At 40.7% G+C, this 144179-nt stretch overlaps 1 protein-coding gene across 3 annotated transcripts; it reads left to right on the top strand.

Annotated features, from left to right (window-relative positions):
* The first annotated feature begins 24898 nt into the window (after window positions 1–24898).
* arid3c (AT rich interactive domain 3C (BRIGHT-like)) lies at window positions 24899–121470 on the top strand. Of its 3 annotated transcripts, XM_044197712.1 has the most exons (9): window positions 24900–26765; window positions 26985–27629; window positions 41308–41388; window positions 85614–85686; window positions 104394–104577; window positions 107106–107350; window positions 109963–110238; window positions 111862–111951; window positions 113737–121470. In XM_044197712.1, the coding sequence occupies exons 1-9, from the start codon at window positions 26727–26729 to the stop codon at window positions 113904–113906; spliced, it is 1803 nt and encodes a 600-aa protein (XP_044053647.1). In that variant the 5' UTR covers window positions 24900–26726; the 3' UTR covers window positions 113907–121470. The 3 variants fall into 3 exon arrangements, with proteins under 3 accessions (XP_044053649.1, XP_044053647.1, XP_044053648.1); XM_044197714.1 differs by lacking the exon at window positions 111862–111951 and having other exon boundaries at window positions 24899–26765; XM_044197713.1 differs by lacking the exon at window positions 41308–41388 and having other exon boundaries at window positions 24902–26765.
* Window positions 121471–144179: the final 22709 nt, after the last annotated feature.

Genomic DNA, 144179 nt, shown 5'->3' with positions numbered 1-144179 from the left:
AAATAAAATGTTTGATCGACAGAAAATCCTTAGTTGTATTGGTAATGTAGAATGATCAACCCCAATGGTGATGAACATTTTGGATCTTTATTAATGAAAAGAATTAGACTTTTCTGAAAGCTGGCTTCTAAGATAAACCAGGGCTGTCCAGAAAACTGATAAGCCTTCTCCAGTAACCTCCTCTGTCCCATGACCTTCGCTGCACTAGGTCACTAATAGGAGATTGAATGACAATTTCTCAATTTAACGCAGGCCTACAAAAACTCACGAAACATGAACAACCTAAGCCAGTTTAGTAAATTACAACTCACTCTCCCTGACCGTGCATAACACAACCTGACACCACCCTCTTTTAAGGAACATATCATGATCTCTGGTCTTCATCAAGTTAAAACAAGGACTTGTGAAACACTAAGACTAAAGGAATAAAGAAAATGACTTTACCATGCAGAATCAAATGTATTAATCAATGTGTTACGTTAAGTAACAATATAAGAAGAGTGTGGAACTTGATGTTGTCATTCCAATGCCACAAAGAGAAATATACCCTGTCAATAAGAACTGTTCTTTATGTAAAGATATTAATATGATGTCATACAAAGTATGGATCACCATTTTATGTATTAACAAAACTATTCTTTCAAGACATCCATAATAATTTGGGACAGCATGATAATGGGATACAGTTTCAGTAGTGTAAGAATTTTTTCAACACATCTCTAATCTCACCTTAATTTTAATCAATTGAACATGCCTAAGGTTACTGGATGGTGCATATTTGCCTATTATGATGTGCGGAATAGCTAATGAAACAGGAAATGTGAATATGTGTCTATATGTAACAAATTATCATGGCTGGTAATAAGAGAAAATGTAAGTGAAAGGCTGAATTCCTCAGGCTCTGAGACCGTGTGTGTCTGCTGACCCACTCTTCCTCTCACTCCTCTGAGAGGAGAGACATACAGACAGACAAAACACATTCATGAGATACAAAGATTGCTGAAACATCTAACTTGTGTGATGTTATTTTGCAATTTCATTTTCTGTTGTCCTTGGGCAAGACACTGAACCCCAAATTACTCCTGAGGGCTGTGCCTTCAGTGTGTGAATGATTAGTTAATTTCCTTGAGCAGTTAGCATCTGCCATCAGTGTGTGAATGTGATATGTGTGAAGCGCTTTGAGTGGTCAGAAGACTAGAAAGGCGCTATACAAGTGCAGTCCATTTACCATTTAACTAAATGTCCTCTGCACTCTATTCTTAGGTCTCTTCTCCGCTTCTCTTCAAGATCACTGATCAAGAACTCTGTAGCAACTTCAGATCAAGACTAAATTGATTATTAATTATATTATTAATGAATTATGGTTAATTTATTTATTAATTCATTATTATTAATGATGTCAATATGAAAACTTGGGCTGTGTTATGATGATTGATAGCTTGTGCTACGTATGTAAGATGTTTGCCTCTGTACAAGTCTAACTCATGTAACATCTCAGGTCAGCAGCTGTTCTGCACCATAGACTGCAACTAATTAACAGTTAGATAAGAGAAAGTGGGGGAAGGTACAGTGGATATGATAATCCCATGGTGATTTGGGGTGACAAAGAGTGGGAGGAAATGTATGCACATGTGTTGGTAGGCCGGAGCCGACACCCTGTTGATATGGGTGGTTTGATCATTGCATGGGGGTGACTCGCATATCCTCACTGACCAGCCGCTCTGATCACACCTGAGAATGGAGTGAAGATCAAGAGGAATGGGGGAAGTGTGAACTCAGGCATTTACATAGTATTGTGTACCAGGAGGAGCTCAGGCCATATAACCAACTACTTTTGTACTGTTGCTTCAGACATAGGGGGGAGATCGCTTGGAGAGGTCTCAGTGCTGTGTCTCCAGATATATCTGTATTTGTCTGTATTGTTTGATTGTTTGTAATATTTGTGGGGATATAAATACTAGTTAAAGACATTTGTAGGTCTCGTGTGGATCCCTTCTCATCAACCAACTCGGAGAGAGGTTTTCATACCTCGACAATGACTCAAGATTTTCTCCTGGTGAAGGAGTGGTACCCCGTTTTAAAATTAATTTACTGAGTTGAATACTTTTTAATTAATATGAGCACTGATTTCATTCTGATAGCCGGAAGTGAGTGTAAACCTGCTTATTTCCAATATCAATATAGTATTTTCAATAAAGTGTTTCTGATTCTGATTCCTCTTACTAAAATTAAGATTCAATATGATCAGTTTAATGCATTTTAACCTTTTATCTGCTACAGTAAATTAATTGGGAGCTGAGGAAGATGCGGTTACATGATCTAATTAGTAATCACAATAAGTATGGTGCTTAATACACATTTTAATGGTTAAAGTTTGATTCATTTACATTTATCAGAAGAGTTGTTTCATTTTCTATTTTGATTGACTTGAATGAAGGTTACCATAATCTAATGTATGTAATAAAGCTACAACGTACCAATGGACCTTTAAGGAACCTAAAGTTACATCGTATGTATTCTTGAAGTGTTCTGAGTTACTGTAAGCAAGTTATATATTGTGCTATGATGAGAGTAATAATCACTGTAACTAAACCATCTATAGGTAAAGAGTTGGAATGCTATTCTGCTGCAGATATGATTGAATTGTTTTAATGCTTTGCTTAAATATTTCCTTTAGGTGTAATGGTTTAAAATGCCTGGCCATAACAGATGACCTGTACGTAGGAATGTAATGTTGTCCATTGCTTGGACATAAGAAGACTCACTATACTCATTATTTTCATTACATAATATTGTTTTTGCCAGTGTTTTGATCCCATTTGGTTTTATTTCTGTTTTACCTCAAGAACAACTGAGGCTCATTGAGTTTTATTCATCAAAGTGAAGATTGACCAGAAGTTTTCTACACCACCCCCTCATCCCATAGGAACAACTAAACAGCAACTAAGTTAACACCAAGGCCCCTCTGCTCCCTCTCCAATAATGTGAACAAATGCTTGTGAACAAAAACAAAATGGTCATAAAAATGTCCCGGCTTGCATGATTACAAAATAAGTCATATACCAAAATATGCCATGTTGGCTTATGAGTGGTCAGGGTTCAAGCAAAAGTCCCTTCAAAAGCCTCAGCATACTGTGGGGAGGAAAACACCTTGTCGGATGTACCCCAGGTGACATGCAGCCGTGCCAGGTAAATGAAACCATTCCTCACACCAGCATCCCAGAGTCGTCATCCAAAGCCTGGCATTGTTTCCTCACCTTCGCCGGGTAGTCGGGAAATAAGTGAATCACTTTGCTGTTGTAGCACAGAGGAAACTGCTGGCAGGCCAGTTGTAATATTTTCTTCTTCATTTGGAAATGATGAATCTGTGCTATCATTACGCATGGCCACATGCCCTCTTCAGAGAGCTGCTCTCCCAGGTGATGTGCTCAATCCACCTCCAGCGGCTTGGAGAAGTTGCCAGCGCCCAGCAGCTCAGGGATAAATTTCGTCAGGAACTCTGCTGGGTGTCTGTTCTCAATCTTCTCAAGTAGGTCAATGATTTTAATATTTTGCCGCCTGGGGCAAACCTCAAGGTTGATCACTTTCAGATAAAGTGCTTCGTTCTCCATCTGCATTTTCGTGCACGTGTGCTCAACGAGCGAGAGGCAGCAGTCATAGTCGGAGCAAGCATTTTCCACCTCTTTTACCAAAACTCACCAGAGATGGCTGGGTAGATGCCAGAGATGCTTCTAAATCATTAAATCAGTCAGTCATCGTCTTGCTCATTCATTGTATTGCAGATAGAATGTTTGTGGGCTCAGCATAAGACTTGCTTAACCAGCTCCGAGAGTGGTTGATCATCAGTCTCATTTGGGGCTTATTCCTGCTTCTTCCCCCTTTTGGCTTTCAGTTTGTCATCCTGAGGCTTTTAGACATAAGAAATGGTTAGGTAAAACAGGCTAAATTAATTAAATATTAAGTGAATGACCGAATTATTTCAAGTGTAGAGAGAAGCCCTGTAAAAACACGTCTACTCCATCCAGTGCTCACTAGTGCCGCCATCCCCCGAGACTGTATATAAAGGGGCAATATTTAAGATTTGGCCATTATTTTAGATTAAAACGTTTAAAAAATGTACTAACCATATTACATTGATGTAATCAAGATTGGGTGACACCACCAGAAACGTTTCACAATCAGCATCAATAAAGAAAATATTCTTACACCTATTTTCCTTATCAAACAGAAAAATACAACTGTACACCTTCTGAATTCACTTTTCTCTCTTTCAGCAAACTATTACATCGTAAAACACAATAAAACTCACCAAAACCATCTTGGTTAGTCTTTAAACTGTTCCAACAATCACCAACTCTGGTTTGGTTGAAATAAATCCTTAATCCACTTGTTAGATGTGAAAAATATTCTGGCTCTACAGCTGTCACTGACTTTCTGATACCCGACCTCCCTCGCGCTCCTCTGCCGCTTGCCTCTCCTGACCCCATTTGAATGCACCATATTTTCGTCATCCACGGAGTTAGACTCTGATCTGAGCTACTTTAAATCACCTTAGTACTATATTCACTGTTGTCAAACTGGCCTCTGTCGGTGTCGGAGGCTGTGTTCAGTCCCGGTTTTAACTGGGAGGCTGCTGATCCCGGTTCTGTTGCCTGCTCGCTCAGCTCGGTTCTGGTGTTCAATCAGCTATCAGGAAGACTAAGTTAGCTGCACTGCTAACTGAGCTAACTAGCTAATGGCAAACAGCAGCAGTTATGACCTGATATGTGATATATGCTGCCCCCTGTTGATTTGGTGTATGAGTTCAACAGGTGGAAAGTAATCTCAATTCTTACATATTGCCCCTTTAAAAGCAGCAATGTAAAGCGCCACTACCAGTGTTAATTTCATTAACGAAAACAAAACTATGATGAAAAAAGTTCGTCAACAACCTTTTTTCCATGACGAAGACGAGATGTTGACAAGCTAAAAATAGATCTTTGATAATGAAAACTATGGCAAAATGTGTGTATTTTTTCATTGACGAGACAAGACAGAACTGAGATGTTAGTCCCAAACTGACAGTGAGTTAATAACAACAACATCGGAATAAAATAATAGATCCTTTGGACATACTTTATTTATAATTTGGCAGAAAGGAAAACACAATGCACTGTAGTAACGGGAGACGGAGAGACCCTCTGTGGCTACAAATTAGGTGGGAAGGATACAACCAACCTGAGGAGTCCCAAACTGTAAGTCCTAATGTTAACTAAGCATATACATTTGCTAATGTTAAGTCAATGTTATGCGTGCGCCCTTGAACCGCAGCCGTAACTGGGGCTACGCTGTACATTCACATTAACTTTTTACCCTTTTAACATTGTACTACACACATAGCTGTTTTTCACACACTGAAATAACCCACAAATGCCCCGGAGCCATAAGGAACAAATAAACAATCTGCGGACGTCGGCCGCCACTCTCACAATTGCGTATCGTCAAACTTAACTGTTTACGCATTTGACATACTTTTAGCTTACAGAGCACACATCACCGGGGATTCATATTAGCTTATAAACATCTGTAGTCACATAAAAGGTGTGTAACTAACCTGGAAATATTACAAATATTACAGAGAAATCAGTGACGCAGGACAACAATTGCTCATTCTCCATTCACTCGGATTATGAGCTAATCTTGCTCTGCATATCGCTAAATGTTCCAGTGTGACGCTGCTCGTGGTTACTGCCACCCTGTGTCCATTTTATGAAATATATGTCATTATGTGCTTTTCTGTGATCTCTCATTAGTATTCAATTATGTAAATCAGAATAAAATAAAATACTATTACAATAAAAGGAAAGGAAACAAAAAATAATAATCTCCACAAAACTTATTTTATGAGTGTCACATCCACCCCGACAAACAAAAATGGCTCCCGACATTTGTTACAACAACAAAAAAACCTTTTTTTCTAATAAACGTGTGTGGTGACTGGCATGTAAAATGTGTAAGGCATGTACATTTGTGGTGCGTAAGGTGTAGGCAGAATAAACTGGGAGGCGAGGTAATCTGTGAGGAAATAGAATCTGCATGGGTTTGTACTGAAGGTTGGCCCAATGACTCATAAGTGAACACTGACCTCGGCCTTCTCTCTCTGGTCGACCTCCTAACCTCTCTATGTGTTTCTTCTGCAGGCCAAGTCATCATAGGGGGATAACTCAGTCTTTCCTCCCGTACCTGTTCAGCATATTCATTTCGCTCAGCTTCTCAAGGCTGAGGTAGGTAAGTAACATTTATTGGGTTCTGGATTTCAAACAAACCTGGCCCTGTCTCCCACTGTCCAGACAGTAGGCTGTCTTCATCTGTCTCAAACATCCCGAACAACACTAATCGGGTAGAGGCATCCATGTTTGATGGAACCCGACACCTCACCCACAACACTTGACCAGCTGGGATCACAATATCCTTGGCACCTGTTCTTAAGCGTCCCTGCTGCATCTCTGGCTTTGCTGTCTGAATAAAGTTGACGAGAACTTCCGCTGTTTCTTTGGGAACAGATATGGCATTACTAAGAAGGCTAGCAAGTACTGGCACTAGTCTCTCTGGTTTTCCACAAATTAGCACTTCTAAAACATTAAAGCCAATCAATGGTTTATCCATGGGGTAGCTGCTGATGAGAATTGGAACACTAATAGACAGGTTGGGGTCCAAATTCCCTAGCAAGTTCACTGTAATAGCTACCCACCCATCATAGGGAACGAGACTACCATTTGCAGCAATAACCTTCAGTTCCTCCTCCCCTAAGATCTCAGAAACTGAATGAATACTGAGGTCAGGTAGGTACTCTTCTTTCCAAGCACGACTGACTATACTGACTTGGGAACCAGAGTCGAGCAAAGAAGTGACTGCTAAGCCATTTAGATAGCTCTGAACTAGGGCCTTTTTCCCAATCAGGCTAGCAACAGCTCTAGCTTTAGCTACACGTGACTGGGGAGGGAGCTGAGCTACTTGGTTAAAGTGTTTGTGTGTTTGTCGTTACTGGGGTTGAGGGTAAGAAGGGACATGTTTTGTCATTGTTGACCTCACTTTCAGGTTGGGACTTATTTCCAGACCCGGCCACTAGATGTCCCTCTCCAGTGCCCGATTGGAGTTTCCCTGTCTCTTTGGTCGCTTTAGACATCCTGCTGCACGGTGTCCTTCCTCCCCACATGTGAAACAGTGTTTACAGTCTTGTCGGTCTTGTTCCACGCAGCTTGGACAACCATAGGGTTTTCCACGTCTAGAGTGTGTCCTATTTTGACTGTACTGGTGCCCATTGTGAGTTAACTGTTGTTGATTTTGTTTTTGCATGGTCTCAATCAGTCTGGTGAGCTCCTCTACTTTAGTCGTGAGTTCTCTTAGAGGGTCTGGTTTTGTTTGCTTTGACTTGGACCCTACACTCTCCGACTTTGTGCTAGGTGTCTTCACCACATCCGACTCGAGCTGTGCACTGTGCACATTCGTTATAGTCTGTCGGCGGGACGAGCCAAGTCTTTTCATCCTCTCGTTTTCTTCACTAGTGATTTTCATCACATGACGCAGAATCATCTCATCATTGACCCCACTGTTTGTCAACAAAGGTTTGAGCTCTCTGCGTATGTCAGTGTGTTGGTGTCCAAAGCCTTGATACACAGTATGTAGGAGAACATCTTGCACTGTAGCTGTAGAGTATTTAATGGTAGTATCAGCTAGTTTTGATGTCAACAGGATGCGTTGTTTTAAGCCTATCAAACGGTAGAGAAATTGTTGTGGTGTCTCGTTCTCATCCTGTTTCGTACACATTAACTCTTGGAATAACTCTGTGCTGTTTTTTTCTCTTAGGTGAGTTTGGAGAAATCCCTTGAGTTCAGCCACTGCCATGTCGTCTTTGTTTATCAACATCTCTTTAAATATGCCTGGTCTTATGATTTTGAGCACACCACGAACAATCTCTGAGTCGGAGAATCCTTCTTTGATTCCATCATCAATTTGCCTACAGACATTATTGTAGCTGATATCTGAGGATTGATCACCGATCTGCCCGGCTTGCACTTTGAATTCTCTCCGTGAAAGGTAACTGAGTTCCCTTAAGGGCACCATCCCCTCGCGAGCTGACTGAGAGGCATGCTCACCTGGTGGGTTTCTGTCTGGTTGCCTCAACAGGACTGAGGATAAGGGCATATGTGTCTGTGACGGTGACGCATGTGCTGGCATACACTATATGAGTTTCTTGCTAAGCTCCTCGTAGCTAGCGAGCACTTTAAGCAAATCAGCGTTCGACGTGTCAGGTGCATTTAACATTGTAACCTTAACCGAGTTTGAATCTGGTTCGGCAATACCACTAGGCAATGTAGTGCTGACTAAAGTAGGTGTGTGTCGACTCTGCGGGTGAGTGACTGTGGTGATTTCAGGGGGTGTTTGGATAGTAACAGAACCCTCAGCAAAATCAACAAGATTGTCAAGCTTATCAACACCCTGCCCAGTATGTAACTCAGAATCACCCTTTACATTTAGAAATGACATGACATCACGACATTTTACTATATCATCAATAGTATCTTCAGCAACTGAACCATTCCCTCGTCCTCTGTTTCAAGTAACTGCTTACTGTACATGAACAAGTTGATGTGATCGTAGCATTCCTCCTGATCTCTCTCCACAAGCTCTGACTGGTCCACGCCCGACACTGGATTCACCACTTTGGTGACCCGAAGAAGCTCTTCAGCTGTCAAGGTGAGTAGGCTCTTCCTAATGTCCCACACTAGACTCTTCCTCCCACCACTCGACATGATGGCTCCTCGTCTCCCTCACGGCTGGCAACACAGTTCGGTGATGGTGCAGTCGGCTCTGGATCGCAGGCCTCTACTCGTCCACGTTCGCAGTCCTCACGGCTGGACAGGCTAGTTGCTGGTCAGCGTTGTCATCACTCGGCTCCCGATCAAATAGGTGGTGCCGAAGTATCCCGGACGAGCCCCCAAGAATCTGTAGCGGGTCCCGGCTAGGTCTCCGCTGGCAGATATATAGATAATCCTCTGATAATCCTCTGATAGGAGTGCTCTGGAAATATTACAAATATTACAGAGAAATCAGTGACGCAGGACAACAGTTGCTCATTCTCCATTCACTCTGATTATTTTATTTATAACTTCATTTTAACTTTGTATCTGTAATCATGAATTATTTTCTGTTATTTTTGTCTGTTTTGCATTGAAGCACAGGTTATATCCACATTTGGATCACATGAAGCCCTATATTCTTTAAAGGTCCGTTTTCACATACATGTATCCTCACATATTTCCAAACATTAACTTATTAAAGTTTGTATGAAACCAAAAACAAACATTTTTCCTTTAAATCCCATTTTTGGTCTATCCTCAATCATGTCTGCACTTCTTCCTTTAAACATCTATCATCTTTGTCCTCTTATCAAAAGAGTATTTTTGTAATCACTGTACATTTTATAAGTGTTCACTTTATACAACAGAATAATTCTCATTTGCAGTTCAGCTGTATTACATTTACACTATAAGAACACAAACTTCAATAATAAACATATCTGCCTCATAACTTGGCGCTCAGTTCAATGAACTGAATCTGTATCATTGTATTAACGTGCGTGCGCCCTTGAACCGCAGCCGTAACTGGGGCTACGCTGTACATTCGCATTAACTTTTTACCCTTTTAAGATTGTACTACACACATAGCTGTTTTTCACACACTGAAATAACCCACAAATGCCCCGGAGCCATAAGGAACAAATAAACAATCTGCGGACGTCGGTCGCCACTCTCTCAATTGCGTATCGTCAAACTTAATTGTTTACACATTTGACATACTTTTAGCTTACAGAGCACACATCACCGGGGATTAATATTAGCTTATAAACATCTGTAGTCACATAAAAGGTGTGTAACTAACCTGGAAATATTACAAATATTACAGAGAAATCAGTGACGCAGGACAACAATTGCTCATTCTCCATTCACTCGGATTATGTGCTAATCTTGCTCTGCATATCGCTAAATGTTCCAGTGTGACGCTGCTCGTGATTACTGCCACCCTGTGTCCATTTTATGAAATACGTCATTATGTGCTTTTCTGTGATCTCTCATTAGTATTCAATTATGTAAATCAGAATAAACTAAAATACTATTTTATAATACTATAAAAGGAAAGGAAACAAAAAGCCACATTGGCCTGGCTGAAGGTCAGTTTTTCTCACAAAAAAAGTTTTCAGTTTGTGGTAATAAATGAATGAATAAACCTGGCTTCCAGACTAAAGTTGACTGGGTTAATGTGTTAGCTAACATCAGTTCGCTTGCTTCAAAACTTGTGAGTGAAACATGCAGGACTGGACAATTAACGTTATAACTTGACAAGAATACTTTTTGGTCGGACAAGTGAAATGCTTTATCATATATTGTCCTATCGTTCGAGTGAAACACATGGGGAACAACCGTGTTGGCTTTTTAGACCTGCTCTACAATATGTCAGTGCGCATCACGTGTTGCTGCTGTAACATTTATAGCCTGCGAGTTTATTTATTTATATATTTGGACAAGCAACTTGTAATTACGCTCCATCCGTTTTCACTTACTTGTCCTTACTCCAGTCCTTACCAGAAAAAGCTAAATGGCAGCCCTGAACATGCATTGCAATTAATATCTGGTCAAAATGTTGTTTTTTAAGATTACACAGCAATTTATTTGGAAGATATTTGTGTATGATTTCTTAGCTCTAAGGCCAGGTAGGCATATTAATCGACTAATTGTTTCAGCAGTAGTGTGCCAACCAGTGGAATTCTAGCAACAACCATAGTGGGAAGTCGTAGAAAAGGTTTCAGTCGTAGTCATCTGCACACTGTTTTCAGAATCAAGACATTTCGGCTCCGATTCCTACTTGGGCTATGAACAAAGTTAAAAGAGCCAAAAAACAGGACAAAAGGGAAACAGAACCAAGAAGGAACGGTGTCTCCATTCCTTATGTATCTGGATTGTCTGAAAAACTACAAAGGATCTTTAGACAGCACGATGTTCCTGTCTTCTTTAAACCAGGCAACACTTTAAGACAGAAACTCGTTCACCCTAAGGACAAGATGCCCACACAAAAACAGAGCAATGTAGTTTACTCAATTCAATGCAGTGAGGAAAACTGCAAAGGACAGTACATACACATTTGAAGACAGTGAGGTGAAGATTCTAAGTAGAGAGAAGAGTTGGTTTGAACGGGGTGTCAAAGAAGCCATTTTTGTAAAAAAAAGAAAACTCCTCTTTGAAGAGAAATGGTGGTCTGAGATTCAATCTTCCCAAAGTTTACCACAGTGTATTAGCACCTTGGTCACACCAATCATATGCTAATCACGTACTTAACAACGATGAGGGAGGTGCAGCCAGAAAACAATAGGCCTGATTACTGATTACTGGGCCATCATGGAAACAATTAGGTCAGTTTCAGGTAAAACTAGGCAGAGTAATCAACAGATACCCAGGTAGACTCCTTCCTGAGGGCAGGGCTTAAGTAACACAGAGTAGCTTAAATTTCTGAGTTCCCAGTCCATTTTTCACAATTGAGAATGACTTCCAGATGGGAGCCGAAATGTCTTGATTCTGAAAACAGTGTCCAGATGACTACGACTGAAACCTTTTCTATGATAGAACACTCCTGGATGAATGAGGGACTACACCGTTGCATAGTGGGAAGGTTTACAAGTTTACCAACTGTAGAAAGAATAGCTACATTGTCAACCAACATTGCAACTCGGGTGAATTAGACCATTTTATTTTTGTTGCATCACAGAAGAAGTACTGATTTCTGCCTGGCATCACTATTCATTGTTATTATTTCTGTAAGGATCAGACCTGTTGTGAGAAGAGCTGGGTATTGTGATCGGTCGGGTGACATATGTACGTCAGTGTGTGAAAGTCATTCCTAACCCTATAGTCTCTAGCCCAGTGTCCAGTTTTTTTTCTCATCTACAACACTTGTCTTTTCTCTTGTCTCTGTGGAGCCCTTCCCTCTGCTGTCCTCTGAGCCGTTGTGAGGAGAGGAAGTGTTCTTTCTTTCGTCTGAAACACACCACTTTTGTACTGGTAGTGGTTCACATTGTCCCATTTTTATGTCTGCATTAGATTCCCACACCATCTGGAAGCGTTTGATAAACTCTGTTACAGACTCTTCTGGTCTTTGGAAACATGCAGTGACAACACTTAAATCAGCTGTTTGTCTAGCACTGTTATTTATTTTGTGTATTTGCTTATTTATCATTAGTCATTTTAGATACATGTGTACATCTACTCCGCTATATTTGAGAGGTTAATGTTGTACTTTTTATTCTTGTAAAATTTTGAACGCAGGACTTTTACTTTTAATGGAGTATTTTTTACATCGTTGTATTATTTTTGATGTGCTGGGGTGAGGCTGTGATATGCCCAAGAATGTAACATAGCAGAGGCTTGTTTTTCAATCTGGCCGCGATAGTTTGTCTTTATCAGCACTATTTTGGAACTTTTAATCTGCAGGGCATTTGCATGTTTAAGCACTGAAATTTTACTTAAGTAAAAGTAAAATTACCAGTGTAAAATTGTACTCAGATAAAGGCAAGAAGTAGGTCAGTTAAAATGTACTCTGCCCTTTTTAAAAATGTAATGCAGTAACGTTTACTCAGTGCCAATTGATAATGTTAATGTTATATGATAGTAGTATCAGTAGCACCTCAGAGCCATGATGTCCAAACAAACAACAATAACAACAATAACTTCCTTTCCGATGGACAAACATTTGCAGCCTGTGCATACAAGAGATTAACTGTCTTTCTTAGTATAGTCTTAATACAATTAACCAGAAAAGAGATAAAGCACAAAACAATTACACAAAAATGAGCAACAATAAATAAAACAGCTATGAACACTGTGGGCGGTGCAACAAACATTATTAGGGTACAGAAATTAAACTACCTGCCACTGTAACAACAAAGAATCATCACCAAGGCAGACAACACAGAGATGTGTGAACAACATAAACTCCACTGCAGCTACAGTCAACAAACACATATGAAAGCAAAAAGAGAGAGCCTGCACAGTTTTTACAAATCTAATGCACGCACACAAAAAACTACTTTTCTAGCATCGGTTGTTGACATTTTACCCTGCACAGTCAGAGGCAAGACAAAATACTCTTTTGCAATTTCTTCCCATTTTGTAGCAGATATACTGATAATCCCAATCAGAATTTCCTTTACTGCTTCGGTTTTCTTTTCTATAGTTTTCTAAACCAATGAACCCCTGACCTCTCCATTCTCCACCAGTCCACACGTTCATATCAAAGGTAAAAGGCAAAACAAAACATTCTCCTGCCTGTTTGACAACTAATTCAGCAGGAGTGGTTGGATTAGTGTGACTTTTTTCTTTACTTTCTGTCTCTCCCTGTGGATTGCTGGAGGTGTTTTTTTGGACCTGTCAATTCTTCCTGCTTTTGAGTTTTAGAACAGTTGACCCCATTATAGAGGCCTTCTCTTACTTACAAATCAGTAGTGAAGGATGAAAATCAAAACATGAAACAGATGCAACTGAGGTAGTCTCCTATGTTGCTAAAAATGGTTAAATTAAAAAGCAGTATCAATGCCAAAAGAAAACACAAACCATATATTCAATGCAATTTTTTCAAGAGTGATTTCTTAAATTTGAATTGTGAATCCAACGGCTGTGGCAAACTGTGGATTCTTTAAAGCATACACATTTAATTTCCCTACTCCAGTCTCTCTCTTATAGACCGTGCTCTGCGCTACTTCACCAGTAACATGCCAGAACGGGGTGAAATTCTTCCCAAGCTCCGAAATGTGACAGTATCTAAACAATCTGCTTAACAGCGCTTAGTTGATTCACATTTACTTATGTCAGTTGCTCAGTTTAGTACAGTTTTCACTTATTCTTATATTCTACAAACCCGTCAAGCATCACACAGGGTAAGACAAAAATGGGAAAATTGAAATCCTTTTTTTTACATATCCGTGTTTCTGCTGCTGACAATTGCACTTGATGTGGAAAAACTTGTACCTCTGGTCAGTCTTCGCTTTGATGATCAGAAGAATCAATCTGATGAGCCTCAGTTGTCCTTACTTGAATATATATGTTTATTACATCACAAATCTGATGTCAGAAGATATTGGTACAGCTTGTATACATGGACGTAGTTCATACCAAAAACTTTAACTACAGTTTTATTACATTCACTAAGCTTTAATATGTCCCACGCCACACTGAACCACATATAATCACGCCACCGGGGAGGAGGCAAAACAATGTGTGTAACTCTCATTCAATATTATCCGGGGAGTCTGGAACTTCTCGAAGATCCATCTTATCTTTGTCTCCAGACACACAGAGACCCCTTACATAAAGTCAATTGTGAAGGACAATGCATGAATTAAACATTCCTTCATACCCATACATTTCTACCACACTCACTTTCTCAGGGATTCGCACAAGTTTCAGTCCAGTGACTGATATGAAGGGGGGAAATTTGTCAGTGGCTAGAAGAGGGGAGGATCACATATTGAAAGACAACATTTATGGCCCATTGGCATATGAACATTAGAAACCTAATGACTGTGATCTAACCATTTAGTTTCTTAGTTTATCAGGGATTCTGAGTTGTGCAAGACCTGTGAAACCGAACATTTAATTCACAAACATGTTTCCAGTCAGCTGAAATGGCCATTGTGGTACATTATATGTATATTATATATATTATATTATGTGGTGTGTATTATTATTGGGGTCGTTCAGTTTACCACACACACACGCACACATTAGTAGATATGTTTACAATCAAATATTTCACATTTTTGATGTAGCCTACATTTCTTTTTTAAAAGGATGTGTAGGTGCAAGTTCAAATATTTATGTACAATTATCAAATGTTATAAGAAAAAATCTTTTACTTTTTTTCACTGAAAAAGTCCTTTACAGGTGTTTCAACAATGTGACATTATATCAAAGGATAATCAGCATGTGATGACAGCCAACCTCATAGTTTTATATTGGTTACACAGAATGATATCAGTAACATTCGTTTTTCTGTACAAAACTGAATTAAAGAATGCAATAACTTTGGTGTCTTCTTTAAAAAAGTTTTTGCCTGCAGGCAGTCATGCCAGGACAACAAATAAATTGCTGAATATAATTTGAGACTAGTCTCATACAACCCCTAAATGTGCCATTGCAATTCGACAGAAAATTCTGCAGCACCATGATTCTTTGCTGTGTATGTAGGTGCCTGTAATGAGTTCGAAGATGCCCACATCACTAATTTATGCATGTGCTCCCTTGTGTAGTTGTTCAACATCATTGATGCAACTCTCCTCATAAATATGTATAAGTGCCTTGATTCAAGGTCTCTCATTGGCCGCAACCAAAAAAGGCATGTTTTTGTTGTGTTAATGCATAAAAATATAGCATGTTGACACATGTTTTAATGTCATCTAAACACAAAATCTCTAAAATGTTATTTGTGCAAATGGCGTTCCATAGTGCACTGCTCTTTATGGGAGATCAGGCATAAATCTCACATTTGTGTGGCTTATTGTCCACACAAATGTTAACTTCACCACCATGGATAAGGTGCTTCACTAAGCTAGGGAGTAGTTAGAGCAAAGGTGCCTATAAGCCAGGGGGAAGCAGAGGAGATGCGACACTGTGGGTCCCAACACAAGTTTTTTACAAGTCAAAATAAAAGTAGGCTACAGTAGCCTATGGACTGTCAGGATATGCTAAAACATGCACATAACATATGACTCGAAGCAACCAATTCTATTATGACTTTGTTCTCGAAATATCCGATTCTTTCTACCAGTGGCCCTGATACTCCATCACAGTGATTATCATTGACTTGTCAGAGCACCGTTTGGCAACGTCTCATGCAGAGCCCTCTCGTTCTGCTGTTTTGTAGCACTGTTACATTTTAAGCAGGAGACCGGATTGGTTTAGAACACAGAATGTTGCTGGAGAGTCTAGTGCAGCGCGTTGTGGACAATATGGAAATGGGCCTACAGGCTATTAATAGAAAATCAAAATCATCATGCGGGCTGGAAGAAAACTGTGTCTTGAGTTTGAGACGTGGTGTAATGGAATTGAATCCCCTCTCCTGTCTGTGAGGTAAGAGCACCCTCTAATGGTTTAAATATTCCTCGGGTCTGAGAGGCACAGACTTAATCTCTGGACTCACAGCCTTCAGTCTGTGGTGTGTCATATTATTATAGTCATCTAATTCTCCTGTTTTTGTCCTGTTCAGAATTTAAGGTGGAAGACCGCTTTGTTACAAATGCTATTCATGGCTGGATCGCCAACCAGAGAAAAGGGGGCAACTGACCCAGGGCCCCAGACCACAGGGGCCCCAAAAGCTCAAGATTTATGGTGTGACAACTGGTTTGTCCCGAACTCCCGATTTAATTGAAAGAATATGCACCACTGAGCTGACATGATGAGGGCCTTAAAGTGGGTCCTGCTTTATTATGTGAGCTTGGGGCCCTGGCTTGAAGAGAGTCCTTGTGTCAAAATCTAGTTTTAAGACCTTCATTTTTTCAGTTTTGTGTACATGTGTGCAAGGCAGGTATCTATATGTCAACACAAGACATCATAATATTTACTAATAAGTTCATCTTTTCTTTCTCCATGCTTAATTAGTAGGTTAAAGAACACTAAGAGCCACTGGAGGGCAGTCAAAGACCAGAATCACACTCCCACTGATATTGCTGTGACAACATCAACTGGCAGCAGTATAGTAGGTATACTATAACTCGGCCTACAGTACAAAGTATTACAGCAATATTTATGATTTTCACCATTTCAAATACAGCTGAAAGTAATCTCAGTTGTAACAAAATAAATATGCATGAGCTTAAAAGTATCAACAGAAAAGAACAAAGACTTACTCAACTTACTTATGATGGATAGAGTTTGATGGGTGATGACGACACTTATGACAGGAAAGTGCACCTCTTCGGTGGGTTCCTTCCCAGATTTTCTGTTTCCTTGCCAGCATAACTTGTAGGATCACCTGTGGAGAAGAATTACAGCATGTGTAGTTTTTGAATGATGAGATAGTGAGCGTGTCTGGGGTATGTATCTTGTTTTCTTAGTACTTTATTTGACTGTTCTCGTCGAAAAAGTCCCTGAATTATATTTCTAGTACTTTCAGTACTGGTAGGTATGATTCTGTTTTTTTAAGGAAACGTATCATTTTGTAAATGGAGTATGAGTATAATATATATATATGTATATATATATAGAATTATCATTGGTAGAACAGAATAAAACACTTAAGCATTGACCTATTATGACTTTGAGGAAATTATGAAGTTGTTTTGTAAATCTGTCATATTTGCTGGAATAAAGGGAGAGGAGCAGAAACAATAGCAAGGTGACAGGTAGACATGAACAGAGGATCCCAGACGATGCCTTCTGAACAACAGGACAAAGTCATTACTTGTCAGAATATAAAAAGGGCTAAATAAATTATTGAAGAGTTGATGCCCTTGCAGTGAGAAGCAACTAATTATCTTGTCATCATTAGTGGAAGTGGTCAGTGTGTGACAGTTGTGAAGCAATTGATTGCACCCTGCGATTTGGTCGACAATCCCTGGAGGTTAATCATTGACGGGATGGAGGAGTCAACCTCTCCATGGCTCAAGGCAAACGGGGGCGGTCAATAACCCTTCATCTGGAACTCGCTGAGAATTTGTCTCAAGAGCCGCCACTCCTCAAATCACCATTGGCTCCCAACTTTATGAAGAGATTAGAAACACGGATGGCCTTGGAGGATGAGGAAGAAGCAGGTTCAAGTGAGCAACAAGCTTTCTGAAACCTACTGAGACCATAAAAACAATAGAATACTCAACACTACATAGACTATGTCAAACTACAAAGGAGCTGCGAGACACAAATTACATTAAGTTGCATCATAAAGCTTTTCACAATTTATCACTATCTCAAGATAATTCAAATGAGCAACATGAGCTCATTTGTAATTAATGGTGTTTGATTCCAAACAGAAGGCCTTTTTTAACTCAAGAGGCTGCAGTTAAAAAATTATAAAATAATTGTCTTATTTATGCTGTTGTGGCTGCATAAATACAAGTAGCCAACAATTGCTAAAGTTAGACTAAATTAAATCGCCATATCGTTTATTACTTTTTGATAGGCATGCCTCCGCGGGACACAGAGATGGGGCGGCCCTATTCCCCCTGTCATGTGACACAGTACTGTAGCATCCAAATTTGATATTGTGTGAGTCTTTTGAAGTTGTAGAAATGATTAAATGGTATAACACAGAGGTTTTCAAAGTGGGAGGTGGGCCTCCCCAGGGGGGCTCCAAACAGTTTCAGGGGAGGCTCAGTGAATGAAAGTGAAAAAATATTACATAAGTTATTACATTAGTTATCAAAAGGAGATCCCATAGAATAGCCTAAATGTGTTAGATTTGGCTAAAGAGACAGAGATACAGTAGTTTTGGGGAATTTTACTGTTTTTGCCACTTTCCCAGAGTCAGAAACTAATAAATGCCTTAGGACAGACCTTTTTTTATGTATTTGGTGTAGTCTGAAGTTATGTCAAACAGCAATATTAGGCTATCTTGGCTCAATTGTTGAGTGTCTATGGGGTCAAATAACATAATCATGATCTCATGGGAATCCAGGAATTGAGCAAAACTAAGCAAGTAAAATAAGGGGGGGGTGAGAGGGTGCCGTTTTCCAAGCTTTGTCTGAGGGGGCACAAGTTCAGACTTTGAAAACCCCTGGTATGACCAAAGGGATGCCCTATGAATGAAAATCTCCACATATGCTTCAGAACAATGCACAGCTTGGCACATTTGCATCACGTCGCGCAGTATTGCCTTATATTATGCTACCACACGAACCAATCTTAGCTAGCTAGCTAGCTAGCTAACATATAGGCAGTCTAACCTAGAGAGAGAAAGAGCTGAGGGAGGCAGCTAAGGAGCTAACTTGGCTACCAGCAGGCCAGCAGGTGAAGCATTATGATAGAAATGTCAAGCAACCATTTCCTACAGAATTAATTTAACGTGAAGTAGGCCTATTTTCTCAGAAGCGTTTTTATAAGTTGGAAGTAGGCTAATAACTAGCTAAAAACGAATATTTCAATCAATGTTAAATACACAGTATATTGTATCTGTGTATAGTATTGTGAATAAGTTTCATCTTCAACATAATGTTTTTCTGAAGGCTCAGAGAGCACTGGAGAGCCTGGTGATCAGGTAAAATACTTCTAATAGCTGTAGTGAAATGAAAATTCAGCTGGCTACACTGAAGCGTTCATTTGTCTTAGTGCATTTTTTGCAGTGCGAGATGAAAGTTGACGATTCAGTCGGACATTCAGAATTGAAATGATTAGAATTGTTGAACCATGCCCAAGCAATTTTGAATGGAAAATGCAAAGCAAAGTTATTCTTTATTCTGGTTCTAACAATTCAATTTAAGATGAGGAGCAACCACAAGGCTCCAGACCAGAGTGAGGAAGAGCATGCTGAGCATCAGGAGACATCAGACTATTGTGATAAGTGTGTTGTTTTGTTAAATGACCAATAGAACATTAAATCCGCCAAATTCTAACTTAGCAATACATTGTTTGACAGTAGGAGTAAAGAGATTCCTTGTAGATTTAGTAGAAGGAGGTGTGCATTCAGAAATTCAGTCTCTTAATCAGTAACAATAAACACAATCCTGAGATTAGATATAAAGTTAGTTCTTCATTTCCAGCTACTCCTGTAAAATTGGCAGTGCAATGATCACATGCTGAATCCCACTTACTCTCTGTTCTTACAAATTTTGAGGCTCTCTCTCTTGAAACATTGTCTAAGCTGGCTTTGTCTTCTAAACCAACCACTTGCCTTCTTGACTTCCTACCAGCTAAACCTTTTCCTCTTCCTCCTTGTAAACCTCGTATTCCATCCTGTGCTCTTTAAAAAGAAGTCAGCTGGCTGCAGGGCCTTTTCCTATCATGCCCCCATCCTCTGGAATAACCTCCCTGTTGACAGACTTAAAACTCATCTTTTCGCCTAAACTTTCAGCTAGTTGCTTATTCTTTGATTATGTCGGGCCATGCACCTTTCAATTCAATTTTATTCAATTTTATTTATATAGCGCCAGTTGATAACAGAAGTTATCTCATTACACTTTTCTTATAGAGCAGGTCTAGACCTTACTCATTATATCATTTACAGAGATCCAACAAATCCCACCGTGAGCAAGCACTTGACTGTCATTCCTATTATTATTACTTTATTAATATTAATATTACCACTACCATTACATAATAACTATTTTAAAATTCTAGGTGGAATTTGCATTGTGCACATCATACTGTCTTTGCCTATGTACACACCGACTCAACATTAACTTTAGTGACCTCTGAATAAGCTACATTGATGACATGTACCATTATCACTAAGGGAGGCAGAGGAATAGCTAAACATTTGACACACTGCGCAGGAGAGAGAGAGGGAGAAGCCATTGCTAGCTGCTAAGCTAAAGAACGGTAGCTAGCAAAACTGAATAGCACGGTGTAGTCCCTCATTCGTCCAGGAGTGTTCTATTGTAGAAAAGGTTTCAGTCGTAGTCATCTGGACACTGTTTTCAGAATCAAGACGTTTCGGCTCCCATCTGGAAGTCATTCTCAATTGAGCATGACTTCCAGATGGGAGCCGAAACTGTGGGATTAGCGAAAAAGTCATTAAAAGGAGAGCGCTATGAGTGCTTCAGCAGAACTAGTGTATGTTTTAATAACAATAATAATAATAATAAAACTTTATTCATAGAGCACTTATCAAAACAAAGTACAAAGTGCTTCACAACAAGATAAATAAGTGAGTGAATGATGAAATATAAAGAAATAAAATACATAAAAGCAATAAAATAAACAATAAAATAAACAGCCAGTTCAGGTAAAATCAGGATCTGCTTTCAGATAAAAATGTGTTTTGAGAAGAGACTTAATCGAAGACACTGACTCAGACAACCTAATTTCTTCAGGCAAGTTGTTCCAGAGCCTCGGGGCAGGAGACCCCTGCCCGAAGATCTCAAACTACGTGAAGGTTCATAAGGGATTACAAGGTCTAAAATATAGTCTGGAGCCAGGCCATGAAGAGCCTTAAAAGTAATCAACTAAAATCAATCCTAAAACAAACAGGGAGCCAATATAAAGAAGCTAAAACAGGTGTTATGTGGTTGTACTTCTTGGTCCTGGTTAACAGCCGAGCAGCTGAGTTCTGTACAGTCTGCAGTCATGTCAACGTTTTTTGATTAAGACAAGTGAACAGGCTGCTACAATAATCGAGGCGTGAGGAGATAAAAGCATGCACAACAGTTTCTGCATCACTAAGATTTAAAATAGATTGGATTTTTGCAATGTTTCTGAGGTGATAAAAACATGATTGGACAAGCTTAGTGATATGTTGCTCAAAACATAAATTGCTATCAAACAGGACACCAAGATTTCTTGCAACAGGCTTGATATGTTGTGACAGGTTACCAGTAGATGGCAGTATTTGTTTAGTGATATGTTGGGGCCCAATAACAAGGATTTCAGTTTTATTTGAGTTGAGCTGAAGAAAATTTATTGACATCCAGTGTTTTATGTCAGACAGGCAGTCCTGCAGAGAACTCAGCGTACTAAGGTCAGTGGGCTTGACAGGGAGGTACAACTGTGTGTCATCCGCATAACAATGAAAAGAAATACCATGTCTGCGAATTACATCACCCAAAGGAAGCATGTATAAGGAGAACAGTATTGGTCCCAGAATTGAACCTTGAGGCACACCATACTTGATATGGGAAAAGGATGACATGAAGTTATTAATGGTGACACAGAATTTCCTATTGGACAGATAAGATGAGAACCAGTCTAGTGCAGTGCCAGATATGCCCACCCAGTGCCTCAGTCTATCTAAAAGAATGCTGTGATCAATTGTGTCAAAGGCAGCACTTAAGTCCAGCAGCAGAAAAACTGAACACATGCCTGCATCTGCATTCATTAAAAGGTCATTGGTGACTTTGAGAAGAGCTGTCTCAGTGCTGTGGTGTTGACGAAAGCCAGATTGGAACTTTTCAATGGTATTATTGTTTTCCACAGCAGCAAGAAGCTGCTTGGATACAAGTTTTTCAAGAATCTTGGAAATAAAAGGCAATTTGGAGATTGGGCGATAGTTATCCAGGAGGGTGGGATCAAGAACAGTTTTTTTAGGACTGGCTGGACACAAGCTGTTTTAAAGTAATCAGGGACGCAGCCAGTAGACAGCGAGCTGTTAAAAATAATTTGTAAAAGGGGCGCAATACAATCCATAACTTCCAATAAAAACCTAGTTGGGATTTTGTCCAGAGGGCTGTCGGACACTCTCATAAGCGACATGATGTCTGCGAGTTCAGGCAGAGTAACAGCAGAAAAATTGCTCAAAGAATCCCTGAGCGGGTGATCCACATCTAAAAAGGCAGGATTTGGGGTGATATCAGATCTTATTAACTCCACCTTTCCAGCAAAGTGCAAAAGAAACTTTTCACAATCAGCATCACAATCAGCAGGAGCACAAGGAGAGTCTGGGTTAACTAACTGATCCACAGTCTTAAACAGGAATCTGGGGTTGTGCTGATGGGCAGAAATAAGTGCAGAGAAATGACGTGTGCTTACATCCTTCACCATCCTCTTATAAAGTACAAAACTGTAAATTACAAAATCAACAGCAAGGGCATTAGAAGAGTCATCAACATTGATATTAAAATCACCACAAAGAAGAATTCTATCATAATTTAACACAAGACTGGATAAAAACTCAGGGAGTTCCAACAATAAAGTATCCAAATGTATAGCAGGTAGTTAGTCACTATAATAAAGAATCGAACAAAATTAACTGATGAGCTAGAGTAGCTAAAATGCGCTACTAGTAACACACAAACACTGGCGACCGGAAATGAGACAATACGCTTACTGCAGCACATCAGTCAGAATAGAGTGGGGGGCAGAGTAGTGCTGACAGATATCGTCTCAGTCTGTATGGACTTGTAGTCCATGTTTGTCCTGCCAACGAGAAAACTGTACACTTTCTGAAAACCACTGCATCTTTGTCACCCTCAGTTTGTCTCTCTCTCTCTCCCGTAATGGAGTAGGCCTAATTGTTGAAGGATTAAAGTAAAAATCTATTTTGTTATTATTTCTTCTGTATTCAGTATGACAGTGTTTGTTTAGCAAAAACATCTTGCAACAAAAAAGAGAAAAGAAATTATTTCTTAATTCATTATCTACGTTAGGACAGTTTGTATTAAGAGCCTATGTTTACAACAGACACAACATTTGTTGAACTGATTTACAGCAAAAAATGGGACTAGGTCTCCTCTACCCATCCAGGGTTTTTATATGTTTCCAGTAGCTGGTCAATATCACTGATCATTATTGATGTACACATCTGCTCTGCTTTTTCTCTCCCTTGTCTACCTCTTCCTCTCTCTCCCACCCCAATAAATCCATTCGCACAAGAAAACCAAACAAGTTTTATTGAATATTTACGGGGTTTCTTTATTGTCTTATTGAGGTAGTGTATGCATGATAGATACTGTTCACCAACAGGGTGTATAGGGCAAAACCATCACCACACTGAGTGAAAAGGCATGATTTGTTTCAGATCTCAGTATACCATTATTCAATTTATTTATTTATATAGCGCCAATTCATAACAGAAGTTATCTCATTGCACTTTTCCTATAGATCAGGTCTAGACCATACTCTTTCCAATATTATTTAGAAACCCAACAAATCCCACCATAAGCAAGCACTTGGCCACAGTGGCAAGAAAAAACTTCCTTTAACAGGCAGAAACCTTGCAAATTCCTCCTAGAATTTTAAAATAGTAATAATGTAATGGTAGTGGTAATATTAATAAATTAATAATAATATGAATGACAGCTATAGGAATAATAATGTCAGCATCAGTAACAAAGCCAATAAAAACAATTGTGGTAGCAGTTGTCGAGCAGGAACACGGGGGCAGCAGGTGGCCCACAAGCACAGATCCAGACTCTGCAGCTCCGGAGGCAGAAATACCTGCTGGAAGCGACAGAAGGAGAGAGGAGAGAGACGAGAAAGTACAAAACTACAGGAGACAGACGATAGTAACATGCATTAATGGGAAAAAAATGTTTACAGATGGAGAGGGAGAGGAGGAGAGAGGAAAGAGGGACAGAGAGCAAAGGCAAAAAACTCTTTTTAATTTAAAATGGGTCTCACTTTCAGGTCTATGTATGTGTGAAGTGTGACACTCTGCAGGCAGTACCTCAGTCTGTCATGTCAGCTCGGGAGAGTTCAGCTGCTCCAGTGAAGTCTTCTGAACTGCCACTAGACAGCGCTGTTCTACACCACACTGTGTCAGCCCTCTATAGTGTATGCCCGCTTACACTCCAGGGCTGCTAGAAAGTTTAAAGTTAAAATACTACACACAGAAATAAATAAACTTATAAGCCATGTATGGAAAGATATGTGTAATGCTTTTATAGAGTAAATAACTGTGTGTACAATAAGTAAATACAATAAGTTAATACAGGAAATGATCATTAGCATTTCTTCCTCATCAGCTAGCAAGTCGTCTTACTAATCTACCTCGCCCTTGCTGATATGCTAAAACTAACACATCTAAAACATCACTGTGCATAAACTCATCTCAGCACATATGGCTACTACAAATTGATGAGATAAAAATGAATCCTACAGTTAACTGGCAGACAAGTAATTTAAACTAGTTAACCACTTTAATGCCTTTTCCCTAAAATACCTGATTAGTAGTTTAAAAGTAACTACAATAAACAGAACTTGGAAAAACTTAATGTCTGTTCAGTACAATTTCCTTTTATTGTAAAGTACAAAAATATAGTCAAAAGTTCACAAAACATAACATTCTTTAGATAAATACATAAATTCTGAATAAAAGAAATGACCAGAAAAAGGTTCAAATACAGCCCCTCACTTTGCTTTACAAAACCGTAGGTAAAAGTAATGTATGTGGGATTCTTTTTCTTCCTATTAATATTCTTTTTATAGTAGTGGTCACTCACAAAGTGGCAGTAATTTGCCTTTTACATGACTCCATGAAAACATTTACAGCGTATACATTTTAGCCAGCAAGTAACAGATGAACTAATTTAATAAAACGAGCAAATCTGGCAGTGGCACAGCTGAAGTACATTTTGGAAACCTCTTTTAAAATGACGCTCAAACAGCTTTCTTAACGTACGGATCTTAACTGAGTTCCCAGAAGAAGCAGCTGAGTGCTGACCCTGCTGATGATAATTGATTTGCTTCAGCCAAATGATATATCCTACATCACAGTGAGCCTTAATTGTAGGGTCACTGTGATAAATGGCGGCCAATTGCAGGGTTCACAGACATTATGTTTACACTGCAGCGCAGACACGGACATATAGTATAATAGTTCTTCACTTAAAACAGCATTGAACAGCAGTTAATTGAATATGTGATAACTATAGATAACATATGTTGGGTTAGTGTGGCAGTCAGTGGTGGACAGGTGTCCTTTTTCTCTCCATCTGTAAGCACACATGAGATGTAACATGTTTCATGTGCTGATGACCATACATGTGAAAATCCAGGTGAAAGGTCCCAGAAGGGCTGGCGATATGACAATATAAATTTGTCAACCATCAGCAAAATTTCCATACTGTTTTCAGTTCAATTTTATTTATATAGCGCCAATTCATAACAGAAGTTATCTCACTGCACTTTTCCTATAGAGCAGGTCTAGACTGTACTCTTTCCAACATTCTAATATTTAATATATTTATACAGGTGTATCTCTCCTGTTAATATCTCTGGGTGTATTACTGCAGGTCATTGTAGCCAGTGCAGCAAATCAATGAGCAGGACTGCTTCATATGATTTTTGCATCAGTGTGACGAAGTATCTTGCTTTGTCAGGTCGGGTTAGTCAGAAACAGACACTGAAAGTTCAGTTTCCACTTCAAATGGAGCTTTTATGTGGAAAGAAAATTACTGAACACACACATCCCAGGAATACACAGGTGACAGTGAACATCAATCTATTGTTAAAAACATACAAAATAATATTTTAAGAATCTCATATATAGAAATGAATGTAAATTAATTGTATTACTTATTAGGCTCTATTAATAAAGACAGCAGTAGATCAAGTTTCTCAAATGACTTTGGAGCATCTACTGTATCACTATATTTACATGAATATTGCAATATAAATGTACATGTACCATGACAGGGAAAGATACAACTCTATCAATAATCCTGCATATTATCATGTATTTATGATGTAGCTTTACAGAAGTTTGAAAAAATGAAGTTTTAAAAACCTGTTTTCCATGTTGTATGGCAACTGCGTTCAGACAATCCAAAAAGTAAAGGTTAATTCATTTCCCATTCCTGGGCCCTGGCTCTGCTGACGTGCTGAGCAGATGGAGCAGGAGGGCTGATCTCTGCCTCCAGAGGTCATTCTCACTACAGTTGCCACTTGTTGCCAAAAGCAGCTCGGGGCTCCGCCATCCAACACCAAACTCATTTCAAGTATTTATTCCGCCAGCCACCGAGAGCCACATATCTGGATGCTGATCGCGGAGCGCTGGCAGGACCGAAGGAAGACTCTGACCTGGCCGGAAACATTTGGGCGCATCTGACGGAGAGCAGCATGGTTGATAACACAAGCATAGCGACTACATCTGCTTTGGTAAGCCGTGCACTTGATTTAGTCTTCTTTTTCATTTGGCTAGTACTGTAACACACTTCACAACTTTGGATTTGGACAGTTTAACAGTGTTTTTCCAGGTTTGAATCTTTCTATTAGACTACGTTTAAAAGTCTCAGTGTGTGGAATGAGGCTGATATTTCATCTTGTAAAGTGCTATCATGCTAATCATTACTCGCCCGTCCTCTCGTCCCCTCGCAGCAAGGCTCTTTCCCGTCCGGCAGCCTTCACCTCCAGGCTCCCTCCGCCTCCTCCCACAGCCCGTTCCCCGGCGCCCAGTCCCACCAGCCCGGCAGCGGCGGCATGAAGCTAGAGGCGGTCATGGAGAACCTGCAGCGGCAACAGGCAGCTCGGCTGGCCCTGGAGGAGAAGCTCCGGCAGGCGGAGACAGAGAAAGACCTCCGCTCCATGGTGGAGTCCCAGATACACCAACAGGCTCTGGCTTTCCGCCACTACCAGGCGGCGATGCGAGGCGCCCTGGCCGCCGGAGTTGCCAACTCGTCCTCCGGTGTGACGCTCCCACACATGGAGGCCCGCAGAGCCGACGAGGACGGGAGCTCGTCCAGACCGAGCAGCGACGATAAGGAGCGGGACGAGGAGGGAGATGACATGACCGACCAGGAGATCGTGGGTGAGGAGGAGGAGGGTGAAGACGATGCCGGGCTGAACCACTACCAGCACCTACACTCCTCGCTCCAGGGAGCGTGTCTGCCTCCGAAGAGCGCCCCGACGCATCTCATGGCTAGAGCCCCGGCGTCGTTCGCCCCGGCCCACCGCGGAGAGTCTCCATCGGCGCACCCGCAGTCCCAGCACCACGAGTGGACCTACGAGGAGCAGTTCAAACAGGTAAGACAGCCCCGTCTGGAGGAGCAGCTCCTGCGGGGGAAGGTGTGAGCTCCTCACCCCTGCTCCTCTCACAGACCTTCATGTCTTTGGGAACGTTGGGCTTTCTGTGCCGTGCTCTGGCCACTGGACATCATAACATGATCATCACTTGATACTGCTGTATTGCACTTTGTGAAGAAAAATATGAAGATTATGTACTGCATGTCAGTGATGTAGTTTGGTCTTATGAAGTTGCTGCTGTAAAAAGTTGGAAATTGGACTGAGACTGGAACTTTCTAACAAGGCATCAGTTATAAAGGAGTATAAGCTGTAACTAATAGCTTTATTAATGGATAATAAGTCATTTACCAAGGCTTTATAGATCAGCTGTAAGATTAATAAGAACAACTTTTAAGTTGCCAGGTTGTGACAAATCCCTTTGGCAGACTGGACAGTGCAACCTGCAGAGGATCTGGATTATTTGAGCATTATTTATAACCGCATGTTTTCATCAGTTATAAACCGTTAATGAGAACACATTTCAGAGGTTTTTAAAAGGCTTTCAATTTGGCAGTAATACAGTTATAAGAGTTATTAAGAAATAGATTTAGGTTTTCCAGAAGCTGTGGTCAGTCAAAGACCAAACTTTGTTCTTATTAATGTAGTTAATAATTATTATCTGTAATGTCTTTAGTGCCTATATGATTCATTGTATTGAAGGCGTTGCTCCTGTTTTGTCAGCAGCTAGTTGATGACAGGAAGTTATTTGATTGATATCCAGCTGTCTGTATATTTCCAGCCTGCAGCAGGCAGACCTCTACTCATTTTTTATTTATGATGGATCATTTACAGACTTCCCTAAATGTGATGTGTACATTAGCGACTGCATTAGCACTGCACATTAAAGCAACTCAATGCATGGAAATGCAATTTGAATAGGGGCTGGAACCAGTAGTGCGGAGGATGGTGAGGTGAGCCTCTTCACATCTATGATTCATTAATGCCGCTGTATTTACAATTATTGTGTTTATGGGTTATGTGTGTCCGCTTCATAGGCCTTTGAGTGGATAGCTTGCTTCACATTTACCATCACAGGATATGATGTAAGTGTTAATTGCTCAAGCTATTACATCTTATGAACAGCGCAAAAACCTCAGCAGATGTATTAAACATCTGTACACCTTGTTTACTTTTTACTGAAAACTCTTATTCTCATCAAGACAACCTTCCTGTGGCCGTGCATGCGTGCTCCGTGTGAAATCAGGCTAGCCGCTTCAAAGATTCCTCAGGATGTGCAGTTATTGTGGGGGTCATTTGTATGTAGCCATTCAGTGTAATGGTCATGGGACAATAAAAGGATGCTTATGGCTGCTAGGCAGACAGAGTGGAGCCAGCATACTAAGCATGCTCAAAGCTGCAAAACAAAACCACATTTGAAGGCAGTAAACGCATCTTTGGAAATAGGAACAAGATGTCGGCTAAATATAAGAAGGCCCCAGTGAGGCGGAGAAGTTTTAATCTGATCTGAACCAAAAGTTACAGTAGCTCCTGAATCACTTCTGCAGACTTCAGTGCTGGATGCATATATTCTGACAAAAACCGTTGATTTCTTGACATTTGTATTGCTTTTGTTTTTATTTACATATCATTTTACATTCTTAAATGAAATTAAAAGGTAACCACGACCCAAATACTTAGTGCACAGAATGGCGACAGGCAGCTGCTGAAACTTATTTCACCTTTTAATGAGCCAACAGGAGACGACGGACGGCAGAATCTAAAAAGACGAGACAGTAAAACATAAAATACATTCCAGAGAGAGAGAGAGAGAGAGAGAGAGAGAGAGAGAGATGCTGAGCTGAGACGACAAAAGGCCTGGGGGGGAGAGAGAGAGAGAGAGAGAGGGGAGAGAGAGAGGGAGAGAGAGAGAAGGGGGAGAGAGAGAGGGGGAGAGAGAGAGAAGGGGAGAGGGGGTGAGAGAAAGAGGGGAGAGAGAGAGGGGGGAGGGATAGAGGGGAGAGAGAGAGGGAGGAGAGGGGAGAGAGGGAGAAAGAGAGAGGAGAGAGAGAGGGGAGAGAGAGAGAGAGAGGGAGAGAGAGAGAGAAGGGGGAGAGGAGGAGAGAGAGAGAGATGCTGAGCTGAGACGACAAAAGACCTGGGGGGGAGAGAGGGAGAGAGAGAGAGAGGGAGAGAGGGGGAGAGAGAGAGAAGGGGGAGAGAAGGAGAGAGAGAGAGAGAGAAGGAGAGAGAGGGAAAGGGGGAGAGAGGGAGAAAGAGAGAGAGAGAGGGAGAGAGAGGGAAAGGGGGAGAGAGGGAGAAGAGAGAGAGAGAGAGGGGGGAGAGGGGGAGAAAGAGAGAGAGAGAGGGAGAGAGAGGGAAAGGGGGAGAGGGCGGCTCAGGAAATGCAGGAAACTGGACGTGGTGGTATTCCAGCCTGGCTCACACCCAAAAATGCTGGGATCTCCCTGTCTGGCAGTGTGTGTGTGTGTGTGTGTGTGTGTGTGTGTGTAGCTGGGAGTTGGCTCGGTGCCAGACTATTACGAAACAGAAACAAAATCGCGTGCTGTTACACACTCGGCCATGCTTCTTCTTGGCACGGGAGTGTGAGCCTGACATAATACCGCAGTATAAGATATCATGGGAAGGTGGAGGAGAGTACACTTAGGATTCAGTACTGGCTCATATGAACTCACATCTCCACCCAAACAGCTGCTTCCCCCAAAATAACCACCAACACAAGAACAAAATCACTTGGAAGTGGATGTGTGCGTTTTAGAATATTCTTCTGTTCTGCTGTGTGCATTTCCTTTAAAGCACATTTCTCTTAATGTTTGGGTTTCACCTTTGCATGTGTTTTAGTATTTGGTTTGGTTCATTGACAGCATTATAATATATTTTTAAAATGCAACATATCAGACACAGTCCACCAACCTTTATCAAGACATTGTCAGAAGTATTAGAACGACATAACCTCGGTGGCAGAGGTCCCGGCGTGAACGCGGACTGGCAGCTGAATGGCAGTGTGTCTGGGGTTCAGGACTGTACCATTCGGGCTTTAATCTGCAGAATCTGGAGCTGCACTACAAGAAACCTCCGCCTGGACAAGTCATTATTGAACCTTAGTATTATTTTCCTTTTAAAAGAGTGGAAATTCCAGTTTCCAATACAAATGAACTTGCTTCAAGAATTTCTTACAGTCAAGAGTCATTTCCTTAATTATAGTTCAGTGTTCTTATTCTGTGTTGTTGTCATTTGTAGAAGCTTCCTGAAATAATGGCTGAGGGCTGAATATGAGACTGCATAACTTGTTAAGAGCGGTGTGTTTGCAGCATGTTGAAAATGTTTGAATTATTGCTAGGAATCCTCCCAGGCAGACAGCACACAGATTGTGAAGCATCAGACGTGACGTTCCCCTGGGTGAAGCATGGCAGTATATGGGCCTGTGTCTGGGGAGCCACTCCTTCCAGCTTGTTTTTCCAACAACCGTAGAAAAGTGGAGGAGGAGGGAGCGGCAGCTGTACTGGTGTATGATTTCACTCCCCTCCCCCTGCCACTCAAATCATCCACGCAGCAAAAATATCCATCTTCACGTCACGTGGTACACTGGTAGGTCCTTTAAGGCCCGTTTTCTTAAAACAAGCAAAGAGGCGAAGACATATGACAAATCTAAATGTTTTCAGAATAGTGTAATGTTCTTGATACTAGTGCACTGCAAAAATATCTTCCCTTTTATTAAATTACATTTTTTCAAATTCATTGTTATTGAGTTCTTAAAATCAGATTTTGTCAAAACAACTGAATCGATCTGTCGCATTAAGATTTATATTCATGTTTTCCATTCAAATCAACTTGTTTCAGGAATTTTTTAGAAACCAGTTGTGTCTTAAAGTGTCCGCTTGAGAGGCAGTTTCCTCTTCGTCTCGCGTCATTGCTGAGACTCAGCTGTACACTGAGCTTTGGAATAAGATCAAACACCGACAGCTGTACTGGAATGTTACAGTGAGAGAACATAAGATGGCTTTCATATTGATATTTGAGTGATTTATAAAAAAAAAACTATAACAATATTTGTATTTTACTTTTATTCATTTTTAAACACACATTTTTAAACATTTGCAATAAGGATCCCTTAAATATGGTCATTAAAGAACTGTGAGCCGGATATGCACTGTGTGACATTTTAGTGTAAAACTCTACTTGTCAGCGCTCTCCGGAAGGCAAACTATGTAATGGAGCCGCTGTTTCTGAACAACCTCAAACATATCTTTACTGACATTTCAGCGGACATATTCATGATACGGACTGATATATCAGCTCCGGACTATTTATTGGTCAGGATCTGGTTCCAAGAAGTTTTCGGTTTCATTGCCGTAAAGCCATAGCACATAGTGTTTGAACCAAAATTATAACATGGAAATGCAAAGAATTTGTGCACATAAATTTTGCATGTGAACAATGCAGACCAAACCAAAACTGTACACTTGTGTTTTCTTTTCATACAACTGGAGTTTCCAAGCTCTAGCAGCAAGTCTAATATTGTCATACCTCTTAACAAAAGAAAAAGACAGTACTGAGTTCCCTCAATCTTGGAGAGGACGGTGATTTTGTGTGTTTTGGGGGGGGGGGCAACTTCATCACTAATGTTTTATATTTGCACCAGTTGAGTACAGTGTCCACTAAGCCTGGTCCTGATACTTTGGTCCTATTTTGTAGAGGGGCGATGTTACAGAATCTATTTTAAGACCACATTTTTTTTATTTATTCATGCTCACATGGTCCATATTCCTGACTACAGTTGTGTTTATTTAAATGACCAAAAACTCATTTCTACACAGAAAACCTGGGGCCAGGTAACGTTAATCCACATAGGAGTACTGGTCTGTGATCTCTGGGCACAGAATGATGTTCTGTGTAGTCTGTACATGATGGGAACTTGGAAGTGACAGTGTGTATACAATCCTCAGAGGTAGATTACTTATTAGGTAGAAATTAATCAAGCCACGACTGATACAAAAGCAATATTTTTTTTTGAAACCTTAGTTTGGGGAATATAACATGTCTTTATGCTTTTCTTCATTTAACAAAATATGCCAAGTTGCTCGATGCATCAGTGTTAAATAAAGAACCGTGCCTTTAGTACCTTGAATTTCAGTGATAAATTACATTTTCCATTAATTATTTTCATTATTTGTTATTTATCTGACTATCAGCAAAACCCAAAGTATTCAGTTTACAGTGTTATGGAACATGACTCGAATGATTAATCGATTATCAAGATCAAGTCACTGATTCATTTTCAAAAAAATTATTACTCAATAATTGTATCAGAAATATCAAAAATATAGTTTCTTGGTGAGCTCTGAGATGACATGAAACCAGTCATGCATGCAAAAGTTACATTTGCTGTATTTTCAAAATGTCCAATGATCAAATGTAACTTTTTTCCATTCACAGTATTATTGGAAGGGTCTTGAAACATCTTAGTTCTAAGTTGATGAAACTTGCAGGAACGCTGGTATCAGTAGGACATTGATCCCCTCACTCCCCCTCCCTCCTCACACACACACACACACACACACACACACACACACACACACACACACACACACACACACACACACACACACACACACTCTAACACTCACAGACACCTCCACAGCCCGGTCCCTTTGCGGAGCCTCCACTGTGCTGGGATGACAGTATGTTGGATGTCTTTCCCTTTCATTCTGTATGGCTGCGTGAAGGGACCTGGGAGTCGGCGTGCAGAGAAAACTGGGCTTGGCACAATGTACCATTGAGACATACTTGTTTTTACTGCAAGTGGCTCCTCTCTTTTCATTAAAACAGAGGCAGGGTTAGCTTGTTCAAACACCCTCCCCACCCTCAATGTGGGTGTTACTTTTTAATCGCAGCAGCCTGGAATTTCTGCAGCTGCTTGCAAAAGCCCCCCTCTCTGTTTACGAGATCTGACTGTTGGGCAAACATTGCCTCACAACCGGGTCTCTGACTCGCTTTTTCCATCCTGCCATTGTTGGGGGGACCTCAGAATTACCATGACGACGTGTTGTCCTTTGATTGAATGCATGTGTATATCAGTTTGTAGATCTTTGCACATCGTGTCGTTGCTGCTAACATTGTTCTAGGAGAAATGTGGTGTAACGCAATATAATGGTGCAGTGCTTCACATTGTTAGTTATGGGGCCCTGAGAGGCCCTTAAGGGTTCAATTATTAGGTTTTGAGCAGGCTCGCTATGAGGGGACGATGTCACAAAAATGAAAGGGCATAAGTAATAAGAGCTTGTGAAGTGAAACCGAGAGTCATGAAATGAGATGTGATTTGCAAAATGCAGTGACACAATACAATGATGATTTGGTTAAAAACTCATCATCTGTCAACACTGTATTTGTAATATCAAAAATCCAACTGATGATTCTAAGTAATACTGGGAAAATTTTCCGTTGACTTGATACATTGAAAGCCGATTGGATCCAAAATAACTTGGTCATTTTTACATTTTTACTCTTGCTCTATCTCCCTGATACCGTGCTGTCATGAGGTTTGTCATTTGTATAGGTGTAGAGGTGTGTTCAGACTGAATGTGAAGGAAATTTTCGCCTTGTATCATTTGCATGAATTTGACCGCTGGAGTGTTACAGCAGTCCCCATTTATTCGCCCCAAGCAGTCGAAGCTCCTTCCTCCAGACCCTCTGGATTAGAATCAATGTTTCACTCAAGCTAAAACATTTTCAACTTGCATGGATGCTTCTACACCTCAATTTGCAATCTGTTTGCATCCATTTTTGTCTTTTTATTGGGTTTGTTTGTAGTTGCGACTCCACTAAAATTAGCTCTGCATATAGTCTGAACACTTCTTTGTAAGACTAAGTTATTACCGTAGAGCTCACTAACCATAACCCGTACCAGTGGTTTAGCATGATTTAACAACAACTCATGTATACTTTATAGTAACCCTGACCGTTTTGCAAGGCATCCCATCGAGTTTTCGATTTTTGAATTGTGTTTTTGACATCTTCCAGGCAGCCATTGGGTTCCATTCATTTTAGTACATTATGAAAGTCAACTTGAAGAAACTTCTTAATTGCCTGATGTAGGTTATCCACAATGAACATTTCTGCATTTGTTGTTTTCAAAGTTATGTTAATAGCCCTTACCAAATAATCCCAGGAACTATGGAGTTCAAGAAACTTAACAAGGGAACTAAAAGTCACTCAGTCCTGTTTGTGTTTCCACTCATCTGAAGAACCATAAAGACGAAACAAAAGCAGTAAGAAAAGTACTGCCCCTGAAGCAGGGGGTGTATTGGGGCCTGTATCTATGGTCCAGGAACAAAATTTAGACCCTGGTTCCTTTGGTCAAGTTTTCCCAAAAAGGCTCCTGTGTCCCTGGAAAAGTTCCAATGGGGAAAAGTCTATGTGTTGCATGGTGCAGACTTCACTAATCAATCTGCACTACATAATAACGTTATTTTCAATGACACTTATTATCAGGAAATTAATCAGTGAAAGTTTTGCTAAATTAATATTTAAGTTTAAGAGATACCGAACATTGTCTTTTTTTTCTTGTTTTCGTGTCATTGACTTTATGTTGGTTGGACCAAATAAACAGTTTTTCTAATTCCCAGAAAACCTTAAAACAAGATTGTTCTATAAATTCTGCAGTCAAATGAACCCTGCAAACTCTCATTCCAGTAGCCAAAGTTTCTCAACTTAAAAAAATTAATGTAGACCGAAGAATCTGAGACTAAATGACTTGTTACCATGGATATTTTTTCAAAGTGTGCAGTTTACATTTCCCTACAGCAGTGAGCAGGTTGGTACTGCTGTGAAATACATTAATATGCATCGAGAAAAATGGCCATGTCATTTCTACTTCTGTGTTTTTCTCCCCGAAAGACTGAATGTAAAAGCCACTGCACCATGCACACAGATCATTCTCCACCTGCAGAGGTTAAAAGGTAACAAACCCAGGGCAGAAAATTCACTGATTCTTCAATATACGTGGCCTTCAGCCTCATTTGCATTCCTTATAATGGCCATTTAGCATTTTTTTTGACCCAATTGTATGTAATCAAAAGCTGTACAGTCAATGACTGGAGATTTGCATGTGCCACCTGGGTAGTTGCTCTGCGCTAACAGGATTGAGTAATCACTGATAGTCAAATGCCAAGCTAGCAGATTAGATTGCTGCCATAAAAGACTGTGTTTGTGTGTCAAGGTCTCTGTGGTGCACTGAGAAGGATCTGTCGTGGCTGCTGAATCGGTTTTTGTATGATGAGCCCTTTGAGGTGTTCACTTCTGTCCTGTCAGTGTGTCCACAATGGTAGAGCTACCAACCTTAATTAGGGGCCAGGCAGCTAGGCTCCAACAAATGGAGTCAAATGGACAACATATTGTTGAATAAGGTTATGTGGTAGGGCTGGATTTTTAGTAATCAGCGTTATTACAAATGTCAGTGCGATTTTGAATGAGGTATTCTGGAGCAGAAACTGGAAGTTGTGGTTTCACTTTGGCTCCCTGTGCTGCGTACACTGGGTGAAATTAACCCTGGTCATGGGTCTGGGTGGCTTTCATTCTTGTTTCTTGGATTGTGCACCTTCCCTGCCCCCCTAACCCAAACCATGATAGTGTGCCAATTGCCCTCCAGCCTCCCCTTTCCACTTCTCTTATTATTTTACACAGCGCTTCTCGCAACCAGGCAACCAGAGTAGAATAGCATGGGGAGTATTTAAAGAGCAAAAGAAATGGTTAATGAATATCTGCTTTCATCCTGGATGGATGGGAGATGTTGGAGGTGAATTTTGGAGAGTTAATTTGAAACCTGGGAAGGGTTGAAACATATTTTGGAGGTGGGGCACACCAGGTCTATCTGTTGTGCCTCCTGTCATAGATTAATGTGTTTGTGCAGGTGTGTGTGTGTGTGTGCATAATGCATGCCATTACATTCCTATTGAAGCCTGAGGGGCCTCTATGTATCAGTGCTCTCCCATATACTCACTTCAGATAGTGAAGCAGACGTGTGTGCGCATTTTAGCAGCCTGGTCTCAGTGTCTCTGCTGTGGCTCCAGATTGAGGATAATCTGGACCTGTCCAGTCCCATTGGCCACAACGATCAGGTGTAACATAAATTAATGAACCTCTCTGTTATTCCCACTCACTGGGGATTTTATTTTCAAAATGCCTTGCGACACAGCTTGACGTAACACATGTGGCCATGATGCGGTGGATAGTGGGGAAATGTGAGAAGAATAAGATGAATCTGAGATGAAAATTGAACATGAGGAGGTGGAGAAAGCATATCCAGATTGGGTAGTGACAGAAAGAAAGGAAAGTGAGGATTTCTAGTTACTAAAAGAAACAAGGAGGCTGAATTTGTAAATATTTTGTTCATCATCTTCTTGATATCAATTAACATATGACTTCTTTGCATGTGCTTTGCATGGAGTACTTCAAAGAGATTTTGCATTCATTTTGTACTTTAGTACCCTTTGTGGTGTGTGTATAGAGCCCCACCCCCCTTTTCTTAGCAAACCCATAATTGGCCCACTGTCCAAGCCTCATGGGAGCTGGAGCTGTTGAATGATAAGAAAAATGACAAAATGTTCAAATTTAACTGTCACTAGTGTATATATATATGGAAAGAAAACCTCAGGGATTTTTTGGAGATTTTCAGACAGACTGCTGAAAGAAGCCCACTGTGAGTAAAGTCGCTGAGGTACACACAGGACCATAACCAGGATTTTAGAAATTCTGAGGTCATGAGTCTTACTGAAACCTGGCTGGGTCATGAAGAATATGTTAGTCTAAATTAATCCACTCCGCCCAGTCATATTAATACTCACATTCCTCGAGGCACCGGCCGAGGAGGTGGAGTTGCAGCCATCTTCGACTCAAGCCTATTAATCAACCCTAAACTAAATTATAACTAATTCGAAAGCCTTGTTCTTAGTCTTTCACACCCAACCTGGAAAACACGACAGCCAATTCTATTTGTTATAGTGTACCGCGCTCCTGGTCCTTATTCTGAATTTTTATCTGAGTTTCTATCAAGTTTAGTCCTTAAAACAGATAAATTAATTATTGTAGGTGATTTCAAAATTCACGTGGATGTTGAAAATGATCATTATTTCATTATTAGATTCGATTGGCTTTTGTCAGAGTGTACATGAAGCCACTCACTGTTTTAACCACACCCTCGACCTTGTTCTGGTATATGGCATTGAAATTGAACATTTAATAGTCTTTCCACAGAATCCTTCTTTATCAGACCATTATTTAATAACTTTTGAACTGCTATTACTGGACTACACGCCATTAGGCAAAAACTCTTACTCTAGATGTCTATCTGATATTGCTGTGGCTAGATTCAAGGAAGCGATTCCATCTGCATTTAATTCAGTGTTATGTCTCAATATAACAGAGGACTCCTACTCCCAAATTGACCATCTAGTTGATAGTGCAGCAGGCTCACTGTGAACGACATTTGATCCTATCGCCCCTCTAAAAATGAAGATAATAAAACAAAAAAGGTTAGCTCCATGGTATAACCCCCAAACCTGCAAATTAAAGCAAACATCGGGAAAATTTTAAATCAAATGGCGTTCTAACAACCTGGAAGAATCTCGTTTAGTCTGGCAAGATAGTCTTAAAACATATATACAACATAGGAAATCCCTCCGTCATGCCAGAGCAGCTTACTACTTATAATTAATAGAAGAAAATAAAAACAACCCCAGGTTTCTTTTCAGCACGGTAGCCAGGCTGACAGAGAGTCATAGCTCTATTAAACCACGTATTCCTATAGCCCTCAGTAGTAACGACTTCATGAGTTTCTTTAATAATAAAATTTTAACTATTAGAGAAAAAATTCATCATGTCCTGCTATCAACCGGTACCGACTTATCTTCAAACACAGGAACCTTAGAAACAACTGTAAAACCTGATATATATTTTGACTGCTTTGCTCCTATCGACCTTCTCCAGCTAACTTCGACGATTAGTTTATCTAAGCCATCAACCTGTCTCTGAGACCCCAATCCAACTAGGCTGCTTAAAGAAGTTTTACCCTTAGTTAGCACTTATTTACTGGATATGATCAGTCTGTCTTTATTAACAGGCTATGTACCACAATCCTTTAAAGTAGCCGTAATTAAACCGCTCTTAAAAAGCCCACTGTTGATCCAGGGGTTTTAGCCAACTATAGACCTATATCTAACCTTCCCTTTCTCTCTAAGATCCTTGAGAAAGCAGTTGCCCATCAGTTGTGTGACTTTCTAAATAACAATAGTTTATTTGAGGATTTTCAGTCCGGATTTAGAGTGCATCATTTAGAGAGACAGCACTGGTGAAAATTACAAATTACCTTTTTATTGCATCAGACATTGGACTTGTCTCTGTACTTGTCCTGTTAGATCTTAGTGCTGCGTTCGACACCATTGATCATCACATCCTATTACAGAGACTGGAACATGTAATTGGCATTAAAGGAGCTGCACTAAGCTGGTTTAAATCCTATCTATCAGATCGATCTCAGTTTGTACATGTTAACGGTGAGTCCTCCATGCACGCCCAAGTCATGGAGTTCCACATGGTTCTGTGCTTAGAACGATTCTATTCACCTTATATATGCTTCCTCTAGGCAATATTATTAGGAAACAGTCCATAAACTTTCATTGTTATGCGGATGATACCCAATTATATCTATCGATCAAGCCAGATGAAACTAACCAGTTAGCTTCAGTTCAAGCATGCCTTAACGCCATAAAGACCTGGATGGCCTGCAATTTTCTAATGTTAAACTCAGACAAAACAGAAGTTATTGTACTTGGCCCCAAACACCTCTGAGACATATTATCTAAAGATATAGTTACTCTAAATGGCATTGCCCTGACCTCCATCACCACTGTAAGGAACCTCGGAGTTATCTTTGATCAGGATATATCCTTTAACTCCCACATGAAACAAACTTCAAGGACTTTGTTCTTTCTATGTAACATTGCAAAAATCAGGCCCATCCTGTCTCAAAATGATGCCGAAAAACTAGTCCATGCATTTGTTGCTTCTAGGTTGGACTATTGCAATTCCTTATTATCGGGCTGCCCGAATAAGTCCCTTAAGACTCTCCAGTTGATCCAGAATGCTGCAGCACATGTACTGACAAGAACTAGGAAAAGAGATCATATTCCTCCAATATTAGCTTCTCTGCACTGGCTCCCTGTAAAATCCAGAATAGAATTTAAAATCCTTCTCCTCACCTACAAAGCTCTTAATGGTCAGGCACCATCATATCTTAAAGATCTCATAATACCTTATTACCTGACTAGAACACTGCGCTCCCAGGATGCAGGGTTACTTGTGGTTCCTAGAGTCTCCAAAAGTAGAATCGGAGCCAGAGCCTTCAATTATCAAGCTCCTCTCCTGTGGAATCAGATCCCAGTTTGGGTTCAGGAGGCAGACATCATCTCCACATTTAAGAGTAGGCTTAAGACTTTCCTCTTTGATAAAGCTTATAGTTAGGGCAGGCTTGGGTGAGCCCTGAACCATCCCTTATTTATGCTGCTATAGGCCTAGACTGCCGGGAGACTTCCCATGATGCACCTCTTTCTTCTCTCCTTCTCTCCCTCTCCATCTTTATGCATTTTTATCCTGTTACTGCATGTTACTAATGCAACATCTTCTCTCTTCTGTAGTTCTGTGCTTTCTCGTTTCTCTCCTCTCTCCTATCGCTTTCAGCAGGTATTTCTACCTCTGGAGCTGCAGAGTCTGGATCTGTGCTTGTGGGCCACCTGCTGCCCCGTGATCCTGCTCAACAACTGTTACTACAGTTGTTGTTATTGGCTCTGTTACTAACACTGACATTATTTTTCCTTACCTTTCTCTACAAGGAATACAATTCTGATTGGGAAATAATGAATTCTTTATTCATTTTATTTTGTTACCTAAAAAGTTTCAATATAAAGTCTATACTGGAATCAACCAATTACACACCCACCTTGTGTAATTTTTAATTGTAGATTGTAACCCCCCCCAAGTTGCTGAAACTCCCAAATTCCCTGACAAAATAGAGAGTACATGACCTCTTGGTCCTCAGTGCTAGCTATGGGACTGGTTACTGATGCAACTGGGACAGCTACCGTAGGCCAGCACTATATATGTCAGGCTGAATTTTGGGCATGTGTGTATACAATATTGCATCAGACGTCTAAAATAATTCCGTTTGATGGAATGGTGCAGCTTGGAATTTTGCTTTAAACAGTGTGCTCAGTGAGTGTGATGTAGCACTACTAATACCAAGACAAGGTCTGACTGAGAAGAAACATGTTTTTCTACATAAACATTTTTTGTGAAACCGAAAGTCAGTAGTTGTTAGTAGGTGAGCTTATTTAAAACTGAATCTTTCAACAGATCAGATAATGCAGACTAGTAACTGTGACAGATGCCTGATGGTAGATTATAAATGTTATTTTTTAACCTTTGTGAATTCATCATAATAAATCATAATTTTATAATAATCCAGGCGAAAGCCATGTGAAATAATCCTCCCCGATTTTTTCCAGTGCATTTATCTGACATTACTCACAGAACATAACACCTGTTATTGTTTTTTGTTGTTACTGCAGTGTGAGAGCTGCCTCCACTATAAGACAGAGATAATCAAGTGTTTCCTCTAAAATGTCTTCAGTCAGACAGAGGCAGCGGGCTGGCACAGAGGAAGCTGGGAAATTCAAGTGGCGGTGGAAGTTCAGAGCCTCTGATTCAAGAGGTCAGTAACTCCACCCCCCATCACTAATCATTATCTCCCCCTCACACAGACCTGCTATCTCAGATGCCACCACAGCCCCCCACCCTCACTCATTTGGCTGTGAGTGACAGGGTGACATCAGCCTAACAATAGCTGCTGCTCATGTTTCCTGCCCTCCTCTCGCACCACTGCAGCCTGGTGGAAAGACAATGCCCTTTGTGGCTGATAGAGAAGTGTGAGGTGACACTCTGCTGAGAGATCTTCCTCAGTCAGTCCACTCACCAAGAGAAGCCATAAAGTGGAGGCAGGAGCATAGCGTCAGGTTATGAGTCACTTACAGGGGTAGGAGCTACCCCTACAGTACATGACATTTTAATAAAAATATATTAGCATTACACTCCCATATACTGTACCTGACCAATATAATAGTGAGTCAAGCTAGTACATAAATGCTTTGACAGCATTTAGCAGCTAAAGAGCCAGATATTTCCCTCAGGAGCTGCTGGAGACCAAACACAGAGCTGACAGAGAGAAGACTGGACTTCCATCAGGTGACACAAACACGCCTCCAAATGAATGCTAATGTTGCTCTGTGTCTGCTGGATGTGGAAATGGACAAACGTTTGCTAACACGTTGATTTGATGTTTTTTTTTCCCTAGTGTGCAAAAGCCATTAATACAGCTTTAAAGGTACACTTAGTAATTTTATTATAAATCCCAAAATTTAATTTAAGGTCAGGACAGTTAGGTGAAATGGAACTCTGAACTGCACAAACTTCAACAGTGAGCTGGGATTGATGATTCTGGTATGCTATTGAGTTCATCTTAAAACTGAGATTAGGGTTAATCATAGCATAGTGAAATATTCTTTTATATTATGAAACCAGATTTAAATTTAATGATTTCCATAGCAAAATTTGAATCAAACCCAACATAGTATTACTAAAACTCAGTTTAAAAGTTTTGGATCATTTTTTTAATGAAAAATGAAACCTTCATAAATGATGGGCTCAACTGATCTCACAAAATGACCCCTATGTCACCACAGGCCAAAGCTATAAGCTTAAAAGCTAAATAAAAAAATGAACAGCAAAAATCAATGTTTGATTATTGTTGGTCATGTGCATTTGAATTTCCACAATGTATTTATTTTTGACAGCTGTCAGTTATTTGATTCTGGAACATTCTTCAATGCACCATGAAGGACAGTTTTAAAAAATGGTCCCTGCTACATTTACAGTGCCATATGACAAAAATGCAACTAACAAATATACAGTGAGTTTCTCAGTGTGATAGATAAGCTATATGCACCAAGATTCAAGCCTTTGCAAGTTGATTTTCATAGCATACAAGAATGAGACATGAGAAGAACTTTGGACTAATATTAAGCACACAGTTTGTATCTGTGGCTTCTTTTCTTCTTCTGAAGACCACGGGATATGGCTGAAAGCTCTAGAAATAGTAAATGAAGACACAATTTGTAGTTAACCTGCAAAAAACAACGAGCCACTGCGAGGTCCTTTCAGGATTAGCTCTTCCACTTAAAAGGCAGAATACGTAGGATTTGTCGGTTGCTGTTTGTAAACACATGATTCAAAGTTGGCCCCTCCTCCCCAGCTCAGAGCAAGAGAGAGAGCAAGAGAATGAATGAAGAGAGGGAGCGGCATGAGCGAGAACACAGCAGGGAATCAGAGAAATAAAACGTTATTTTCTGATTGTTTCACAGCGCTCACACCTCCACACAGCCCTGCAGGAAGGCAGGCAGAGGGCAGCGTCTCTGCACATTCAGACGCCGCCACACACTTCTAGTGGGTCATAAGTGATGATTGAGAGGGATTATTTTTATATGAGTCTATACATTGATTTTTAGGATAATCCTACTTATTCTGCCTTTTAAAGAAACTCTAATGGTCCCCTGTCATCAGTTAAGATGGAGGCAGGGTAGGATGCAGGTTGTGTTGGGAGAAGCAAACTCTACTGGCCATTGTGCTATAGAAGCAAATTTACAGGGAAATCATTTAGAGTTTATTTGAATGATCCTTGAGATCCAATATCTGCAACTAAAACCCTTGGTTAGGTTTAGTGAAAGATTGTTATGGTCAAACAAAAAGCAAATGTTGATTGCAAGTGTGTGATGGGACGCAAACTCCGTCCCCTGTGCTACTTGCAGACTTTCTGTATTTGGTTGTGTTTTCTCACTTTGCAGCATGTTTTCTAAATGCTGCGCATGTGTTGTCAAATTGGTGAAGATGTTTTCTTAATTTGCTTGCGTTTTTTCTATTTGCATGTGTTTTCTTAAGTTGCAGCGTGTTCTCAGGGCCACCGTAAATGTCAGCATTTCTCCAAAGATTTTTTCCCAGGCCAAGTGTTAAAGAAGTACTCCAGTGATTTAGTATTGCACTTCCATAAAGTTGGAGGCAACAAACAGAAAATGATGTACTGACATTTCTGCAGAACCCTGGATTACATTCAGTGACATGTAAATAATTGGTAAGATTCATTAATCTAACCTGTTAAAAACTCTGCCTTATTCACGTTAAAAGTTATATTCTTAATCTGTAATAGATGCAGAATTGTAAAGGAATGAAGAACAGGCAAAATTCAACATATATAGAGCTCTATGTGTGTGTGTACTAGTCAATGAATCAAACTCTGAACTGTGTGTTTGGGAAGAAAACCTGCAAAGCTTTGGGCATCAATGGCTCCTGGTTGAGAATTGTTGTGCAAAATGAAGTATGGGTGGAAATTAGAAGTGACAGATGCTGGGTAATTATCTGTAGGTGTTAATGGAAGGCTGCAGTCAATTATCTGTCAAATGGAGTTTTATCCCAGATGGGCGGGTGGACAGTCAGGCAGGTCGGAGTTGTTGAAACATGCTCTTCATAATAGGTTTTCAAGAACAGAATAAGAATACAGGACCTCTTACGAGCTGGGTGCTTGCAGCGAGTGCCATGAAGTTTTGCAGGTTCAAATTGCTAATGACACATATGACCATATTTCATTCATTTTTGACAAAGTGTGCTGACGAGAGGCTGACTGGTTCAACTGTCACAATATCGAATGAATGTGTAACCTGACCTTCATACAACAATGAGCTGAAAGGCAGTGTTGGCGTTGGGAAAGCAGGGCCGCAGTGCCTTTGCTTGTACAGGTGATCAAAGCAATATTACTCTACAGTGTTCTTCACCTGTAGAAACTGTACTGTTTGATTGTGATCCATTGCTCTTAGCTGTATTTGTCCAAACAACAGCACTCTTTGTACACTGGCCTCTGTATACAGTACTTCCCGTTTTGTTCACTATAATGGCTTCAGGCCATATTGGCATCCTACAAACATAAGACTTATTAAGAAAATTCATTTCTTCAGAAACATTGGATTATAAGCTTTTTTGAAAAACGTTTTTTGTATGTTAGCAGGGATTCAGAGCGAAAACAGCTATGGAAAGTGTGCTTGCACGTATTTTATTGGGTGAGTCAACAGTCCGGCTACTGCCAACACTGGGTGTAAGAAGATAATTTTTCCATCTAAGATGCCAAAACTCTCTTAGTTACAGCTTCTAAGAATTTGCTGCTTTTTCTTGTCTTATTTGATAGTAAAATTAATATTCTCTTGGTTTTGGAGTGTTCCTTGGGGAAAATAAGCAAACAATTTGATGACTACGACTGAAACCTTTTCTACGATAGAATACTCTTAGACGAATGAGGGACTACACTGTCTTATTTTGAAGAATTTGATGTAATCAATTTAATGCTTTAGGAAATTCAGATGGACATTTTTTCACTTTTTTCTGACATTAAAGGTCCAGTGTGTAGGATTTAGTGGCATCTAGCGGTGAAATTCCATTTTTCAACCATTTGCACGCTCGCCTCACCCTCCCCTTCCAAGTGTGTAGGAGAAACTACGGTGGCTGCGAAACTCGAGAAAAACACGGAAGGCCCTATCTAGAGCCAGTGATTGATTTGTCCGTTCTGGGCTACTGTAGAAACATGGCGGTGCAACATGGCGGCCTCCGTGGAAGGGGATATAAAGGGCTTATTCTAAGGTGATGATAACACAACGATTCTTATTTTCAGGTGATAATACACTAATGAAAACATACTTACAGGCAATAATTGGCAGATTAGTTGACAATGAAAATATTTGTTGCAGCTGTACAATCCAGGACAACTGGTCTGAGTAACAGATCCATGAAATTGAAGGCTTATTATATGCCATAACACTGCACAGCGATTTGATATTATAGACAGGATTTAAAAATTCTGGACAGTTATTACAACAACAATCATTTTAGATAGATGCTTTGTTTGCCTAAATTACTGGATTGCTGGACGTGCTGATGTGCTGCGGTAAGCGTATTGTCTCATTTCCGATCACTGGTGTTTGTGTTTTACTATTAGCGTATTTTTCGTTGAATCCTATTTAAAACTGCTGACTAAGGATAAACGTAAATACAGTAAGAGTGTTATTCACGTCAGCGGTAACGACTCCCGATTATGCCAATCGGAGGTTACTAAAGTTAATGTTGAGTCGGTGTGTACATATGCAAAGACAATGTCGGACTCCGTAGTTTTCATCCCACTTTTGATGGCGCAGCTCTTATTTCCAGAAATCTGACTGATTTTATTAGTGGACCTAAACCATGACAGCTCAGAGTTGAGACCAGGAGTGTCCTACATGCTTCTCTGCGCTTCCAGAGCAGTTACCCACCCAAAACTCCTTAGTGACAGTGTCTGCCCCCCCCCGACCACTTAAATTAATAAAACCAAAAGTTAACAGAAGAAGAGTCATACATAAAAACCTACTTCAAGGACTGCCTTCTTTCACCTACGCAACATTGCAAAAATCAGGCACATCCTGTCTCAAAATGATGCCAAAAAACTAGTGCATGCATTTGTTACTTCTAGGTTGGACTATTGCAATTCCTTATTATCAGGCTGCCCGAATAAGTCCCTTAAGACTCTCCAGTTGATCCAGAATGCTGCGGCACATGTACTGACGAGAACTAGGAAAAGAGATCATATCTCTCCAATATTAGCTTCTCTGCACTGGCTCCCTGTTCCAGAATCCAGAATAGAATTTAAAATCCGTCTCCTCACCTACAAAGCTCTTAATGGTCAGGCACCATCATATCTTAAAGATCTCATAATACCTTATTACCTGACTAGAACACTGCGCTCCCAGGATGCAGCGTTACTTGTGGTTCCTAGAGTCTCCAAAAGTAGAATGGGAGCCAGAGCCTTCAGTTATCAAGCTCCTCTCTTGTGGAATCAGATCCCAGTTTGGGTTCAGGAGGCAGACACCATCTCCACATTTAAGAGTAGGCTTAAGACTTTCCTCTTTGATAAAGCATATAGTTAGGGCTGGCTTGGGTGAGCCCTGAACCATCCCTTATTTATGCTACTATAGGCCTAGACTGCCGGGAGACTTCCCATGATGCACGTCTTTCCTCTCTCCTCCTCTCCCTCTCCATCTGTATGCATTTTTATCCCGTTACTGCATGTTACTAACTCGACATCTTCCCTCTCCCGTAGTTCTGTGCGTTCTTGTTTCTCTCCTCTCTCCTTCTGTCACTTTCAGCAGATATTTCTGCCTCCAGAGCTGCAGAGACTGGATCTGTGGTTGTGGGCCACTTGCTGCCCCCGTGTTCCTGCTCGACAACTGCTACTACAGTTGTTGTTATTGGCTCTGTTACTAATACTGTCATTATTATTCCAATAGCTGTCATTCCTATTATTATTAATTTATTAATATTAACACTACATTCACATTTCTACTATTTTAAAAATTCTAGGTGGTATTTGCATTGTGCCTCCCTCTAGTGATTTGGTTTGGCAGTAATCAACTCCACTTAGCAGCATATATAATAAGTATAAAAGGAGAAATATGTCTAAAAAAAGAAATATAAATAGTCATAAATTCTCATCATAATCATCCCATACATACATACAAATTGTAAAATGCCATGTTTGAATATTGACAGTTATTACACTTATTGCTTGACAGCAGCATTTATATATAGTTGCACTTGGGGCCATTTTAATGCTAATCGAAATTATCGTGAGGTAAACCGAATTACTCTAGAAAGCAATTTAGCCGGAATATGCTCTAGCATGTGTTTGATTGTCCAACACAGTGTTTTGCCAGATGTCATTGCTTCATGCTTTGTGTTACAGCAAAATTTGAGCCAGGTTTGAGGTTTTGTGCCAGACGACCCACCATATTTTTTTGCCAGAGCTTCCGGCAACAACACATACGCAGACAGACCAGGCAGACAGGCAGGAAGTTCACGGATTTATTGATAAGTTTAAGGTACATGAGCTTATAGGCAGCTAGGCAGGCAGTCAGGTACAGGTTCCAGATTTCAGGGTGAAGAGCTCAGGTTGCAGGTTCATGTCCAGGGTCAGGTACAGGTTCCAGGGTGCAGGGATCAGAGACTCAAAAACAAAAGCCATGAAGCGAAAAAGCACCTATCACAATCTGGCAAAGAGTGAGTGGAAAAGACTGCAGTGCTGTCAAGGGAGAGTGGAAACAGGTGAGCGGGGGGCGGGGAAGGTCACATGACTGGGGCTGGAGGGAAAGGGATTACTGCAGGTCAGGAGGGATTGGCTGGATGTGGGAGTGAGGGGACTGAGACTAGTAGAGAATGGCAATGAACGGGTTCGGGGAAGTGGGAATGTGGCTGGAGGGAGGGACAGAGAGGCAGAATGGGACAGACTGTACATGTGTGGAACATGTCTGCGTAGGCAGATTCCCAAAGTAGAATGTATAGAGCCGTATCAGCCTTGTGTTCATGTCTTTTTTGGAGTAAGCCCCTTTGTTTCACTAATGTTTTATCATCACATTAAGCACGGAGCTAAGCATCTGTTTTTCTGACAGAGGCATCCTGGGCGATCATTGACAAATCCAGCTCATTTTACATTTAGCATTGTTCTGAAGGTATTTCCATAATCCTCAAAGACTCTTTTGAACATCTAGATTAAAAATATTTTGAACCCCTTTCCTGAGTTGTTTCTTAATCTAAACAAATATGGTAGGGAATGGTATGCTTCCTTGCTTGTTTTGTATACTAATAATATGAAAATGCATTATTGAGCATATAAATATAAAGTAACATTAAAGCTGCACTTGTATATGTTTATGTTAACAATGAAACACCTGACAGTGAGCAAAATTAAAATTTGGTTAATGTCATACAAATCAAGCGAAGAGTTATGTCATTTCCAGCTACAGTCTTTGTTTGGAGACGCAGCTTGGGAAACTGATTAAATATCTTTTTTATCGTGCAGTTTAGAGAATATTTTTTGGTGGGTACTGAAGATGAGATTATACATCAGTGTGTCCTTTTGTTTATGGAGAGGTCCCAGAAGAATTCCACAGCTTATTGGCACATGGAAATTGCTTGCGTACTTCTTTGTCCAGGCTTGCTACAAAAACAAGAATGAAAGGTGGACAATGGCATGAAAGACAGAAAAGTGACTGCATGGACACTGGGTGATAAATACCATAAAAACCGTCTCATTTTAACTGTGACAAAGAGAAACCCAGCCAGAAGCATGTTCTTTGTTCACAGGATCAGGAAAGCAATCAGTAAATTTAAGCTGAATTGTAGCTAAAATCAATACAAACTAGATATAGTTCCTAATGTGCTTATGGATTCCTCAGTGTGAAAAAAGGAAACAGTTGTGCTTCCTGTCTTTGTTTCCTTCTGTTGAGATTGCTTGAGAAAACACGTCGTACAAACAGAGGAAGGCTGGCAGCGCTGCAAGAGGAGCTTTAATTTATGGTGAGCTTGGCGGGGGCCATTGGGAAATAAGTGGGTCACTTTGATTCCCCCATAACTAGGACATTAATGAAAATGGCGATCCCTATTAATAATGTCTGAAATGAATCCAGATTTATAGCTTTAGAAAAGATTTGACACAAGCCACTATTATTCATGGCACTAAAGACAGCCAGCACATATGACATTATCCTATTTTCTCCAGGATGGAAATGATGTTCAAAATAAGTCTTAATGGGCTTGTTTGCCTTACCAATTTTATCTCCAGTCCCATCCAGGCTCTTGCCAAATGTCTCAGCATAGTAAGAAATGGACATGGAAAAGATTATTCAGCACTGCTCACATGGGAATGAAAAATCAATATTGACCTTGTTGGAAAAAAGCCAAGGGAGACCTATATAATTTGTGAGGGAGTCAGCAGTAGGAAAAAGTGCTCATGTTTTGTAGGAGTCATGCAAGTCCCATATGATTGTGTGAGGAAGGTGTTAGTAGACAGAGGCCTTCTTCAGGGAGACATAAGATTTTCGAACATAAATGTCATCTTCTTGATATTAGTGCAAAGATCTGCCTCATCCTGTCTTGTATCAAGATACTAATTTCTAGAAACTTCCTGAAGCAAAAGAACTTGCAGTGGAACGATCTCAGTCCATAATGCAGATTTCTTCTTGTTTAAGGCAAAATAAGTCCAAGTGTCTTTGTAAGACGGGCATTTTGACAGTTTTAGTTTGTTTGGTGAATGAAGAGGCGATCTTTATTTGAGTGTGATAAAAACAGCAGTGAATATGTGTCTGTGCTCCCTTCTAGTATGAACGCAGTAGGTGTGTACAGTCATAAAAACTCTCTGTAACTTTAAGAATGCCATGTCAATGCCCTGCCATGTAATGTGATCCTCTTTAATCTGCATGTGAAATCTAGCATGACACTTTGTTTCGGTTTGGCATGAGCACTATTTAACAGCCTCTGACTTACTTGTGAGTCGCTGCCCATCAGAATGTTGCTTGGTGCTCCAACATACCTAAATTGGTCAGAGATCACTGAGGGGATCAACATCAGATTAAAGCCACAGATTAGCGATTGAGCACATGAGGCTGTGGCCATTTACAAAGGGTGTGGTGGACATGGACCGTATATTTCTCCTCATTTTTAAATTAAACAAGCTGCAGAAGGATTTATCTCCAGTCTATGTAGGAGCAGTATGCATGAAGCTTAGACCTTGTTGTTCATATGGTTATTATCACCTCATGGCATCTTATCAGCTTGCCATACTAATCCTATACATCCCATTTCAGTGGTACCAAAGCCCCATAGGTTAGCTGCATATGGAGCGACATAATGTTGCCTGTTCCAGCTCAAGAGGATCTTACATTGTTTTATGTTGAGGCACCTATCGTTCCTCCTCTACCCTGAGTATTCACACCGTTTTAACACGTCATCAGCTTCTTCATGCACTGAAATCCTAAGTTTATATTTACATACATGACTTTATATTTATACCCTGAGCTGATTTATTTTTATATCTTCTGCCTTGCATCATTTTGCAAACATTTAGGGCTGCAAATTTTTTTATTAGCGATAATGTCGCTAACTTTTTACTTGTGAAGTCAGAAATGTTATAGTGCCACTGGCATTGTGTCAGAGCTCAAGGTCTTCAAATGTATTCTTTTGTCTGAGAAACAGTTCAAAGCCCAAGATATTCAATATACTTGATCAATTATTTAAAGGATTGTTCAGAATGTTTGTTGATTATTTCTCTTTTGATCAACTAATCACTTATCTTCATTGTGTCCCATTTTCATACCATATACTAATAGTACAAACTATACACTACATACAGTGTAATGTTGACAGTGCACTATGATACAGCTAAGATATTAATCAAATGCCAATTACGCTACTGCTCATTCAATTTAATTATTTTAGAAAGGTTCCTGGAGAGAACTGTAATTTGGTACTCGTTACAGGAAAAATGGGGACTTGAGTGTTCAATTGGTACACTTTCAATCAATTGAATAATTACAATTAATTGCTAGAGTTTCCCCAAGAGTCTTTTAGTCAGTGCACAGAAAGGTCAGCTGAACATGCCGAGATGTAAAATTTGTCTACAGGCCACCATACAATTTACCATGAAGTAATAATAAATGAAAAACCAGAAAAGGCTAAATTTTCCATAGAAAATGTACGTGCGTTATTTCAAACAGTTAAAATACTAAAAGAAGTTGAAATGAAATGACAAAGAAGGAATTAACAAAGTTTCACTTTAAGTGTAAGCACTGACTGAAGCTGAAGTATCATTTAAAGGTATAATATGTAACTTTTCCACATGAAAATGTCTAAAAACAACTAGACCTGTTATATATTTTGTTGAGTTGTGTTCTTCATCCCAAATGTTTCTAACAATTTTCAAACCCAGAGAAATCCGTAATTTTAATTAAGGTAACGGTGCGTTTCTTTTGGTCACCTGTCGGTGGCGTCATATTCCCTTTGCGTGAAACTGCGTGATTTTTAACGTGAAACTGCTTTATTCCATGTTTGTACTGGTTTTGTCTGCGGATAATTCGGCTCCCAGTAAAAACCTCCTGAACGATAAACACTGAAGGAATCCTAACCGGAGATGCTGACTGCAATGAAGGCAATGGTGGTGAAGACAACAACTCCCATGATCCCACGCTACTACACAACGTCATCAAACTGCGTCTTTGTTATTGTTGTGATGTGAGACCCCTAAAGCTGAGGGACGTTCGCCCGAAGTGAAAGTGCTCAAAAGGGTTGAAGATTCAGTTGAAGTTCAAGCACTGAAGTTGAGCTGAAAGTGTCAACATATGAGAGAATTAACTTTCCAATAATAAATAATAATGAACGAATACTTACTTGGCTTTTAATGGAGCCATTCTTTAAAGGACATTTCTCTGGAAATCAGCGACTCCTCATAAGCCTAACACAACTAACTAAACTCAAATAACTTTGAACTTCGTATTATAACTTGTATTATGTAGTTCTTTCCTAAAAACCTGCTAGGAAGTTATTAGGAAATACAAATTATAAAATTAAAAAAGACAAAATTATTAAAAATGAAGGACCTGTAAATTAGTCCACAATTATTTCCCCTTTTTCCCATACAGCTGTGAGCTGCTTCTCTGTTTCTGTTGAGAGGTGCACTGTGGGACAATGCATCCATCAACACAAACTTAAAAGTCCAGTGATTCTAGTCTGCATGCATGCATTTATAAGCATACTTCATTTTATTGTATAACATACTCAAAATACAGTTTGATATATAGCATGCAACTGGGACACAGGATGGAAATAGTGTTCATTTCTGGTGGACTGATCCATGTTGCTGCCATACGTTTTACCAAATGACAACTCAAATCAGATTTTCATCAGACCTCTAGATTCAGATCCTGTCTATTTATTGGCAAAAAGAACTCATTTATCTTAATACATGACTGACAGTCTCATCCACACCGTGGTGTCTTCATTTCCTTGCTGAGCCGTGCAGCAGATCTTCTGCTGGGGAGATTTTAATTGGATTACCATAACCTAATTCACCTAATAGATGGATGCAAATCAGACCATAAATCAAGTGACACAAAAAAAGAACTACATGGCAGGAAATCACTGGGCTGAGCCATTATTTTTGAACAACTTTCTCTGCATTACAAAAAGACATTCGTACAGAACATACTGTGGCAGGCTCGGTATTGATGAGAACATTCTGGCTTTACATAGTTCGTGGTACGAGCCGAGTACAGAATTTAAGGAAGCGTGGAACACTAAATATGAGAGAGAAGGTATTGTAAGTGGATGTGAATAAGCAGGATGGGGGATGGGGTGAGCTGACCGGGCGAGGAAGGGGGATGGTGGGGGGGATGGTAAATTTATGGCTCAAAGTGCCACATCATCACACAGAGCTGGTATTTCCTGCCAGGACTGCAGGCAGCTCAGGTCAGTGTTGTGTAAGCAGATGGTCAAGATACTACCATTCTATCTGTACAAAAACACACACACACACACACACACACACACACACACACACACACACACACACAATGAAATGATTTTTAGGCCTTTTTCCAATTGAAGCCAGACAGAACCTTACTATATGAAAATAACGAAGTCATGTTCTTTGAATAGAGGTGAGAAACCATCTTTGTCTCCATCCCAATACAAGCTGTTGGAATGAACCGTCTGTGGATGTTTTCGGACTATTGCTTTGGTAGAAAGTAGTACCAGTAAACACTGTTGATGAGATCTGTGGATTATGCTTCCGAGACTAACAGGGACACTGTTTCTGGAAAGATAAGTTGCTGTTGAATTGTTTAAATGTTTATCACAATTGTAAATTTATTTTCAATTAATCAACCAATTAATTTCAGCACTACAAACATGTTCATGATGCCCCAGAGCCATGCTTCGTCAGTGCGCTATAATGACAAAGAACAAGAAATGAATGTATTGTATTCTAACAGGAAATAATATGTATAAGATTAATCTGCAACTTTGGAATGCTACTGCAAAATTACATTTTGTAAAAAAAAACCCAGATCAATGGCTAATAGTTAATAATTATTTTAATACAGGTCCATAGGTCTCTAATGATTTCCTAGAAGAAAAAATAGAGGCAGTGTTATTTTCAGTACTGTGAACACCACAAAGTAAATTCCGTTCACTTCCATTGTGTTGGGGTGGAGGCAGAAATCTCAGAGACAGATGTTGTCACCTGGACAAATAAAACCAAAACTGTCTGCATGGAGGGAAGTGAGAAAATATGGGTTTTGCAATTTGGGGGAACTAACCCTTTAAGTACAAATAACATTTTGAACAAAATGACAAAGCTATCAGTGTAATAGTTTAGTGTAATAGAAGCAGTAGGCCTAGACTTCCTCAAAAAAGCCGCTGCTACAGTGACACTGAAATAACAGCACTGAAGCCAAACATGCTAAACCTTAGACTATTTCAGAATTTCGATTTTATCAAGTAGTGCATCAGTGTAATGTGTGTGGCCACTGGGAAACAGTTCCACCCCACTTTTACTGTTGGTCAGATGTGCTGATAAGTGAACAAATTAGGTCAACTGTGGGTTTCCTCCTTCTCCTCCTATCTGATAGGATGAGCTGTCGTTTCAAATGCTCAGAAAGCAGAGAGAAGTAAGTAGCTGAAATCAGTCAGCTGTTTTGAGTCTATGGTGAGAAATTTCCAACAGCATTATCAACTCTTTTAGATATTTGACTGCTTCATTGGGAACATGTCTTTTTAAGAAAAAGGCTGGGCCACCATGGGCATCATTCTGCTGTACAGAGTTAAAGGACTATAAGAGTGTTTGCACAATGTTAGCACTTTCACTACACAGACTGCTGCAGATTACTATTATCATTTTAAAAGCCACACTGTATTGTTTTAGATATTTTCAACCATTGTTCCACCTTACAGGCAACATCAACTTAAAGAGACAAATATTTATAATTTACTATGTGGTAATACAGTGATTTGTAGAGAGAGAGAGGTTTTGGGGGGTAGAGTGAGGCACAATGCAAATTCCACCTAGAATTTTTAAAATAGTAATAATGTAATGGTAATGATAACATTAATATTAATAAATTAGTAATAATAGCAATGACAGCTATAGGAAAAATAATGTCAGTATTAGTAACAGAGCCAATGACAACAACTGTAGTAGCAGTTGTCGAGCAGGAACACGGGGCAGCAGGTGGCCCACAACCACAGATCCAGTCTCTGCAGCTCTGGAGGCAGAAATACCTGCTGAAAGTGACAGAAGGAGAGAGGAGAGAGGAAAGAGGTGCATCATGGGAAATCTCCCGGCAGTCTAGGCCTATAGCAGCATAACTAAGGGATAGTTCAGGACTCACCTGAGCCAGCCCTAACTATAAGCTTTATCACAGAGGAAAGTCTTAAGCCTACTCTTAAATGTGGAGATGGTGTCTGCCTCCCGAACCCAAACTGGGACCTGATTCCACAGGAGAGGGGCTTGATAGCTGAAGGCTCTGGCTCCCATTCTACTTTTAGAGACTCTCAATCTCTTACTACGGTATCATGAAGGCAGTTGTGTCAAACTTAAGCCAAATTTCAAGTTTATCATAGGGAAACCACTGGTTGCCTGAAAGGAAGAATACATAAGAAAAATGGTCAGCAGTAAAGTGAGGTACATGTGATTTTAAGTACATTGGCTTAAACTTGCACAACTGAGTATATTGTGCATTCATACTTTTTGAACCATCTAATGTTTTTATTTGAAGATTTTTCACTCCTTTTTTCATGCTCCGTTCAGACTTATTCAAAATATGAATTTATATTTTGCCACATAGCTGAACTTTAAGCTGCCATTTTACCTTGAAAAGTAATTGGAAGAAACAGATGCAGCTGAAAATCTGATCCAGTTATATTTCTGTAATAAGCTCAGACTTTAGTATTCAGCCACAGCAGTTGTACAGGAGCACACAGACACACAAGCACATGCTAAAAGTCCTGAGTTTGTGCAGGTAGTTTTCCAGGGAAATACCGGGATTGCAATTCCTAGTATTAAACCCTAAAAGGGCCCCTCTTTAAGAGAGCCTCATGATTAGGTCATAAAGCAGGGATAATACCTGTATCATGTCAGTTGGTTGATTGTAATTTAGTGTACATATTTTCAATTAAGGTAGCTCAAACTGGTTGGTAAGCAGTGAGCCTGGAGCTTTGCTCAGGGTACATTTCTTGTATCATTACCTGCCATTAAAGGATAAAGTATATTTGTGTCATGCTTCCTAACTGCCAAAATAGTGCTCTGTCAACATATTGTGCATATGCACTGTGCATTTTTTAAAAACGAATAAATGAAACTGGAACTCAGTCACAGTCCTACCAATGTGTACATAGTAAGATTAGTTTTGGAAAAAGTTAACAACCTCAGTGCCATAAATGTTAAATGAAATGCTAGCCAGGCCTCATGAAGCTGGAGTGGAATCAGCGAGGATCGGCTCGCTTGCTAGTGGGCTCAGAAGAGTGCTGGGGCTCCTGTGTGCTCACCAGGGGTGATGTTTGTTGACTGCCCTATAAAAACAAAGGTCTCATGGGAATGGCAGCCATTTGGAGTTGGCTTGTCAGTCCCTATAAAAGACCAGCACACACCGGGACGAGCTGTTGATTCGGCAAAGCTCCCCTTCTCTACTGCTGAGGTTAATGAGACACACACACACACACACACACACACAGAGCAGCCTGTGTCCACATCCTCCTGCTGCAGGAAGGAGGAGGGGGAGACTTGCTGTCCCATCTCTGGGAGAGGCTAAGACTTTACTTTGCCCTCAGCTAGCTCTGTGTGTTTGCTAATATTGACCAGAGGCCTTTTGTGTGCGTGTGTGTGTGTTTACTGCATTCATCTTCTATAAATCAAATTACAGCACACACCAGTTGCACAGTAGGTGTATGTACACTAAGTAAAAAGTCATATAGTGCTAGTTACAGCTGTGTCTAGTCACATAAGTATATATATACATAAATATAGCAATCAAAAATGTCCACATTAATTCTGTTGACCACATTTGATAATCACAACTGAGTCTATAGAGAGTTATGACACTGGTAATTCTTCAGTTGTAGTGTTAAGTTTTGGTAACTCACTGTGGTCTGGCATGCATCACTCTGGATAGATGTCATTTCAAATAGGCTGCACAGGACTGCAGACAACACCCAGACAACGATCAACCCTTTCCACACCTGATCACGATGATTGCGTCACACGATGGGCTGTCATCGGTCTTTGCTTTCATTTTCCAAACTATGGAAAATATACTATCTGACAAAATACGTTTCTGAATAACTTACATAAGACAAAACAGAAACACACCATGCAGCTGCCGAATCTTATTGAAGAATTATTTTGTCCCTCTGTCCAACACTTGGATCTAAAGCAAGATATACCATGTGACCATGTATTAGTATTCTCCGTCCCCAGAGGATAATTCTTGATTATTTAGCACCATCATTAGGTCAAAAATTGCCCTTGACCAACGTTTTTGTCCATGGCAAAATTTTAAAAATGGTTAGTTTTTCATTATATTTTTTGCTCAATTATGGTCCCCAGAGGATAAATCTTAATGTTTTTGCTGAACCCCTGACCTTTCCTCTAGTGCCACCATCAGGCAAAAAAAGACACCTGGAGAGGACCCTCAATGGACTTTCCGTGAGTTTTCCTTTAGCACCACCCTCAGGCCAAAATGTTATCCTTGCATGCAAGATGTCTCAAAATCTAGCCGTTATGTCAAGTAGAATTATTGTTTGGCTTTAATAACACCATGGGTTTTTCACTTTTAGTCTTGTTTAATTTAAAATGTACCTGCTGACACACACACACACACACACACACACACACACACACACACACACACACGGTCACTTGTTCTCTAACTGCCCGTGTCTCTGATATGCCTTCAGTCTACATTGACATGGCGTGTCTCACCACCTTACGGTTTGTCATGTTGACTGTTTGCCACTTACTGCTGCCATGCTGATTCTTCACCACCTCCAAAATAACATGGTGATAATCTCAGATGCACCACTCGCTGCTTTCTGCTCACTGCTAACACTGAACTCCTTTCCACTGGCCATATAAGATAACACAAGATAAGATAAGATAAGCCTGTATTGATCCCCAGCAGCAGCACAAGGACAGAAATAAGAACAGATAAAGAGAGAAAAGTAAAAGATAAATAATTAGAAGTATATAAAATAAAAATAAGAATAGAAATAAAAATGTATTAATATAGAAAAATAATATAGTATATAACATATTAACATAATATACTAAAATATAGGTTGGTGTAGTCCCTCATTCGTCCAGGAGTGTTCCATCTGTGTCACAGCTGAGAATGACTCCTGGATGGGAGCCGAAACGTCTTGATTCTGAAAACAGTGTGCAGATGACTACGACTGAAACCTTTTCTACGATACTATAATATACTGTAGTACAGTATATTATAGTATGGGATATAAAATATGATAGAAGGTGAAATGTAGTAACATAATATATAGTATATCATCCATCCATTAGCTATACCTGCATAGGCTTTGGAGGGTCGCGGGGGGGCTGGAGCCAATCCCAGCTGACACTGGGCGATAGGCGGGGTACATCCTGGACAGGTCGCCAGTCCATCACAGACCTGAAACTGAAATACTGCCATTATTCTTCCTATAGCTGTCATTCCTATTATTATTATTATTAATGTATTAAGACTACAAATACATTTCTACTAAAAATTCTAGGTGGTATTCGCATTGTTGGGTCTCTGTGAATAATATAAAGAGTACGGTCTAGACCTGCTCTATAGGAAACGTGCGATGAGATAACTTCTGTTATGAATTGGCGCTATAGAAATAAAACTGGAGTGAATTGAAACGTAGAGACGGACAACCGTTCACGCTCACATGCACACCTACGGGTAATTTAGGGTCGCCAACCTAACCCACATGTCTGCACCCACAAGTCAAATCACTGTGGCCATTAAAGATCCCACGGCACTTATCGTAAAGAGTAGGCGGTTCCCCGGTGTCCTGGCAAAATTCCCAACCTGGCTCTCCATCTGGCCTCCTCATCATCCCCAGTGGAAGTGGCTCTACGTTCCCCCCCCACCTCAAGCTGATGTGTGCTGAGCGTTCAGGCACAAAATGGTGGGTGATACACATGGTGGTGGTTGAGGTGAGTTTCCTCCTTCACTAAAGCACTTTGAGTATCAAAGATAAAGGGCTATGTAAATGTAATTATTATTATTAATATTATTATTATTGTTATATACAAGTTTAATATACATTGGATTGTATATAGATTTAATAAATAATTATAAGCATTGTTTTCTGCTTGACAAATGTATTCAAATTAAATGGATGGATTATGAATCGAATGAAATTAGCCTGCATGTATTTAAAGTTTATGATAGAACATTCTAAAATTGAGACAGGAAAGCCTTCTAAACGGCTCGGAGGAGGAGTTACTGTAGGAGGCGCAGGATTCTCCTCATAAGGCGGAGTGGTATCTGCCATGATGCCACTAAAAAGCATTTATGTTCCACACAGTGTGGCTGAAGACACTGCCAGAACAATGAAAATAAAAACTGTACAAATATCAGCTATAAGTAGACAAAAAGACGCCTTTGACAGCGGGAGTTGGGATGGGAGTTTGACTTTGACTTTGACTATAAACAAAGTCTGAATACTGAAAAACTGAAAGCAACCACTATCCCACTGCAGTTGAGACTAAATGCCACGCGCTTGCAGCTTGTTTGTCTTTCAATTCACGAGAAATATCAGTGGTTGAGGTTTTAATAGGTCTGTCGCCTGGAGGGAAATATTAATACCCAAATAGTTAATGTTACCAATGGAAAGTGGGAGGCAGATAGTCAGTGGGCGTGGGTGTCTGGTTACCCTGTGAAGTGTGAAGCTCTATGGAGTGATACATTCAGCACATTCAAGCTTGCCTGAGGACAAACCCTTTCTCAGTGAACTGTCCTCTCACGCCAACTTCACACAAGAAAAACTTACTTCCCTACCATTTATATTGTTGTGTGCAGTGTACATTGTATATTGTGGAAACTACTTGCAGAGATTTAAACCTTTAGTCCTGTTTCAGGAGAAATGAATGACAGTATGATTGATTTTTACACTCCTTCACTCATATGTAAAAAGTCAATCCTTTTGCTTGTTGCTGTTTCTGCTCCCCACACGGCTGGCTTCAGCGTGCTGTACTCTCCTGCCTTTGCATCCACCAGCTCCTGTACGGCTGCCAGTGCCGACGTCACAACACACTTTGTTTGACCCTTCTCACAGCACTTACGCTGCTGACTTCTTTGCCAGAGCTTGTATTGGCCCGCATCCAGCTGGCTGAGTCCCACACAGATGCCTGAGCATGGGAGAGAGATTTAGACACTCAACCATAGGAACGTGCTTCTGTGTTTGTGTACGTGTGTGTGTGTGTGCACATGCGCGCACGTATGTGTGTGTGTGCGTGCATCCATGCTTTTGAGGACAAGTTGTTTTTAGACTTTCTGAGTGAGGTTAGATTTATGGTTGCCATCAAATATTGGATCAGGTTAGGAGCCTACTCGTGTGCTGCATCCAACCCTGTTTCTGATGCAGTGTTGCTTTTATTCATTTGTCTGAATGGAGGGATTTGTAGAGGATACGGTGAAAGACTTGAAGCATCTGAATTACTTCACAGACATTAGTATTGCACTGTAAACATCATGATCAGATGATGCAATAGACAAAAATCTAAAAGTCAATTATAGTATGATTCAACTGTATATTAATGACAGTAGTCTTCATCATGAGTTCAGTTAATTCATTCAGTACCTCAGCATACTTTAATCCTCAACAACTTCTCATTTCTAAACCATGTTCATCCACATATGAATGCTATTTACTGCATTTATATACATTTAGCCTATATCAACCTGGAAAATACCACATTATGATGAACTTGGTTATTGTGCTATTCAAAATATTTGAATACAAAATTTGAAATGCTATGTAAACTGCTGTAGTATTCTGCCTGACAAAGGCAAAACACAGTAACTATATATTTGGTTGAAACTGAGTTACAGTAATCTGTTTTATTATATTTAAAAAAAAATGATATGACAGAAATGTGCAATTTACGTAAAAACAACTACAAAACAAAAAACACATGCCTTCTGGCACTGCACTGCTGCCCAGGCTGCAGCTGCTGCGCTCAGGCTTGGAGTGCTGCACGGCTCGTCGCCACAGTGACTGCACTCATAGAAAGACAGCTAACTACAGGGCTACAGCAAGTGAAAGCTAGCTTATGAGATAGCCACAGCTAGCTTTAGCTAAAACTAAATTAAGTTATTCATTTTTCCCTAGTTGTTATTTGTAAATGAAAAATGTACATTTTGATGAACTCACATTTTTGTTATTCAGTTTGTTACTCATACATAATTTGATAAGGCAGCAGCTAAATCAATTAATGATGGAGAAGGAAAAAACAGCTAACTCCTGCTAAAGGTAGCTTGCTTAGTATAATGACGGTTAGCTTAGAAGCTCAATAGATGCCATCTCATTTTTTTGACTTGAATTTCATGTAATATGATGGTTAAGCTACCTTTAAATCACATACTTAAATGTATGAAATTGTAAATGAATGCATTATATTGAATTCAATATAAATATTAATAGTACTCGGACAGATACAAACTCAGCCAAACACAGAAACACTTGATTCCTATAAGCTACGGACTGTAAATTATAATCAAACTAAATTACATTTTCTTTAAAAACCAGGCTAGTGAAAATGGAGTGCAGTATATCTGTGAATATTCCTCTTTGGCTGCATATGGCCCTTACAAGCTCCACCAGTTAGAGGGTTAGGACAGCCTTTATGTAGCCTGAGAGACAAAACCCAGGGAAAGCAATCAGCAGTCCCTGATGGTCATAAAGCTTATTGCTGTGAGCAGATGGTAATAACTGAAGGCGACCCAGATGGGCATATCAACATCTTTATCAACTCCTTGCTTCTCATCTGGATTCTGACAGAGGACACTGTTTAGAGAGATTTTAGTGAAGACATCAAACTGAAACTGGAAAGGTGGAGGGAAGGCAAAAATAGGATTTGGAAAAAGTGAAGAGGGCATGGCACCCTTGCTCATCCAGGATCAAATCAAATCAAAATAACTTAAAATAATTTATCTGTTAGGAACTTCATTTATGTAAAAACGCCAGTGCATACACAACACGTAACCTGACAACAAAGAGCATACAACATACAAGTGCAGCTTAAAACAGTTTAAGATGTCCACCAGTGGGGTTAAGTGTGCTTAAAAATGTCCATAAATAAATAATAAATAGGGTCAAGTTAGCTCAGGCATTAATGAGTCTGATGAAGTAGAACAAGAAGCTTGACATGGCCCGCTTGGTCTTCAATGGGAGTGACCTGTATCTAACCTGAAGGTATGTGGCTGTATAGGTTGAGTAGTGTGCGTGTGGCATCCAAGGCTATTTGTAGTCCTTTCATTTTAGACTGTTGTAGATGCTGCTTACTGGTTCTTGGTCCAGTCCAATGATTTTACTGCTCATTTTGATGATATTGTTGAAACGATTGAGGTGGATGTTGCTCAAAGCACCAAAGCAGCCTGTTATGTTGAAGGTGATGATGGATCCAATGAAGCACCGGTAGAAAGCTCGTAAGACTAATTGGTGGACCTGGAGTTCACAGAGTTTCCTCAGAAAGAAGAGGCGTTCCTGACATTTGAGAAGATGATTTCACTGTTAGGTTTGAAAGTGAGTTTGTGGAGAACTGTGGTGCTGAGGTATCTTGTATGCCGCCATGCTCTCTATGGCCTGGTCATTGACCTCCAGTCTAGGGAAGGTGAACTGTCCATGACGGAAATCAATGACCAGCAGCTAGGTCTTGGAGGCATTGAGGTCGAGGCAATTCCCCCTACACCACTCTGAGAATGTGTCCAGCTCAGCTTGGTGCTGCCCCTCAGAGTTAATGGTGTCCACAATGACTGTGTCGTCAGAGTATTTGATGCAAATTATTTCTGGATCTGGGCTTCTGCATTTGTCAGTATACAGAGTGAAGAGCACAGGTGAGACTACAGAGCCCCATGGGGCTCCAGTGGAGATGTTTTTTTGGGTTCTGGACAGATAATAGAGAATATCCATATTGTAGGGATTGAATTTTCTGCTAGTGAGCGGTTGAAGAGCTCGCAGAAAACACCAGGTGCTTTGTTTGGGTTTATCCTCAGGGTGTGTTCTACATCCCCAGGCTGCAGTTCCAGGTTTGCAGTGGTGAGTGACATGGTAGCCAGGTCAGATATTAGCTCCTCCCAAGTTTTTCAGATTCTCTGCCATGCTGACACAGTCCTTTGCCTCAGATCTGGGTATGGCTGGATTATTAGGAAGGCCAGCCAGTGTTTTAACGCCTCGCCAGGCGACCCTGGCTTTGCCTTCCTGGAAGAGCTTCTCCACCTTCTCTTTGTACACTCTCTTGGCCTCTTTTATTTGTTTATTCAGCTTGTTCTGAATGAGCTTGGACGCAATCCTGTTTCCTTAGATAAAGGCTATTTTCTTTCTGTTGAGTGTGACTTTCAGGTCCATCTGGAGAAAATTTGAGTTGACGATCGTGTTATCAAGCCAAGTCTCTGTGAGGCAGATCAAACTGGCCTCCTTTTATGCCCACTGGCATTTGCTTGTAATTTGTCCAGTTTGTTTTGCAAGGATCGGACATTAGCGAGTACGATAGAGGGGAGCAGCGGGCATACCTGTGTGCCGGTGAGTCTTTTCAGTCTCCCCTCCTTTCTCTCCCGTCTCCTCTTGGGCACTTTGTCCCACTGATCATGGCCCTCTTTGCATGTTGTATAAGTAACTCCCAACAATCAGGAACATCAGCAGTAGGGAAATCCATTTCCTCATGATTGTCACTGTGCTGACTGCCTTTTTACCCCACAATAAGTGTTAGTGTCAGCCAGTCAGCATTTTGACAATGTTTTGTAATGTTGGATGAGACATTTGGTATATTTAATAGTCAGTTATTATGTAGTCCTATTCTGCAGGCCTACACTCTGTGTTACCACGTGTCATATAGCCTATATGAAGTGATTTCATGGACACAGATTAAGCTCAATCCAGGACAGAAGATTCTAAATGTCTTTTGGTCCAGTACTAGGCTTAGGCCTAATTTATGTCTGTGAAATTTACAATGTGTCTATGCATTAAAAGCAGCCTGACTGTTATGATCAGTTCCATTTGAACAATGAGTCAAAAGAAGACCCTCTCTGATTTGTTAATGGTGACCAGATACTTGATTCAGATTTTGGGTATTCATAATTTACACTTTTAAATAATATGATCCTAAAATAATTATAATACAATTCTATGTTCTTATGTTTTAGGGTATACCATTCACAGATGTGGGTTAGACTGCCGACCACAATGGCATTACCACTGAATCCACTGCCAGCAGTCAGTGCTGTCACGTAAACCGGACTTCATTAAACACCTCTATTTATGCAAGGAGAAGCACCCAGTCTGTCGTTTTTTTCTTTGTGGGTGGGCTGGGGGAATCTGTTTAATGTATTGTTGCTATATATACAGTATATATATATATATATATATATATATATATATATACACTGTATACATAATCATGAGTCTGATTATACATAATCATGAGTCAAGATTAGCACCCACGGTTTATGGCCACACAACTACCCATTCCCTCTTTCTGATAGCCTCAGTTTGAGTTAGCCATTTGGCTGATGAAGCTTTTAACACACTGAGAAACTCTTCCACTAGATCCCAGACCATTTCATTAATTAGCTTTCCATATCTAGTCCTTTAAAATGGCTTGCTCTCCACTGAAATATTTCCCAAAGATTGATAGAGAAAAAAGATTGGTTGAAATTTGACTGAGTTGACTTAAAGCTAAGGATAGAATGAGGTTGAAGCTGACTGTTTTCGATTCTTGAAGGGTAGCTTCATCAATGGCTAGGAACCCCCTCACCATACATGCCTCTGCTTGTCACATGTCCAGGAGGCATGCTCAAATCTGAACAAATGCACAAGATTCACAGTGTGCATCCACATTTGTAGTATTGTGAGAAACTAAACAGACCTTCTTCATGCCAAGTTTTTTTAAGATGTCTCTTTTTGTCAATCAAATCTCAGCTAACATTTTTATCACCATAGAAGACCATTAGAACTACAGAGTTTGTCAGTTCTGTTGACCCAAAGAAAAGAAACACGGCCTGGTTCTTTGTCCAATACTGGGACACATATTCCAGTGCTGAGTCATATCAGCTGGTTTCCATCTTCTACACTACAGCAGAAGTATTATCTGCTGCCAGGACAATTATGTCTCTTTAGCAAAATGGCACACAGTTGAAAAACAATTAGCATGTTGTAGCAGCATGTCTAATTTTCATTTGATTAGATGATATGCCATAAATATCAGCTGGGTGCTTAAAAAATATTTATCTCGTGTTGAATGTCATACTTTGAGTCTCTGTTATGTAGTTGTAAAGTAGGCTGCACATACATGCTTTGTAGAAACAGACAGTGCTCTATTCAAACACACACACACATACACACACACACACACACACACACACAGTTAAGCCCCTACTAACACCAGTGGACACCTGATTGGTTTCCTCCAATCTGTCATTAGGCTGAAAGATGTCCAGTCAGTTAAGTAGTACAAGTATGTTAAAGGGCAGGGTGGCGTAGTGAGGGTCAGTCCTTCCTGGGAACAAAAGGTAGAATATCAGCAGCAAAACTACGCAGGACATTCCTGAACTAATATATTAGCTTATACCATTACTTACAATGTCAATGTCTGGCTTGGAACTAAGTGCGTGTATCACAGCTGATGGATCTTCTTCCTCTGAGCCACAGAGCTCCAGTGTTGTCCAGAAACTATTAAAACACACTGGGTGACATGTTCCTTCATCACCATGAACACACACACTGGAGTTGATTCTGACTCCACCAAGGAAAGTACCAGCCAGGCAAATCGGGCAAATGCCCCAGGCCCCCAGACCTTCAGGGGGCTAAAAGTTCACTGGTTCACTGTGTGGCAATTAGATTGTAGTACTTTCATAACTTGTACATTTGTAGGTAATATTCAACTCAATTCAATTCTATACAACTTTATTTATCCCTCTAAGTACAATGTATTCAGCAGCTCACTGCCCACATCAACAATCCATACACACAATAGACAGGAAAAGACTGTTCATTTCAAAACTAAAAACAATCAACGACTATCAGCTTAAAACTAAACTCGAACTGGTAATAAATACATGAATAAATAACTAAATATCTAAAAAGAACTATCTAAAGATACGCAGTACTGTATGCACCACTAAAACACAATGTGAACTGAAATAATAGGGGCATTAAGGCGACACCTGCATTATTACCTGATCGTGAGCCCCCTAAACGTAGAGGGGCATGAGCTAAAATGTTATTATTATAATTATTACATTTAGTCTTTATTATTTGAGTTTAAGTGGTGCTTACATTGTGAATATTCCTAAATAAATCTGAGGTTAGTCAAATGACCAAAAGGAAGAAATAACTTCTAACTAACAATGCAAAGAGAATGGGAGAAACGATGGGGTCAGTATGGGCCCATGGCAAAGGTTTGCCCTGGGGCACGAGGCAAGTTGCTCCGCTTGGGGCTGGGAACCACAGACAGGGGAGGAAAGTGAGAGAGTACTGAGTGAGTATTGAGTATTGGTCTTTTCATCAGATTTTTTGACAATAAGAAACATCAAGAACAACGTAAGACTTATTCTTTCAAACATCCACACAGCAGATTTCTAGTCTTTTCATAGTGCGCTGAAATGAACTGAAGCTAATGGTCGCCTGGAAGTCAGACAGGGAATTTATGGTGTGCTTTGGAAAATTCCCAAAGCACAGTGCAAACAGACATTGGTTAAGATTGAATCACCACAAATCAGAGCCAGTTTACAGAGTGTTTCCCTTTCAACAAACCCTGATGTTCATTTGCTCCTGTGGGGCAGCAGCTGATTTAATTCTGCCTCTGCTTACATATTCTGTGCTCCAGATGGCTACCCTGTTGACCCATCCAGGCCCCAGACCTGCTGCAGCTCCACTAAACCGAGCCAAAGCACTGGACCTGCAGGCTTGTAATCACACCTGCGTCCGTGTCATTAAGCTGGAGCTCATGTTTGAATGGACGTATGAGTTAGTCACAGAGGTCAGCGCGGCCTCAGTCAGGCAGCAGAGTGAGACCAGAGTGTATTCACAGGAGGTTGTTAATTAAAAGTAGAAGAAGTAATGTTTTATCACTGTACATTAAACCAAGCCTTTCACAACAGTTAAACATTACACAATCAATGGCTCCGTGTAAAGACACAAAGACTTTCCCTTCTTTCACTGATTTCTAATTTAGAGAACACACACACACACACACACACACACAAACACACTCAGACGTGCAGACCAATGTGTGCTTCAGTGTAAGACCGTCAAAATTCTTCCCTTAAATATACACAGTAGTAATCGAGGAGGTATCTTTGTCAAAGAGGAGGATACGTTGTTCCTTAAGAGGATGCATTAATGATTTCTACATTGAGCCACTTAAAGCCTGAGAGGGTGGAATGAAGAACTAGATTTGACGCCAGTTTTTCAGTGGATTGCATTTGTTCCCCATTGTGTTTTATTTGATCTAAAAAAACATTACTTTATGAGAATAATATGAATTTTAGATGACCGAGTGTGAAACAAGGCCTGCTTCTCTTTCCTTGGCTTTTGTACCTTTTCTTGGCTGTGGGGAGGGACTGCACCTGCATGCATCTTCTCACTGCGCACATGATTTGCATGCTGTATATCATGGAACACAGAAAGCACAGTGAGCGAGTCAGCAGGTCCTCCTTGGCATCGACATACACTTATCTATAAAGCCAGTCTTTAATTACATACCCTTTTCCCTGTAAATGTTGTAGTGGATATTTCTGCAGGTTTACTTCAAGCGTCTGCAGACGGACTCACAGCAGCAAAACATACATCAGTATAATCTGCTCTGAATGGGTACCGAGGGAAAGGCGCCAAACAGTTATGGGCCTGGTGCACAAAAGAGTCATATGTATATATGTTATATCAGAGAGTCTGTTTGTTCTTGCCATTACAATGTATTCAACACAAACATGTTAACAGCTCTGCTCTAAGCTCTCAGGACTGTTAGCAACAGTTCCCAAAGTCAGCGCTGAGTTTTCATGAAGCTGCCTGCAGCCTTCTGCCAAAGGTTTGGGCTCGCTCTGGGAATTCACATCACTGCTGCAGAAAGTGTCTTCTGGCTGCTGATGTTCTGGCGTATTTTAGAGTCAGAATAGAATGAGTTGTCTCATTTAGTTTTAGATTGGTCTTATTGTGCCGCAGTAATCACACTAATGTAATGTTATGACAGTAACTTTCATTATTATATAATAAGTCAAATAAAGTATAATTATGGCAATATAATATGCAATCATGATGAAATAAAGGTTAAATATTGTCTATTTTATACTGAAAAATGGAAATTAAATCCTTTTACCTTAATGAGTTTAGATGAAATACTGTATTTTGCAAAGTTTGTTGTAAAGTTGTATGTTTTGTATTTATGGTTATTTATATTTACATAACAGAAACAACCTCATAAAGCAAGATAGCAGGAAATGTATAGTGAATCAAGTACAGTGGACTGGAGTTGTGTGATGTGTTATTACAAAGAAATCATCTAAATATTCTGTGGGCAAAATACGTCACACAGTGGTTTTACGAATACATATAAACAGCTGTAGAGCTTTGTAGAGAATTCGGTGGATTTCACTTTGGCACTTTGTAGTCTGCTAATCTGCTGTCCCACCACCCTTTCCAAATCCAAATCTGTGCAACAGGAGCAATGTTTGACATGCCACACTGAATGAATAACCACCAGGCTCTCTGTTTGTAGATGGGTGTTCTTTGCAGTCCATACAGTCATTTACGCTCATATTCTGCCTTGAAGACTTATGTTAAAAGATGACAAATGTCTGACAGTGTGGTAGGTAAAATAATCTCCTCATGTGTTTAAAAACTCACTTGTATATGCTGTATATTATAGAGTTGTATTTTTTATGAATGTGTATTGCTGAGATATCTTTTCCTTGCGTTTAGTAGTTCCTCTTTTACGTATGTATTGTCATATGTATGTTTTTATGGCATGGCTTACGGTGAAACCGAAGGCAAATTTTCACATTGTGGACAATAAAGGTTTTGCAATCGTAATAGACCAGTGAGGCCAACACTGTGATTTCTTTCTTTGCATTTTCTCTCAGTGATGTCTGAGTAGTTGATGCTCCGTTCTTGTATGTCCATGTAGTTTTGTCTATTAATAGAATATTAATAGAAACAAAAACTATGAAATGATTCTGTGCTTTTGTGATCACTGACATAAATTTGGGCTACTAACTAGTTTGAGGTAGCTGTACTGCTAACAGGACTGAGTTTGTTGTTCTCTAAATGTCCTGCAACTGTTCCAGAAACCTTCGTCTGATAGTTACACAAAGTCTTGCAATCATTGCGGAATTCATTTAAAGGTTAAGCCTGGGTTTATAAAGATGTTGTTAAAGGTGACTCAGCATGATGGATCTGTCTCTGGATCCACAAGCTATAGAGCAGATAGATACGCCTTAGGTAGACTTTTGTGACCCATTACAAAACTATTCTGTTGAGCAACATTTCACGGCGGCTTAGTGAGTTTCGGGTGGTGAAACAGCAATGATAGTGACACATTATCAAACTATAAGAGGACAAATGGTAAAGATTAGCTCAGTCAGGAGTGTGCAGTGTTTCCAGGTCACATATTAATATTTCTCCATCTAGTCTGTCTAACACGTTTAGTCTAGTCTGTCCACAACATACAAAGCATACATTCTTTCATACAATTTTCTATTAATTTATAACATGTAATAGTCCAAGTTAAATATTTTCATTTTTCATACAGAAACTTGAACAAATGTGGTTTGACACTCCGATCGCAGCGTTGTGCAGTTTCAGCTTGTCAGCAGTAACCACATGTTTGTTGTGTATCCAACTTATCAACTCTAGTGTAATGTGGCATTAAAAAGTGATCACTGCAGGACTTCTTCAAATGCCACTTCTTCATTTTTATCTCGTTTCTGAGTAATGTGAAGTGTTACATTGCAAAAACCAACATGACAGTTGTGGATGTTCTCACATTAAATGGGGCACAGTAATGAAAAGTACAAAGTCAGGTGTCAAGTGTTGAGATACAAAATTTACAAATCATTTTTTCAGTAAGTCAAAGTGAGGACTCCTTTTTTGACTGTGCATGATTAAACTGCCCATCACACTGTAATAACTACTATCTAAGCAATTCTCTTTTCTCTGCGTCATGTCTGCAACACACAGCATGAGTGTAAATGTGTCCTTTTCCTCTCTTTTTCACGTTGCATCGTGTGGTGGCTGTTGGACTTCACATGTTTTCCACATATTTTTGCTTTGAGTGTGGACTCTAACTGAAACAGCAATCATCTGTGTCGTCAGTAGACATTCATTAAAATGACTTTACATCAGATTAGAGGATGCTAGATTAGATTAGGTTGATTCTCTCAGGGAAACTGGGTCATTACAGAATAATACCACACAGCACTAGAGGCTATGAATAAGCATTGAGTAAATAGGCCTTATGTACACACACACACGCACACACGTATATATACACACACACATATACATATATATATATATATATGTATAAAAACTTTGTCCTTCACCCACCGCGGGTGGTCTCATCCTTCGAGCTCGGGTCCTCTACCAGAGGCCTGGGAGCTTGAGGGTTCTGCGCAGTATCTTTGCTGTTCCTAGTACTGCACTCTTCTGGACCGAGATGTCTGGTGTTCTTCCAGGGATCTGCTGTAGCCACTCCTCCAGTTTGGGGGTCGCTGCCCCGAGTGCTCCGATGACCACAGGCACCACTGTTGCCTTCACCTTCCAGGCCTTCTCCAGCTCTTCTCTGAGCCCTTGGTACTTCTCTAGTTTCTCGTGTTCCTTTTTCCTGATGTTGCCATCACTTGGTATCGCCACGTCAACCACAACGGCTTTCCTCTGCTGTTTGTCCACCACCACGATGTCAGGCTGGTTCGCCATTACCATTCTGTCAGTCTGGATCTGGAAGTACCACAGGATCTTGGCTCGGTCATTCTCTACCACCTTTGGAGGTGTTTCCCACTTTGACCTCGGGGTTTCCAGTCCATACTCAGTGCAGATGTTCCTGTACACTATGCCAGCCACTTGGTTATGGCACTCCATCTATGCTTTTCCTGCCAGCATCTTACACCCTGCAGTTATGTGCCGGATTGTCTCAGGGGCCTCTTTGCACAGCCTACACCTCGGGTCTTGTCTGGTGTGGTAGATCTGGGCCTCTATCGCTCTGGTGCTCAGGGCCTGCTCCTGTGCAGCCATGATGAGTGCCTCTGTGCTGTCCTTCAATCCAGCCCGCTCTAGCCATTGGTAGGATTTCTTGATCAGCCACTTCAGTTAGTTAGTTAGTCCTTAGGATGAACGAGTTTCTGTCTTAAAGTGTTGCCTGGTTTAAAGAAAACAGGAACATCGTGCTGTCTAAAGATCCTTTGTAGTTTTTCAGACAGTCCAGATACATAAGGGATGGAGACATCGTTCCTTCTTGGTTCTGTTTCCCTTTTGTCCTGTTTTTTGGCTCTTTTAACTTTGTTGAGAGCCCAAGTAGGATAACCACAGGCTGAGAGAGCTTTCTGGACATGCCTTTCCTCTTTCTTCTTACCCTCTGAGCCGGTGGGCACTATAATATTATTGTCTGACCTTAAGCACTTCACTGGTCACCTAAATATAACTTCAAATGAGATACAAATTGTATTTGTGTTGGTTTATTTGGCTTCTAAAAAGGCTTTAAGTGACCGTTTTTAATGATAAATGTATCTCTTTTGTTACCTGACCAACCAGCCCAGGTTGCAGATATCATCTCAGCAGTGTTGCATCAGCTGGACTTTGTAACCGGTGCTGCTTTCTGATCCTAATAAGTTAGAATTAATATCGGTTAACCTACAGTATCACATTCTTCTTGTTTAGCTTTAACTTCTGGTGAGTATTAAATTAATCGAGCCTGAAAAAGACAACAGATCATTAAGCAGCTGCCTGACACAGCGTGAAGCAGCACTTTAATATCAGATGCTCTGGGTAGCATTCCAGCTTCTTCAACAGGTCTGTTTTGGAGCACTGGGAGGAGGATGGGTTCTGTTGTAGGTCTGGAAAGAGTTTCAGACAACAGACCAGTGCCTGTGTATGTCGGACTGGTGCCAGCGGTAATGTGAGATGGGTCACAAAAGACAGAAGGTGTTCTAGTGAGCATTAAGGAGTAAATGATTGATTCTAGTAAATATTGTAACCTCAGAAATGTCATGTCATCCACACTGCAGTATATTTCAGTAGTTTGAGGACAGTGTGACCCAGATGATGATGACAATATCTGATATTCTGTTTATTTATTTATTTATATAGCACCAACTCATAACAGAAGTTATCTCATCACACTTTTCCTATAGAGCAGGTTTAGACCGTACTCTTTATAATATTATTACAGAGACCCAACAAATCCCACCATGAGCAAGCACTTGGTGACAGTGGCAAGGAAAAACTTTCTTTAAGAGGCAGAAACCTTGGACAGAACCAGACTCAGGGTGGGCAGCCATCAGAGAGAGAGAGAGAGAGAGATATTAAGACGTGTTTAGCCTCACTGCATGGAATCATTTTATGTAAGGTAGCATGAGGTCAGGGATTAACACGGAAGATCTTAATTACATTACAAAGAATGTGTATTTAATGCGGGTTGGTCACATCTGGCTGATCTGCTTAATAAGGTCAGTCACAGTACCAATCTGGCAGATTGGTACTGTGAGCATGTTACCATGCTGAAGTTAGCATTAGCTCAAAGAACCACTGTGTCTAAGTAGAGTCTCATAGAGCTGCTAGCATGGCTGTACACTCTTAGTCTTGTTGATGCTTTCGTTATGTTCCATAACACCTTGGTTATTCAACCTACACCAAATCCAGAAAGCTTTTGTTTTTGCTGCAAATAACATCCAGGATCAGGTTCATCAGGTACAGAAATTGTCTGACACACAGTAAGTGATGCATTTTACATTTCTTGTTTGTTTGGAATTAACAGAAGTTCTGTTTATGGCATAATTACACACAGACATGTAGAGTATCAACATCAATTCAATTTTTCAATTCAGTTTTATTAATATAGCGCTAATTCATAACAGAAGTTATCTCATTGCACTTTTCCTACAGAGCAGGTCTAGACCGTACTCTTTATAATATTAATTACAGAGACCCAACAAATGCCACCATGAGCAAGCACTTGGCAACAGTGGCAAGGAAAAACTTCCTTTTAACAGGCAGAAACCTCGAGCAGAACCAGACTCAGGGTAGGCGGCCATCCGCCACTGCTGTGTTAAGTTTTGAGAGAGGGGGGGTTACAATGCAAATTCCACGTAGAATTTTAAAATAGTAATAATGTAATAGAAGTGGTAATATTAATATTAATAAAGTAATAATAATAGGAATGACAGTCATAGGAATAATAATGACAATAGTCACTACTAATAATAGTAGAACAGCCAATAACAACTGTAGTAGCAGTTGGCGAGCAGGAACACGGGGGCAGCATTGGTCGCACTGGTTATCTGTGGACTGCAACCCTGAACAATGAACCAAGATGTGATAATGAATACAGTCAAGTTAGCATTTATTTTTGCAGTCCCTTTTATGCAAAATGGCAATTATAGGAAGTGCTTTACATAATCCAATACAGATACCCAAAATCAAAACAGATGAAGAAAATAAATTAATAATTAAAATACAATGAAATTGACTGGGGGTTGTGTAGTGAGCAGTTTGCAGCATGGCGAAGTGGCGGAGCTGAGAGCTGGGTGGTGTGGTGATGGAGAGGGATGAGCCACTGATTAGAGGCTAGAGATTCAGTGAATTGAGTGTGACCTCAATGTGTCAGCAGATCGTGTAACACAGAGCAGCTTCCAGCCGGCCTGTGTTGTATTGTGTTGGACACACTGCCTGCTGCTCATTGACTGTTCATGCTGAGCCTGCAGTTACACTCTGAGCTCTGTCTCTCACCACCGCTGTTTGTGGACGTTTCTTTGACATGTCTGGCTTTCATTGTGATCTTCTTTATCCCAACTACCCCAGTCATTGTTTAGTTTGGCTCTTTAATGACAATAAAATGGGATGGGATCTTGGGTTTACAGTGTTTGTTTCCATCTAAATGCTCTGCAAGTTTTAAGCAAGTTTCTAAAAAGTCTAAAAGAAAACGTGAATGAGCGTTTCCTTCAACAAATGTTATAGTAAATTCTCAGATAGTAGCAGGTTCTTTATTTACATCAATTGCAGAAAGAAACGAATTTCCTTTATTTTAGTACTTTTTAAATAAGTTTTTAGTACTATTGTTATATTTTAGTAAGAAGCTCCCATTTTGATTAGCTGTTGATGCTGTTTGATATAAGACAAACTCCACACTTCATCCATGTTTATCTGTTCATAAATTCAGTATAATATCCATTTCCACAGCACTAATTCATCAGTACAACAACGGTCATGTCTCTCTTTCTTTCACTAATTATTTCCAGTTGCTTGTACCATGCTGTTTCTTTGACTGATGTTAAGCTACTGTCAATGACATTCAATACTTCCTTTCACATTAAAAGCCTTCCAGTAGTTTCCTTTCCTGGTAGGCTCTAAATGTGCTCAGCAGGAAGTGTTGAGTTTCATTGTCAGGAGTTTAACACTGATCAAAAAACTGCAGAGTAGAAGTGAAATTAATTAGTGCGTGAGAACAGTATTTGTGTTAAAAAGAGAACGTGAGAGCAGCGAGTATGACATAGCTCTGTTGTTGTGCTGAGTTTTTTTACCCAGCCTTTATTAGCAACTTCCCTTCATTTGTTCATGCTGGCCATTATTTTAGCCTTGGCTTTATTTGAAAATTTACAGCATGCTAAGTATATCTAAAAGGGCACAGCAACCATACATTTTCTTTATATATCATTGCTGCTTCTCATATATTTATGTTGCATTCCTAAATTAATATCGCCACACATCATGTGATATTCTCATCTGCTGCTGTTATTTTGTATTTTTTTGGCCTTTCCAGTAAATTGGAGGAGGGAAAAAATCAGTTTCCATCAGCCTTTATCACATTTTCTCTAATCAGTTCAAAAATGTCTCCACCTCAGCCAAGAGTAGAAACTTTCTTTGTGATATTCAGGTGTTTTTGGAAGTTCTGGCATTTTCATTCAGGATTTTGTACACAAATTCAAACTACATTAAAACATTTTAATACTAGAGTTGTCATTCCACTAAAACACTACAGCAGGGCACTTCATTATCCCGTCTCTGGTTGAAGCATTTAATCAGTGGCCCTGAGCTATACAGGACTGACCCACTGACCCAGGCATTAAGATGGAAATATAGTGTTTTCAGTGTTTTATCAGTGTTTTGAGCTGTGAAATGGAACAGGAAGGGGCTGAGGTGGTGGTGAAGGTTTTGTTTGGAGAAAAAAAAAGTTAACGAATGTAGCACACCTGTTTTGGGACTTTGGTTATTAAATCTATTCTAATGACAACGCAGGACATGGTGGTTTTCATGTGTGGATAATTAGAATAGCAGCCTTGAGAGCTCCAGTATAAACACACAATTATTGAGGGACAGGGTCCAGGCTGACAGAGGAGAAGAAAAGGGCTGCTGGTGGGTTAGAACTGGGCCTGTTCCAGGTCTATATGGGAACAGATTTGCAACATCAACTAAATGTTATTTATATATAAATATTATTGTGAACAGAATCACTTTCAAAATAGTTCTGTTCACAAGAAGCTATTTTTTAATCCGTATGAATACCTTTGGAGTGTGTAGTTGTTCTCTGTAAATTCCTTGGGTATCATTGTGGTGAGGTCATCAGCTGAGCGGGTCGAGGTTGGTCGGCGTTTCTGCACAGATGTTTTTCTCACGTGATAATCTAATGGACCATGGACTTTACAGGACGCGACATGACTGCAATGTGGTTTTTACATCCAGATATTTATTCTTGGCTTTATTGTCCAAAAATGGATGTAGTCTTGGACAGTGGGCACACACATGCACACGTTTTAGTTAATAATACATTGGGTGTCTAGGTGTCTACATACTGTTTTCACACATTTGTTGGTGCGGACATGGGCAGTTGACGAAATTTATTTCACACGGACCCTCGCTCCCTGAAAGATACAGAAAGCATAATTTGAGCTCTAGTTCTTAATTTAGTTCCTGAGTTTAGTTCTTGTGGCTCATAAGTTCCTGGAACTCTTGGGTCAAAAAGAGCTATCTGGCATCACTCTTGTCTTCAGAAATCTGTAAGCCATTCACATAAGCAAGTTCATGACAACCAATGTCTTGCAAAATAGTAACCTTTGTTAAGGATGTTCCTTCAGTCAATATACAGTATACAATAGTCAGCAAAGTTTTTGTTCAGTTTCAGTATTATTTTAACTGGACAGACACAGCAAAGCACTGAAAAGCACCTTTGTCTCACTTTTCTACAAGTAACCAGTGCTTTTGTATAGATTTGATTCAATTCAATTTTATTTATATAGTGCCAATTTATAACAGAAGTTATCTCATTGCACTTTTCCTATAGAGCAGGTCTAGACCGTACTCTTTATAATATTAATTACAGAGACCCAACAAATCCCACCATGGGCAACCACAGATCCAGACTCTGCAGCTCCGGAGGCAGAAATACCTGCTGAAAGCGACAGAAGGAGAGAGGAGAAAAACGAGAAAGCACAGAACTACGGGAGAGAGAGAAGATGCTGAGTTAGTAACATGCATCAATGGGATAAAAATGCATACAGATGGAGAGGGAGAGGAGGAGAGAGGAAAGAGGTGCATCATGGGAAGTCTCCCGGCAGTCCAGGCCTTTAGCAGCATAACGAAGGGATGGTTCAGGACTCACCCAAGCCAGCCCTAACTATAAGCTTTATCAAAGAGGAAAGTCTTAAGCCTACTCTTAAATGTGAAGATGGTGTCTGCCTCCTGAACCCAAACTGGGACCTGATTCCACAGGAGAGGAGCTTGATAACTGAAGGCTCTGGCTCCCATTCTACTTTTGGAGACTCTAGGAACCACAATTAACCCTGCATCCTGGGAGCGCAGTGTTCTAGTGGGGTAATAAGGTATTATGAGCTCTTTAAGATACGATGGTGCCTGACCATTAAGAGCTTTGTAGGTGAGGAGAAGGATTTTAAATTCTATTCTGGATTTTACAGGGAGCCAGTGCAGAGAAGCTAATATTGGAGAGATATGATCTCTTTTCCTAGTTCTTGTCAGTACATGTGCCGCAGCATTCTGGATCAACTGGAGAGTCTTAAGGGACTTATTCGGGCAGCCTGATAATAAGGAATTGCAATAGTCCAGCCTAGAAGCAACAAATGCATGGACTAGTTTTTCGGCATCATTTTGAGACAGGATGTGCTTGATTTTTGCAACGTTGCGTAGGTGAAAGAAGGCAGTTCTTGAAATTTGTTTCATGTGGGAGTTAAAGGATAGATCCTAATCAAAAATAACTGGAGGTTCCTTACGGTGCTGCTGGAGGCCAGGGCAATGCCATCTAGTAACTATATCTTTAGATAATGTGTCTCGGAGGTGTTTGGGGCCAAGTACAATAACTGTATAGATGCACTGTATAAAACAGTGTTGTACAGTGTTGAGTATGTTTCTTCTATCTTACACCTTGTAGGTCATCACAGTGAACTTATCTGGTGAGAGGCACTGAGATATGAGAGCTGGCTGCTGAACAGTGTGAGCTGCACACATTTACTGCACACAGTGAGCGAAGGTGGATGAGGTGAAAAGAAGTGTATGAATTTTACAGCTTGTTGCCAATAAAATCTGTTGCTTTACTGTTGTATATGTTGTTATAATAACTGATTGTAAAACAATGACTGAAAACACATGTGAACACTCCCAATATGATATGAAGGTGTGTTATTTCTATAGACTCAGGCACTTAAGGATGAAATATGACCCAACATAAGTTGACAGATCATTCACTGACACATTCATGTTCATTCAAATGCCAGTGGGCTCATTTTATTGTAATGACCTTTCCTTTGGTGCCACCCTCAGGACAGAGTTTACATTGTTAGCCACATTGTAAGGCTTTACAAATAGAAAAAACTATCAATGTGCTGATTATTCCATCCAACATCCAGCAATCATTAAGTGATGCAGGCTCCACCAGCCCTGCTTTAGAGCAGAACTTACAAATAATAGTAAAATCCTCTTCCTCTACCACTTCATCCTGACTGTGTTGTACACTCAAATGTATGTTCAAATCATTCAGATTTATTATCAGTTATCATTTTAATGCTCTCAATTCATTTGAGCATCACAGTTATAGTCTAAACAATTTGAAGAGCAATTTAATCCCCATTTAGCTTCAACCTGAATGCAAAAATGAGCTGTGGGCCCCTATTGACCCTGCTGTTTCTCCCACTCTCTGTGCATTTTGTATGTATTAGTTAGTAATTAGTTATTAGATTAGTTAGTTATTTTACAACAACACGATTTAGACTTCAGCTTGATTTGAAACATTTCACACTGTAGTTATTTATGGCCAGATTTTGTGTAGTTTAAGACAAAAATAACCAAAGACATTTTAGTCTAGTTTTCCTCAGTGCTTTTTTTCATGCATTTTTCATTATTATATTTTCTAAGCATTTTGAGGATCCTGCTGTCGCCATCTATGATGTGCACAATTACCATAGTTACAAGTGTCATACTTTTCTATCATGAGGTTAGTGGGAAAGGCACTCTTTGCTTGTTTAAACCAGACTGTAATAGTTCACACTCACACACACACACACACACACACACACGTCTTTCTGCTCTGCAGTAACACAACAGACTGCCTCTCCCCGGTAAGGCCTGTAATTATTCCCAAACTCTGTTTGAACAGAGCCGCTCTTTCTCTTCTGCTCACTTGGCATTATTGCAGCTACCTGTGATCTCCACGGCAGAGCAGCTGGTTCAGGTTGACAGCCGATCTTATTCCTGCACTCATCTTACTATAAACACCAAAAGTAGCCAACTGAAAGTAATGTTAACCTTACACAGTGCTTGTCTTGATAATGCTACGTTAACATTAGCGTACCTTTTATACATTATACGGCATGCTGGCCTGACTGTAGTCATGGTTTGTCTCTGCTGTTTTGTTGCTGCTTCTTGTCTAATTGTGAAGCCCTGAGGTATTTCTCCTAACAGACAAAGACAGTGCAAACCAGTACTCTTGTCATTTTGAAAGAGCTTTGTGTGTCCTCAGTGTTGAAGGCTCTTCTATTTCAAACATGGATTTCCTTGGTAAAGGACAGACCTCGGGATTAACCTTCGGATGCCTCTTTCCCCAAATGATCGATGAAAGGGAATAACGGGGAGAGAGCATGAGAATCCTTTGGGCACAGTTTATCACATTGTACTAAATCTGCTGCTTTGTCATTTATATGATTTCAATCCCCAGTTTATTAGGATCTTGTAGCCTGGCCTGTGCAGGAAGTGGTGAAGGTGGTAAAACATTGTCTGACTTGTGTGACGATTAACCTGGAATCCTATGCAAGTTTATCAACAAAATTACTGAGCTTTTACAACATAAATATGAGCTTTGACCAAGCTTTAAGCCCAGTTTTGTGGGCACACAAAGACCAATTTATAAAATCAGTTTAGAGCTCAAAATCCTCAGGTTGAAATCTGCTCTCACAGCTGTTCTTGCAGATTCAGCATTTGGCATACACCCATTTGAGTCGCAACGTTTTCAGCCACATTTGGGACTGTCGTGATTGAAGATTTATGCTTTATCAGAAGTGTTTCTATTCAATGGGGAGTACTTAGTGGTCGGTTTGGCATTTTTAAAAACAGTTCCACTTACCATTCTGCCCTCACTTGCTCTGATAACCTGTCCTGCACTTCCAAATCTGGCCCTGCACGCTCTCACTTCTTGAGTTGCAGATTCATTACAGCTTATATTTGTCCTCACTCAGCTTTTGTTGTTAATGAATTGTCATACCTTGCTTGTTTCTTTCTTGAGATTTTTAGCACAGCTCTGTGTAGTGTCTCTTCCCTTCTAATGACTGTGCTGTATCAGGTAATAGAGTGTGTGTGTGTGTGTGTGTGTGTGTGTGTGTCCTGCAGCATCTATGAAATAGTCCTTCTCAGCAGCCCATGGTAAAATAACACTTATAGCTGCCAATATGTGGTCAGCCTGTTGCCACTTAATCTTGTAGAGGCACAGAATGCCTCTTCATATTAACTTCCACATCTTCTGTTAATTCTGTGTGTGTGTGTGTGTGTGTGTGTGTGTGTCTCAGTGAGACACAGAGACAGAATGGTAAGCACTAGCAGAGAGCTGGTAGTGGTGGCACTTAGCCAACTGGAAGGTTGCCAGTACAGCCAGGCAGTAGCATTGTTCTCTGATTAACTCTTAGACATACACATCTTTTCACACTTACAGAAGCTCACTGCGGCCAAGAAAAAAAAAATATAAATGGGATTATAAATTATAAAACTAAACATTACCGTACATACTTATCATCAACCGGTAAATCCACTTTCTACTTCACACTTATTTTAATTTTATACTTATATCCACAGTGTACTTCATTTATTTTCTGACCTGTATTATAGTGGATTATATGTTTTGCTCAGTGCTTCTCTTCCTGTGTGCGCTGACGGGACAGCGAGCTGCTGTAACCAGAGTTTCCCCTCGGGGATCAATGAAGGATTTCTGATTCTGATTCTCTCAAGTATCTCATTAAGTTGACTTTCATGAGATATTAGCTCTTGACCTGACTTAGGTCAAACACACTTTATGATATTATATGTCACAAATCTGACTTCATGTCTTTTTGAGATATGGCGTGCTTTGAATCTCATTAATATGACTTAAATCAAATTTATTTCTTATTATGTCATAAATCTGAGTTTAAGATACAATCGTGATACTATTTGTGGTGGCCATTTTTCAGTAATATACATTCAATGTGTTTATCTTCTGTAATTACCTCTCGTAGTGGTTACTGGTGGAATTCAAATTGAGTATCGACACACAAGAGATTCACAGGAAATGATGCACGCTTGTATTGGACCCGATGTGGAACACAACATCTGATAAGGAGTTCAGTATCAGTGCTGAATGACGCTGTTGACCGTTTTCTTCATTAAAACAATGTGACGCAATGAATCATCTCACAGTTTGTTTGGCTGCTCTGTAAACAGATACCCAAGTGTTCTTCTTCTGCTCACGGTGTGTTTGCTGACCCCAGTTTTTGATGCACGTTTCATTTTGAAGGGAACTTTTTTTTTACGACTGTTTACTAAGTTATAATTATGACGTTAATTTTCTCAACATTCATGATTCGTTGTCTTTTTATTTATTTTCCAGGTGAGAATGTGCCTCTATACAGTACACTGTAGCATGACATACTTTCACAAAACATCCTATTGTTGCATAGAATTATTCATATGGAATATACTGTACAACTTGCGCTCACTAAAAAGAAACAAATATACAAGAACGAAGCCTTAAAATAACTACAGCAACTTTCACAGTGTGTATGGAGACTTTGAGTTACAGGTATAGTTCCAGTGAAAGGAGAACGGCCAGGAGGCATTTCCAAGTTCAATGTCAGCAGGCTTCTCTCAGCTGACCCTGGTGACTGTCAGCCCGAGAGCAGCCCGAGAGCAGCCTGAGAGCAGCCTGAGAGCCTCCAGGTTCAGCTGAACCCAGTGTCCTTCAGCCTGCCTCAGCCTGTCTGTCTGTTCATGTACTTCACACACAGAGGGGGCAAACAAAGCTAAGGCACTATCAACTAGTGCTCAAACAGAAGGGAATGCTGCCGCCGACTTTTCTCCCACTCAACTCCTTTCTCTTTGCTTCTTAGCTGGCAGCAGGGAAACTTAATAAATGTGCGAGTTATAACAGGACGTAGACTAAATGTTATTGTAGAATGTCACTGCTAAATGCTTTACTATGTTGTTGATGACAAGTTGATTGTAGTTTGAATAAAGTTAAAACTTGAACTCCTTCGCCTCACTAGCAATGAACATGAAACAGTTGCGCTTGCGCTGCTTGCAGTAATCATATACCATATACTGTCTTTGTATTGTTGCAATATTTTTTTGCAGTCATGTTATATATATATATACAGTACTTAATGTTACAATTCTGTTGAAATGTATTATAACCTGTAATAATTACAAATCCCTGGGGTATTTAGCTTTATATCCTAATAAGTGCTGTTATAGTGTATTTTTAAATTCTACAAAATACTCTCAGGATTTTATGGTTGATTCCCTCCTTGGGAACTACTTCATTAATAACAACTTATGTGAGGTCATAATCACAATGTAAAAATGATGACACTCAGCAAACCTAGTTGCACCTTGTTTAAGCAGTTGAAGGTAATAAATGAATGCAGGTAGTTTCATGCTTCCATGTATTGAAAACAACAGCCAATGTCTTTGAAGAATTAAGGGTTTCAAGTATAAAAATAAATATTTTAGATTCATTTACATGTACTTCTTTGTGCTGTTTGGTGTGTGTTTGTGTGCATGTATTGCCTCTATGAGCACGCTCATCATTGTCTCTGCATATATGCCTTTGCACTCCATGGGCCTCATAATTGATCCTGCGGCATTGTCATCCGCTGTGCATTTGTGCACTTAACATTTTTGCAATCGCTTGCTGTTCCTTTACCTTTCAATATTCCCTCCACCATGGACCGCCTGCTGTGCAGCACTCACCATGCACTGACAACCTCCCCTCCCCCAACACACAACACATATACACAACACCTCCCACCTCTATGGTTTCCTCCTGAGTGCTGACCTGCACTGCTCCTTTAATATTGGTGACAGCTAATACACTTCTAAATGATCAGTTATTATCTCTGGGGCCTCGTCCACAGGGCCCCACTGATTCCAAAGGTCATCCCTCTGTCTTCCAGTATTGATTAAGTGGGCCTGTTAACGTGGCTCTGGGCCTTACTGAAAGTGAACATTGCCACTAACATATTTCCATCAGCTGGCTGGAGAGAACCATTTAAAAGCCTCTTTGACTCTGTCGCTGCCCCAGTGAATAGGGCAGGATGAGGAGCATAATGGATATGCCAATAAGGAAACTGGTGCTACTAAAATACGTATGCCGAGGGCCACAGGCAAGACACTAGGAGATATCCTGCTGAGATGTTATCGGTTTGTACTTTCAGTCTTTACATTTAGCTTTTTTTCAAATCAACAAAATATGACTGTACAGTGGCCAAAAGAGCTCAACACACAGCAACTTAAGGTAGTGAATGAAGAAAAGATCTTTACCACTTTGACAACACATTTATTATTGCATTTCATAAGAAATATACATAGTTATAATGCAAAGTTTCTGTGCTCCGATACATGGCATGGACAGGTGGAGGGGAGAAAAAGGAAAACCAAATAACAAAAAACACAGGGGGAAAAAGTAAACCATGAAAACAGTTGTAGATAGAACACATGAGTAATATGTATTTTCTTTATATATATATGCATGGCCTAGATTTTGGTTGGAGATAACATTTACTATGTGGAATCAGATATTCTAAAGTGAATTAAGATGTTATCATTTCACAGTTTATATTGCAGTATTGTCATTGATAGGTGACCGCACCACCACAGGAGTGACACATAATGCAATACCGACGCAGCACATCATTGTCGGAACAGCAACAGTAGTCACCATACTGTGATGTGACGGATGATTTTCTCAAGTCAGCCAGTCGTCTGATGATGGAAATGAGCTTACAATGTGTATTTTAGTTTTACTCTTATATAACAGGAGCTGTCAGCAATACACCTAACACCAGGCTTTAGCTAACTACTGCAACTAGCATAGATAGATATTCTATATGTTAACCTTTTATTGTTTTTTTTCTTCCTTTGGAGTTTTGCATACTGTATTTATGTTTGATCTGAACAGGTGTCAGTGTATAACCATGTTGTGGGGTTTGAGACATGCGATGTGTGACAAAAACAAGTAAAAAGTCTTTAATCACATGATCATCATAGGAAGGATACAAGTTTGCACTTGTGTTTGTCCTTGTGGCCAATTTTAGAAAAAGTCTGTTTATGTGAAAGAAAGAGTCTGTTATGATCGGTTGTTGTTATCACTGTCGATTCAGCTGGTCATCTTTGAAGCACTAACATTTAGTGGTGTTGCCTTGATTTCAAGGTGTTTCGCATATTTTGTCCCCATGTATATGAAAATATTAAAAACACATTTACAGGGCTTTGAATTAATTAATTTCGCTATATGTATGTTTGTGCTCAGTGACGGTGTCTGCAGCTTCTTGAAGTCGTTGAATATAAAAAGCTGATGTGATGGTCATTTGTCGAGCTGACACACCTCTCTAAGGTGCCCAGATGTGAAAAAGCTATTCATGGCCAAAAAGCATTTTCCTGATATTGTTCAAGCACCAGTGTGGCGCTGTGTGTCTTTGTGTTGAAGGCAGGGGCGGAGCAGCGATTTTAAAAGTGTGGGGGTTTTAGGGGTGGCCCCCGTTCCAGTATCCAACATATACAAATAACAGCTCAAAATGTACACTGTAGCACTGCGCCCTTCACCCCAAGGTACTATATTCACCAGCATTCAACATCCCATAGTATTGGTGATTTTGCATGTAAATGTTTTAAAAACTAAGCATTTCCTTCATGTGCTGAGGAAACTCTCCTCCTCCTGAAGCTGAATAAACTCTTTGACCCCCCCTCGGATCAGCTGGAAACAGGCTGTTTCTCTGATACGTGGTTCTCACAGGACGGCGACGCTGCAAACACGTGATGATCTTATAGACCATGATGCATTGCTGCAGATTAAACTACCCAACAGTATATAAGGGAGCGTTTTACTGCACAGTGAGGACGTTCACTGTCATACTGTAGGTACATTTAGCTGATTATACTCACATACTTTAACTTAAGTGAGGTTTGAATGCAGGACTTTGACTTAAAGGATCTGAGTGCTTCCTCCACCGCTGGTCAGCCACCATTAGCTTGCATTAATGTTAAGTTTGTTGGCCAGCTGGCTGCAAGGCTGAGCGGCGGTGCCGTATCCAGTTCTCTTTATACATCCATGATTTGGATGATCGAGGTAGCTAGCTAGCTAGCAGCTAACACAACAACTAGGATAGCCTATTGAATTGTATGTTGACTGGCTAATGTTAGCTGAGACATCACATAACAACAAAGTTAGAAAGAAAATTCTACATTACTAACTAGTTAAATAGCCGTTTGATACCTCTGATTTATTCGGATTCTCTAATCTGTCACCACAGCCAGCGACAGCGACAACAGCGAGTGACAGAAGCCCGTTTACGTCACCTGTTAACTCCTCCCTGGCCTGGTGGGTTGGCCAGATGGCTGCGATTGGCTGGATGACTGTTCAATCAATCGAACTTGACCAACAGGTTTTCATGTATGGGAAACTCATTCTCTGAATTACTGTTGATAGATTTTGGTTTTGTTTTATCTAATGAATGTGAAGTGGAAGTGAGGGTGTCAACACCGTAACCCCCGCTGGTGCGACGCTCCTGAGTGAAGGTGTGCGTCTGCTCTCTGTGCTGCTGATCCGTAGCTGCTGTGTGATACACTCACTGTGCTCAAGGTTACTCAGAATGTCTTGAAGGATCTCACGGTGCTCGCCTGTGTTGGCCACAATCCTAAACAGACCTCCCTGTTCAGGAGGCTCGACGGCCTCCACACCTACCACTGATCAAGCCTGTTCTTGATTTTCTTTGGAGAAAATGTTTAATACATTATTAACTGATTTCTTTTTTTCTTTTTCAGTTGTATGAATTGGATGATGATGAAAAGCGCAAAGAGTTTCTTGATGACCTTTTCAGTTTCATGCAGAAACGGGGTAAGTGATTTCCACTTTAATACAAAAATACGCTTCTTCCCTTACAAATCCTCTTGTTCAGAATTCTACCTTAAAACATTTTTTCCCAGTAACCCTTAACATGTCCATTCATTTAGTTTACCACATTACATGCCCATGGACTCCAGCGTTTCCAAACGTTGGGAATACCTTTTTGGTGTTTGACTCTCTGGGAGGAAGGAGTCCCTAACATGTCCTTCACAGTTACACTGTTCCAGGGTATATAAGATGCTCTCAGACATTTCAGTAATTACTAACTAGTATCAGCCCCTGTCCACATCCAAGCTCACTTTGTGCGTTCAAGGCTTTGATTTTACTCGGTTTATCAAAAACAAGGTTCAAGGCCCATAAGTAGGTCAAATCCTGTGGTTTCAGTCAGTTTTCTGAAATACTGAATATGTAGAAGCTACATTATACCATTTCATTGAGATCCTAAAACACTATGTTACTTTGTTAAGATACACTCCCCTGCACCTGCTATGAAAAGGACGCTCAGCAAAATGCAGGCTTAGCTTTGACTTTCAAAAATAAACTCAAAACATTTTTTTGGTGGGGACAGATTGGGCTGCCAGAAATATTCCAAACATGGTGCACTCAATTGTAAAGCTTCCCAGTGTCCCCATATGACATACAGTATGTCAGCAATAAAGCTGGTGAGTAAAATGTTAAACTGATAGGAATTATGGACAAGATTATAATTAAGAAATAATAAACTAAATCACTTTTTAAACAAATCTTATAAACATTGTTAGAACATAAAACCATTGTGTTAGCACTGTTGGACTGCAATGAGCCAAACAAAGGTTTGTCACCATATAGGAAGAATAATGATGTGTTTTTCTATTTGTCATTATGTTGACAGCCCACACATCATACTGCAAATATACAGTACATACCCCTGAGCATACAATATTCTTACATTAACATATTTCTACCATTATCAGACCATATCATATACATTTCTGTAATAAGTAAAAGCCCGAAATGGACTCCCCCTGCTCCTCCAGTCATTAAAACAAGACAAACAAAAAGCCATAAAAGATAAATAACAGCATCTCACAGTCTTCATCAGCCAATACAGTTTGCTCAGCTCTCATAATGTAACCTTAATATGGAACTTCACTCACGTCTCCATTACCAATGAGCAAACTCCATCCGCTGAGGAAGACTAGTAGTGGACCTTTTGTTTTGTTTGTTTTTTGTTAAAACTCATTAACAATTCAGTCTGGTAATTAGGCTAGGTAAAGTTCTCTGTATTTCAGAAAGAGACATACTTTATGTGACCGAAATTAGTTTTTTTTCACTTGAGCTATATAGTTCCAAAACGTCCTCATCCCAAGTCGTCAAATACAGACGCTGCGTTGTCACGCCCCTTTTTAACACGTGGTTATCGTCGTGAAACGGTCACAGTTTGGTTAGGTTTAGGAAAAGATCATGGCTTAGGTTAAAATAAGTACATAACGTGACATAAGTCACGTACGTAACGTTTTGTAACTCAAAACTTAAAAAAAAAGTCAACATTGACTTGGTTTGGCAGGGGACCCATCCACCCCGACCTCCTCCCTAAGCAGACTTTCTGGCTTGTTACTACATCACCTGACTTACTAAAGGTTTTCTGGCAGCCCGGCGAGTCTCATACAGACGCTGAAGGGTACCTTGTGCGTCTGTGTGAGATGCAGAGGGGCGTGACAAAACGTCAGTATATGACGACCTGGGAATGAGAACGGGCTGATAGTTCCAGAGATATATGAAGTTTATCACCTTATTAAAGAGCATCAGTAAAATAGTTGAAATCTCTGTGATCTGCTGGAATATGATGAGAACAAATACCTGTACTATTCCTTTAACTTCAGTTTAAACAAGAAAGTCTTGATTGTTTGTGACCTGTTAGAGCACAGATGTGGCTGTGTGAGGATTCTGCTCGTAGCCGCTGGTTTTGTTTGGGAAATGGATCTGTGTTTAGACCCTTCCATAATATGAGGACGTTAACCACCCAGCAGAGAATAAAAGGCACTACAACTCTACCCGTTACAATGACTCCCTATTTTAGGAGCACAAGGCTAGTGTGCCATGTTTTTGTTATTTTGAATTCCTTGTTCTGTACACATGTTTTACATGTCTGCAGATACATTTGTTTTATGTCCTCACCTGCCTGTCCTTGACTTATAATGCAATGACTTGGAGTTAGGGAAAACTGATTTTTAGAGTAGTTTATTTTCCATTCTATGACATCATCTGAATTGTTAAAACCAGCATAACCAATAATTGCTGTTATTTTGGATTATGTTTAGTGAGTATATTTGGTTTCCTGTGCAATGTAAGGAAGGAATGCTCCTATTAATACAGAAACATTAAATCATTTTGCTCACAGAAATTTTAACTTACATATAATGAGAATTTAACAGCTGAAATCCAGACCTATAACCCCAATAATCATTAGCATTTACACACACATTCAATGATGTCAAATTAAAGTGATAGTTTGGATCTGTGGACATAAGTTCATATGAGTTACTCACTAGAAGTGATATCCACACATGGATAATATTTGATTTCTGATACTGATACCGCTAGTATTTTTTCAGAATGAACATTTGTAATAGCATATTTATATATTTAATAACATATTTTTTTACATTCCAAAGAGGGAATCACTAATGATGAAAAGAAGAATAAAAGACCAAATAAGATTTTTTCCAGAATTCACTGTTTAATCAAAAAATAGAACAGGAAATCATACAACAAAAAATATAGTTATAAATGACATAGCCATCCCAAATCCCCATATTTCTCCCACTATTGAAATTTTGAATCTAGTTCACAGTTAAGTTTCAAACAGTAAGCTGATCTTTCAGTGTCAACAAGTACTTTCATTTTACACATAAATACAAATTTCAGGGACATGAAGGACAATACAAATAAAAAAAATGCTGCCAACAATCACCTGATAAATACGATTCACTGATAATGAGCTGCTGACATTTGAAGCTACAATACAACATGCAAAAAAGAGTAAGACATTTACAGCTTTTGTACACCTACGCATGTGAACTTTTTTCCATAATTTTTAGTATGTTCGCTGTAAATATGCTTGCTTCTTCATATTCTTCTATTTTCTAATTAGTTGCACTATATAGTATTAACAATTGAGTTTTCATTTCATTTCATTTGAACTTTTTGTTGGATGCATTTTTTCATCTTTTTTTATATTGACACAGTATATACTAGTTTTATATATTTCTTTACTTGCATGTATTTGAACATAAACATGTTATACTGCCACCTGCAGTTCACACTGTATTTATTGTAGCCTAATTAATGTGTTTCAGTTTAAAAAGAATAAGACATTTCTGACAAAAATTGATGTTTTAGATGTTTTAGCTTTGACACATTACTGTATTTATGAAGGTTGCGGGAATATCGCAAAAACTAAAGTCCCATTTGACCACAGTCCAGTTGTGTGCTATGACAGCTGTAGGAAAGCACACGTTGATGAAGTAATGATGTAGTTGGGTGGTCACTTGGGCTTAGAGACAGTATGGATTGTTGTTGGAACGTTCAATTAGAGATTGATTTTGGACTTAGCGTAGGGAGACATTGTCAGTGCAAAGCAGATCAGCAGCAGCCTATCTCCACTGCTCGCCTCTGACAACTGTGATCAGAGTGGACTGCTCCAAATATCCCAATCAATGTTTCTTGAAAACATCACTGTCATTTTACACTAACAAATAAATGTCAGCCAGCCTGGCTTGCTAACCAGCGATCCCAGTGAACAGACAGTGCTCCTTTAATATAGTTGATTTACTGGTTGGCTAAATCCAGACCACAGGTTTGGGCATTCTTGTCGTAGTAGTCATAGTATGTTTTGGTCAACATTGAGCCTAAGATGTAGATGCCAAGTTTTTTTTTAAACTTTGCACACAATCTGTGTTTGTGCCTGCTTAAATTCTTCCCTATATATTTTATTAAATCCTCAGATAAATTGACATTTTGGTGTTTGGAATTGTGAGAAATGAAGCCAACAAGTCTTCCAAACTAAATGACAAAATATGCCATTTGTCATGGCCTTCCAAAATGACACATACAAGCATTTTCTGATCAGCAGAACAATATTGTTTGTCAGTGCCTTCTAAAACTATTACCAATGACCGTAATGTACCGCTATGATGAAGGTTTGGTTAGGTTTAGGCACAAAACGTACTTTGTCAAGGTTAGGGAAACATTGTGGTCATGTTCAACAGACACCAACGTAGACTGTTGGTAGGAAACAAACCTACATTCCATTTCCATTTCTTCTTCATTTCTATTTATACCAGGATATGCAAATTGAACACAAAGTAAAGGTAATAAACAAAAAGATGTTCTGTGTAGGTGAGGTTGTGCAGGTCCTGATGTGTGTGTTCAGTGTCTCCCAGTTAGCTGTTCATCCAGCTACACTGCACAGAGAACAGTCTCATTCATTAAGATGTTTTTTATTAACCAACTGTAACTGTAACAACAATAAAATGTTTTGTTTTATATTTGTGACAGATTTGTTAAGAAAAACAGTATGATAAAAGAAAGACGATTTAGCCAAGGCAGTGCACTGCCTTCATAATAATATAATCTTTATTTATAGAGCACTTTTCAAAATCCATGTTACAAAGTGGTACACAAAGGTGGCAAAATAAAACACACAAATCATAGAACCATTTGGTTTTAAAAGAAAACAGATAAAAAAAACAAGAAAAACATTCTAAAGTAAGTAAAAGATAGTTTAAGGAAAAATAAAACTAAAAGTGAAATCAGGAAAGACCCTTCAATAAAAGTATGTTTTAAGAAGGGACTTAAAAGAGATCACTGACTCAGCTGACCTGATTTCCTTGGGCAGGCTGTTCCAGTTCCACTAAGAGGTCAGAGATATAGCAGGGAGAGAGGCCATGAAGTGCCTTAAAAGTAATCAGTAAAATCTTTAAATCTATTCTAAAACATACTAGGAGCCAGTGTAAAGAGGCTAAAACAGGAGTTATATGATCATGTTTCTTGGTTCTGGTTAAAAGCCTGGCTGCTGAGTTCTGTACAGTCTGGAGTCGATCAATAGATTTTTGGATGAGGCAAGTAAAAAGGCTGTTGCAGTAATCCAGGCGTATAAAATGACCTCTGTGTCTTTAAAAGTTAAGGTAGATTGTATTTTGGATATATTTCTAAGATGAAAAAAACATGATTGCACAAGCTTTGTGGTGTCCTGCTCAAAAATTATTATCAAACGAGACGCCAAGATTTCTTGCAACAGGCTTAATGTGATCCAATAGGGAACCAGCAGATGGCAGAATATGTTTTGCCATGTGCTGGGAACCGATGACAAGGATCTGTTTTGTTTGGGATCAGCTTAAGGACACGTCGTTAAGTGAACTCAGCATTGCAGGGTCTATGAATCTAACAGGCAGTTACATCTGTGTATCATCAGCATAAAAATGAAAAGAGACACCATGTCTATGAATAATGGGAATGGGCCCATGGGAAGCATGTATAAAGAAAATAAAATTGGTCCGACCCCTTAGGTACACCATACTTAACAAAGGAAAATGAAGAGTCATAGTTGTTCACAGAGACACAGAACCTCCTATTCGACAGGTATGATGAAAACCATAAGGCTGTACCAGATATCCCCACCCAGTGCTTCAATCACAGGATGCTGTGGTCGATCATGTCAAAGGCTGCGCTAAGGTCCAACAGTACAAGGACTGAGCACATGCCATCATTGGCAGTCATTATAAGGTCATTGTTGACCTTGAACAGGGCGGAAACTATTCAAAAGTGTTGTTATTTTCCAGTGCAGAAAGAAATTGTTTGGAGACTGTTTTTAGACAAGGAACTGTTAAAAACAGAAAGCAAACAGGGCCCGACAGATTGCATTACTTTTAGTAAAAACTTTGTTGGTATTCCATCAAGAAGGCTGGAAGACACTCTCATATGTGATACTGTTTCTTAAAGTTCAGACACGGTAACGGGATAAAACTGGTTAAAACCATCTTGTTGCGAGTGAAGGACATCAGAGTAAGTGGCATTTGGGGTAATAGAGGCTCTAATTGACTACTTTACGACAGTGTAGACAGGTCTCCAGCTCCTGGTTGAGACGCTCCATTTGTCCATTATACTGGGGGTGATAACCAGAGGTGAGACTGACGGTGGCACCCAAATGAGAGCAGAACGCCTATCAGAAGTATGACACGAACTGTGGACCCCGGTCCAACACTACATCCCTAGGAAGACAATGAAGACGAAAGACATGTAGCAGAACAGCCTCCGCCATCTGTTTAGTGGAGGGTAACTTCGACATGGGAATGAAGTGTACAATTTTAGAGAATCTGTCCACCACCGTAAGCACGGTGGTGTTACGTTTTGAGGGAGGCAATTCTGTGATGAAATCCAAGGAGATGTCTGACCAGATGCGATGCGGGACCAGAAGCAGCTGCAGTAGACCAGGGGGAGGGCAGTGCAACACCTTGTTGCGGGAACAGACTGGACAGGCTGAAACGTACTCTCCCACCTCTTTCTCCATGGACGGCCACCAGAAACACTGTTTAACAATGAAGCAGGTTCTCTTGACTCCCGGGTGACAGGAAACAAATGAGGAATGAGCCCAGTGGATGACTTGTGAGCGGAGAGGAGGAGGAACAAACAGGCGGTTGGAGGGACATCCCTCGGGAACCTCCAAGTCAGCGGTGGCTTGCCTCACCCTCTCCTCAATCCCCCAGAAGACAGCTCCAACCAAACAAAACTGACATATTCCAAATTTTTGTGATCTGTCCAGACCAGGAAAGGCAACTCAGCCCTAACTAAAGAACTAAAGTTTCTAATAAATCGTTGGAAAAAGTTGGAAAACCCCAAAAAGCAGTGAACCAGTCTCCGACTAGTGGGTCTGGGCCACTCAGCCACTCCACTGACCTTGAAGGTATCCATCCTCATGCCCTTGCTGGAAATGATGAACCCCAGAAAGGAGACTGTGGATACATGTAATTCACATTTCTCCATTTTGACAAACAGCTGGTTCTCCAAGAGGCGGACATGTCCGATGTGAGTCTCCTTTTCCAGGGAACAGATGAGAATGTCGTCCAGGTAAACAAAAACGAACACGTCCAGGAAATCCCGGAGGACATCGTTAACCAAGGCCTGAAACACAGCTGGGGCATTGGTAAGTCCAAATGGCATGACAAGGTACTCGTAATGACAACTAAGGGTGTTAAAGGCCATTTTCCACTCATCTCCCTCCCTTATTCTGACCAAATGGTATGCGTTTCTCAGATCAAACTTGCACCTTGCAACAGATCGAATGCTGAGGAAATAGGTGGAATGGGGTACCTGTTTTTTATGGTGATGTTGTTAAGTCCTCGGTAATTGATGCAGGGGCGCAGTGAACCATCCTTTTTTCCCACAAAGCCAGCTCCAGCTGGTGAGGAAGACAGGCGGATAATGCCAGTGGCCACAGACGTATCGATGTACTCCTGCATGGCTTTCCTCTCAGGTGCAGATAGCGCACAGAGACGTCCCCTGGGAGGTGAAGATCCAGGGAGTAGATCAATGGAACAATCATAAGATCGGTGAGGCAGCAGGGAGGTGGCCTGGGTTTTGTTACACCTCCTTAATATACAACATGGCGGCCTTAGAGAGATCCGGGAAATCCTTTTCAGCTGATGAAGCAAGGAACACAGACGGTCTCCATGTGGCCGTCGAATCAGCAGAACGAGGAGAGCAGGACTCAGGAGACGAAGCCAAACAGGAACGCGAACATCCCTTGCCCCATACCATAATCTCCCCTGAAGCCCAGTTCATGTGTGGGTTGTGACGTATCAGCCAGGGGAGCCCCAAAATGAGAGGATTCATGGGAGAGTGAAACAGATGAAAACTCTCATGTATGATGAATGATCATGTTCAGTAATAAGTGGCTGGGTGCGATGACTTACTTTACAAAGAGGCCGACTATCCAAAGCGTTCGGCTCCTAAGTCTTGGGCAAGGGAACAAACTTCAATCCCACCCTCCTCATTAGCTGCCAGTCCATAAAGCTCTCATCGGCCCCAGAATCCACCAACAGAGGATGACAGAGAGAGTGTGTGACGATATGACCCCGCTGTGCGTAGTAGAGACATCTCCCCTCCTTCAGACGTAATTGGAGTTCCTCCGGAGTGACTCTGGCTCTTCCCAGCTGCATAGGTTCCTCCGGACCAGCGGATGGCGATGAACGTGGACCAGCAGACTGGGGAGAACAAGGAGGAGAGCACCAGGATGAGGCATATGGTGCCCCTCCCATCTGGGCAGAGAATAATCAGCCATGGCTCGCTCCTTTTCTGTCTCTCTCATATGTGATTATCAATCTTGGTGACAAGAGAGATCAATGAGTCCAAGTCTGCAGGTAGATGTAATGCTTCCAACTGAACTTCAGAAAATCTCTGAAAACAGATGCAGGGAGTCACACACAGGGGAATTTCTCTTCCACTCGGCTGTGGCCCAGGGCTCAGCGACCCGAGAAATGGGAGATCAGGTAGGCTACCTTTGAGCATTCCATGGGGAAAGCAGCAGTTTGGAGCTCGAAGTGCAGACTACACTGAATAGTCAGCGAGTTGCTCCTGATGATGGTGTATCTGTTCTCCCTTAGCACGAAGGGTCGTGTGTACCGAGTCGGCGTCTGCTGAGTCTATTGTGATGGCCAGTTCATACTGTTACAACTGGTAATCAGGCACTGAGGACTCAGATATGCAGACAGCAGGACACCAGTAGGTAAGATTAACACAGTCTTTACTTTCCAAGATGCAGGTTCGGTACACAGATAGGCATTCAAGCGATAACAAACAAGTCCAATAAGGGAAAGCAAAACACGGTCCAAAACACGGTCCAAAACACAGCCAAAAATCAGAAAACCAAGAAACACAGACAGAATGCTGGAACATGAGACTAGGAAGGTACATCAACTATTCTGGCAACGAGTGACTGAAGGCAGTGAGGTAATATACACAAGTGGATGCAGGTGATGTGGCACAGGTGCCTGTAATTAGGGCAGAGCATGTAATCAGAACTGGTGGGAGATACACCAGGAGCAGGAAGTGGTCTGTAATGAGAGGAGATAAGAGTTAACAAGATAAAACAGGAAATATTCAATATCTAGCAGATAGCCAAGGTGACATAAGACCAGAGGAGAAGAGCAAGACGTGTCAAAAACACCATATTTTTTCTCATACTGGACATTGCTGCAGCACCTCTTTTCACTGTGTCACCCCTGTGTCTTGAATGCTCCGTTTTAGGTACCGAGTGAGGCATCTCACTTCTAGTCGATCTTTGTTGGGAGTTGCACATGTGCAGTAACTAGGTAAGGACTACTAGCCAATCATAAGCAGAGTGGGGCGGGTCCTGACAAGCAAGGTAGTGTGATCCAAAACAAAGCTGCTTTAGCCAGTAACTAGGTTTTTTTCTTTTTAGGCTGTTTTCAGGCTGTTCAGGAGCAGTGTTTTCTGTGGGAGAGGGTAACTCCCTTTGGGGCGGAGTTTGGGCTTTTTCACTTTGCAAACCTATTACATGCACAAAAAAGATATATAACACAATAAAGAAAAGGGAAAAAGCCAAGTAGCATAATATGACCTCTTTAAATTATAACTAGGGTTATGTTGATGGGTAGAAGTTCTGAAAAATACTGTGTTCTCACATCCTTAACAATATTATTATAGTGTAACTATAACTCCTTCATAATGTTGTAATTGGAGACCAGATTTTTTCCATCTGCGCTCTGCTTTCCTACATTCTATTTTACAGCTTTTAAAATTGTCATTTATCCAAGGCTGCTTTCTTGCTGAGGACTTAGACCTAACCTTAAGAAGTGCAATAATATTGAGAGAAGACAAGCAGATGGAATTGATCGACCATAACATTGGTGTGGGAATATTCAGACAGGTGTAGGCTTTGATTATAAAACAAGGCACAGAACAGACCTACCCCTTATGAATACGGGAATATCAAAACTATGTGAAACAGCGAGGGTATGTGCAGCTATATTTATCCTGACGTGGGAACCTGCTGAGTATCAGGATTAAGTTACTTTTAAAGAGTTTCATCTGAGGAAACAACACACACATCTCTTTCATATAACTAAAATTGACTATGTATGTATATATGTCTATCCTACTATTTTCTCGACAACTGTTTATCTGATCGACTTCTTACTTGGCAGGAGTATTGCTGAGGACCCAAGAAAGCGCGATGTTGAGTGTAAATTTGTTTAGATGAACAGTTCTCGAGCAAGCTGCAAGCAGTAATACTGGAGGCCAAGCAATTGGCCTGTTCCGAACAGGCACGTCTTGAAGGGCACTGCACTAGAAATGAATGCAGAATTCTGTAATGATGTCAGCGATAATTGTGCTATTGTCTGTTTAAGAGTCTCAAAATTACCCAAGTTCAAACCTTGTCATGTTTTTAAAAGGTATTTTAAATAATTTGAAGAACAAGCATTTCTGCATGATCTGTGACATTGGCAGAGTCAGCTTAATCCATTATGTTCAGTGTGCATGGGAATATTTTCATAACTCTTTCATGTCGATTTGCAATAAGCATGCCCCAATGAAGAAATTCAGGATTTCTGGGAGGGACAACCCTTGGTTCACAGAAGAACTATCTAACCTGATGGACCGCTAAGGACTAAGGAATGCCTCCCGGGCCAAGGCTAGAGCCACTAACTCCCCTACTGACTCCACTGCCTTTAGAGCTCTGAGAAATAAATGCACAATCTAGACTAGGATATCCAAATCAGAATATTGCTTAAAATCTGTTTTGGAAAATCTCAGCAATCCCACTAAATTCTGGAAACAGATAAAATCATTGTCCAATTCCACTTCAGGCCTCCCTGAATGCATTTTAGTTGACTCAGCTGAAATTAAGATCCAACAACCTGGATCCTTATCTTTTAAAGCTTGCAGCTGATTTTATTGCTGAGCCTATTGCTCATATTTTTAATCAGAGCCTCCAGACTAATTCCATCCCCAAAATCTGGAAAGCAGCCTATGTTCTTCCCTTATTGAAGGGTGGGGACCCATCGGACATAAACAACTATTCAATTTCAAATGAGTTCAATTTTATTTATATAGCGCTAATTCATAACAGAAGTTATCTCATTGCACTTTTCCTATAGAGCAGGTCTAGTCCGTGCTCTTTATAATATTATTTACAGAGACCCAACAAATCCCAACTACCGCCCTATATCCAAACTTCCTACCCTTGATAAGATTTTAGAATCTCAAGTAAACTCTTAATTGAAACAATTCTTGGCTGACAATAATATTTTAAGTGAAAAGCAGTCTGGCTTTAGATCAGGTCATAGTACCAAAACAGCAGCTATGTTGGTAACAAATGATATTCTCAATGCCTTGGACAGAAAGCAGCACTGTGCTGCCCTGTTTGTTGATCTGTCCAAGGCATTTGATTCTGTCGACCATGAGCTGCTGTTAGGCATACTCAATGATGTCGGAATGGGTGAAAAGGCTGTGGAGTGGATCAGGAACTACTTTGCGGATAGAACCAAGTGTATATATACAGGTGGTCACAAGATAAGCTTCATGGAGATCTCTAAGGGAGTCCCCCAGGGGCAAGTCTTATTTTCTATTTTACTTACTTATTGTACGGTCTAAAGTTGCTTCTTAATGCTAAGAAAACCAAATTCATGATCTTTTCCAGAGCTTCCTCCCATATCTCAGATAATGGTGGCATTCGTACCTTAGGAGGGAACTCAAGTGAAAGAGTATCATCCTTCAAGTACTTGGGTATTTGGGTGGATGACTCTTTTTTAGAGTGCATATTGAGAACCTAGTGAAGAAACTGAAGGTTAGGCTGGGTTTTTATTATCAAAATATGGCCTAATTTATTAGTGAAGAAAACACTTGTACAGGCTACATTCTTAAGTGTTCTAGACTATGGGCGACATTATTTACATGCATACTGTCTCCTCTACACTTCGCTGCCCAGACTCTGTGCATCACAGTTCTCTATGTTTTATATCCAACTCATTGTCCTGTACACATCACTGTGTAGCCTACTTTATGATCTGGTCTCCTGGTCTTCATTGGGCCTAAGGAAACAGCAGCATTGGTATATTTTTATTTACAAAGCCATAGTGGGTAAACTCCGTTCATATCTGTGAAATCTCCCATCACTCACCAACAGCTATTATAATTTTCGCTCCACTAAAGGGCTGCTCTACCAGGTACCTAGGATTAGCTCAGAACTTGGTAGATCAGAATCTGAATCAGAAATACTTTATTGATCCCCGAGGGGAAACTCTTTTGTTACAGCTGCTCACTATCATGTCAATGCACACAGGAATAGAAGTACTAAGCAAATCAAAATATAATACACTATAATACAGGTAAGATAAATTAAGTACAAAGTGAATATAAGTATAAAAGTTAAAATAAGTGTAAGTACTAAAGTGGATTTACAGGTTGATGTAATGAAGTATGTATGGTATAATACAATGTGATAATATAAGTAATAAGTAATAGTGCAATAATGAGTACTGTCAAGTTAAGTTAAGTGTAGCTTATAAATAAGATTATGAGACGGTGGATATTGCACAGCAGTAATAGAAGTATGAATAAATATCAATAAATAGGGAATTTTAAACTGAAAACAGAATATATTCCACAGCAGTATTAAACAGAGAATATTGCATAATTATTTCAAGTATTTCAGTGATGTTAATGGTCCAATGTCCAGTTTAGTGACTTAAGGTCATATAAACTGACACTTAGAAGGAGGAGGTAAAGAGTTTGATCGCCACAGCCAGGAATGACGTCCTGTGGCGCTCTGTGGTGCATTTTGGGGGGATGAGTCTTTCGCTGAAGGTACTCCGGCAGATGTTGAAGGACCTCAGCCTCCTCAGAAAATAGAGGCGGCTCTGGCCCTTCCTGTAAAGAGCTTGAGTGTTCTTAGCCCAGTCCAGTTTATTGTTATTGTGTACACCCAGGGACTTGTACTCCTCTACAATGTCCACACTGACCCCTTGGATGGAAACTGGGGTCACTGGTGCTTTGGCCCTTCATAGGTCTACAACCAGCTCCTTAGACTTTGTCGCATTGAGCTGCAGATGGTTCTGCTCACACCATGAGACAAAGTTCCCCACCACAGCCCTGTACTCAGTCTCATCACCACCGCTGATACTTTCCACCACAACAGAGTCATCAGAAAACATCTGAAGGTGGCAGGACTCTGTGTGGTAGCTGAAGTCTGTGGCGTAGATGGTGAAGAGGAAGGGAGAGAAGACAGTCCCCTTAGGGGCCCCAGTGTTGCTGACCACGCTGTCTGACACACAGTGCTGTAGTAATATCAGTTACAGCAATATTTACCTAAAGTTTACAATAGCCACCATAAGCTACTAATCATACCAGACCAAGTAAAGGCCAATTCATGGTTGCCGTGGCCACAGAAGTCCGCATGGGTCTGCGTGATGTCATCTGCCCATATCCGCGAAGGTCTGCACATGTGCCAGAAAAGCAAAATGGGCGCTTGGTTTGTGTACTGTATGTATGTATTCCCCATCCTTGGTCCTGTTCTCATTAAGCGGTCGCACACATTTTCTTTTTTCGACTTGTTCTTGTTGCTCAGCCAAATACAACAAACAAAAGGACTTTTCTTCTTACTGTTAACAGTCAGTTAACAGACTTTATGACTCTTATATATTTATGCTACGTGTTACACTAAATTTTAGCATTTAGCATAATCACATAAGTGTCACTTGTGGCCACTTTTGAGTAAAAGTTACATAGTCTTGCGTTATAACAAAAAGCAAATATTGAAGCATGTTTGATTGGCATGTGCCCCATGTCTGTCAAAGTCAGCCATGGTGGTTAATGTTTGCTAGTCCCTCTTGAGGTCCACCCTGTCTCTCTCCTCTTTGCCCAAATTTGTATTTCTGGTCTTCAAAGATGGTGGCAAGCCATAATCAGGTTTCAAAACACCCTCTTGATACACCAAAGCTGTATCAGATTGCGTGTTCAGCATTCTTTAAAATATGTTGTACTCTGTTTTCCCCTACAAGAAGTACAGATGTGCTGTCCCTCTGTGATAGCAATGCAGACATATTTTCTCTTGTCAGAGGAAACTCAACGGCTTGAATAATGCAGCAGATGGTCAGAACACCTTTGTGTTGGTTTTTCAGTCTTGTAAGCAGAGACATGGAATCCTCATTGAGAGATTCAATCAAAAGTAGAGCAGACAATGGCCATGATGGCTTCCTTTGTGTGTTGATAAATACCCAGGGTGATTTACTGTTGCCCCAGGACTGTGGTTATTAATTGATTATTTTCTCTGAGGACTACCATCAGCACTTTTTCTCAAATAAGTCAACTTTTGTCCCCCACCTAATTGCTTAAGAATACTATGGCAGAAGAAAAGGCTACTTGAGAGTTACCTTAAAAAATGGCTGAGTCTTCGATCGCTGTGACACTAAATATTCCTCTTTACTTTGCTGCAGCATCCTGCTTTCACCTTTCAATTGACTTCCCTTATTTTTGTTTTTCTCTTTTCTTTAGAGGAATCCTCACACGGCTAGCGCAGGGGGAAAAAGTTGCGTAGGTTCTGCAACTGCAGAGGTGTTCATTTTCTGTCATAATGACGTATTTATTTAAGTAAATGATCTTATTTATTTATATTTGAAGTTTACACATAGTTTAGACTATATTCTATTTAGGCAATGTTCTTGTGTTTAGATAACAATTAACATTTGAGAACTTTGGTTTCTTTTGTTAAAGGGATAAAAGGGTTTTGTAGAAATGTTTACATTATGTTTCATTGATTTTAATTATTGTTTATTTTTGTTCTGCTCATTTGCACTTCAGTCAATCTTTAAATTGTTAACTAATTGTTGTGTTGGTAGCTAAAACATCAAAATGGCTATCAAACACAAATGTCTTGCATTCTAATTTTCTGTTCAACACATTTCCTAATGCCACGTGTTGTCAGCATCACGTAATATTTAGGAGCACTATAAGAACAATAATTTACAATTTCTATGTCATATTTCACACATTTCATCGCAGTCAAAATTTTATTTGTCCACTACTGTGGTTTATGACCAAATACCTGCCAAAGTAATAACATCAGCCTTAGTTGTGCTTTGTGTTTAGTGCTAATTAGCAAATGTTAGCATGCTAACGCACTAGAGTATGGTGAACATGGTAAACATTATAGATGCTAAACACCCTTAATTCTTACATTTATTTCACCAAAAGTGCTAAGGATCAAAACTAATTCTGGACTTAAACTTTTATCCATCTTAAAATTAGTTTTTCTTTTTAATGAGCATTACAGCCTCACAGAGTCAAGGATTGTTATACCCTTTTCTTACTGTTAACAAATCCCATTACATGTGTTAGTCCATCTCTAAATACTTTGACATTCCTACCCTGTCTGTGGCTCTCAGCCCCAAGGCCGTTGGTTCCTTCTTTAAAATTGGCTCACAAGTTTCATTTATTAAAAAGGCTCAGTATTTTCCTAAAATAGCAGGTCACTGTAGTTTTTATCAGATGTTACTCAACAGGAGGAAATAGTGCATTTGTTAGGGATTATTTTCAGTAATTAGGGCAGCAGGACGGTGTGTGTGGGACTGAGTCAGAATAAACTACAGTGTGTGTGTTCATGGTGATGAAGGAACACGTCACCCAGTGCAACAGAGCGGCTCACTGATGGGTTTTAATAGTTTCTGGACAACATTGGAGCTCTATGGCTCAGAGGAGGAAGATACATCAGGCTGTGATACACACACAATACTCAGTTCATTATTGGTTTGAGTATTTTCATGGGATTTGTTGACAAGAAGAAAAATATAGAATCACCAGACCTATACTGTAGGGGTTGGGGTCAATTAAATTCTGCTTAGGACCCCGAAACATCCTGTTTCGGCCTTGAATCTTCATATCCTGGTGATGTTTGACAGTGTGTGCGTTCCACCCTCCTCCTTGTCTTCATTTAGGATTTGAACAGACGTAGATAAACAGTTGGTTTCCCCTGTGACGCTGCATTAATCGTAATTTCATGGGTTAAAAGAGCAAAGTCGATGAGGAGGAGAAATTCTCATCCCATTATCGGCTCAGAGGTGCAAAGTGAACGCATCAGCGATGAAGCCAAGCATAAAGATGATTACTGCACTACTAGACTACTACTTAACAGCTGAGGGATTAACTGAAGACAACTGTTAGACTCTGTGCAAAGTAGATTTCTTCCACCTTGTCCACCATTGCTCATTGTCATAATGATACATGGCCTGATGAGATAGTTTGTGCTGACAAAAGGCCTCCATCCTCAGTCTTTTATTCCTTATATCTCTTTCAGGGAATCAGAGAGACAAATACATCACCCTCCATATTGAAAGCTCATAAATCTTGTTTTAAGAGGCTTGTCTCTTCTCACATTCTGTCAGACAAAGGCTGAGGTTTTTATTTATTACCTCAATCCTTGTTTGGTTGGCTATTGTGTCTTCAACAAAATAATAGTGTTATAGATCAGCACGCATACACATCATAATCAATGGTAATAAAGATAAAGGGGGCTGTCTAGTTTTTTGTTTTGTATCACACTGTTTTACTGTAGAACTCAGTTCTCCCAGCCATTAACTGCAGTTCATACATATCCTATGAAAACCACAAATGTTTTTTTTATGTACCACATAAAAAGTGTATGCCCTAATGTCCTCAATATTATAACATTTATTATAAATATCTGTTTAAATCACAATTCAAGCTTTTGATTTTTAGTTAAAGGTTGGCTCAATTTGAAGTTAAGGTTACCATAAAATTATCTGGTTAAAGTTTGATTAAATGTCAGGTAAATTATGTTAGCGTAGGTTAAGTTAAAGATGCACTCATTGATTTTGTTGCAGCACCATATCACTGTCCTTGTCTTTCAAGGATTTGTATTCCTTATATGCACAACACAAGATAAAACTATCTTGAATTCACTGTTACCTTAAATTAAACTTACTTTGCTGATAAGTGGTCTTAAACTATTTGCAAAAGAAGGAGTTAAAATAAATACTATATAGAAAGAATATGTACATCAAGTGTGTACTGGAGGGATTGGGGGGTTAAGGGAGTGTGTAGCTTCCCTATCTTGGGGCCTTTTTCAGTTTAATAGTTCACAATCCTAATGGCTTGGGGGAAGAGACTTTTCTGACTCGTTTGTATTTTAGTGTTGAGGCAGCGGAGATGTTTGCCTCTTGGCAGCCACTGAGTCCACTGAGAGTCCATTGCAGGTGTGGTAAGAGTCCTTCATGATCTGGTGTGCTCTGGCTCTGTGCCAATTTGTGTACAGCTCACAAGTAGTGAGAGGTGCACAGATGGTGCGCTCAGCTGACTGCACTGTGATCCTGAGTAGGCAGTGATTATCCCTGCCAGGAAGGTTTCAACAGCAGAGACATCCTAAATGTTCCCAACTGTCTGAGGTGATATAGGTGCTGCATAGTCTTCCTCTGCAGGCTGTCCGTATGCACAACCCACTGACAGATTGTCCAGGTCAGTTTGTATCTGAGTTTTGAAAAATCAGCAGTTAGCTGGGAGGACATTTTGGGATTTGGGCCTCTGTGGATTTTTGTCAGGGTTTCACATTGAATTATTTTTATATGATAAGATGTCATGTTGAGCTTTGTCATCCTTTGAATTGTACTCTGTCATTTTAGACCAACTCTCAAAGCTCATGCCTGGTGTGAAAGTTCATACATTATCTGCTGAAATCATTTTTGGTCTAAATCAAGCCTCTCCTGCACTTCCTTTTCCAAAGAGCGATGTTGAGGCACTGCAGCTTCAGACTTACTGCTGGTATTGTCCTGTGAGGAGAGAGGAACATCAATCTTCTGTTTTAATAGTGTCTCATTCGTTCACATGCCAGCACCGCGAAATGAAGCCGTAATTACTGGCCGTAATTGATGTGGTTTTACCACCTCAGACGATACTTCAGAGCTCTCTTCCCCCCTCACTGTATAGGCCCCACTGCTGTTGTTTGCACTATATTTCTGCAGCTATTGATTGCTATTATGGTAAATCCAATGGGCACAATGGAACTCTATCAGCAAAATGCAGGTTAATTATCTCAGGGTCAACCACTTTGGAATCTTCACAAAGAGCTGGCCGTTCAGTCTTTATTGCCTAACATTAAATTACAAATGCAAATTATTATCTGAGCCCCATTATTTTGCTAATAAGGGGGCAGGTTGGCAGTCATTAATAGAGATGACCTCCTATTTTCCACAGATTGTATTTGTGAAGTTTTAAACAAGTCAACACGTCTCATTTATCTATGCGTCCCCATGTTAGTTTTACTTTTATGTCATGCCTGATATATATATTTTGTGAACTGTGCATTAGGAGCAGCTTTTAAGTTTGTTGTCTTACAAATAAAAGAGATGAAAGTGTTTTGTCACTACATCTTTACACAAAGTTTACTTTAAGAGGTTATTTCATCATGTCATAGAAATACACATATAATGAATGAAGCAGTTTCCAGTGGATGCACAGATAAGGCATTAGAAACTTCTTCTAAAGTTGTATTTCCTGCTGTTAACAGAGCTGTCAGACATTTGACTAGCTCGAGATAAATTGGCCTTATAAGAAGGTGCAGAAGCCTATTGATGGGAGGAACCAAAGTTAATGGAATTGATTGTGGATATTGTGTTTGCTTTCTGCAGGGACTCCAGTGAATCGGATTCCTATCATGGCCAAGCAGGTGTTGGATCTCTACATGCTCTACAAGCTCGTCACAGAAAAAGGCGGCTTAGTGGAAGTCATCAATAAGAAAATATGGCGTGAGATCACCAAAGGCCTTAACCTCCCTACCTCCATTACCAGTGCAGCTTTCACTCTCCGGACACAGTGAGTACGAGCACAGACGATAACCCCAGAGGACTGACAACCTGCACTCACACTGCTCTAACACCAGGCCACTAGTGTTCCAAGTGTGTGTCCAAGATGATTGAGACACTTTGTTGTTTATACTGTAACTAGTGATTTTAGGTCATGTCTGTGTTGCTTTAATTCATCTGCTATGATTAAAATATGACCATCTCTATTCTTTAAATGCCTATCAAAGGCTTATTTGACTACACGTGCCCAGGCAGGTGAACAGCACAATCATCTTTATTTCCTGCAGCAGTGGTATGTGTGGTCTATACCTGCCAATCCTTGCTGTGATTCATGGTAATTATAGTATTCCAGATCGCTTGGCATTTAGTCTGCACCCTCAGTGTTGTTCGATTGCACATGATTCCTCACCTCACAATCCCATCTTTTAACAGTAAAGTAGAAACTTTTTCATCAGGAGCTGTTACTTCAAATCATTTAAAAGCAAGATAATTACCACAGTTGAAAATGTAAGTGTTGAGTGCCAGAACATGCATTATTGTTAATGCAGGATATTTATTTATGAATCTGGTCACTGTATTGGTCTTAGTAGCTTTTTACCTGTAGTTACACAAGAACAGAACCTCTCTCTCTCTCTCTCTCTCTCTCTCTCTCTCCAAACCTCTCTCTCTCTCTAGGAAGTTTTTCCTTGCCACTGTGGCCAAGTGCTTGCTCATGGTGGGATTTGTTGGGTCTCTGTAAATAATATTAAGAGTCCATTCTGGACCTGCTCTATAGGAAAAGTGCAATGAGATAACTTCTGTTATGAATTGGTGCTATATAAATAAAAGTGAATTGAATTGAACAAATTAATCTATATTAAATAAATAAATAATCCAGTGATGTGCATGCATATACTGTAGTCAACATGTGATTAAGTTACCCTCAAAAGTATACAACAACTTTGACTTTTACAGCATTAATTCAAAATCAATCATATGATTTGTAAATGATCTTAAAACAAAAAACACACAGAGCCATATCTTCATTAGTCACAGTACAGACACACAGGTGTTAGTGGAAAGTCGCAGAATAAGCTCCTCTGACAGTGAACACATTGCTGGCAGCAGGCAGCAGAGGCTGGATCAGGAGGAACACATTATCAACAAGTGTGTTAGGGCCTGGCCAATGAGCTCTGCTCCTTGTCTGCCCTTTCAAAGTAAAACACTTCCTGCCATCGAGTTCAAACTGTTTTATAATGAAAAAGATTATCCAAACCGATCCATCAACAGGAAACAGGATGTTTTTATGCAGGACGAGTGCAGAGCCACAAAATGTGAATATATGACACATCAAATATCTCTCTCTCTCTCTCTCTCTCTCTCTCTCTATATATATATATATATATATATATATATATATATATATATATATATATATATATTTATATAATGCTGCTAAAGGCAGATGGTGCCTGTTTTTAGTGTGAATTCAAGTTTTAAGAAATGCAAACTGCAAACCAATCCACTGCGTCTTCCATGTGTAATGAGCACAGAGTGTATGGGAATATTGCACAGCAACAACTGAAGACACAATAACCATTTCCATTATGGTGAATTACTATTGGCTGCCTGCAGTTTTCTTACGTTAGTAATTATTAGGTTCACAGCAAACACTCATGGACCTGCAGATTATGTCCATTTGACTTTTGTCAGTCCACACACGCATGGATAGTGTATATCCAAGACAACAGCAACATCCATGATTGTTCGGAACGGAATGTCTTTTCAAGACTACATTTGAATGTTGAAGATGTTCATGACAGATTTGTAACAGCATCAACATTTAGATGACTTTAAAAGACCACATTAAGCATCACTGATAGTTTATGACAGACCCATTTCTTTGCTGTTACTTTTTACTAGTGGATATTCAATGCAGGGTCAAAATTTAGACATCAAGCCTGGCTTCTTGTGTTAGTTTCAATTGGACTTCGGGAAAAATCATTTACAAGGACTTATCGCTCCATGTAATGATCCCTCCTTTCATTCTCCCACACTCCCCTCTTACTCTCCCTGTCTGCAGTCTTTTGTTGTAAAAAGGCCATTAGAAACCCGGTTACCCGTTGTACGTGGTTCTCTCATTTACATGACGTTTAAGAAATCGGTCAACTGGAGAAAGCCGATTGTACCTAGATGCATGTAAACGCACCGATCACAGCCACCAAACATTTTGTCAAAAGTAACTGCTGCAGATCCTATTTGTGATCAAAGGGAGACATGGCATGCACTTGTCACACTGCTAGAAGCCCTGTGGTTTTGGGTGATGATGTGTTCAATGCTTGAAACCAAAACAGTTCAACTGGAAATTAAACCATTTAACACATGAAGTTATTTAATAGTAAAAGGTTGGTCGTTTGAATGGTCATGGTCACATTGTGGGACTGTTTTTTCAATCCCACTCCCACCCTGCAAAAATAGATTGCTTGATGACTGATTGACAACCTGTGACTAAGTGACAAAAAGCCGAGTAAATCATTGAATTCTTCTTCTTCTCTGCAGGTATATGAAGTACCTCTATCCATATGAATGTGAAAAGCGGGGACTGAGCTCCCCCGGTGAGCTTCAGGCAGCTATCGACAGCAACCGGCGGGAAGGCCGTCGGCAGAGCTACGGCTCCGCCATCTTCAACTACTCTCCTGTGGGCACCCCCTCCCTCCTGTCCTCACCAAAGATACAGATATCCCACCTATCTATGCCCACTCACAACAGTGGCCATATCTCCCAGGTGCCTGTGATCAAGAAAGGTAACATAAGACAACACAAGATATAAGACAAGATTCATAAGACAATACCACAAAGTCTCAAATATTATGTTGTACTATTTACCTCAAGAGCAGAGAGAAGTATATTTCAGCATATTTTAGCGAGACGCTTCCCCTTTTCTGATCAGCTCCTGTTTTAATTTGCTGTTGATGCTATTTGCTGTTAACTCAACACTTCCTCCATGTTTACCTGTTGTCTTCACTGTGACATCCATTTCCACAGCACTAATTCCCTCAGCACAACGACAGAGTCATGTCATACTCACCACTCACAAATCCCCGTTTTCAGAATGAATTGTAGCTGGTTCAACTTTGCCTTTTTTCTGAGATTTAAGCCACTGTTAAGATACTGTCTATGAAACAGCCTTTAAGTGGTTCAATTGGTAAAATACCTCATTTGTGTAGGCTTTTAATGTGAAAAATCTGCAGGAAGTGTTAAGTTTCACTGACAGTGACACAGATCAAAAAACTGAGTAGTACTCAGTAGAAGCGATTGGGGAAAATGAGTGAATAAAAATAGGTGATCTGTTAAAAAGAAAAACATTAAAGCAGCAGAGTGATGAGCATGACTCCGTTGATGTCCCAATGGAATAATGCTGTATACATTTGCATTGTACTGAATTTAGCATGCCATTATTTGCCAATTTTTGAAAACTGGCATTTATATTAGAATATGACAAGATAACATGTGATAAGCATGGCTGGATACTAATACTGAAATCAAGAAAATATGTATTTTTGAAATTTGGGCAAACCAACCAAGTGTAAAGTCGCAAACAAAAATGTGGCACACTAGCATACAGTTGGTCTGATGAAACACAGTCAGGTGGAGGAGAATAATAATAGGTAAGAGTTCATTTTGGTCATGATGCAATCAGCAGGCCAGATCCTAAATAAACAAATTCTTTTTCTGTCACTGAAGGAAGATTCATTTCCTTCTGATGAGTATTTTTGGGATTGCACATGATGTATTACACAGATCACAACATCTTTTGAGAAATTGTTGCATGATTACCCGGCCACTTAAGAAGAAGTCAGTGTGTTCGCATGTCAGAAATTGATTTCACAATAGTTGCCCCATTTCTCATACTCATGCAACTTGCGGGCAGTATAGTCATTCCCCACAAAGAGGAAACATCTCGCAGGACTTCCTCATATCAGCATCGCCAATTTCCGAGACACACAACGAGCATGGGAGCTCTTTGATTACAGGTCCTCAAAGAAACAAAGCGGCTGACTCATCTGTGCCATGGAGACATCAAGAACGTCTAAAGCACAGGCAGTTCTTTTATTGTTGTTAGTGTAGTTAATCTGCAAGGTTAAATTATTAATTAAGATCCATTATTTCAATTAACAAATCGAAGAATTGAAATCTGCCAGCATCACGTCAGCATGATTTACTGATTTGTCTCATCATCAGCCCCATGTGTGCCTTTTTCAGTGTGGACTACAACTGTGGCCCCAGTCAGCATTACCAAAGGAAAGTTTTATATGAATCAACACATTAGCCTTTGACAAACCATATTTACCCCACGTGGTAACCAGCAGATAAGGGGCCCACACGTTCACAATGACACTGTTCACACTGGAGCTACCTACTAACTAGAATGTGAGTGTTTTATCTCTAGCAAAGATTTGCATAAAAATGTATTATAGGTTTGGGTGATATGAAAAAATAATTTGTCAACCATTAGAGATGTTGTCATACTGTTAATACTGGGGCAGCTCTCTCATGAATATGTCTGGGTGTATAAGGCCATTGTAGGCAATGCTGAAACTCAATGAGCAGGACTGCTTCGTGTCAGTGACACGATACTCATTGACAAATACTTTGATTTGTCAGTCATTTAAATTTCTAGATTGGCATAAAAGAAATTCCTGTCCGGTTATTTTATTAACAGTTTTCCAGATCATTCACCGTATCTCAGTATCATGATATAAAATTACATAAACTGTGACAGGATTTTATCCATAGCGCCCAGAAGGTGTTTTTTTTTTTGTATTTTGGTATTTCATTAAAAATCAGATATCAACAGCATTGTCAGCCTCATATGATAAATAAGACACAACTTGTTTGATTCCAATACTACTAATATGGAAGCTATAAAAACACTCACCATTAAAGATGGAGAGCATCCATACAAAATGCTACGCTCAGCAACTTCACTTTAAAAGTGCCAGCGACAGCGTTAGCCTTTCGAAACCACCTTCACAGAAAGCAAAAATGTCGGAATGTATGACGTAGATTGATGCGTCCTGAAAAGACGTAAAAGAGCAGCATTGTGTCACCACCAGCAGAAACGTACTGGGGCAAATAAAATAATGACATGCTAAAATATTCAGGAACTGTGAATATTTTAAACCTCGTTTTTTCATAACGCATGTCACATTTTCTTTGTTCAACAATATGTTTATACAGCAACAATGAGGGCAAAGCAAAATACAAAATGTGAAAGTTTGCAGCAGAGTATTATCTACATTATCAGCAGACAGGAGCTGTCGCATTCAGCCTACTTACATGAGCTTACATGTGTAAGCATGCAGATTTGTGTTTGGAGACAGACATCACTTCTAAATAGTCTTTTTCTCTCCAGAGGAGCCCGTAATGGCAGGCTGCCTGCCCAGCCGCGTGGCCCTCCCTATGTCACCCAGCGGCCATCGCGCAGCGGCCGCGGCCGCCCAGGCAGCGGCCGCTGTCCAGGCGGCAGCCCTGGAGCAGCTCAGAGAGAAGCTGGAGAGCGGTGAACCGCCAGAGAAGAAAATGGTGATGGTGGCAGAGGAGCAGCAGAGGATCATGCAGCACGCCCTGCAGCAGAACCTGCTGGCGATGGCCACCCAGCTGCCCCTCAACATCAAACTCAACAACAGAGGTGAGACACTCACAGGAGGTGTGAGGACACTGATCTGAGTCTTTATATGTCCTCTCTGTGTTCCCTGGGGCTTTATGATTTACAATAATTCTGTAGTATCAAGCGGTATAGCCAGGATTTTAGAAATACCAAGGTCATGAGTTCAATTTTCCCGCCGCAAGCCCTCTGAAAAACATTAGAAAAGGAATGTAAAATTTCTTAATTTAAGCTTAAAACCCACTATGTGCAATTTGTGTGTAATTGTAGAATGTAACCTTCTCCTTTGGTTGTTAAAGCCCTCAAATTACCCAAATAGTCTCTATATAGTGACTATTTCCTCGGGTTTGAGTAACGTTCGATAAAAACTACAGTGACCATCTGTTTTAGGAAACTACTGAGCCTTTTTAAAAATGAAACTATATATTTGTGAGGCGTTCGTAAAGATTTATGCCTTCAGTAGGAACCAATGGGCTCGGAGCTGAGGGCCACAGTGGGGTCAGAAAGTATTTAGAGATGGCTAACACATTGGCCAGCCTTATGTCATCACTGTAACACACTGAAAGTTATCCTTTTACTTTAAAAGATTACATTTAGATGTGCATCTAATATAATACAGTCATGTCTAAGATGAAATATACCCATTCAGTATTTGTTGAAACACTCAAGTGTAAGCCTGATTTTAATGTATAATTTCAAATCGGGCGTTACTGTAATGTTGAGTTTGTTAGCTGTCTCCTATCAGACTTAAATGACAGTGTCTAGCGCAGTGGGTGGCGTGTCAGAAACAGCTAATGACCCTGCCAGAGAGGCTGTCTGAGATCCAGCTGTGAAACGCCTGAACCACTAATGTGCACATACTTCATCATATAACATGTGTAATTTGAAGCTCAGCTCCATAGGTGTTATGAAGAAATAGAGCCTCTTGACCACAGGCAGAATCCAGCTTGTCATGAGTAAAAATGCCCGTCTGGCTGGGCTTTGGCTGCAGCCAGCACGGCTCATGACGAGCCATAAGTCGCATATGACTTAATGATAGTGGCTAAAGGAAGAATAAGGGGCCTATCTGCTCAAGTGTGATATCATTTCTGTCTGCATCACTGCCTCTCTCATATTAGTCATAATAGCAGGCTTTGCACTTGATACGTGATGGAAAAATGAGTGAGAATCTTTCCCCGGTTAATTCCCACGCTGGTCGTCTGGCTCTGGCCCTCACATACGAACACTGTCATTTAAAGATTACAGCCAAACACTATTATTTGTCTCCACCTAGATGCGCTTAGACGGATAAATTTGTGTTTACAGATGGTTTGATATCACAGCAGCTCTCTGAGATTACTCTGTGTGTAGTGTTGGTCTGTTTTCTCAAGACATTTCTGTTATTTCAGAACCAGTCACATTTATTCAGCCAAGTTTTCCAACTTTGTGCTGTTATAGAATACATTCATAACTGACGTGTACAAATGTCTGTAACATCTTTTGACAGTTCTTTCTTCCCAGAACTCTTTAATAAAGCTCTCCTTATCCTGTCACTCTCTGAATTATCACCAATACTCCACCGGGCGCTCCTCTTGCTGCTTCTGTTCCCTTTCTAAATGCTCATATTGAGTTTTTCTCTCTCTCGTTCTCTGCCTCCTCTCTTGACAGATGATAGACAAGAGACCGCATTGAACCTGTCTACCAACGGCATTAGCAGCATCAACATGTCAATAGAAATAAATGGAGTTGTCTACACAGGTAAATAGAGGGGCCGTTTGCTGATGTAATTGCAGGCAGGAAATTCAATAAGTTATAGCAGCACCCTGGTGCTTAGTCCTCTACGCAATTTGATGTCTTTGCTATAAAATCCATCGTAATGAAGTGGCAGTCCAATAGAGTTAAAAAAGTTAAATATCTCAAAATTGGGCCTGTGGATTCGAGGTCGATGGAGCTTATTGTCTTATGTGCCTGTCTTGAGTGTGTGTGTGTGTGTGTGTGTGTGTGTGTGTGTGTGTGTGTAAACGGAGGTAGCTTGTGTCTTGAGGTAATTACTGCCTCTCTGCTTTAACATAGGCCATCCATGTCAGGGTATAAGCCTGGTGGCCGTCACATCATATCTGAGCTCTGTCTCTGAGAGCCAGTGTTCAGAAGCCAGAGAGTTGACTTGATCCAGCTCATCCTGCCACAAGCCGACGCTCATTTTAATCTGTCTTTATGTTTGGGTCTGTAGATGAGTATGCTGAAATACAACAGTTACTGCTAAAGATGACTGTCTTTTTATTGTCTGTACAATACTGCAGGTCCTTAAAAAGTCTTAAATTCAAAGGTACTGGTTTTGATTTTACATTTTAAATGGTTTTATTTATTTGTCTTTTTGTCAGAATTATTCCGTTTCCTTAGCAGCAGAATCAGGAGTTTGATAATTGATTGGCCCTTATGACAAATTTGTCTCAAAGGCCGTTATAATCTGCACAACATACGAGAAAACCTCAGTAAGAGCAACAGAAGAGGATGTCTCTTCTAGGACGGACAGAAATGCAATAGATGCCATAAACACAGAGTAGACAGTAGTAGCAGTAGTAAAACTAGTCAGAATAATGATAAGTAAATAAAGTACATGATATATAATATTTAATTTATATTGTAATAATACTTCCCTCAATGCTAAACTAAGTCTAATGTGTATTTCAGCCTATTCATCTCAGTGTCCCTGGGTCAGATCCATGGGGGGGGGGTATCCTTTACCACTGGGGAATTTTCTAATCTTACACATAGTGACTTTAAAGAGCAATTTAACACTAAAGCCACTTCTTTGTAATTCTATGTGCAGTCACTTTATCATACTTTCAACTAATTCTGGTCCCAGTTGGTTATTTGTCTTTTTCCAGAGAAAATCCTGTAATTCTGTCATCTATATTAAAAAAAAAAATCTGTGAAAAATCTACAATGTTGCCTTCCACCTCCAAGGTACAAAGCAATGTCACATTGACTCGGTGGAAAGTCCAAGTATTACATACAGTCTCTGGTCATCCAGAATTCACAGAACCATAGTTACATGTGTAACTCATGTGGAGTCGTAGTTTCAAAAGAACTCAGTGGACATTAGTTGGATCACAGTTACTGTATATGTGTGTGAAACACTAAACGTTATGCAGCTGATGTAGACAGCTGTACTGATTAACAGTGAGGCTTACAACTGAAAATAATAAAGGGACGCTGGAGCCATGTCAGACCTGGGAGGGAGTGGGAACATCAGTGGTTGACAGGGGTAACTGCAGGAGGGGGGTCCTGGGGGTTAGGTTGTGTGTTCAAGTGAAAACAAGGTGTTAAGTTGCTCTTGAAGTACAAATTATTTTGAAAAGTCTGCAAGTAGATGTTCTTACTACGCTGTATTTAAAGACAAATGATGGCTGGGAAGGTATGAAAAAGACAATGGTGGGCAGTAGGCTAAAATACATAAAAACACTGGCATGGTCCTTTAAGAACTGATGCCAGGACAGTGTGGAGTTCGAGGCTGACTTAGACTTGATGTTTGCTCCTCAGGCGTCCTGTTTGCTCGGCAGTCAGCCATAGCAGCGATGACGGGACACCGTGGGAGACACAGCAACTGTCAGACTCAGGGAAAGACCAGTCCCACACAGTTCCAGCCTTCCTGCTCCTCCTCTTCCTCATCCTCTTCCTCACTGCACGGGCACAGACACTCCTCCCCCTGAATTTCCTGTCCCTCCTCACCTCCTCTTCCCACCCCACCAGGGAGATCCATTTTCTTCTCAAAGACACCAAGCAGTTGGAGACGTGATCATCAGATAAACTCCAGTTGTTTTTGAAGGTGGCTTTCTCTCCATCCGCTCGATCAGATTCCTTGTAGGTCAGCTAACAACAGATTTAAAAGCAGCAAACTAGTATGTACAGACTAAATACTTTGGCAAGAGATCTGCCTGTCCCCCTTATCCCCTCTCTGAATTAGCAGTGTGTTTCGAAGGACATTTAACCTTTGTGTGTTACCATTGTCTTTCACGTCCTCAAAGACATCTGTTCAGTGTGGAACAGTTCAAAAGCATGGTCTCCCATCAACTTAAGGTGCAACCTGGATGAAGCCAAACGAAGATTCCCTCTTGGGCACCGGTTCAATCAAACGATGAGGCAGCTGAACTGCTAACCCTCAGCAAGAAATTACAGTTGTTGATGATGTTTGCAGGCTTTCTGACAGACCTCAGAAACTCACTGCTTACAGCTGATACCAAAGAAGAAAACAAATCTATGCTATTTCAACATCCAGCATTTACAGTGAGCTTTAGTGCCAATGATCAAACCTGAAGATTAGCATGAATACAAACAGGGAAAGCACATCCATAGTGGAAGGCTGTGGAAGGCTGTCTAGAGAAGTTTCATCAGAGACTTGTGACAACATCTCTCAACTATATCAGGTGTTCCATTGGACAGCTAGTTAATAATGTCTCAACATGCGGCCAACAAGGCTAGAAAGAGTGATGTATGTGTACATCAATGCAGTAACATTAGAAGTTAAAGTGAAGAGTCTAATATGTGGATTTCTTTCAAGTGTACTTTACACAGTAGACTTACCTTGACTTGATGTGTCTCTTCTCTTAAACACAGTCAGTTTAGTCCACAGAAAATCAGCAGCTGGTTGTGAGCTAGCTAACTAGCCAGCAGGCCAAGCAAAAAAAGGTTAAAGTTAACGCATAGCTCTATCCACTAGTAACAAACAGTTTGTCCCAATCCCATATTGTCTGCTAATAATATACATATGTTTATTATCAGGATCGCATTCACCTGTTAAGGTGCCCCGTGGCAAAAATGGGCTGTCAGCCATATTTTGTTTTATTGTGCTTAAGTGGTGCACAGTACCAAAAATTGTAATTAATCAAATTACTCCAAAGTAGTTGCCACATAGATAACCTGGGGCCCCTTAGGGTCTTCGGCCCTGGGACAGTTTCCAACTCTGCCCAGTTGGTAATCTAACCTTGTATATTATACACTAAAAATGAATGTTGATAGCACACAGTATACAAGAAATTGAAGAAAATGAGGAAATGCACATACGCACAGTCAATTAATCTGAGCTCAGAACACCATTGGAAATTTCACCAAAGATTTATTACTTGCACCGCCAACCATTTTTCCACATCTTTCCAGATAATGGATGTACTTATTATAAGAACTTGATGCCAGACACCAAGATGGCACCTATTCAGTCATAAACTTTACTAAAAAAGGCTCTGGTAAGGTTTTACAAATTTTACATTTTCATGGTTAGATTTTTTTTTCTTAATACGTAATAATTGACCTTGTTTGCCAATTGCAGCATCATTTCAACAGTTTAACAGACATCTCTTTTATAATGGTGGTCTATGAGGAAAATGCTTTTTTGGCCAAGGGGATTTCTTAATGCAGTACTGAGGCTGGCCACTGGGACACATTGACAGCAAGGCTTCTTGCCCCCAACCTATCTGTTACATTGTGATTTGAATTCTGGGACACAAACGCCACATTTAAAAAATCTCTCTTTCACAGAGTTGGTATGAGTTTATAATATGTATTTGGGACACAGTTATTAGCTTTTAGTATGCTAGCTTGTGTGCGATTTAGATGTATTGTCAACAACTATGATAGTTAGCTGACCAGATCAATAGCTAAACAGATCATTCTTCCCATGTATCAGTGGTTAACTAATCTGTTCCTGGCCACAAACTGCACTAACTAATGACTAACATGTCTGGTCACTTCTGTTGAGACAGCCATGTTGTACATGTAAAAAAGCAAAGAGCTGTTGTATAAGGCCACTTGAAGGAGTATTACATCACTTAGAAGCCCTTTACTATGGGAGGCTGCTGATGACATTAGGTTTTCCTTTGCTGTGATCACAAAATAACTGTCACTTGATTTTGACATGAGATATGCCTGTTCTCAAGAACACGTTGTTTTGATCATAGAATAAATTATTATTAGTATTATAAAACAAGCTTGTTAGTCAAGCTCACAGAATATCTATACAGCGACAGTGACAGGTTAAAGTGATGTGATGACAAGCATTGTTCCGGTTCAATGCTGTCCTCATTCATTAGGATAAATATTGCAGTCAACATCATTGCTCCACTGGTTGTGGTCAGAAATACTTACAAAATCTCTGCTGAGGCTGAGTGCGGTAGAGCTGCAGCACATGAGATTGCATTGTTCTTTGAAGAACTCTTTTGCAACACACACTGACTAAAGCCAGGACCACTACCAAAATATCAGTAATATTCGTTAACATAGTAAGTAAGAAGCACAGAGCTGATGTGATGTTGGTGGGGAAATGTGGTTGGCAGAGCCTTGGGAAGAAATGAATCAAGAGAGTCCTCATATGACATTGAATTCTTAGAGAATGACCGTGACAGGAAAGAGTAGAGCACTTCAGCCTGTCGTTAGCAGGTGAACAGAAATAAAGGAGGTGACAGCAAGACATAGACAGACATGTAGTCTGTAGGAAACGCTCATCAGTCTCACAGTCGTTTTATATTGGGAATAGAATCCAGGTTTCTTTCTTTTAGTAATGCACTTGTGTCTAACATCAGAGAGCTTCTCCCTCTTCATTTCTCTCTTCCTTTCTTTTTTTCATAAAGATATAAAATATTTTCGTTATTGTGAAGGGAAATGGGAACCAGTGTGAAGATATATTGGTTTTTATTAAGTCTGTTAAAGCATTTAATTGCAGATTTTATTTATTATGTTTTATATTCAATCCTGCAAACGTTGCATTCAGCGCCACCATTTTGTTTGCAAACCCTTTTTAAGAGTCTTGAATGCAGATACCTCACCAATGTACCTGTATATAGTCATAGTAAAGTATGAATACATGATATACCTCATAAATTTCATTTATTTTATTGTACAGCCACTTGAAAATCAATGTTTTACTTCAACAGATCACTGGATTTTTTTTTCATATTTTGAATGATTACACCAAAGAAGGGAATATTTTATTGACACACATCTACCTCATTTGTTATAGACTGTGCCAACAAGCATGTCCATGATCTTAATTGCCAGTGTATTCATGGTGTTTCATATCAATGTGTTTGTGTGAACACAAAATGCTTTTCAGTCAAAGAAAAAACAAAAGATCATACTGGAGAATTAAGCAACATGTTCAAAGTGCTTTTTATGTTGGGTGTTGTGCCAGTGCAACAAAAAAGCCTTTTGTGAGACAAAGTAGGGATGCTTGTCAAAATGAATCCAATCTGCATGAAAACATGAACATAAAGAGGAAGACAGCACCTTGTAACAATGGATGGCAATCACAGATTTTATATTTTCAGTAGTGGGGCCTGAGGATGGTGGTGTCAGTCTTAGGGTTGGAGATTTCTTGCCATAAATGAAGTTGATTTAAAACATAGAACTGCAGATAATTATCATTATCATAAAATGTTCTTAACTCTACTCTGATTTCATAGACATAATGGTATAAATAAGCACGTGTGCTTATGTGGCAATGTTTTCTGCAAATTTCTCCTAAATTTCCTCTTTTGCCAATAAAGACTTTTAGATGAGTGAGTTGAAAAGCCAGTAAGTGGACCTGACATTATACTGTCACACATACTGTTTGTAAAGTCAAGATTAGAGCCCAACAGACGAATCAATGGGCCGATATCAACTTATCGTCCAATATATCATATCGTCTGATAAGTAACAAGAAATGTCAAAGATGTGTTTGAGGTCATTTAGAAACGGTGTGTCCATTACATAGTTTGTCCACCGGAGACCACTGACAAGTTGATTTTTACACTGGAACATGTCCGGCTCACTATATACTATAGTATTTAGCTACAACAGTTGTGTGCAGGCCACATAAGTGAAGTTTGCAGAAGGCATCTTTGTTTCAAAATATACGACAGCCTTCAGTATGCGAACACACAGGTGCCCATGAGAACACATTGCCGCAGGTATTTCTTTCTGGGAAAGGGAACAGATTTTTGGGAGAATTCCCAGAAATACCGGAATTGCAATTCCCAGTAACAACACTTTTTCAACACTGTCCCAAATATACAACTACCAGCCAGATTTCCATCAAATTTGCTGTGGATGTTCATGGTCCCCTGAGGGTGATTCTGAGAGATTTTGCTGATCCCCCGACCTTGACTCTAGCAACACCATAAGGCCAACATTTCCATTTGCACAAAGCATATCAACAGGCATGTTAACATTAATTTTACTGAGCACATTCATGTTCCCCAGGGGATGAATACTTTTGCAATGACACCATGACATTTTATGTAACGGCACCCTGAGGACAAACATTTGTAGCCACTACTGATAAAGCTCTAAGAACTACCTTGTGTGTTTTTTTGGATTCGCTGTCTTCCTCACTGTGCAGGATTTTTCATGCAGATTGTTCACAGACCTTGATTTAAAATGCTATGACTTGTTCAGTTTCATGATGACAGTTTCAGTGTAACACTCCAGGCTGATTACTGGTGATAAAGCTAATAATATATTGTGTGACTGTATGTATAGATGGTGATGTTGAAATTGTACAAACACAATCATGCAGCAGAGGACAATCCTCAGCCAATAAGATGAGCTGACTCGTCAGCTGCCAGTTGAGCTGTTGAAGGTGGTTGTGCTTTATAATTCTCATGTTTACTTGAAATGTGTTTTTTAGCAATCAGACAATTCTGCAGGTAGATACAGCAAAGGTCCAAGAAAATATTCACTTCCTTATACACAAACTTGGTTTTGCATCCCTGAACACTGCAAAAACCTCTAACGGTACGTGTCCACAGGGGTGTTTTTGGACGCAAGAGGTCGTGCCGCTTCCCAGCTTTGGACGCTTGATGGGAGTGCCACTAGGCTGTGTCACGATAGATGATTGACAGGTGCCTTTTCAAATGGTTAACTTGTCTAATACAGACAAATATATCTTTTCAACCCACCGGAAACAGTGGCCCTCCAAACTGAGTACCTCTGCACGTTGTTCCTGTATGATGGCAGAGAAGCATCATAGAGGATTGGATATCCTGACACAGCAGTTATCAATTTCTCTTCCATGACTACTGACCAACAAAGAAAACATACAGACTACACCCTCCTACAACCGCGCAAACACTTCCTGGCTGCACCTGATTGGACGAATACTTTCACTCTTGGGCTGTCTGCCCCTGGATTTCAAACCGGGTGAACATGGCGACTCGTTTGGAAACGTTATATTACAAAAATAGGTCACTGAAATGTGTTTCTGAAAACATTTAAGGCGAGAAATAAGCTATGCAGTTGCTGCCTGTCTTCATTTTAGATCGACAATGGTTTGTTTGAAAGTTTTTTGGGAGTTTCCAGTCGCACTGGATGCCCTTGATTTGCATAAAGTAGCCTAGACCTCAACTTTATGCAAATGAGGAGCGGCCAACATGACACCCCCTCTATCGAAATGCACCACACCGCTACCAGAATGCATTGCACAGCTGCTTACATAGACAACGAATGGGAAGCGTGGAAATGATGGATCCTGTGGACACGTACCATAAGAGGAGTTCAGGGTGGGTGGTTGGGTCAACAAAGCATTTGACACTATTTGCGCCCTGTCTCTGACAAACAGTCAAGAGTCATTGGCTTATTTTATTTATTTATTTTTTTACCATGACAACGATCGTTTCTCAACTCTGACCTTTACCAAGGATTCTTCTTATGGTTAAAAGCACTATTACTTGGTAGTACCGTAATTCTTCCATAAACTTAACATTTTTGTCATTTATAACGGTTTTGGAAGGCATTGACAAAAATGCCCCCCACCAATAGGGGCATCAGGGTAAGAAATATACTTATATGGGTCGTTTTGGAAGACAATGACAAAGGACCCATTTTGGAGTGTAGTTTGAAAAAGAATTTGTGTCTCTGACTAGCTTCTCCATAGCAACAGCAGCTGACGTCCAGGGGTATTGTAGTCTTTAGATCCATCTGCCATACCAAACTGTCAACAAAGAAAGTTGACATAATTCAAACTGATGACCAAAACATCAATCTGAAGAATCATTCAATTCTCCAGGAGACTCCTGTGTTTCTGTGTTGAGGAACATTGAGAAAAGAAAACAGGATATAAATACTTCCAGAACTAGCTGCTTCTCCCACTTGAGAACATGACACATCTTACCATTACCAAATTACCATTTGTGATGATAAATTATATTCAAGAATAGCCTTGATGCAAGACCATCAGAGTATGTATCACGGTCTTGGTTCAGAAACTCAAATTCAAATTGGGTGGTAGGCAATCTTCTTTTAAGGTGAAAAAAAGACTACGTCAGGCAGGTGTAAAGTAACAAAAAAACATGATTTGTTTCAACAAAGAAAAGAGTCTATCATTACTCAATACAAACAAAAAATCAGTCAGTGAGTGAGGAAGAAATCTTTATTTTATACGTATTATTATATGTATTGACTTTAATGGAAGAGACCTTTCTTTGTCAGGGTAAATCATGTTTTTTGTTCCTTTACAAATGCCTTAGGTCATTTTTCCACCTTAAAAGTCGCTAAGGAGATTGCCTACCACCTAATGAGTTTGTATTTTCAACATTCTCCCCATAACAAATTTTACAAATCTTGGCGACTGAAATGTCCATGAGATGACTATCGTGATCGTGATGCGCAGTATGATACCCGTGGATCAGGGTTCATTCAGGACAGTGTACATTTTCTACTTCCATTATCCAGGTTCTCTGCGTCAGATTGTCTCTCTGTAAACGCAACACCGGTATAGTCTACTCCTCATGACTATCTCATCCTCGGCCCCTCCTCCTGTACTGCACATACTGCTGAATGACGCCAATCACTGGACACTTCAGATGACTGTGAGGCGGCAGCATGGAATCACTGGCATTCTTCTCACCAAAGAGTTTTTCAAGCTGTGACCACGATCACTTGATTTTTAGGTCATGACCAACAGCAGAGCAGACAAGCAAAGAGAAATCGACAGCTCTGCATGCAAATAAAAAACAATGGATTGACTTATGTAATCAAATAACATGTTGTTTACTTTGTATTTTAGCTATGCTATGATGGTAGTTTTTAGACACTAATCGCTTTATTAGCTGTGTATGAAGCTTTAAATGTTTCTTTTATTTCCCTTTCGTTCATCTTGGATCAATCCAGTGTATTATGGGAATGCTGGATTGTGGTGCTCAGGGGTTAAAAATGTACAAAAAAGAGGTGAAAGAGATTTTCCTGTTTTGCCATTTGACTTGTAGCGTATTTAGAAATAAAATCATGCTTTTAATTTTACTGAAACACTTTCTGCTCCAGTCTTGTTCTTGTAATTATAGTACGGTGATTCATCATAAAAAATACACTCTGAGTAGTTACATTTCCCTCTTAAAAGTAGACTACAAAACCACACCCACATCATTTCAGCGGATCAAACTGGGTTTATTTTGGGAAGACATTTTTACAAAACCAGGCAACTTCTGGATACTGAAGGCCCCAACATACAGGAACTAGTGTCCTTAGACGCCAAGAAGGCCTTCGGCAGAGAGGAATGAAGATAGCTTTTTCATGTTCTACAGAAGTTTGGTTTTAGTGAAAACTTTATTTCATGGATAAAATTATTATATACTGGGCCAGTGGCCTCTGTGCAAAAGAATGACATACATTCACCTGCATTTCCACTCTCTCGTGACACTCGTTACCCCCGTCACCCATTCAAAATTGCTATTGAGCCCTTAGCCATGTGGCTTTGGGAAGAAAAGGCATTTGAAGGCATCTCATGATTAGGAGTAACTCACAAATTCAGCATTCCTTCTATCTGGAATTATATGTATTCTTGATGTTTTTTGGTAAACTTTCCACAAGAGTGAAATACTCCTAGCAAATATTTTGGCCAAAAACATCCCACGTTCCCACGTTCCCATTTCCCTTGTAGATGGGCTGACAAAGGAATGACGTAGTCTAATTGATATCTATGCCCCAAGCTTCATCCCACTTAAAAAAAATATTTGAGGCAGACTTTGAAAGATTGGCCAGACTTCCCGTTTCCCTGCCAGGCCGGGTGAGCCAGGTTAAAATGGTGGTTTTACCCAAATGTTTCTCTTTCAGCACATCATAGTTAAGAACTGGATGTTGTGGATGTCCCATTCTTTCAGAAGATACAACATCTTTCTGGCTACGAGGGTTGTTTCTGTGTGGAGGATTGGGTGGCAAAATGGAAGCCAGCGCTCCAGATTTGGCTTGCTAGCAGTCCCTAGCTAGGTAGGAACAGAATGGCTTGGCTGGGAAGGGGAGAGAGTGAATTAATAGTGAAAGTAGGCTGCCATTGGCAGGCTAGCAGCGTTTGATGAAAAAAATCAGGAAAAGTATTGTGAAATCCTGGAGCAGTTTTTTGTGGCCAACCAGATACGGAGACATATGGAAAAAGAGCTATACTCATAAGTGTCGTTGAAGAATCAACATACAGCCTGATGCGGAACCTTCTCAGTCCAGAAAAGCCAAAGGACAAAACCTACCAGTAACTTATACTTCTGTTGAAAAATCCCTTTGATCCTAAGCCAAGCAAAATTGTGCAATGGCATAAGTTTGATTCACATAAACATAATGAATCAGTAATGGAGTATGTGGCAGAGCTGCATCATCTAGCGCAGGATTGCAACTACAGTGATACCTTACAGCACTTGTTGAGAGACAGGATCATATGTGGGAACAACGATGATTGGATTCAGAGACATCTGCAATCTCGTCAATTGCTATAGTGTTAGAGATCGCAAACAAGAATGCCCAGGATCTGCAAAACCCAAGTGCAACGGTGAAGTGCTTCAATGTAAATAAAGGCCCACAAGAGGCTGATGCATTCAAGGGAGAAACAAGAGAGTGTTACTGGTGCAAGGGAACCAAGCATGCTGCAGCAGACTGTAAGTTCAAACAAGTGAAATGTCATGTTTGTAGGGCACATCGCTAGAGCTTGCTGTAACAAATATACACAGAACCAGGGGAGCAAAATACCTGTAGATGTAAAGAGAGAAAAGAGGCTGAGTTAATACTCCCGTTCCCATAAAGTGCAAGAGAAGCAGGATGGAAGTAAAAGCGATAGCTAAAACAGGCGTAATGTGGTCACTGCTCTTGGATCCATTTTACAACACAGTTATAAAATCTATCTCTGCCCAGACACAAGCCTTGAAAATCGCTCTTGGTTAGCGATTGTATGTGTCAGTCTGTTTGGGTTATCCAGGAAAGTCCTCTCGAGCTTGGATACTGACGGAGCCGGGTCCAGTCAGTCCGTGTCTCTTCCTTCTGTAGGTATAGGATCCTTATGGGGAATAAACGATCAGGATCCAAAAGTGTGTTCAGCAAACACAAAACTGGAACAACAAGATGGCGGAGAACGAGGAGTTTCGGGTAGGCAAAGCCTGTTGCTCATCCAGCAAGTTAAGACTTTCCTAGGAAAATAAAAGTTCTTGTGATGTGCCTTCCTGTCGTAACGGGAGTTACAGTGGGGCAAGACGATGAGCAGTGTGTGGCGCTAGGCTTTATAGACGTAATGTCATCACAGTTGTGCACCAAGATTTGATGCGCTGTATTGTGCGTTTCGTCCATTAGGAGTCCGGTGTTTAGATTCAACTGAGATCTCACATTGGCTTCCACCGGGATCTCACGTCGGTCTTATACCTGGGTGTGAGTTAACGGCTGTAGGGACTTGGTGCTGTTCTACTGTCTGTCCTTTGTTTCTCAGTCGAGCCTCTTAGTGAGAGCTTCAGATTTTCTAGGTAGGCCTGTCTTTGTCTTTCGCATGTGGTCGACCATTCTGGCTGGGTCCCAGTTGTTCTGGGAGATGGATGTGGTCTGTTCTTAGATCCACTAGCCACTGAGCATTGGTGTTATGTGATACCTCCTTCTCCCATATGATCTTCCAGTACTGTTCAGTCTCAGCCTTGGGTGTATCTGTTCTTGTGTTATTACCCAGCCACTGAGAGTACACTTTGGATGGTTCAGTGGAGAACATCCTGTTTATTCTCACGGCTTCTCCCGTGTACCTCTTCAGGCGGGTAGCCAGAGCTGTGAGTTTGGCAGTCTCGAGTGCCTCAGGTATAGATACTTTGTTGTATTTCTTTGTTTTGTCTCTTTCCTCCTGGCTTTGCCTCCAGTGATGGCAGTTGTCGGCTACCACCGCCGTATAATCTACTCGGAGCAGAAACACGCAGCAGACCTGAACTCTCCTGATCTACAGCAGCGCTGCGAAGGCCTGTTAGATCTATGCAATACAGTTTAGCGCCAACGGCTATTGCACAAAGCCTGCCAGTTAACTTTAAGAAGCACGAAGCAAGTTAACACCAAGCTGTTAACTCTGTGAGGACAACAAAGACAAGTGACTGGCTTCCTCTGATCTATACAAATGGACACTGCACAGCAAAAGACTCTTCTTCAACGGAACCACCATTCTCCCCCACCTGGCTCGCCTACTAAGTTGATGTTAGTTATGTTATGTTCCACACAGATAGTCTTTGCATGCTAACTAACTCCTTTTAACTTGGCACCGTTATCCTAAACAGATCACACACATATACCTCTAATTTGACTTAAACACAACCACACACAGCAGAGAGAAACTTTAAAGCTCCCGCACACACGCTTCTTTGTCGCTGATCACGTGCATGCGAGACATATGGAGGCAGAACAAAGAAACATCCACCCATTCTTTTGCTTGATGCCATCTTAGATCCAAGCAGCCATCTTGGATGCACACACACACACACACACACACTCCCTTGATCTGCAGTTTAGTATTCAGAGTTAGACTTCACATTGTGTGTTTTTGCTTTGTTTATCTTTTAAATAAATACTTGTGTATAAATCAGAATCAGAAATACTTTATTGATCCCCGTAGGGAAACTCCTTTGTTACAGCAGCTCGCCTTTACATCAGTGCACACAGGAGAAAGTACTAGCAAAAAATATAATACAATACACTATAAAAACAGGTCAGAAAATAAATTAAGTACCAGGTGGGTATAAGTATAAAATAAAATAAGTGTGAAGTACCAAGTGGGTTTACCGGTTGATGATGATAATACAGTATAATAATACAATGTAATAATATAAGTAATAAGTAGTGGTGCATGTACTGTCGAGTTAAGTGTAGCTTATTGAGATTATTAAGATATTGCACAGCAGTAATGGAGGTATGAATAATATCAATATCAATAAATAGGAAAAACTAAAATAGGAAAACTAAATATTGCACAGGAGTAATACACAGAATATTGCACAATTATTAAGTATTGCAGAGATGTAATGATCAATGTCCAGTTTAGTGACCTAGGGTCATACAGACTAACCCTTAGAGGGAGGAGTTAAAGAGTTTGATGGCCACAGGCAGAAACGACTTCCTGTGGCGCTCTGTGGTGCATTTTGGTGGGATGAGTCTTCTTGAAGGTACTCCTTTGCTTGACCAGCATGTCATGGAATGGGTGGGAGACACTGTCCAAGATGGCATGTAGTTTGGCTAGCATCCTCCTCTCTGACACCACTGCCAGAGAGTCCAGCTCCACCCCCACAATGTCACTGGCCTTACGGATCAGTTTGTTGAGTCTGTTGGCGTCCGCTACCTTCAACCTGCTGCCCCAGCATGCAACAGCATACAGGATAGCACTGGCCATCACAGACTCGTAAAACATCTTTAGCAGATGTTGAAGGACCTCAGCCTTCTCAGAAATTAGAGGCGGCTCTGGCCCTTCCTGTAAACAGCTTGAGTGTTCTTGGCCCAGTCCAGTTTATTGTCCAAGTGTACTCCCAGTCACTTGTACTCTTCCACAATGTCCATGCTGACCCCCTGGATGGAAACCGGGGTCACTGGTGCCTTGGCCCTCCGTAGATCCACAACCAGCTCCTTAGACTTTGTCGCATTGAGCTGCAGATGGTTCTGCTCACACCATGAGACAAAGTTCCCCACCACAGCCCTGTACTCAGACTCCTCACCACCGCTGATACATCCCACCACAGCAGAGTCATCAGAAAACTTCTGAAGGTGGCAGGACTCTGTGTGGTAGCTGAAGTCCGTGGTGTATATGGTGAAGAGGAAGGGAGAGAGGACAGTCCCCTGAGGGGCCCCAGTGTTTCTGACACTGTCACGCTGTCCGACACACAGTGCTGCAGGCGCTGCGCAGCGTGGTCTGCCAGTCAGGTAGGACACAAGGGGGGCATCCACCTACATTGCTGCCAGCTTCTCACCCAGCAGGGCTGGCCGGATGGTGTTGAAAGCACTGGAGAAGTCAAAAAACATGATCCTCACCATGCTTGCCGGCTTGTCCAGGTGGGTGTGGAAGCGGTTAAGCAGGAAGATGATGGCGTCCTCAACTGCCAGTCGGGGCTGGTAGGCGAACTCATTATGTGGTAGGTCAGTGCCACCGGTCTGTAGTCCTTGGAGCCACTGGGACAAGGCAAGATGTCTTCCATAGAACAGGGACCCTTTGAAGACTCAGGCTCAGGTTGAAGACATGTGAACTCCACATAGCTGGGGGGCACAGGCTTTTAGCACCCCGGGGCTAATGCCTTGGACCATCTTAGTTGGGACATTGCAGTCCACACAGAAGTTAATGTAGCCAGTGATGCACTCAGTGAGCCCGTCAATGTCCTCTCCATGAGGCTCACAGAGTACATCCCAGTTTGTCACCTCAAAACATTCCTGCAGTGTCTCATAGGCCTCCCCTCATCATCTCCTCTCCTCTCTAGTAGGACAACTCACATACTGGGTGAAATTAGTCAGCGTTGTTGAAACACTGACATGGTTGAAGTCACCCAAGATTAATATGAGTGCACTCGGGTGTTGAGTCTGGAGTTGTGCTATGGCGGTGTGAATGGTATTGCACGCCGATGCCGGGTTAGCAGAGGGGGGGATGTAAACAGCCACAACAATGGCATGTGAAAATTCACGTGGCAGATAATATGGCCGGAGTCCCACAGCTAACAGTTCAATGTCCAGGCTACAGATACTCTGCTTGATGGTACCGTGACCAGGGTTACACCATCTGTTGTTAACTAGAACAGCAAGCCCGCCGCTTTTCCGCTTAACGCTCCCGGTGTGATCCCTGTCGGCCCGAACAGTCTGAAAGCCGTTGATGGAAACGTTATGATCCGGGATATCCTGGTGTAGCCACGTCTCTGAGAAGCACATCAAACTACACTCACGGAAGTCGGTCTGACTCCGGGCTAACGCCGTTAGCTCGTCAATTTTATTCGCCAGCAATCTCACGTTGCCCATGACGAGAGAAGGCAGACACGGCTTAAATCTCTTATTCTTAAGTCACTTTTGTCTGCACCTCTCTCTCTCTTCCCTCGCTGCTTCATTCCTCCTCTACATCCTCTACATTCTCGGTGTGTCCTCCTCCAGATCTCAGTGGGGACATCGTTAGTCCTGGGCCCCTGCCGCTCAGCTTCAGCGCGATCAGCTGTTCCCTGGTGTAAACAATGCGGCCAAACAGCTGATCTGCAGCGGTGCCCCGACCGAGTAGCAGGAGAAGAAGTTCCTCGGTGAAAAAAAGTACCAAAACATTTTCTACCCTCATTTTCATAAAGAGCGTAGTTTAAATTATACTTACACACAAGTTACTCAAGTTTGGAAGAAAAAGGAAAGTTAAAAGTTGGAAAAAGTAAGACGACGAGATGGAGCTACACCAACAGGCAGCATGCAGGCTGGCGCATGCGCACTAATATGATATAATTATGCTGGCTTCTTTAATGTTGCACAAGAGTGAGTAATTTGCCAATCTCTTCTATGCTGAACTCCAAATCCTTCAACCTACTAGCTAGAGTTCCAAATTGATAGTTTAGTGTATTTTATGAGACTCAATCAAATTACTGGATGTCATTTCTCATTTTTAAGAAGAGTGCTGCCCCCGAGGACTTTATTCATTAAAGTTAGTTATGATTTTCTTTGATAATTCTGATAGCCATAATTAATTGATCACACCCACACAAGTGGTTTCCCCCCTTTAACCATTTTAAATCCCAACAAAAGATAAATAGAGATAAAAGAGAGTTCCATGTTTCAGATCACTGTAATTTTTCTGCATATTGTGTACCTGCATCTTGCATCCAGAATAGGTAACGAGCTGTTAACTTAAAGTGGGGTGAGATGTGGTATCCCAGCTACTGGGACTTGTTAAGTTAATATAATAATAATATAATAATACTTAACTAATGATACTGACCTGTGTGTAAGTAATTTTGATGATACTCACCTGTTTAGAAGAATAACACCGCAACAAAGGCGTGTTATTCCCATCATATATATCTTACTTAAAGGTCGCCTCCAGAGATGGTAAAAATACTCTGCTGTGATTAATATTTTGTTTAACATGGTTATCCCACATAAAAATTAAAAAATAAATAAATAAATAAATAAGGGAATAGAAGCACATCTATTCTTTCTCCCTCGTTAAGAAATTCTGGATCTCTAAATGCCCCTTCCACCACTGCTGCATGTTAGGTTGACTGGTGCCGGTGAGAGCATGGATGTAGGTGAGAGACATATATCCATGGTGAGAGAGCGGTGAAGATGGCTAGAGTTAGAGGAAAAATTGGCGAGATTCAGCCATACATGTTTGAGCCTCAGTCAGATCAGATGAGGAGTCTGTTGTGCACCAAAATCTGCAACTAGCAGACGTATCAGAATGGTAAATGTAGTTAGCATCCTTTCATTATTTATGTTTGTTAGCTTGTTAGCTTGTAACTGGCGGTGGCTGACACAGTGTTAGTGGTTGTGAAACATACAATAATATCTGCTACGATGTCACAGTGTGTTAACATTGTTATTATGTAATAGTGGAAGGAAGTTCCAGGGTCCAGTTTACCAAAAACTGCACACTCTACCATGTTTGTTGTCAGAACTTCCACTACGCTAACTTAGTGCAAACTCTCTGTACTAACAAGTCCGCTCTGTGCTGAAGGTTTCAGGTTTCTTTGCCGGTGGCATTGCGATTGGCTTTTGGATTTGTGACATCCCAAATCTAGTTTGCCCGGAGTACATTTGAATCTCAGATTTTAGGGAAGTGTACAGACATCTCCCCCTACAGTAGAGGAATGTGAAAACACCTCTCTAGTGACAAACTTTCCACAGATACAAGTCAGTAAAGTCAAGGTCTGACATTTTAGGGGACTTAAACATAAGAAAATCATATTTTTGAATGGAGGAGTACTTTAACTGAATTGACCCAAGCTCTCTAACCCATGTCAAGAACAAGAGCAGTTTCATGTAGGAACTATCGGTAGAAAGAAAATAGTTCCTACATGAAACTGTTCACAACAAATCTGTGTATTATCTTGAGTATTCGGGTCATGATTTCTGCACAGAGACATTGCTGTTGAGTTTTTCAAATGTTTTTTTTTTTTTTTTGGTGGTTTGAGAACCACAAGGCGAGGTCTATATAGTCCCATTATATTCAAAAAACGCAAACATCTCTACGGCCGATATCTCTAAAACTCAGCAAATCACACCAAAACAATCTGGATGGATAAATCACTACAGGTAAGAGGAACTGTATATGTATTTTTGATTTTGGGGTGAACTGTCCCTTTAAATAAATTTGGGGAACCCTGAGATGTGACTGCAGGCTGAAAACACAGAACTACAAAGCCTTGATAATTAAGAGTTTTTCTTTTCTCATTCCAGTGCCAAAGACAATAACATAACAAGATAGTAAAAAAACGAAGAGATTAATCACAACTCATAGGATTTAAGGACATTCGCTTTCTTTAAAAGTGACAAGTGAAGAACTGGAAACTCCAATTCAGCAAACGCAGGCAGTTGAACTAATGCAGTTTGGTTGAGTGCAGGATTAAGCAGGTAAAATGGGGTAAAGATTGGTTAATTAAGGCTGATGTAATTAGGAGCAGCAAAGATTAGTGGCTGTCGATGGCGCAACAAGGATTTGCAGGTAATAGACTTATTATTGGGGCTGGCTGAATGTTACTTTATACTTCTGAATAAACAAAAACCAATTAGGAGCAGTCGTCCAATAATGGGTTATCTTGTCAAGGGCTGACAGAAATCCATGCCCCTATAACACAGTGTTAATTTTATGCACCACTGACAAGCACAGTGCTAATCAATAACACTACTATAAAATAAGGTGAAGCATCAATCTGGAGTGAAGGTGTTGGATGGAGCTGTGAGCAGATAAAGAAAAACTGACTGACACAGCAGGAAGGGGGCAGTGAAAGCTGACTGTTGAGCTGCTGCTTTTTGGCTGCACTGGGAGATCAGCATAATCTTTTTCAATAGAGTCCTGTTCTGAAACTGTTACATAAGAAAGTAATCAGATTACTTTCTCTGCTGACATTTACTAACAGTCACATTACATACACTGTATGGGGTGTCTAAACTACTATTTGGCCCACTAACTGTTATTAAGATGCAGTTCCTATTGTGAATGCTAGCTGTCACTATCACCATATGGGAAAATTAGTAACAGGAAAAACTCAGTCGCTCTGGGCATCAGAGCAGCCCAGCTGGGTGATGGGATGAGTATTACGATGAAAACTATTTATCTCATCCAATCGAGAGCTCTTAAGGTTAGGTTAAGTTTTCCTGTCAGAAATTGATGCACAATACAGGGACGTTATCTACCACTCAGATGTGTGCTGGCTTAGTCGCAGGCTGAATGGGAGCAGACTGAGGTCCAAGATGACTGACTACTTTGAATCTCCACTACAAGACTTACACCTGACCTGACAGCCATTCTTCAGTCCAAGGCCCAGGCAGCATCACTGTTCCCATGAGGAGTGATATTTTCTGCTAAGTTAAATTTAAGCCCAGGACTACAGACTATTTTCACCACGTGGCCTCTGGTATGAAAGGTTTGGACACCCCTGAACAGTATAAGAAAACGGGTAAAGCTTTAGAATATGGCCCACAACATACAGCGTAATTCTTCCCAATTAACAGTGTAATTGTTTATACAAACTGTGGTGTACCATGGCAGTACATACTGATACATACATGTAGGTACAAGGGAACAAGATGTGAAGTCAGGGAATTAAAAGGAATTTATAGTGTAGGTTTTTTTAATATTATGACCTACTGAGCAACAATCTAGCGTTTGGGGAGAATTTAAAGAGAACTTATGGTTTAAGTATTTTTAACTACTGGGTACAAAAGGATCACAGATAGAAAAATATGTATATTGAGGCCACGAAATTCTAGTGGGTGCCCACAAGATACAATTTGTTCACATGTTGTAAGAATTTGTGGCCACGAGCTAAGTGTATACAGAGAGAACCGCTTAAAGGGCTTAACCAGCCGATGGGCAAAGACAGAGCTCTCTCCAAAGTCTTCATGACGGGAGGAAAAGGACACAGCCAGGGCTTGAAGTGTAATATTTAATGTTAACTGTTCTGTTATTCTTTTATTTTCCTTACTTTAAGCCCCACAGCAAAGCAAGAACACATTTTGACTGGAAACTGGAAAAATTATGGCACTGTGGCGCTCTCTGTGGTGCTGAAATGAAACATAGACAGACAGATAGACAGACAGACAGAACACGATTAGTTTGGTTTCTTAGCCTGGAACTTTCCATTTTCCATTTTCTCCCTCTGAGAGAGAGCAGAGCCTCTCCTGCTGATTTTGAGTGATTATTGCAAATGCTCTGATTAATAAATGTAAACAAATAATGCTTTGTTTGTGATGACAGTTTTGTTTAGGTTTTCATGTACATAGAACCAATTTTCTATCTACTAACGTGACAGCAGCAGCTGTAGAGATGGTTTGCCATCTGGCTGAATCCCACAAATGTTGTAAGACAGGTTCGGGAGAGCTGGCTCTGCTCTCCTCACAACAAAATGTTCGCTAGGCTCTATGGTTCTCCATAAGCCCCCAGGATTCTCTCCAACAATGGCCCAGATTTTTCCTCCTTTTCTCCGGTTCCTCTGATTCCTTGCTTTTCAGCTCACATTCACTGAACACGTAACTGATGTGCAGATGTGCTGCGGAAAGTCTCTTTTTTTCTGGCTACACCTGCAGCACACATATGGGGTAGGGTTGGCTGCTACATTACTTTATGGTGAGCTTTTGTTTTGGGGATTGTTTCTTCAGTTTTTGGATGGATGAATGGCTGGGTCAAACACAGGACTTTAACACAGGAGACCAGGGTTCCATTCCTGTATGAAACCAATAGTCAACAGTGATTGTTTTAAGGAAGTATTTATTCTAACCCAAACCATGATCTTTTCCTAAACCCAACCAAGTAGTTTTGGTGCCTAAATCTAACCAAACTGCAACCGTCACCTGAAATGTTTCTCAGCAAACTTTATTTTGAAAATCTAACCAGATGTTGCATATTTATTAGTGCTAACTTGACCACACAAAAAAACCGTGGTGCAGGCATGAAAGATACTTCCAATTGAAATACATTAGTTTGAAGGTCGTGTGTCACAAAAACAACTGAAATTTTTTGTCCATGTACACAAATCCTATAGATTACATTTCGTGACTATTTCACAAACTACTGTGATACTGTGTTGAAACATAGGCTCTTCCGGTCTGTGTGGTGCATGCCGTAAATCACTTCGTCTGCTTTCACAAGGAAATCGGATCTGGTGACAAACATTTAGAATACCTAATGGAAATAGCTAATCTTTTTGCTCTTGGTCTTATTTGCTTATGTAGGTCATATAGAGGCAGAGGTGGGTAGAGTAGCCAAAAACTGTACTTAAGTAAAAGTACTGTTACTTTGCAAAAACAAGTACTCAAGTAGAAGTAAAAGTATTCATCAAAATAACTACTTGAGTTAACCCCCTTTTACACCGGACAAAAAAACTCACTCAGTGTGAAAGGGTACAATCGGCATTCACTCCCGGGTCAAATGACTTTGCAGTAGTCACGGGTATTTATGGGCTACAGCTCCGATCAGCAGTGATGTAACCATGACACCCGGATGAACACACCAAATTACCCCTTTTCCGGCGCGACTCTTTCATCTGTTCCTATATGAGGATATCTATAAACGTCTCATCCATATGTTTATGTAGTATTAGCATGCTAGGCCAACAGTCTGTCCTGTCAGCTGTGACTTTATATTACATGCTGTGATGTCTTTCAGAGCACACAAACACCGTAAATACACCTGTCACCTGCCCAGCACGGGGCTGTAAACCAGAAACACCTTATTTTTATACAATCAATGGGCTACACACTAGCCTCAATGCTGCTTAATGCTGGGTAACCTAGCAATGGCAGAGCATGCAGATGCGGCAGCCAGTACCGCCCTCAAACTTTGCTACATTTTTGTTTTAATTTGTATTTTTTTCAGCTATATTGCTGAAGTATTACCTATCGTAGCATGTACTTCTGATGATAGAAATACACTCATCAACATCAGAAAGGGAAGCACAGGAATTGGATTAAGTGCAGCGGACCTTGAGACGATCACTGCCCACAACATTCTACGATCCAGCCAGAACAAACATCACCACAAGCAGTGTGATTGAACCAGGAAGAGAGGAAAGAGAGGCGGCATAAGAGCTAAACCTAAGACCTAAGGCTATTCCACTACCCAGTCTACTCTTGGCTGATTTCCAGTCACAGGAAAATGGAATGGACAAAATAGGACTCAGGCTAACCCACAGGAAATCAGAGAATGTTGTGAACTCATCTTTACTGAGACCTGACTGCATCATAACATTCTGTTGCTGCTGTTTACATTGCCCCAGTTGCATATTCAATAAATGCATTACAGGAACTGTATGAGGTCATCAGCAGTCACATGACAAAACAACCTGATGGTGTTTTTATTGTAGCTGGTGATTTTAATCAAACAGACCTCAGAACCATTTTACCTAAATTCCACCAGCATGTCTACACCCCCACCAGGGGAACAAATACACTGGACCATGTTTACACAAACATTTCTGGCATTGGCCACGTTACCAGATGAGCTAAACATATTTTATGCTCATTTTGATCTCCCCAACAAAGAGTCAGCTTTAAAGTCCACTCCACCTTCAGAGGACTGGCCATTGTCATTATCTACAGCGGATGAGAGAAGAACCCTGCTGAGAGTGAATATGAGTAAAGCTGCTGGGCCTGATAATATCCCTGGCCGTGTCCAGCTAGTTGATGTTATTACTGACATTTTTAATAAATCACTGTCACAGGAGAGTGTTCCCACCTGCTTCCAGACAGCCACCTTTATCCCTGTACCTAATAGGTCTACAGTGACTAGTCTAAATGACTACCGCCCTGTGGCTCTCACCTCATTCTGATGAAGTGCTCTGAGAAACTGGTTCTCCAGCACATAAAGGACAACCTCCCAGCCAGCCTGGACCCTCACCAGTTTGCTTTCAAAACCAAAAGATCCATAGAAGATGCCATCTCCACCGCCCTCCACTCAGTTTTCATACACCTTGAGAACAACAACACCTACATCAGAATGTTGTTTGTTGATTTCAGCTCAGCATTCAACACAATCTCCCCCATGAAACTGATTGGCAAACTTAGCACTCTGGGCTTGAGTACCACACTCTGTTGGATATTGGACTTTGGACAGTTCAGATTGGCAGTCACACCTCCTCCACTCTAGTGGTCAACACTGGAGCCCCCCAGGGCTGTGTGCTCAGCCCCCTCCTGTTCACACTGTACACCCATGATTGCTGCCCCCAACATGGAGACAACTTTGTTGTGAAGTTTGCGGACGACACCACCATCATCGGCCGGATTACAAACAACAATGAGACTTCATACCAGGAGGAAATCAACAATCTTGCGGAGAACAACCTACTGCTCAAAGTCAGTCAAGTCAAACCAAGGTGAAGAGCAGGTAAACAGTTTTAGGTTCCTGGGAATCAGAATCACAGAGAATATCCACCCTAGTAAAGAAAGCTCAGAAACAGCTGCATTTCTTAAGGAAACTTAAGAAGGCAAAATTCCTGTGCCAAGTTCTTGTTAACTGGGAGCAATAGAAAGCATCCTGACTGGAAACATTACAAACTGGCATGGGATGTGCACGGCCCAGAACCGGAGGGCTCTGCAGCGGGTGATTAAAACCGCTCAGAAGATCATGGTACCAACCTACCAAGCATCAGTGATATCAGTGATATTAAAGGGCAGTACTCAGCCTGTTCACCCTGTTGCCATCTGGCAAGAGATACAGAAGCATCCTCTGCCGTACCACCAGACTACAGAGCAGCTTCTTCCCTCAGGCTGTGAGACTCACCTCAGCACTCCACCATGTAAAATTGTTTTATTTCTATGACTTATTATTTATTCACCGATCTACTGTATATCATTTTTGAATGTATTTTTGTGAGTAGAAAAAAAGGGAAATGTAACTTAATCTCATTTTACACCCTTGTGTTGTAAAATAAATAAATCAGCCTTGTACCTTGCTTTATACTGTTTACTAACTCTCTTTTCCAGCATGTTTGTGACGTCGAATGCAAAACATCAGAAAAAAACAAGGCAAACTCGTCTACTCGCATTGGCCATTTAAAAAACCCATGTATATGCACTAATTATGGTGTAAAATGGGTGTTAGAGTACAAAAGTATTAACTGGAAAAAATTACTTGAGTAGCGAGCAACTTAAGAAATAAAAAAATAAATAAAAAGCACCAGCATACTGCTTTCTTTTTCCTCGTCTTTTATCTGATGTGGATATGACTGGAATTATTTCAACCACAGATGGTCTTCCTCAGGTAAAGGTAAAGAAGCAAACAAACACCTGTATTTATTTGTGATGAAATGACAAGTCATCATCTCCTGGTTAGATAACCTGCCACATACACACCAGGACAATATTCCCAGTCTGTGTGATCACAAAATATTACATTTTTACCTCCTCTAAGTACACCAATAAGTAACAAATAAGTTAAAAAAATTACATTCTTTGCTTGTTGTCTCCTATATTATGATTTGGCAAATAAATCAGCAAATCATGTGCATGTGCATAATAGACCGTGTCTGTTATGTCAAAAAGTAAATTGTGGAGGTGGGCATGGAGAGCGTCAGCTGCAGAGGGAGAGGTGGGGAAGTGCCGCAGGTGAGCAGCATCAGGGAGAGGTAATTGTCACAGCTGAAAACAATTGACTAATTATCCTCTCCCCAAATACTCAGTAGCATGCTGGACCTGGGAGGAAAAACTCACACACACACCAGCGCCACGTCAGCCGACAGAGTGGCTGGTCTGCCGGTGCAGAGAAGCACGGAGAAGTAAGCCGCTGAACGAGGACTGGAGCCGGGCAGCAAAAGAAGCGCAGTCGGGAGAAGCGGCTCGGATTATTGTATGTGTTAACAATAAATAAAGAACGTTGCCTATAAGCCGGGCATCCGAGTGTATTTCCAGAGCCAAGAAACTCACGGTAACTCCAACACGCTACAATTGGCACCCAACGTGACGTGGCTTCTGGAAGAAAAAAACAAAAAAACAAAAAACATGATGGACCCGCAGCAGGTGCAGCCGGTGGCAGTACTGGCCCAGATGCTGGGCGAAATAGCTGCAATGCACCAAGAGCAGACAGTGGTGCAGCTCCAGGGTGGGCCTGTTCCTGCATCATGTCCAGTTGCCGTATATTCACCGCTGTCTGCTGTCATGCCAGCCGCCCTCCCTCTCTGGGGTCACGCTCCACAAGATGTTGGCAGCAGACAACCCGCAATTGTTCCTGGAGATGTTTGAGGCATCGGCGTTGGATGGCTGGAGGCAGAATGGTCAATATGGTTGCTGCTGCCGCTCTCAGGGGAAGCACAGACAGTGGTGCTCGGACTTCTGGCGGCCATGCGTCGTAGCTTCCCCGACATCAAGAGGGCGGTACTGGATCAACTGGGATCCTCCAGTGAGGATCACCGCCGCCAGTTACAGGGTCTGAGTCTGGGGCACGCCGACAGCCCTATTGTCTACGCCCAACAACTAAGGGATACGGCGATGAGGTAGCTGCAGCCAGGGGAAGCCATGGGAGAGAAGCTGCTGCTGGAGAAAATATTAGAACAATTTGCAGAGGGGCTCCCTACCGGCGTGGCCGAGTGCGTAAAATGCCACCACCCCGCGGATCTGACGGCAGCAGTCTCAGTGGCGGAGGATTACCTCGCAGTTCACCCACGAGGCCAAGCACCGGAGGACCGGCCCCACGAGGCCGCCCAGCCAACACCAACACCAAGGAGAAGGGGCATTGGGCTTTCGCCATTCCCACCTGCACGTCCCAGCCCCTTGCCACGCTCTCACTCTCTCTTTTCTCTCTCTCCTTCCCAGGCTCCAGCTGCAACAGGCGCTGCTCATGACCCACAGGGTCCTCGAACACTGGGGCAGGAATGCTGGAGGTGTGGGCAGCCCGGACACTGCTGGCGCGACTGCCCCCTCGTGAGTGTAAACCTGCTCCTTCCTCTTACCAAAATTAAGGTCATTCGATATGATCAGTTTAATGCATTTAAACCTTTAATCTGCTACACATATTAGATCTACAAGGCCTAATTTAAAAGTTTGTTCTGACTTTCGTAAGGCAAGGGCACTACTGCACTTCCGGTTTCCACTGCTTTTCTAGCCTGTTAGCTTACTATTGTAATTTCCCATAGAGGTTAGTGAGTTAGCTAACATTAGCTTCCAGTTTACTGCATACAGCCTGTGGCAGCTCATTAGCCGCCAGCATCTAGCAATTAAAAACTGACAACTGGTTCAGGCTGCTTATTGGTGAAATTCATTTTTGACTGACAGAGGATTGTCTCTGATTGGCCAAACAATTATTGACAGTTACCCCACCCATTCAATGTCTCCGGTCTGCAGAGATACCCTACTCTAATTTGCAGCTATCTAGCTCTTGCTCATGTAAACCTAACCAGCTAGCTAATGTTAGCTTCCCTTCACCTCTATGGCTAAATTTAGCCTCGACCTCCATGGCTGTGAAGGGAAGCTAACGTTAGCTAGCAGAGGTTGTTTGTCCAAGCTTTATTTTCCTTTCCCAAGGATATATTGGGGTTTTAGGAAGACAAAACATATAGAATATATTAATGGAGCATGATGAAAAAAATTGCTGGTGTGGACATCTTGATGATGAAGATGATGAAAGGTAAAGGAATGCTGTCAATTCAGCAGAGTCTGAAGGCCATGACAGACAATCACAAGCAACCTAAACATAATTGTGTTTCGTCATATAATACACTGACCATTGTGAAAGTCAGTTAAGAAGTAGTTTGAGACATTAAAGGAATACTTCACCAACAGCTCCTAACAAATCACTGACTGGATTAATTGCTCAGCAACAGTTCAGCAAAACCAAAGTTAAAGAATGCGTTTGAGACACCTCAGCCAGCCCCGTTTGTCAGATCAGGTTTCCTTTATCTGTTGGTGAGCTGCCCTGGGTGGAGTGTTGAACATAAGTGTTACAGACAGAGAGGCAGGAGACACCGATATGGAACCAGATGTATATTTATTGGATTACAACCAGAGTAGACAGGGACGTAGGTACGGAGAAGGGGAATCCCGCTGGAGTGGAATGGAGTGGATACCTCGCTGGTGTAGGATGGAGAGGGAATCATGAAGGAGTAGAACGGGGAGTTGCTGCGGTCCGGCAGGGAGTCTGGGAACGGGGGAGCTGCTGCGGTCCGGCAGGGAGTCCGGGAACTGAGAGCTGGGGTAGGAACATGATGGAGTAGTATGTCGAAGTGACGACAACTCATGTGGAGTCCTTAGTACAACGAGGTCAGACAACTGGCTGAGTTGAGTGTTGGGCTTTTATGCTGGCTGTGATTAGGTGCTGATGGGGAGCAGGAGTGTGATAGGGAGCAGGTTTGTCTGATTAACAGAAGGTGGAGCATGGCGTATCCGTGACAATAAGTCTGAGATCAAATTTATTGGAGTGATCCAAAAAGCAAAGAATGACTTTGCAACCTGATAGACTCCTTCATCATCCCTTCGCACCAAATCAGCTTTCATCCATTCCCATTTTAGGAGTTATGTTGACTTTGATCTAATAATAGTCAAAAGGCATGGAAGAAATAGTTCTTTGAGCAATTCCTGAACTAATGAGTTTGCTGCAAATCTCCTACCAACAATAAAACATTAGATACATACCCATAGGACCAACACCTCCATAGTTAGCACTACATCACACAACACAACTCCTGTAATGCAGTATATACAGTAGGTCAGTGATTGAGGTGATGTGTAGTCTAAGAAAACCTGCAGATGATTTTTTTCCTTCAAACAAGTTATCATATCAGCACTGTATTTAACGTTATTATTTCCTACTTTGCATTACAAATCTTAAGAGGAGCTCTCACCATAACACCTGATAAATTGTTTGAAGATGGACAGAGCTCCTGAATGAAAGGCTCAGTCCTGTGTGCAGCTGCCAGTGTGTCCACTGGACTGGATGATATGGAACATTGAATATGCAAATATGCTAAAAACACACAAAGAGACGACAGGAGCCTGATACTGATGACTGGTTCTGCTGACAGCCAAACAAACACAGCTGTGGTTCTGCTTTGCCTGACAAATAAATGAAGACAGAGCCTGGTCATGGTCGCTGCTACTCCACAACACAAGAGACAAAGAACAATGAGAGTGGACAAACAGTACAGGCTCTTATTCACTGCTCTGTCGCTCTGCTGGGTCTGTGGTTTACTGTAGTGGCAGAGAACAGTAGAGCACAAACACCATCTAAAAGAGACAACAGGTATTAACAACTGCAGTCATTTGTTTTATGGGACCAGTGAGCAGAATAAAGATGGACATGGTGAGATAATTAACTGAACAGGCACATTGTGATTGGTGATGAAGCTGAAGAGCAGCTCCTCTGGTTGGAAGTTTCAAGTCTGTTGCACCAGCAATGATGCTGGGTGTGGTCAGAAGTGTTCTCTGTTGCATCTGTAACCACACCCAACAGTGACGTCATGTTGTACTGACAAGCCTTGGAGTACACTTCTACATCACTGCAGTAAGATGAGAATTTCAACCATGGGACAAGATTTCAGCTGAAGTTCTTTAAATCAGAATCAGAATCAGAATCAGAAATACTTTATTGATCCCCGAAGGGAAACTTTTTGTTACAGCAGCTCGCCTTTACGTCAGTGCACACAGGAAGACGACGAGACGGAGCTACGGCAAAAGGCAGCATGCGGGCTGGCGCATGCGCGTTACTATGAGGAACTAGTGAGGAAGGTAGTTAGTGTTTTCTTTGTTTTTATTATGCAAAAGCAATGAGACAATAGTCAGATATAGTCACGGTCTTCTGCAAATCCACTCTTGTAATCATTATAAATTTAGAAAATAAAAATAGAAAATAAATTAAGTACCAGGTGGGTATAAGTATAAGATAAAATAAGTGTGAGGTACCAAGTGGGTTTACGGGTTGATGATGATAATACAGTATAATAATACAATGTAATAATATAAGTAATTAAGTAGTGGTGCAAGTACTGTTGAGTTAAGTGTAGCTTATTGAGATTATTAAGATATTGCACAGCAGTAATGGAGGTAATATACAGAATATTGCACAATTATTCAAATATGGCAGAGATGTAATGATCAGTGTCCAGTTTAGTGACCTAGGGTCATACAGACTGACACTTAGAGGGAGGAGTTAAAGAGTTTGATGGCCACAGGCAGGAATGACTTTCTGTGGTGCATTGTGGGGGGATGAGTCTTCCGCTGAAGGTACTCTTTGTTTGATCAGCACGTCATGGAGTGGGTGGGAGACACTGTCCAAGATGGCGTGTAGTTTGGCCAGCATCCTCCTCTCTGACACCACCGCCAGAGAGTCCAATTCCACCCCCACAATGTCACTGGCCTTACGGATCAGTTTGTTGAGTCTGTTAGCGTCTGCTGCCCTCAGCCTGCTGCCCCAGCATGCAACAGCATACAGGATAGCACTGGCCACCACAGACTCATAAAACATCCTCAGCATTGTCCGGCAGATGTTGACGGACCTCAGCCTCCTCAGAAAATAGAGGCGGCTCTGGCCCTTCCTGTAAACAGCTTGCGTGTTCTTGGTCCAGTCCAGTTTATTATCCATGTGTACTCCCAGGTACTTGTACTCCTCTACAATGTCCACACTGACCCCCTGGATGGAAACCGGGGTCACTGGTGCCTTGGCCCTCCGTAGATCCACAACCAGCTCCTTAGACTTTGTCGCATTGAGCTGCAGATGGTTCTGCTCACACCATGAGACAATGTTCCCCACCACAGCCCTGTACTCAGTCTCATCACCACCGTTGATACATCCCACCACAGCAGAGTCATCAGAAAACTTCTGAAGGTGGCAGGACTCTGTGTGGTAGCTGAAGTCCGTGGTGTAGATGGTGAAGAGGAAGGGAGAGAGGACAGTCCCCTGAGGGGCCCCAGTGTTGCTGACCACGCTGTCCGACACACAGTGCTGCAGGTGCACGTGCTGTGGTCTGCCAGTCAGGTAGTCCACAATCTAGGACACAAGGGGGGCATCCACCTGCATCGCTGCCAGCTTCTCACCCAGCAGGGCAGGCCGGATGGTGTTGAAAGCACTGGAGAAGTAAAAAAAAATTATCCTCAGTACCAAAACACTTTCTAAGCTCATTTTCGTAAAGAGCGTAGTTTAAACTATACTTACACACAAGTTACTCAAGTTTGGAAGAAAGAGAAAAGTTCAAAGTTGGAAAAAGTAAGACGACGAGACAGAGCTACGGCAACGGGCAGTATGCGGGCTGGCACATGCGCACACAAAAGAGCGGCTCTAATGGATATTGTTATAATAACAATGTATGAAATGAAAATGTGACAACAATGTGACAATGTGAAAGGGATCTCTAGTAGTGATGAACCTACAGCTAAATCTGCAGCTCCCTCAGCTTTACAGTGCTTTATAGTGAGTTTAAGCTCATTGTTTATCTCTCCGGCTCACAACTTTACTGTTTTAGTTCACTCTCACCGGTCTCAGAGCGTCGTTTTCAGAGACAGAAACTGTAAAAAGCCACTGTAAGTAAGTAAGTAAACTTTATTTGTATTATTTGCACTTATCACAGACATAAGTCACGAAGTGCTTTACAGAAATATTAACGTACCTATACAAATACTCTGCATAATTATGGGGGCAATTTTTTCTGGAGCAACAACCAGAACCTCTGTCTTATCAGCATTGAGCTGTAAAAAAGAATTCTGCTGTCCAGTCCCTAATCGCATTAAGACAGTCGAGGAGCCTAGATAATCTAATAGCCTCACTGGGTTTTAACGAGAAGTGGAGTTGGATATCATCTGTTTAAATCTATTTATGACTTGTCCTAAGGGCAGCAAGTATAGAGAGAATAATAGGGGTCCCAGAACCAAGCCCTGAGGGACACCACAAGACAGTGGAGAGGAATCAGACACAAAGTCTCTGTTTCAAAAACCCTGACTGAAACTTATCATAAACCTTGTGCCTTTCCAACGCAGCAGTCACTTGGGTGGCAACAACCTTCTCCAAAATTTTTGACAGAAGTGGGAGTTTAGATATGGGCCTATAGTTCATGGGCAAAGTAGGATCTAGGTTGGTTTTGTTTAATATGGGCATGCTTGAAATAGGAAGGGACACAACCTGTAGAAAAGGAACAGTTAACAATAGCTGAAACAGTGGGGCCAATAACTGGCAAAACTTTTAAAAATACAGAAGATGGTATTACATCTAGAGGGCTAAAAGATAGCTTAATTTTCCTAATCAAATCCTTTAAATCTTGTAAGCTTATAGGTTGGAAAGAGTTCAGAGCAGAAGGAGAAAGAGGGGTTAGAGTTGGGCGGGGAAGTCGCACGATGAATACTGAACTTAACAGCCTGCACCTTATCAACAAAGAAGGTAAGGAAGGAAGGAAGGAAGGAACATGTTTCAATTATTGTTAGAAAAACATGTTATATAAAACAATGTTATTAATGGTGTTTAATAAAATCCTAGGATTTCTTTTTGAACAAGAGATGAAATTTGAAAAGTAAGCAGTCCAAGCTTCTTTTACTAATGAATTAGAAGAATACTGGAGATCTAGGAGATATAGGCAGTGCACTTCCAGCCCAGTGGCTTTCCATAGCCGTTCAGTCCTGCGACACTTCCGTCTCAGGCAGCAGACAGCGTCTGTCATCCACGGAGAAGTGTTGCAGCTAGTCCTACCCAACCTTTAACAGTGCCACTTTGTCCGGCGACATGGAGCAATGCTCATTAAAAGACTGTGTTAATGACTCCACATCTTTGAAATTTGTATAAATATCACAGCAAAAAAGTGCTGAGAACTGATCAGCCGTACTCTCAGTAATGATGCGGGAATGCAATGTTCTTTTAAGACACAAAGGGTCAGCATTTACAGAGAGATAAAATAAAATGCAATTACAATAACCGATCAGTAGGTCCTAACAATGGATATGATCAATATCTAGTCCCAGAGAGAAAAGGAGGTCCAAGGTATGACCACCCATGTGATTGGCACCGGAAACATGTTGCTTAAAAGATTCAGTAATATTAAGAAATTCAGTGGCTGTACAATTTGTGGCGTCATCAATGTTCAGATTAAAATCACAGACTAACAACACTTTGTCCAGCTTAATAATAGAAGTCATCAGTAAACGCAGAAATGAAAACACAATAAAACGGCTTTAGTCGACCAACTTTAGTCAGATGTAGTTCAAAAGTGGTAAAAGGTTCAGAGCTCAGATTATTCCAGACCACAGCGAGACCTCCACCGTGACCTGACAGACGCGGAGTCCCAATAAATGGGCAATCCATAAGTTCATTTAAATGGGTAAATTCCATGTTCCATCGTCAGGAATAAAAAAGCCAAATTTTCCCTTATAAACAAGTCATTTAGTATGTGAGCCTTGTTCGCCACAGAATGTGCATTAATCAAGCACATTTTGAATGGTGATGCCACCGTGTCGTGATCAGCGCAAGAAGCTTTGGGGGTGTGAGCATTCTGGCAGATCACTCTCGTACCGCGGCAATCCTGACCATAACAAAGGCGTAAGTGATTCTGACCGGGATGTTCATGGGTATGGGAGTAGAAGCAGGAACAGAGACTTGGGGGGATAGAGGTAGGAAACCCACC

This window comes from Siniperca chuatsi, linkage group LG5 (assembly GCF_020085105.1).
Source record: "Siniperca chuatsi isolate FFG_IHB_CAS linkage group LG5, ASM2008510v1, whole genome shotgun sequence".
Taxonomy (NCBI): domain Eukaryota; kingdom Metazoa; phylum Chordata; class Actinopteri; order Centrarchiformes; family Sinipercidae; genus Siniperca; species Siniperca chuatsi.
This window is presented reverse-complemented; position numbering and strand designations above follow the sequence as displayed.

What these genes read in the sequence shown, in the direction of transcription:
- arid3c (XM_044197712.1), top strand. Translation starts at nt 26,727, where the DNA reads ATGGTTGATAACACAAGCATAGCGACTACATCTGCTTTG. An exon ending in TAGCGACTACATCTGCTTTG is followed by an intron (nt 26,766 to 26,984) that starts GTAAGCCGTGCA and finishes GTCCCCTCGCAG; the next exon opens with CAAGGCTCTTTCCCGTCCGG. An exon ending in GGTGCCTGTGATCAAGAAAG is followed by an intron (nt 107,351 to 109,962) that starts GTAACATAAGAC and finishes TTTTCTCTCCAG; the next exon opens with AGGAGCCCGTAATGGCAGGC.